General features: G+C 42.3%; 1 protein-coding gene and 1 long non-coding RNA gene across 6 annotated transcripts in view; both read left to right on the top strand.

Annotated features, from left to right (window-relative positions):
• Positions 1 to 34,218: 34,218 nt before the first annotated feature.
• FAM53A (family with sequence similarity 53 member A) lies at positions 34,219 to 104,304 on the top strand. 4 transcript variants are annotated; one of them, XM_066995583.1, is made up of 5 exons: positions 34,219 to 34,328; positions 55,249 to 55,493; positions 63,068 to 63,122; positions 65,396 to 66,198; positions 103,112 to 104,304. In XM_066995583.1, the coding sequence occupies exons 2-5, from the start codon at positions 55,416 to 55,418 to the stop codon at positions 103,433 to 103,435; spliced, it is 1,260 nt and encodes a 419-aa protein (XP_066851684.1). In that variant the 5' UTR covers positions 34,219 to 34,328; positions 55,249 to 55,415; the 3' UTR covers positions 103,436 to 104,304. The 4 variants fall into 4 exon arrangements, with proteins under 4 accessions (XP_066851684.1, XP_047901960.1, XP_047901937.1 ...); XM_048046003.2 differs by having other exon boundaries at positions 34,225 to 34,328; positions 55,241 to 55,493; positions 65,399 to 66,198; XM_048045980.2 differs by having other exon boundaries at positions 34,226 to 34,328; positions 55,241 to 55,493.
• A 22,527-nt stretch (positions 104,305 to 126,831) lies between these two features.
• Positions 126,832 to 126,979, top strand: part of LOC125179966 (uncharacterized) — a 6,180-nt gene continuing 6,032 nt past the window's right edge. Inside the window, exon 1 of one of the 2 annotated variants that reach the window (XR_010830930.1) lies at positions 126,832 to 126,979. This exon is cut by the window's right edge and continues 1,334 nt beyond it. This is a non-coding gene — a long non-coding RNA (uncharacterized lncRNA). The other variant, XR_010830931.1, reaches the window with a different exon arrangement.

Here is a 126,979-nt window from a genome sequence, read left to right as displayed (position 1 = left end):
AGCATCTGTCACTTCTGCCCCGCACTGTATTTTTGGATTCCCAATGCAAGCTTCTTCTCGGAGTTTGCCACTTACCTCCCTTGGATTGTGTTGAAACACAATAGGAAACGAATTTATCCCCAAAGTGCTGATTCATACGCTTGAGAAATAAGCTAGTTTGAAGTGGAACCTTGGAGCTTCCTTCATGGGTTAAACGGGGGTTCAGCTGTCTGCGCTGGGGGCTTTCTTTCTATTCAAGTTCCCATTGAGAGAGTTCCTGGGAGGTACTGAAAAGGCTCTAATTATTAGTAAAAACAATGTTCCCTTTTGTGTCCCGTTAGAAAGGGGCTATTCCATTTCTTCTGAAAAATGCTTTGTTTTCAGAAATATGAGCGCAATATAGAGATGAAGATTTGTGTCTGTTCTTTCAAACAGCTTTCATGTGCTGGAATCAAAGTAACTTTGCAATACTGCAGAGGGCAGTAAAAGTGCATGTTTAATTACATGCACACAAAAGAAATCTCCGAGTTGCTTTACATTTGTTGTAAATGCTAGGAATCTAATTATACTTACTGATTCTGACCTTAGGAGCAACCCATAGTTCCAATAAAATCCCTTCAAGTCTGTCATCTTTCACTGTTCTTTCCATTTCCAGTTTCACTTGATCTTAAGCCCATTATTACAGGGAATGGAGGATAATAGAAACTTAACAGCAGACAGAGAGAAAAAAAATGGACATGGGGGGGGGGAAGTCCTCCTGACAGATAGCACTAGCCTGCTTGCATTTAAAAACCCCTAGTGCTATACAGTGGAAGTATATAAAAATGCTTATTTAATTTGCTTTATAAAGACATTTTTTCATATGCAAAGAATAAAGGAAACTTTTTTTTTTTTCCCCGAGGGTTTTAAATTTCCCAAAGAAGACTCCTTTTAGGATTTTGTCCACGGTTAATTGTTTTCAGAACCTTTCTGAGCATTGAATTCATTTTCTTTGACATAATCGTTTAGACTGTGTTAGTCTCATATCTACCAGATCATTAGTGCTCTAAAAGCATTGCTGTATGAATTAAAAATTATACGCTGTAGTTGCAGAGTTGGGTGTAAAATCAAAGTAGGAAATTAGCAGCAACTGAAAAGAATACGTTGGTAAGGTTACCACGTACAATGCATGGAGGAAAGAATGCTAGAAAATATAGTTTAAAAAGTGTCAGTACAATCTAGAGACTGCTCATAGCCCGAATTGTTGAGCAGTGTATGCAAGGTGGTGGCAAAGCCAGCACTGGTAAATGTATAAGGAATAAAATGATGTTCTGGTGGTCCTCTGTCCCTGAGCAGAGGCAGTAATCCTTGTCTGCAAGGAAGAAGAAGGAGGAAGAACTTCAAGCTAGCCAGGCTGCTCTGGAAGCAAATTCATGCTTCACTACGCAACTAGAATTTCTGGAACAATATGCTCCGAAGAAAAGACCAGCAAGAAAATATACACTGCTGATTAACAGGCGATGCTCTGGCAACAGTTAATGCATGTGATACCAACTCTATTAAACTGTCAATTTACCAGAAAATTTATTAATTTTCTTTCTCTGGCGTTTGACCATAAAACTCCTTCCCTTCTTTTTCTCTTTTTAGAGAGTGCCATTAGGGCAAATTAACAATCTTTATACTAGACCAAGTATGGCACGAAGCGCAAAGTATGGATGCGAGGCTTTACCTGACTTTTAATCAATTTTTTGCGGCACTATTCAGAATATAACTTTCTCAGATTTTGATCCCAATAGTAAATATATATAGTATTGGGATGAATTTATACATATATATATAATAAATATGTATGTGCATGTACATATATATTTTATATATATGTATATATATGCACATCTACTGAAATGTTAACGTAAGTCCTTCCAGTATTAATGGATGACATTATTTTTCTGAATAATAATCATGCCATAGATTAAGCGAGGCCTGTGGCAATTTTTATTATTGGGAACTAGAGATAGAATGGCTGAACGGAATTACAGGTTTTGCAAATCTTAATCTGGGGTGGTAAAATAGCTCCATTCAAATAAGCGGTGAGCACTTCAGCTAGACCTTTAGGAAGTGTCTAGAACTGGGCAGGGATGGGCTTCTTGTGAAAAACGTCTGTATGTTGAACTTTTGTTTTTAAACAAAAAAAAAATGGGAAAAGCAAAGATGTCACCCTGGAAAATTCGGATTCAGATCCTTGCTTCACCACAGCTGCCTGATGTGGAGGAGGCAGAGGAAGGACTGTCGCATCCCTGCAGACTCTTAATTATTCTTTAGCTAGGGCTCTCCTCGTGGTCAGAAAATACTCCCAAAAAACCTTCATGTACAAATGTCAACAAAGATATTCCTTCCAAAAACTCCCTAACAAGTCTAATGTGAACTTTTGAGCGAAGATACAGGTAGCACGGAATAAGGCACGCTTTGTCTCCCAGCACCAGTCTGTGACACTAAAACCATAAGTAGAATTTAAGCCCTTTGCTGGAATTCAACATAAAGATTCTTTCACGTTAGTACAGAACTTTAAGGTCTGTTTTCCAAAAAGATAATTCAACTCCATGTGCATTTCTTAGAAAAAAGAGACCTGAAAATGTGACTTCTTCCGTTGAAGAATGCAGCTTTCTCGCTTTCATTGCCTCTCTTGGTTTGGTTTTGATGGAAAAACATAAGGAAAAACAACTGAATTTGGTAGAGATTTGTTTTACAAATTAAGATGGGTGTTGATGGGGGAAAAACATATTCTTGCTGGTAGAGTGAGTCAGACTCTTAACAGCAAAATAGCCCCTCCGAACTTCGACTGCTGTAAATCAACTAATAGTAAGTTAAAGCCGAGAGCGGTGTTTTGCTTTCGGACTCTTCTTGCTGAGAGTTCTGCTTTTCACATGGACGCAGATGAAAAAGGGATGATCCCTTTAAGAGCTCGATAGGTTAAGTCAGGAAATTCATATCTCGCACACCAGGCAAAAATATGCCAGCAACTGCTGGGAAAATGACAACTGCAGTGTCTGATCGCTTGTCAAATCAATGAGGCTTTTCTCTCCTTTTGGTGAGAATTTATTTGCAGGGGTTGGTGAGCTGAGAAAATAAGATTCCTGACCTAATGGTCACCCCCATTGGTATCTCATTGTGGAAAATACTCTCTGCTGCAGTCCATTCAAGTGATTGGCAATGACAGCTTGGATGGATATTGTCAGTTGACAGGGCTTTGCACTCTTTCTGTTTTAAAAATGATGCGAAAGATCCCTTCCCCAGCGTGCAGTGCCACAAGTCTAGTTTATGAATGAATGGATGAATGCATGCTTCTCCCCTGTCATCTGCGACAAAAAAAAAATCTTCCGATCCCATCCCCGAAATGAGATGCTAAGTAAATTCACACACTTGCGTTTAACGCTCAAATGGTGCCTGAAGGCAAGCTGAGCAAGTCCTCCCAAACGCCACGGCTGTATTTTTCTGTAGTCATTCGGAATTTCATGGAAAATGTAAAACTGCCCAGTTGATATGGAAAATCTCCATGAAAAATGTGAAATTCCAGCGTTTCCAGCAAGGTTTTGCTGACAGCTCATGCATGGCGAATAGCCTGAAAGACATGCATGCAATTAAGGGATCCATATAGCCGGGCTGCGGAGAACAAGGCAGGCGGTGGGGGATGTGGCCTTTGCTAGGGCCAGCTGGTGTCTGCTCCTGGGCTCTCCGAGGGCACCAGACCATTGAGAGAAGTGGGGCGAAAGGGGGAAAAAAAAAAAAAAAAAAAAGAAAAAGAAAACACAAGCTTCAGAGAAAATGCACCAAGTCTATCGGAGAAAATCCCGAAGCTCCTAGGTAACACTTTCCCTCCCCACGCCTCCCCCTTTCTGGAGGCTGTCAGATGCGGCTCGGAGCCTGACAGAAGTGGCTGGGTTTTGCAGACCCGATGGTAATGATGCAAATATCAAGGACGCGGAGACACCGGGGAACTTAGCCAGGGAGCCAGGTGCTAGGTTATGAAGATGAGAATGGTTTGGAAGGGAGGGTATTTAAATATTCCCCTGTAATCATGTCGGGCGTGTAACACCAGCGCTTGCTGGAGACGCTAGGGGTTGAAGAGAGACTTTTGCTCTGTATCTGCATTTCTTTGTGACATTTCTGAATGGTTTAGCCCTTTATTGAATATGTTATTGAATACGGAGGCTAAAACCAAAAAGAGAACTGCAAAACTTCTCCTGCCCCGCTCCCCCTCCCTGTTTCCGTTGCCATAGAGCAGCGTAACGCTGCAGGTAGCGGGTTTCTTGTTGTGCCACGTGCTCCTTTATCTGCGAACCTGCAGCCTGCTGACACCAGCCTGGCCCTGTAGCACGCTTGTGTTTGTGCCCTCACTGAGTTACCCAGTATTAGCAGGAGCAGGTTGAGTAGTTCGAGCTAGGGACTAGAGGTTTGCAGAACAAGAACGGAGCGCTGAAGGAAAGGGAACTGCCCTACAGCGCGTTTGTTCCGAAAACATCCCCTAAAGCCGCGTGCTGCCATTGTTCCTCCCGAGACGGGGCAGGCAGGGAGGTGTGGCGCGGGCATGCTGAAGCTACCAGGGGTCTGCTCTCTTGGACAAGCCGTTCAGCACAGTACAACACCTGGATCTGAAGCGATGTGGCTGCGGGAGCCAGCTCTACAGCCCCAACTTCCGATGCTGCTGGATTGCCTTTAGCTGGGGTGCCTGCTCTGCGCTCCCTGCACTGTGGAGGCCGAGATTCAGTGGTGCACCCGTCATGCACAACGTAAGGGAATGCACAGGCACCTAAAGGAATTGGGAAAGGACAATTCCCTGACTTATCTTCCTCATTTGGGGGCTTTTGTGCAGTTTTATCCCAAAGCAGATAGGGTTCATTCTCACTTTTTTGCTTGCAGTGTTTAGGAAATACCTCCTGCGTGCAATGTTTGGGAGAGAAGGTGGAAAAGTGAGGGCACAAGAAAGGGCGAAAACGAAGCTGGTGTTGTGTATGAATGCAGAGCAGCAGTCCAATATGCAGAGGAGAGGACTTCAGGAGAGGCTGGCTGTGGAAACATGAGTTCTGTGCTGCTTCTGAAGCATATTTAATAAAGGTCAGTAAAACCACGCAGCCTCTGAAATATCACAGCAAAATAGGCTCAGATAGTTGCCCTCTCACAGCTGCACCATCGAAGGAGGTACATTTAAATGTTTTGTTTGGACCCTTCCCCCTCTCCCCTCCCTCCCCAAATCCGCGAGCACTCACTCCCACGCACAGGGACTATATAAACCCTTCGGCAAGAGCATAAGGGTCCTGTCGCGTGAGCTTTGCGGTGGCAAAGAAAGAAGGTAAGAAGCTTTCGCTGTACTCCAGGTCACTTTCATCTCGATCCGAACAAAACTGTTTACTCATTGACTTAGCCAACTTTTTCCAGAAAGGCTCGGGCATCCTGTGTGCGGCGCTTTGTTTGTAGAGCTCTGTTTGCTTTACGAGCAGCACAGGGAAAATGGAAGCAAAGGGGACCCCTTGTAAGACCCTGTTGGCTAAGACTGCAGTTCAGCATTTATCCCCGTTCTCATTTTTTCAGTCGTTTGCTTCCACCCCTTCAGTATTTTAGCTCTGTTGGTGTTTGTGTTCTTTTAAAGAGAGGAGCTTGTGTGACCTGAGCATGACAACCAGCGACGTGAGAGTGCAGGGTCCAGAGGAGGAGAGCACTTTGTAACACTAGGACAGAAATTACACGACATACCAGGTATTAGTAGTAAAACATAATTGTACACAGTACGTGACAGCTATTTAAGGACAAGATGCTGGCTGCTGGAGAAGTCCTTGGGGAAGAAAGCAAATCCAGACTTACAGCCCCTTCTCCTTTGACAGCAGTTTCTCAATTAACGTGTTTGCCTTATGTTGTGGCTAGTTTGCAAGTGATATAATGTGGCATGTTTGCTAGGTTAGTGTATTGCCTAGCGGGGTGTAGCGTGCCTTTATTAGTGTCACGTTCCTCACATTTTGGGAGGTGATCTTTTTTCTTTTTCTTTTTTTTTTTTTTTATCACTGTGGATATGTAGGGCTGTGGTTCACTGTAGGATTGGCTGAAATTCTAGGTATTGTCCAGGACTTGAGCGTTTTCACATATAAAAGCCTTTACTTAGAGCAAGGTGGTGGTTTATATGAGTCAGCTGGGCCGTTATCAGGGTTTGGCTGGGGATTAGTGCTTTTATCAGCTGAATGTTTCATATTGATAAACAACTCGGTGCTAGTCTGTAGTGCTCTCATTTTGCCCGCGGAAGACAAAGAGGCTTCAAAAGGCAAAACTCATTATTCCGAAAGAAAAATACATCTACGTAGTTCAATAATTTTAATATTGCTTAAATATGTGGGGAAAAGGCAGAATTTTACCAACCAGGGCCAACTAATGAGAACAGACGTGCTTCCCTTCATCGTTTACACATGCCTGACTGGAATAGCTCCACACAAGGCTAGTCTGGAGTAAAGGTTCTTTCATTCTGTAGACAAAAATAATTGTTCTCAGATAAAGTCTCTTATATCCTGGGACAGAGCCTAGATTCTTCTATAAAAAAGGCGGTTTTGCTGTTGCTCCAATAGCAACGGCCCCAAATAGATCCGTCGAGAACCAGTTGCACCAGCCAAGCCCTCTTGCCTTGATTAGTGGGCAGAATGTGGGTGAAACGATAAGGAGTGCATGGCAAACTGCAAATAAAACTGATGCTTTGTTCTCTAATTCAGATTCTGTAATTCACTTTGCTTTCTGCATATGCGCCGCCGTCTTTTCAGGGGAAAAATATTCTCCTTCCCTTAAAATGCTGGTGGTCACTTGACCATGGTGAATGTACTTGAATCTTGAGATTTATGATCACAATCCTGTTATCCGCAGTGTCAGGATGATTATCCCAGCAGCCCTATGGGATCAACCTAAAAATTGTTGGGCAAGAAAATTATTTGTCAGGAATTATGGCAAGAAGATGATTTGTTCTGAATGTGAAACAGACGTAGTTATTTGCAGCTGCTCTGGCTGTCCCCCCCTCTTTCCCATGCTGTCCAAACAAGATGAGATACAGGTTCTTGCTTCTTCTGTCAGCATTTGTAGCCTGTTTATATTCTCACTTGTTTTCTTTATTTCACATCTGTGAACGTGCAATAACTGCACCATATGTTAAATATGATTTAAATCTATTTTATCTTCTGTGTCCAAGGGTTTGCTCTCTTGTATTCGGGTGGCTGTATTTAATGAAGCAATCATAAAATACTGAGAGGTCTGTTATGTGTAGAAATCTGAAGAAAAGCAAAGAAGAAAATCACCTTCAAAAGCTTACTACGGCCTAAATTCTAATCTCTTTAACTAAACAAAAGACAAGCCCATTAACAACGATGCTACCAGTTTCAGTATAATTTCTTGAACCTCCTGTCAACTTTCTGCAACACTTCAAAGCAAATAGAAACTGGCCCTCCGTGCAGTGAAGGATGACTTTTATACTTTTAAAAATAATTTAATTAAAAGATTTCTTCTCTAAGCACCCTCAACTCTGTCTAGACATCATACTTAGAAAACAATTTCAGCACTTGCATAAACTTCAACAGGTAGCTAGTTCAGTGGACTTTGGTGGCTGAAAGATACTCATATATAAATGCTTTATAGATAAATTCTTTGATATAAGGTCTGTTGCAGTAAATGTAATTCTCTCACTGACTTTAGATGGCTGCTAGATTTGGTGTTTGGGAAGGCCACGAGGCATGATTTGTGATCAGTGAGTATCTCAAATAGCATTATATCAGGTTTTCTGCCTCATCTGATTTCTCATTTCTCATCTATAGCCAGGTGTTGATTGGGCTGGGCTTCTGTTGTGGAGTTGCTAAACATGGTTTTGGAACACAGGGCCTTCACCCGGCACCCAGCTGGTCCATCGGGGTGGCCAGATGTGAATTCTTCCATCTACAACTGTATTTTGATTGTCCATAGCATCTTCCATGAACAGATAGGGGCAAGATTAGGGTGTCTGTGAGGCATCTCACAGCAATTATCAAGAAACTTTTGGAAAGCTCTGAGGTCTATAGGAACTCGTTCCCTCATCCTTTGCAGTTGTATTGGCAAAGAAATGTCATCTTCGGTTCACATTGCAGGACCACTTAGGGCTGTGTTGTGCTGAAGGTTACAGCAACTTGACAGTTGTTGACATAGGGCACAACCCAACAGAATTTAAAATCTGTTAGTTGCTCATGCATTCTTGCACTTTATTGAAACTTGTATCTGTCTCTAATTTATAACGGTATTTGTTCTGTGGAGCGGCAGGGAAAAAGTGAGTCAAATTCAACAGCTGAAACAAGTTCTAGTTAATGCCAGGCATCATGTAAGACTGGAAGAGACCTCGAGACAATGCCCTTACCCGAAGTAGGATCAGCTTCACCCATCACGTTCCTGCACACATTGCCAGACCTCTTTCTATCTCCAGATGTATCACTGGGATTCTGAAACCTCCCTAGGGAATCATTTCCAGTGTGTCCATATTTTCACTTTTACAAAACTCTTCCTAAATGTGCTTTACTTTCTGGCAGTAATTTAAACCAATTACTTCTCATCCAATCCACTGTGGGCATGGAACAGAGGTTATCCATCAGAAACACCTTATCATCGTAAGCACCTTATCATTTAGGAGTCATACTAAGACCACCAACCCATCTGACAGATGCACCAAACAGACGACATTGTGCATAAGTCTGCACCCTGTTTATTAACCCATTTCTGGTTCTTTGCCCCTTGGAATCTCTGTTCTTTTCTTGCCAGAGCAATGATTTAGGTTCTTACAAGAGTATTAAGGTTTGCAATGCTGCCGTGATTTAATGGCCATTTGTGATGCACCAGCTCCTCCACGGTGCAACTCATCTTCAGAGTGAAGGAACTAACACCACAGGTGAGGAATGTGTGGAAAATTAGAGTGATTAGCATCTTTGGGAGCATGTGAAGAGACAAATCTCAACTGAGTTTATTGTCAGGTTTAAAAAAAAAAAACACAATGGAAGTGTCCCTATAGGGAAGAGATACAGAGAAGCATGCATGAAGGCAGCTCTCCTAGGCAGTTGAGAGCTCCTCAGCTCTCCTGAGGCAAGGGGGATCAAAGGGGACAAGTTACAGTTTCGTGCCTCCTAACTTCAAAATATTTGCTGTAGCTCAGCATTATGGTTCTTTTACACCTGACAAAAATGGTGGCAAGGAAATGACCAGAAAAAGTAGAAGTAGTATTTGGACAAAAAAAGACACTTTCTTTTAAAGAAAAGAAAAAATATTATTTTGATGGAGTTCAAAATTCAATTTCCCTGCCATTGCATCCCGTAAAAGGAAGAATTCACATGACAGTTTCTGGTGTTGGTCATGGTATCAGTGTGTATTAACATTTACCATCCCCTTATTGTACTGAAATGTTTATAGATTTATTTTGTAAATAAAGTGCATCAGATTTTAAAGCAGCAGGTATAATTGATGTAGCTCATTAAAGTTTATGAAACATGGGATTCCTTTACTGCAGTGAAGCTTGTTGGACTGACAAACCTCCTACACTGAGATCCTAAGCCAGGGGCCAGGCTGATTACTGTTACTCTCAATGAGTAAACGAAATTCTACAAGTATCTGGAAGTTTAATTCAGACCAAAGTCTGTTTTTTTTTCTGGTGGGCTTTAGGACAGGACAGCTTACCCTATCCTGACTGAACAAGAAAGTGTTAAATGGTACTCAAACCAACCATGTGTCTGGACAAATTGCATCTGGCCTCTGCTCCTCCAGCTTGTGTGAGAAGTTTTGAAGCCTTAAAAAAGTTGTTTTGCTTGAAGATTGGTGCTGCTTTGTTAATGAGCAGATTTTGAGGCTCTTCTAAGACCCTGGCCCTTATAAAGGGGAAAATACTTAAAAGATGCATGAAGTTTTGTATAAGGGTACGAACTGCTTAACTGCTGCCAAAAACGAGGACCCTGTTTTCTCCTATTCTTCCCCCTCTCCTTTTATCTCCAGCCAGCCACATGGCCCTCCTACTTATTTCGTACAATCTCTTGTAGTTGTCAGACCCCTTTGTAAACCAAATCAATTGCTAGAGCAGTCACTTGATTTAGCTCAGTGAAGGTCACAAAAAGAGCCAGAGCCAGTGCAAGAATGGGAAGGGACCAAGAGGCTGGGAGTGCACAGGAGATGCACCGAAGATCTTCAGATAGGGTGGAGCTGTGCCCGAAGGCAGAAGTTCTCTTACAGCAAGAGCAAATTTAACAGCTTGTCACGGTGAGAGAAAAGCTTGCTTTTCTTCCTTCTGCTTCCAGCTGTGCGTTCCCTTCCTCTCCCTTGGGCCAGCTCTGGCACACGTTGAATCAACTCGTTAAGCAGGCAGAAAAGCACACAGGGAATAAAAGAGAGCCTGTATCTCTGAGGGACCTGAATCAGCTCTGCAAAGGGTCAGTGGGAGGGAGGGGTGCTGAGAAAGGTGGCGGTCGAACCCTTGGTCTGTCTGAGATGAAGGTGCTGTGGTGATATGGACAAACCTCAAGAGCCTGGGCACAGGCTAAGGGATGTGGGTGCTGCTGGGCCTATCGCGTAGCACAAGGCATCCCAAAATGGGAGGCACACCTACGCGGGGATACCTCAGCCTGGTTTCCAACCTGCCAGAGAAAAGTGGCATTTGCCATGAGCCCAAACCATGCAATTAAAGTGTGATAGGGATATCTGCTGATATAAGAAGGCAAGTGAAATCAAGGGAGGACACATCATCACTTTCCTCTGACCAAAGATGTAAGGAGCTGGTTAAGAACATGAAAATAGCATGTAATAAGTACCATGCTTCTGCTGGATGCTAGAAAAGAAGGTAAGAAGAGAAGTACACTCTGAGATTTCTCTGGTATGCTCTCCTAGCTTCCAGCTATCTGAGACTTAAAGGCTTCTTAAGTTAGAGATTATGCTTTTCTGTTCCACAGCCCTTGGCATATTTTCCTCCTGCAAACTTATTTAACCGTGTCTTTGAATCCGTGAAAACTTTGGCATGATAATTTGAGATCCTTGGATGAAAAGAACCGTCATAATATAAAAGCATCTAGCAGAAAACACCAGGTTTTCTCTAGTGTAATGAAAATTTCTTGTAAACAGAAGCTCTAAATCTTCCTCCTAAATATACATACGTATATATTTATTTATTGAAACAAGACCAAAAAAAAGGCAAAAATATTCAATTACCGGTAAAAACAGTGTACCTTTTGCAAAACCATCCCTCTTTTTTCTCTTCTTCTCCTTAAATAATGAGAACCTCGTTATATTTACACCGCCCCTACACATGCTAAAGGTTTTTGCCCACATTAACACCGATTCTGTTTCTCTTCCTGCCTTGAACACTCACTGTGATGGAAATTCAGGGCTCACGACCACTGTTAAAGGTCCCTACATGGTGTAGTGCTGTTTGAACATATCTCACCGACGTACCTTTGAAGTGCCAGAAACAGCCAGCAGCCACCTACACTCAGACTCCCAGTGCCTACCAGCGTGGGGAAAGCCAACTGATATTATCAACATCAGGAAACATTTTCACAGACTTCCCCAGTTTAGATGGGGCCCCTGGAGTCAAGACATCTCAGCAGGGCCCGCTCAGCAGGTCGGTGGCTGCCAAGGAGCTTTCACTGTAGGCCTCTACTTTCCCACTTGCGCTTTCCTGGTGGAAAACCTTCTGTGTTACTTTGTGATTGGCACCATTTTGCAGACATTCAAGTTTCCTAATTTTCTATTTGCCTTCTGGATGGCTGAACACCTGGGTAGTACCAAAGGACAGATAGCCCCAACATTAGATTAAGTTGCTCAGGGCCTTGCCTGGTTTAGTGTTGAATATTCTACCATCTCTTTGGCCCTGTGTTTAACCACTGTCATTATGAAGTAATTTTTCTTAATATCCTTTTGAATTTCATAGAGGCAGCCTGGATTTGTTATCTCTCATCCTTTCAGTAGGCACCTGTGAGAAGAGTCTGGCTTCAAGTTCCCTATAATCCTTGTTAGATCTCGACAATAGGTGATGTGGCCCTCTTCAGCCACTGAAAATGAGGGCAGCACTCCAGTACCATCCCTCCTTTCATTCCTTTTAGGATTGTTTTTATTGAATAGTGACTTTGTTTGGGACTTTGGAGTGGCATTCCTTGTCCTTCTTTCTTGTTTTCATTGTTATTTTGGGGTGGGTTTTTTTTGATTCCTACTGATAACATTTTTTTTCAGGTGAGCTATACTCTACCTGGCTTCTTGTTCAGCCCCCATGCTGTGGTGTGGAAACACTGTTTTGACTTTTTTACCACCTGCAGGGACACTGGCCATGAATCAAAGGCCTAGAACAGAGCCCCTGGGTTGGGTAAACGTATGAGGCCTGACCAACGCACACCAGTGCAAGAGGCACGCTCATGGCAGCCACGTGTATGTTGAAGGTTCCTGGCCAGTTTTTGGGCTTCCAGAGCTCTGTTGAACAGCAGAGACTGAGGCCAGGATCTGGGGCAGTGACAAATCAGCCCTGGTGACCCTTGATGGGGTGGCGTAAGAAGTTACCTCCCCGTAGTGTGGAAGGTTCTTGCGCATCCAGCAGCACTGGCAGAAAGGCCGCACGCAGATTTTCCAACCAACCCCCTTCCAAACCTGGTGCCGCGTCTCCCACCCTGCCCAGGCACCCTGTGTGAAGGCAGAGGCCTGGGCTGTGAACCCGAGCAGGATACGTGCTCCCTGCCAGCCCTCCTGCAGCTGTGCAAGCCGCCACGGCAGCACGGAGCAGGCAGCAGCGTTTTCAGCCGTGCAGTTAGATTGCTAGGCCTTTAGATCTGCCTGTGGTGCTGTTGTGCCCGGGGCGGATTTATCCAAGTGCCTCGAAGAATCCTCTCTAAAGCGTTTAAATAGAGACAGATTGCTTCTCCTCTGCGAGCAAGGAAAGCAAAGTCTTGCACCAGAGACAGCTGGGTTGGAGTGGAACGTGTTCAAGTCATAACTTGGTCCCTGCAGGCGCATGAGAAGCAGGGCTCTGCCGAGTGAGAACTCCCTGGTGTGATTTGCATTGCTCTTTTCCATATGTTCAGTAAAACCAGAGCAAACCTGTCCATGGGCGCTCCTTGCCTTGGTTTAGTTTCTCACCAGATTAAAGCAAACCGATAGGAGCCAGGTTTTAATACACTGCAGGAACGTCCATTCCTCCGCTTGCTCCGGGGTTGGTATTAGTTTAATGAATTGGTTTGAATTAACATCTAGTTGAATTGGTGCAGCCCTTTCATGTAGATGAGGCCTGAGGCTACTAGATAAACAAGAGACGAGGTGAGAGGACCTTTAAGCTCTTCACAGCCCAACGGAAGCCTGTAAGAATGAACTGAGATCTATTTTTGTCTTTACCTTTTAAAAGGAGCCATAAAATAGCTAGAACAACTCATAGCAGAAAGATAGGGCCAGGGAGTGGGTGGAGAAGAATGCCGGGAGGTTACGAGAGCAACTTCTGGAGCTCGTACCTGGCAGTGCCTCGTCCCGGAGCCGGAGCAGCTGTCAGAAAGCTGCACATGTGCAGCACATGAAGGGGTGAAAAGAGGAAGCACAGGGGAAGGCTGCAGGGCTCGATCCCAATCCCATTTAAAGTCGGTGGCAAAGCTCCACCGACTAAGATTGGCCCTTGGCCCTGAATTCATTTGTTCCAAGGGTTTGCTTGTGCAATTGTTAATCTGTGCTGATGAGCAATAATTGCTACAGGAAGGGAGAAGTGAAGAGGAGGCAGCGGCAGCAACACAAAAGCTGTGGAATCCATCCTGACCCTGCCTGGACTCGGCGCTTCACTTCATGGTTTCGCTGTGTGCATTGCTGCAGGGGAGCATCCTCCTTGTGCCAATGCCACATCAAAGTGCAATGTGCGGTGCAGGATTCCAGCGTCCCAGGGCAGCAGGCAGTAACAGCCGGAGCTGCCTGCGAACCGAGCAGGAACACAGGCCTGCAGCTGGACAAAGCCTCACCTTCCTTTTGGAGATGTTTGGGGAAATGCAAAATCTAATCAGCCATACAGAGGGACTTAGGAAACTTTTACTGTACAGAGAAAATGGATGTGACAGTCATATGTGGGTTTTACATGCCAGTGCTTCCCCATCGGTCCCAATTACAGATGGGGAAACTGCAGCACAACAGAAATGACTTGCCCCATGTCACACAGGAGGTCGGAGGCATAGCTGGAGCGGTTTCCCTTGCTGCAGTTCTGCCTTCTATTTCGTAAGACAAAAGTGACCTTCTGCTTTGGGCAGTAAGAAAATATTTAACTAATACAGATACTTTATTTAATACCACAATATAAATCAAAAACTATTTTAACTTGCACCACAGAGCTTTTTTTTTTTTTTTTTTTTTTCCCCTGCCAGGTGTAAGCAGCATGGTTCTGGGGCAGCTGGAGCACTGTTGTTTTTTTTTTCCTCACCATTAATGTTGCAATGGGGCATTTACAATGGCTCTTTCCAATACATCTGTTTTCAGGAATCCAATCATCTGGGAAGCATTTCAGATAACATTTAAAGATAGTTGAAGAAACTGAAGATGAAACATCAGTTGTCCATAGCCCTGTTAAATAATATCAGGATATAAGGGTGGTTGTTTTTTTTAGAATTCTTTTGAGCTCTAGCCAGTACTGCAATTGAAACTCTTCTTAAAAAAGGAAATCAAGCAAGGCTGGTTATGAATACTCTGGGGAGGTTAATGCTGTCTCGTTTTGCTGCTCTCAGTGGCTCACATCCTTAATTTAAAGGAGATATAAATCTCATGTTTGTAAATGAACAGACATCTCCTGTGGTTGGGTTACACTGATCACCCTCGGTGTCTCGTGGTCCTGAAGTACCTGCTGCTTGCGGCTGTGAGGGGATGATCCACCAGACCAAACTCAGGGTGGACTTTGGTCTCCAGTTCAACATCCATGCCAAGGCATGGCGACGTGACAACCGAGCTGGCTGCCTGGTGGGTCTGCAGGCAGGAGATGCTCTCTCACACACTTACCTCCTCCTTCCAGGTTCTTGGGCAAGCCCTGTATTAATTATTCCCATCAACAAATAATGCATCATTCAGTATTAAGACATGGCTTAATGTTTAAGCCATGGCTTCCCTTTGCTCTTCAGGGAATATTTTCCCAATTTTATTGGCAAATGACAGTAATTTTTTGCCATCAGAGTCAAAATATGCAAAACCTTCTGATGCCTCTGTTGTTTAATATAAAACTGTGCTTCCTTTCCTGTTATGTCTCCTGAGCTCTTAGTCAGCTATCCAAGAAACTGTTGAAACCATCAGTCTTCTGGCTGACCTATCCAAACTACAAACACTTTTTTTTCCCCTTTGTCTTGTGTAACATGAATTAAAATTGAAATAGAACACAATTAAGGCATTTAAAAAAAATTATGCCAAAGACCAGTGGTTGCAGAAACGTCCCTCCCTCTGCTCAGCCCAGAGATCTTTGTGACTTGAATTTAACTGTGCTTTGCCTTTTTGCAGCACCTCCTTCTCATGATCCACAAGACCCTGTAAAGGTGTTTGTTTCAGGGCTGATTATCCCTTCCTGAGTTAAAAGCAGAATCGGAGGGCAGAGAGTAAAGTTCCTTACAGACTTTAAGTTCCCCTGATCCAACCAGCCAGGAAAGGGGCTTTGCCTGCCCCAGGCTGGATCAGATTGTTTGAAAATACTCTGCCTGTTGTGCCATGATCAGAGCTTCCCCAGTCATATATCGGTCCCTTTAGCTGGGGGAAATGAAGCCTGAATTAAATAATTTGAATTAAGGCACAGACTGGTAGTGGTGGTGACTATCCCTGGCAGTAGCTTACCAAGATACATGCTAAATCCCTTGGTGTCTCTAAATGAAAATGAAGTGTCTTTCTTGGTGTGATAATGAAATCCTGTGGCCTGTGGTGTGATAATGGCTCCATGAAATCCTGTGGCCTGTGCTACTCAGGAGGTGAAGCTGGGTGGTTTTGGTAGCCCCAAGTCCCTGAAAAGGCAGTGGGAGTCTTAAATGCAAGGTCCTCTTTCTACCGTTCTGGTATTTCATACCCATAGGTTTAAATTACACCATTATTTTCTACTTCATATTTCTTCCCTTTCATATACTGACATTGATGTTATACAAATTTCAAGGGAAAAGTAGGGGGGACTGTGCACAAAGACCCCCAAATTCAGTTAATGGTTATTTGTTTGTTGTTTTGGGGCACTGAATTCAACAGTCCAGTATGGAAGAAGTGTAAGTGAGCCTTCCAGGCAGTTTCCCTTACGGAGCAGAGCTGTTAAGAGAAGAGAAGCCCTGTGAAGTTATTTATTGATATCTACACCTTGCTTCTCTGCAGGCTTTGGGCACAGAACTGGGGCCCCACCAACGTTTGGCTGGGAGAAACTCCAGCACTGGTTCTGTGTCTTCTCCCCATATAAATTAAAGTGAGGTCCATCTTGTCCATCCCTGCTAACCATGTCTTCAAGGCTGTTGCCCAAAGTTTCTGACTGTATGACTTGCTCTTTGCCCCAAGGGAAGGAATAAGGGCTGGGCTGTCATTACCATGGGGCAGCTGTAGCCTGGTAACGTGTTAATGGTCTTTGTGCATCTCTAGCTGTTGTGGGAGGTAGCACAGGACAGCAGCTGTATTCCACTTCCAAATCTCCGTCCCATATGTGGAAGAGCCGGCGAGATCCAATCTCTTATGAAAGCCTGAGACTGCATAACTTTTGGGTCCATGCTAATCTTGGATATCTGGTGCGTTTGCTTCTGCATATCTTCCTTCCTCCAGCCAGCCAGACTTAACATCTGGAGTTGGGTTGGGAAGATTACCAAAATGCAAAGGCTTAAGGTTGCTCTAAAGCAGAAAAGTAAGCAGGCTGTCCCTTACTGCTTCCCATTTTCTCCGAAAAATATCCCATCCAAAGCTTGTTGGAAATAGGTAATTACTTTCAGTCTCTAATGTTATTCCTTAAGCAGCCTTTATTTCCAATTTGGAACGAAAACATCAGCATTACTTTCATTTGCACCAATAATCTCAGAAAGCAACAGAAACACTGGGCAACATCTGTTGTTTTTTCAAAGTGTGTTTTCAGACTTCAGGTTCTTCAGAGTAACCGCCCAGAGCAAGTTTTTCTCGTGTTCTCTCTCACTCTCATTTCAGGCATTGAAAATATAATTAATATATAATTAATAAAATAAAAAGTACATTTAAACACTGACTCCTTATTAAATCTACAACCTTCTGGATTGCTCAGAAGAGATCTGCTGACTAAAGCAAATGTACCTTCACAGTATGTACCACACAGATGGCAATTAATATTAGACAAATATATAGAAGCGTATGTGAGTTTTGAAAAGTAAGTTTTTACTTATGAATTACTTAAAATCTTTAAAATCACTCTTTTTTTTTCTCTTCTTGTGGGGGTTATACACAGAGTAAATATCTGACAGACCAAGAGATTTAGAGGAACCTGGATCCAGGGTTCAACACTTCACCTACAAGCGGTTGGGTTCAGCCTGGCCCAGATGACTGACACGGCTCAAAATATCAGACAGCTCTTACAGTTTGCATCAGGGATCACACATCGCCTCACAGAGCAGGGCTCTAATTCTGTCATTTTTGCCTGCTTCCAATCAAGCTTAGTGATTTTGGGCCAGTTTGTGAGGAGGAAAAATGCACGGGGCAAAAAGCCCTGCTGCTTCTACTCTCAGGGTCAGCTTCCTCGCACGGCCCTGAGAAGGCCCTGAAAGGGCATGAGAAACGGAGACTGAGTAAATCCTGCTGCCCCACCAATGTACAATTGTACTGTCCTGTAACCCTTCCGACAGCCAGGCTTGGAGGTTTGTTGCTTCCATCAGTGAGGCCGTGGGCTCTGTCCCAGTAAATGAAATCACAGGAGAATCCTTTGCTGAAATATCAGCAGAGCTGTTTGTCTGCAGCCATGCTGCTTCGCGCCTCTGGCAACTCTGGCACATCATTGCCTTCGCCCAGCAACCGGCAGGAGTTTCATGGGCTCTGCCTTCAGAAATCGTATTCTTGCCATCGAGGGCCCAGCTCCATTCATTCTTTGGGATGCAGTCCTAAGGGAGGTGGAAAGCCTGACCACCCACATCCAGCTTAGCACTGAAGCTTCTCAGCTTTGTTACAACCAGTGAGGCGATGTGCTTAGAGCTGTGCTAGCAAAAGCTGAGTGTTCCTGTCCCAGAGCAGTCCCGCGGTAGGGATAAAGTTGGTTCGTGATCTCTGCTGCAGGCATAACCTGGGAGAGGACCGGGGTAGGCTGGGGAGGAGTCAGTAGGGTTGCAGCTTGGGTGAGTTCTCCAGGACCATGGCATTGCCTCCAGGCAGCCTGACATAAAGCCAGGTCTTTCCTGGTGTGGTGATGGCTAGCCACTGGTGAACTGTGATATCTGGAGAGGATGGGTGAGGAAGGAATGAAGTTTTCCTTTTTTTTTTTTTTTTTCCCCTGCATGAATCTCGCAATATTATAATGAAGCCAGAGGTGTGCTCCGCTTCCATTTGTTCTCCAATGCGCTGCCTCCATCTTTGTGCACCACTTTCAAACCTTAGCTAATTCATCAAAGGGTCATCTGCCTCTCTTTGCAGTCAAATATTTTGGGGGACAGCATTGCCTTCAGTCAAATGACAGCTCACTTTCAATGTCCTCTGCAATAGCTGGAAAATGCAAATCAAAATGTCAGAACGTATTGCTCCCGTGGCATCTTGCTTTGCGTTGAAGTTTGTGTTTACACAGCTTTTATTCCTTTGCACACTTTTATATTTCCTTATTTAGTTACAGCTGAGGGGCAAAATCAATGCCGTGCCCAACCCCATGCAAAGGAAACTGCTGTGACAAGAGAAAGGTTACGCTCCATCTCTGGGTGGATACATCTCCGGGTGGGTGAATAGCCTCTCACACAGTAAAATACGTGATGCATTAGTGTACTAACGAACCTCTGTCATTCAGGAATACAACTATAAAATATTTTTCATTATTTTCCATTCATCCTAGACTATTTTTCTGGCATCAGTTATTCCCTGCGGTCTTCTAACCTCCCTGTTCTCAGTGCTTAAACAAACGGAGGAGACCAAATCTTCCGTGGTGTTTTTCAGTGTTGCAGAGTTGGGGTTCATTAAACTCATGGCAGAATTCACGACTTTGCCCCTGGTAAGTCCTAGGAGGTGGAAATGTTTGTTTCCTTAGTGACATTTATGTTGTTAAATAAAAAAGGAATAGGTGACGTTTTCTGGCACAAAGAAAAGCAGCTACACGTACACTATACGGCACTAGGGTCCCCTCTGGGCCCACATGGTGACCTTGTAGGCCTAAGACATTGTACTTTGAGGCTTAAAGTGTCCAAACCAACACAAGGGCTGAGCTGCATCCCATCAAGGTGGTGCTTTCATAATACGAAACTGATGGCGTGCACGTTCGGTGAGCCCAGGAGTGCAGCACAAGAAGGGGCCAGACACCCCCGAGGATGCAAAGCCTGCTGAGATAACGTTGGAGAGCCACAGAGGGAGCCAGAGCTGGCTCCGCATTGTCCACACTGCCTTTTAGGAGCGCCTGCTATCCCCCAGGTCATGTTTGCCATCCTCTGGTAGGGTGCTTATGGACACAGGCCACAGCTATACGAGGAATGATACTGATAATTTAATGGAGTGCACAATTAACAGCCCAGAGCTTGTGTCCGATTCAGCCCTGGATCTATTAGCAGTGCAGACATTGCCACTGGGATCAGTGGTGGTTGAATTTCGAGGTTCCCTGCAGAGTGCTGAGGGGCACACCAACAGCAGAGAGCTGCCCCCTGGGACCTAAAACTCCTTTCCCAAAGGGGCCTCTGAATGCTCTTCTTGCCTGGCATCGCAGCACGCTGAAGCTAGGTCCCAAACTAAACAGACCTAATATATCTTCCATATATATATATCTCTACATCCCTCCACGTGTTCATGTGGGCTGACGCATCGGATATTTTCTGTGTTGTGGCTTTAGGTTTTTTTTCCATCACATGTAACGTTTTTGCTAGCGCCACGGAATGACCCGGAGCATGTAACGAAACTGCTTGTCTCAGGTATTACGACATTTCTGTGGTCAGCTTGTGTTGAAAGAAAGGTCTGGTAGGGGGGATTTTTTTCAGGGCTGCTAAATATCTCCAGCTGCCCTAAAAATTGCTGGGGAATGGCAATTCTGAGGATTGGGTCTCAAGAAATTATGGTAAAGCATTCTGCTGTGCAAGGGAAGAAAAAGGGAGGGGATGGGAAAAGTGAGATAAGGTTTGTCATTTAAACCTAAACACAGAATAGCCTCACCTTACATCTTTAAATCTGCATCAATTATAATGCCTTGTTCGCTTGCAAATTTCACTTTAAGATAAAGAATCATGCCTGGTTTGTTTGCCATTCCTACCGCCAAAGACAAGCTTCACTTACTCCCCTTTTATTTTCAATGACTAAGACCGAAAGAGCTAAATTACATTTCCTCCCCCCTATGGAAACCTGATGAACCAGTGTGAACCTGCACCTGAGAACCCCCGGGAACGCCGCGGATTTGGCCACACAGATCGGACAGTTGGATGCTTAATTGCGTTCTGGGCACAAAGCCTGCTTGAATGTGCGTCTTTTATTAAATGTGTGGGAGGCCAGCGCAAAAATTAGACCCCATTAAGGTGCCAGAAGGAGAAAAGTGGTGCAAAGGCTTTGCAGTGCCTGTCTCCACTGGAGAGTATCAAACTCCCCGTGCCAGGAGCCCGCTGAAAAATGTACACCCTGCGTGTCAACCTGGAACTCATAAGGCAGATGTAAGGATTTGCTCCGGGTGCTGGTGGAGACCTGCACGAAGAGTTTATTTATGGTGCTGACAACAGGGCTGGTGCCAGGAGCACAAACCAACAGCGTGCTGCAGAGCTAAGGGAAGGAGCCCCACGAGGATGTCAGGGCAGCTGGGGTGTGTTGGGAGCACGACGCCCTGCAAGGCTAATGCTAACCCCAATAAAAAGGTCTGGCCACAGATGTGGGGTGAAAACAGGATCTCGGTCAAGGCAGAGAAATGGGGAAGAACAAGGACAAACTGCTGTAGTGGGATGAGTCCAAGAAGAGAGACTTCTCGTTAGATAAAAGGGTCGTGATTTTTCCCTTTGCTACAAGATTAAGCTCGAGGTGAGACATTCACTCCAGTTTGAACTTTCCCAGGCTTTGCAAAGTAGATGATTCGGAGCCTTTTTCTGGATGGGGGCCTCTCTGCTATTCCATGCATCTTTGCATGAATTGCTGTGGATGATGAAATCTGTGCCTTGCTTGAAGAGCGACTCAGATCTGGTTATATTTAGTTACTTTATAGTTATATTTTGTAGTCGCAACCCAGCTGGAGCCCAATAGCTAGCGTCCAATATATCTTATGGTGTTCACTTGGGATTTGTAACTTAGGTCGGTCCTCGGCCTCTAAATCAGAACGTGAGTGAAATGCATTGAATGATCCCATTAATATAAATAGCGCCGAAGTTTAAAGCAGGGCTGTGTGAAAGGACTTTTGATACACTGGCTACTGTCGCCTGCGAGTCAGCAGGTGGCATTATAGAACAATCGGAAATCACCAAACCTTCGCTGCTTCCCACTTTGCAGCCCCAGACCTGAGCCTACAGGGGAATGAGCATGAAACCCGCCTGTTCAAAACGCACGCAAAGGCACAATGAGCAGTTGCCAATTAGGGCCGTGGCTATTGTCTGCTAAAGGTCAAGTGTTGGCCTCGCTGAAATCTTTCAACGCTGGCTCTGGCGAGATTGGAATCGAATTTATTTTACGCGGCTGAAAACTTGCTTGGCCCTGCACGGGGCACCGCCGGCTTTTCCCCTTCCCCCGTATTCCCCAGGCCTTCCATACGTGCTGGGAAGCCTCGAGGAGGGAGCAACCTGGCGTTTGGGGTTTTAATCTGTTCCCACCTCCCTCCCTGTAGGTATTGTGGAAGAACTGAGCTGTTGGCAGGGAGGTAGAAAAGGAGGTGGTTTGGCAGCTTGGGGAAGGGGAGGGTGTTTGGGACTCGGTTTGTTTTACCGTCTCCCAAGAGATTTCCTTTATAACTCTGGTGGTACATGTTTTTACAGCTTACTACTTTTAGTATCTGTCACTTGAAAAGAATAGATGGTCTAGATACAGGGGAAAAAAAAAAAAAAAACAAACGTGCAAGCAGCAACACGTAACCACCAAAAAGAAAATTTTCCCATGAAATACCCTAGTGATACAGATGTTGCCGGGTGCTTAACAAATCGCAGGTTAGGGAAAAAACTCAAGACCTTCTGGCTAGCTCCTGGATCCAGAGGCTGCAGATGAGAGCGTTCAGGCTTCCTCGGGTCTGACGCCAGACGATCCATCAGCCTAATGACCATGCCAAGGCGCTGTACCTTCCAGCAGCTGCAGCTGGCAAGGATCTCTTCCCAGACTCTGAACCAGAAATAAGAAGTCCACGCTTGTCTACAGCTCTGGTGCTGTAATTGCTGCTGCACGGCAGTGTTGCCCGGTGGGGCCCTGCGCTGACGCAAGGGTTTCGACTTGCACAAAGGCAGCCGCCGGAGGTGAATCCCCTCCTGCAGCTCCCAGGAGGAGTTACTGATGTTGCTCCTCGTGCCCTGCCATTTGGGGCCAGCACATAAGGAAGGGGACGGTGACTTTGGTTCCCAGTTAGTGGCCGCAGTGTCCAAAAGGGCTGCGGGTCACAGCGTCCCCTTGGGAGTGCAAGCTCGGCCTTTAAACCCCTGTGCAAGGGCTGAGCTTCGTTTCCACCAGTGGCACAATTAGGATGAGCTCAGGGTGGTCCTGGAGAGCACCTCGGTGTCCCTTTTACTGCTGGTGACACCAGCCACAGGCTGGCACTGGGCATTACCCACGCAGAGATGTGCTACGTGACGGGGAGATGGGCACTGGAAGGGAGCCGGCCCGCGGCCTAGCTTAAACCCACGCTTTCCACATGCTAATAACGCTCCGGTTCGAGCTACCTGTACTCTGTGTGTGTGGTCTTGAAAACTTACCGGTCTACTTGCAAAGGAGAAAAAAAATATTTATAATATTTGCCCATTTGTTGCCACGGTAACAAAGGAGTGTGGGACAAAAGAAAGATATTCCATTTGCCCCGGGCCTGTGAACAAACAGAATCGGAGGAGAGAGGTGGTGAGAATGTGCTGTTAGCTGTAACCAGAGAAGGCAGCAGTCAGCCACCATTACTGGGCTGCAAAGTATTCTTAAAGCCCTCTTTTATGTCGTGCCATAGCAAAATGACATCCCCTAAAAGCTGGATGACAAAGAACACCGACAGCTGGACTGTCGGTGCGCCAGGCCAGACTTGGCCCATAAATTAAGCGAGCTGAAAATCTAGCCTCACTCCCTCAAGGTATTCGTTTTCCTAACTTCATCGATAACCTGGCACGAGCAGATCTGAAGCGAAATGTTATCTCGGCGCTGCCAGGACTTGCCGGGAGGCTGGAGGGGGAAGGCAGCGCTGCTGACTCCCAGAGATAACAGGTGGAATGCAACAGTCGCCGCCTTTGTCTGCCCCAACTTCTGCTTAAAGCCCTGCGATGTGGCCCGACCCTTCGCCGTCCCAGCAGCTTTCTTGCTGGCCTGGACAAATGCAGGCGAACGAAATCATTTCACAACTTCCAGGTCCTGATATCATTGATAAAAATGCGTCCAAAACGCCATGGCACCCTTCCTCTGCGCATGCACGGTGATAAGGAGGCTCTTTGCTCCTTCCTCGGTACGGAGTGCAGGCTCGGAAATTAATTGTAATTGTTGGTTCTCATTCTGTACATGCACAACATTTGGCACGAAAAGCGTCTGCATCATCTGTAAATCCCTCTTCAATTATGTGGAAGTGATGGGTTTAATTTAAACCACGGCTGCTCCTAGCTAGCTTAAAAAGAAAAGAAAAGAAAAATAGAAGCACCCAAATCGGTCACAGTAGCTTGGCCCCGTTTATGTTACGTACACGTTTTTGAATTTGCTGCTGTACAGACAAAAACGGGAAGCCCACTGCTAAAGACACCCAGTCTGTAAGGTCTCAAGATGCTATTGGATCCATATGTACCCGGCTCTTCTGAAAGATTATTTTCCCTGCCTCAACCTATATTTTTCTGCTTGCAAGAGCCCAGAGGATGATGCAACCTTCAGATCAAGTCCAAGCTCACAGCTGTAAGGATGCCTCGGCACAGTATTTTTAGAGGCAGTATTACAGCTCTTACTAGGCAAAATGGATTTTGGAAGAATCGAAAGGGCGGTGGGTTAAAAATGCGTCCAAATTAAATGCGGCCTTACTGATGTACTTTTAAATACAAAGCTTGTCAATATAAAGATCACAGGATCTGGCTTAAAGTCGTCAGAGATGGAAAAATACTTATCAGATAAGGCTGTGCAAGGGCAGCATATAGTCCCTCCTAAGAGAGGACTGGCTCTCATCTTTCATTGTTCTTTCTTCCATTAACTTGATCTTTGATCTCAGTTCCTGTTAGAAATAACTGTAAACAGCGATGATGTTCTAGGCCATTAACCAGATGTACAAGTAAGTGAGATCCCTGCCACTAACAGACCATCTGAAAAAAGACACATACAAGAGCAATGCTTAAGAATAATAACAATATTTTCCAGGAAAGAAGGCACGGCATTTTCATTTCCTGCAGGATCCATCTGTCACGTCTGAAGCAAATCAGGCTGCTGGAAATGTGGTTCACAACAGCCCTTTCAGAGTCACGGCCCAAGCATCTACAGCCATGCTAACATTTTATTTCAACAAGTGTTCAGCTCACCTGTATTAATAACTGGGCACCAGCAAGTTCTCGACTGAAAAGAAACTTGAATAATTGATATTCCAGAAGTGGCCCCTATAACAGGGTGTCATCGTGACTCTCGTTTAGCCTCAATCTGTGCAGAGTTTGAATCTTTAAGCCTCCAGCTCCATACGGGTGATATGCTGGGGAACTCCTCGAGCATCGCTCATGCTGTGGAAAGGCTGCATTCTCAGATGGAGGAGCCCTGGAAATCCTTCCCAGAAAAACCTGAACCCAGGCTGATGGTGTTCGGATACAACTACAAAGTGCATCTTTTGGTTCATGAAGCCTTCCGCTGATATGACCTCTAAATAAACCCGCTATAGGCAGTATTCTTCTCTGAGGAAGGAACACCAGGAAAAAAAGCCCACTTTTAGCTTTTACAGTTTAGCAATTTTGTACATCATGATAGGCAATGTATAAAGACAAGATGTGTACAACAATCAGGTCAGATACTTAAATTGTACGTATCCATAATTTATAGGCCCTTGCTAACGCATTATTTAGCCCCATTCACAATCCCGAGCATTTAAAAATTGAATGCAAAGCCCAACACTGGAAAAATGTTGCAGAGAAGATCTGTTTCAAATGTACTCCTAAGTACTGCTAGAGTGCTTTTATGAATAACAGACTGTAGCACTTCCTATTGTTTTATTTTTGTCCTGTTTTAGAGACTTAAGAGTGATGTCATAACAGGGCAAAACTTGTCATGGACACACATTAAAAGCCAAACACCAAGAGAAGACCTTTGATAACAGATATTTAGATGCATACATGGGTAATTCAATAAGGGGAGAAAATGCTGAATTAGAGACATTTTTAGAGTTACTTACACGCACGTCTCAGAAATTCTACCTCTGTTCAGAGAGGCACATACTGAACTGCAATCAAATTACTATGTCCAGCTCTGCAATTTCAATCATTCATCCAATTTATAGGGGTCTTTTTGTCTTGAATTAGGCAAAATGTGAGCCCAACAGGAAATTAAGCAACCAAGCAAAATCAGGAAATTCACTCAAGTGGCTTAGGCAGTGGAATGCCAATGCTATCTTCAAACTAAAACTCCAAAGAGAAGAGGTTGAACTGTAGTCAGATTTATTTTCAAAGTGGCTAATGTGCTTTTAATTTGTACAAGGTTGGTAACCAGGAAAAAAAATGGGCAGAGCCTTACATTGCTGTTGTGAAGTTTGCATTTTTTTTAACGTAAGGCTTTAGCATACAGACATATATACATAGAAATGCACGTCCATATAAATAAAGTTAGTTTTAAAATGCACCACTTGTAAAAAAAATTAAAACATCTATCTTAATTACATAGTTTGAAACACTTGTTATAAATAAAGTACCTGCTGGCTTTAGAACATTAAAAATGAACTGAAACAGGAAACATACACTCTAAAATTGCACTTCTTCTTCCTCAAAGAACATATCTGATGATTGCTCTCTTGGGGGAAGGGAAATTCTTTCAGCTGTTTGGAGTGACCTCTCTGCAGTTTGGATCTGCAGATATGTATGTGGATTTTTTATTTTTTTTTGGCAAGCAAAAATCGTTGGTTTACAGAAAATACCCCCTCTCCCCTCCAAGTCCCTAAAGCAATTTCTTGAACGAAGATTACCATCAGTAATTTATCTATCCAAAGTACCTAGAAGTCTAGTGATGGTCCAGGCCCCTGCTATGCTGGGCACTGTACAACATAGGTTCAATATACAGCCCTTGTCCGAAGAATTGCCAAAATAAAGATGAAGCAAGAGGAGAGTAGTAAGCAGCCCCCAGAGTTCAGGGAAAAGACTACGTGCTAAGTAAGTGTCTTCAGCCTGGTAAACAGGGCCTTCACCCTTCACACCCTTTGTGGGCTTTGTCAAGCTTCTGCAGATCTCAGAGCAAAGCTGGAGATTGTGAGGGGATGTGAGAGGAGATAAATATAACCTCGTGGTTAGAGGGAGTTTCTCCACAGCCTGAAGACTGGCATAGGAGAAAGCCAAGAAGCATGCACCACTAGTTTAATAAGGAGACAGAGGTTCAGTGGCTGGTCCTTATTATGGATTCTGGTGGCCCTCATTGTATATATTGATATATTTCCATTTGTATATTGATATATTGCAATTTGAAATCACATACAGTTTTTAGTTGTGATTGTACGTATGTATTGCTGCTTAGTTAGCAATGCATTTTGCTGGCTATCAGTTTAAGCTAAATTGTGAGATGCTTCATTATCTTCAAGAGGAAAAACAGGTTCCTCTGTGGTTTCTAGGTTTGGGGCTGAAGGGTCTCAACTGGTTCCTCCTGAATCTGGTATCTGTACTGGAGTCTTCCTGCTCTGTCCTTTCTTTCTTTGTGTAAGGCTTTGTGCATGGCCTTCACCACTCTTGTAACAATCCTGGTTTGGTATTAAAATAATCGCTACAATCAAATCTTCTGTCTTTAGCCAATAGTATAGGAGATGAGGGAGAAATTATTACTCCTCCGTTTTCCTTCTCCCAATCCATAGCCACCAGTGCGTGCCATCCATGCATATTTGTACTCATGGTAACACATTTAAAACCAGTTGGACAGCTTCATCTGAATTTGGTAAAGACTTACAGGCTTCATGATTAAGGTTGTACACAATATATGGAAGCAGCCAACCGAATAGAAGATACCCTACAAGTGTTCCCACTGAAGACAAAGCTACTTCATCAATTCCCACAGTATTAGACGCAGAGAACACAGAAAAAAGCTTGTGAGGCTTTGCACCTACCCCAGCTGCAGAAAAAATTGTCAGGACTTGCACCTTAGTCAGCCTTGAAATACATCCAAAAGACACCAGGTTTCACTAAAACAGACACATTTATTAGGTCAAATATTATCTCCTCCCTTCTTCACAGGCATCCTAGATGGCTCACAACTCGAAACACAGCTTAAGTGGGTGCTTTGAAGTGATGAGGAAACCCCTCTGTCTACAGGACTGATGGATGTCTCTTGGTCCCTCGCACAGGGTTCATTGGGGGTCAGGATGAGATTTCCCTCCCAGACAGGGGAGCAGGAACATGAAGGTTCATTTGTCTTTTTTTATCCCCTTCCTCTACAGCCAACGGCCTGGTTGACCTCCTGAATCATTCAGGCCATCGTAAAAGCCTCAGGCAAAGGTGATCACTCTTGTTTTCTGCTTGTGAAACACAGGTTAGTCTCCTGAGAATTAAAATGCTTCAGTTTAATTGAAACCTTTGGGTTTAATATATGGGTCTATTTGCTAAATGTAAAGGTCTGAGGTGAGTAGAGGTCACACAAGGTGATCATATGGTGCAGTTCATTGTGTCTGGGGCAAAAGCTGCCTGTGCTTTAGTAAGATATATAGAGGTGGAACGGGCTACGTGAGGCTTTGAACGGAAAGACAGAGAATGTGTTTGATATAACAAAACCAAAGACAGTGGAGAGTTAGAAGAAGGTTGGTGTGGCTAAAGGATGTGGCTAGACAACCACTGCAGAAGCATTTTGAATGGATATGAATGAGGTAAGGTTGTATCAGTCAAGTAAAAAAGTCAGAGAAAAGTAAAAGTTCTACCTGAGTCACAATGAGCTCAATCTGACAGTTATGTATTTGGGATGGGATTTCTGAGAGACAGGCTACAATTTTAGTTTGAGCAGAGGAGGCAGGTCTGGGTCTATGAGTAGAAACATAGCATTTGAATTGTCATCTGCAAGGGAAATTATCTAGAAATATAAGATTAAAAGAAAGCCCTTCAATACAAGAATATACCTGATGATTAGCATTCACGAATCTATGTGAAGAATTCATGTTTAAAATCTTGCGTATATATCACTCTGCTCAGCTAAATGCATGTGAAAATTCATCCCTAAATCCCTAGTTTGATTTAGTGATTAAAATAGTTCCTTCTTTATTTAACCACAGTAAATTTAGAAATGAGATGAAGTACACAGTTACTGTTTTGCAACCACTTTGTTTTCCAGTGAGGTTTCATGCTTGGAAGATCTTTGTTTCCTGGAAACAGGTAAAAGGTATTAAGGCCTGACACAATGCCACTGCCCACTGTACATCTTCTACCACTCCTCAGCAGATTTTGAAGTAGAATAAAAGAAAATCCTATCTATTAAAGTATACACAATTCTTACACTAAGAAAGTAGTTATCCAGGGTGTTAACACAGGACCATGACTTTGTTACTTGTTGCCTTATTTTCTGGATAAGTAAGAACAAAACCAAGCTAAGTACCAAACCAATGCTCACTACTATCTCCTTCAAAACAAAACAAACAAACAAAAAATAATGACAAACAATCAACTCGTTAAAAATGAGAAAAAGATAAAATGGCTCATACAGAAATTCTGTATTAAGGATGGTGAAATATAACATGTGATATGTTGTGCTTTCAGTAACAATGTTTATTAATCACATTTATTTGCTAGTGATCTGTGTTCCCTGTGCCTTGTGTTGGAAATCACTAGAGAAGTATGCAAGACCTTTGTAAGCCCTGTCTCGACAGAAAAAATGGGAATTTGAGAACAAGCAGCCCTTATAGCTGCAGCAGGGTGTGAGTAACTGATGCACCTTCATCATCTCTTGCTTTGTTCAAAGAGAGACAAGGTGGGAAAAAGTTCTGGGCTGAGAAAAGGCTCCGTCAGGAAGTGAATAAGACATTTTGTAAAGCAGGCAAGTGCAGGGAAGGTCTAGGAAGGAAGTGTCATGTATTGGTGCTCTGCAAAAAGAACAAGGCACTTGGAAATTTATGTAGGAGGGACTAGAAACTTGAGTAGGCAGAAGATGCTTTGGCTGAACTCTTAGCAATTTAGAGTTCTCATGAGTGGGACTGCTCCTAGGGGACTGCAGTGAAAAGCAGAACAATGCTGTATTGGCTCAGTACTTGGAGCTCCATTTGCCCTTTTCGAAATTTTGTGGCTAATTCAGACCCTGAAAAACGGAGTACATCCTGGTCAGATGGCTCAATTTAACAAGAAGCAGGCAACTGTGTAGCTGGAATAGCAGGTAAGGGAGGTGAAAGGCTGGGTGTAGGGAAAGTCAGCTGTGTACAGGGGGCACGGGATGGAGTCACCCTTCCATGAAATCCCATAAAACTTGATCTGGTCATGATTAACTCAACATTTTCAAAATCCGTTTAAGAGTTCACAAGGAACATAATGTCTAGCCAACTTGTAGTGGTATATGAGACCCCTGATTCTAATATCCCAGGATGTCAGCTCTCTGCTTGTTTCAGATTTTGATGCTGAACACTCCCTTGCTTCTCGATTCCAGCTTATTTATTTAGCATTCTTACTGCTTTATCTCATTCATAACAAGCCCTTGAACATAAATAAGGAAAAGTTCCTTATAGAGAAAACTGATCTGTTTGAACAGTCTGAGCAAGGTTAGCATCAAAACCACCAACTGATAATATATAATTAGTGGCAGAACTTCCTCTTGTGCCCAGAACCTGTACTCTCAGCTGTGAAACTGCTAGACAGAGAGAATGGAGAAGTGTAAAAAACATCTTTGATGAGCATCAGCCATGCTGAAACATCTCCTTCAATCACACAGGATATCTTAGCACCTCAGTACCTTTTGCTGTGTCTCCTGTACCTGCTGTACGTCAGACTCTGAAGTCAGTCCACTTCTTGTCTTCACTCCCTTGAGTGAGAAGGTCATGGACTGAGAGATGGAATCCACATTGCCCACTTGCTCCTGAGGGCAACTGCGAAGTGACCCTAAAGGAAAGAGGATCAGTGAAGGATATGGAATGTTTCTGACAGATCTTCATAAATTTGTCTTCTAAAACAGAGGTCCCTCTTCCATTATACACAGTTTATGTAGAAACAGATGAATGACTAACCATGACTACCACAGGAAGAGAAATACCACGACTTGAGTAAATTTGCCTAAGACTTGCAATCAATGTACTTGCAATCAATATCCCAACTCAATTGTGTTGCTTCATTGTAAAAGGACCGCTGTATGTAGTAAATATACAACTTTTGGCTCAGTAATGCTGTGCTAAGTAAAAATTGATTAGTGTACAAAGTACCTTTCAACCAATTTGAAATAGGGCGTTGGAAATGTTCATCTTAACCTTATGAGCAGCTCTGAACTTTAGAGTGTCAGAACATTTTTGTACTATCTTTAAAACAATAACGAGATCAAACAGTTGCTAGGCTTCTTATCTACAGCTAGTAACAAAAATTAAAAAGAAAAAAAAGAAAAAGAACTGAGCCGCATAGTTTCCTCCATTTCCCTTCTTCATACTAGGTGGTAATTTGCCTAGATAGACAAGTATACTACCACACACGGTGCGTTAAGGTCTACTTATTTTCACAGGAGAGGTAAAGCCAATGTGCCACACATGCGTATCCACCATATTCTGACCAAGGAAGGAAGAACTTTTCTTTCCCAAATAACTGCGCCTATATGTCTTGAGATGGGATTTAAGAACTGCTAATTCCTTTATGTATATGTTATTCCTATTTGTATATATAGGTCACGATTGACCAAATTCAACCTCTTATCTGTATGTGTGCTGAAGACTTGTATACACATAATTACTCCAGTATTTTGGGTTCCCCAGAACGCTCTCTTAGAACAACCATGCCATGCATCTGCTCCCCTAGATGAAAACTTTCTCCCAAGGGTCATTCTGATGGTCTCGTTACACCTATTTTGGCCGGTGCTTTATTGTAAAGACATCTTTGTGTCACTACCTCTTTAGGTGGTTTTGTTGTTGTTGTTGTGTGGTTGTGGTTTTTAAATTTAGAAACCTGTCTACATTCATGTCTCACTGCTTTGTTGGAAACAGATGGCCCTTCCTAGAGACCACAGTTGAGTGAACAGACATCAACCACTTTAACATGTGGTAGCATGTTTGTAATTAGATATTTTGAAGTGCTAGACAATTACTATCAAACCTTGTCATGAGGGAAATTTAGGTTTGTGTTTACCAAAATCTGAATTATAACCTGGATCCCTGCCAGAGCTTTACTCCTGGGTATAAAAGAAGACTGTGGTTTAACACTGAAAGACACTGATTAAAGCTGCCACCTGCCCTGTCTCAGATAAGATCTTTCACTCCTGTGTCCCTCATAGTCCCCTCGTCTTTGTTGACCCTTGTAGTTGTATGTGATTTGCCCATGAGGTAAATTTTGAGATGCAGCCAACTGATCAGAGGAAATACCACCTCTGTACCATGACCAGCTTAGGGCTCAGCTTCCCACCCGTTTGAGGACTACAGGGTTGAAAGCAGCTCCACCCCAAAAGAACAGAGTATAAGCCATTGTCAGAATGGAAAAAAAATCTGATAAAGTTGGAGAAAAGAATGGAGGGTGATAAAAGGAATCAAGGGAGAAATTACAGGGGAGCATTACAGGAGAAGACCAGAGTTATCTAGTCCATAAGGTAATTTAATTACTGTGAGGTTCTTACATTGGTTGGAAGTCTCTAGCTTGTGGAAATTGAGAGCTCACTGCTGGGGGAATGCAGCTGTAAACCCTTTCACATGCCTCCCCCACGGCCACAGGGATGGTTCTAAGTAAACTGCTGCAATCAAGAAGCAGTTGAGTTTCAGAAGTATGAAGTTCCCTCTAGTTTTACATTACTTACAGTGGAAATAGTGCGGGAGGCTGGAGAAAAGAAATTGTGGCTTAACTAAGAGCAACTATGAAAATGGTTAAACGCATAGGTAAGGGAAAACCAACTTAAAAAGCTCTCACTGTTAAACTCCGGTGAAACACTTGGTTATAATGGTTGTGAAAGATAAAATTATGATGATTTTTTTTAAACTAAACTGTTAATTCTAAGTTTGGATAAGGATTTAGCAATGAAATACTTCAGGGATAATTTGTTTTCAATGGGGAATTCTGTGTACAGAAACAAAACTGATTACAGAATGGAGCCAAATCCCTGCCAAAGATATGGATAGGATGATGAAACAGATGAACTACAATTTCCCATGTACCAGAATTCACAACAAGGCCAGAAGCAAAATGAGCACAACCAGAAAGTATTTTAAGAACTAGGACTGAACGATGGGAAAAAAGCTGTGTACCTTTAATCGCTTGCAAGATCTTTCTAAAGAGAGATAGATGTTGATCTTCCAGAGAACTAGTTCACTAAATTAAATATTCAGTGTATAATTTGTGAAAGGTACTTTGGTAAACCATCCAAAACGATTTCAGCCTAAGGTTTATCAAAATAAATACGCAAACATTTCAAGAAAATGGGTGCTTTAGGGGTTACATGGGGTGTCAAAAATGTATGATAGTGACAAAAAGCAAGCAGAAAAAAATGGTAATACTGTTTGAAATAAGATTAGTTTTAAGGTATTGGTCTTCTAGGGTTAAAATTTGAAAGCCTAGAAGATAGCCAAGCTAAAATAAGGATGTCCCAGTTACAGAGTTTTGATTTGTACTCTGCTTTGCTAAACTCAAGATACCTACTGTTGCATGGTCTTGTAATTCATCAAAATCTTACAGGATAACGAGGTGAACTGAGAAACTTCTGGGTTAAAGGAAAGGTGTGGAAGCAAAGTGTAACATGCAAAAATTCAAGGACAGGTTGTGGAAGGCTGAAATAACAGATGCTTGTTAAAGGGATGCAAAGAGCTTGTTAATGGTTACCAAATGCCTGTAACGCAGCGGCGTTAGGCCTGTAGGCAACAGTAAATCAGGGCTTGGTTTCTCACAGCGCTGCGGATTATGCACCACATAAAGCAGTCCCTGCCCTGACAAGTGTACAACGCAATTGTTGTCCAAACACATTCCGCTTCCTCGCTGCGCCTGACTCACGGCTGCTTCTGAAAAACTCCCATAGGAATATTTTTTTTTTTTTTGCAGAATAACGTGATTTATTTTTTTTTTTAAGCCTCCATTTTGAGAGACGAGAGAACATGGCACCCCTCCCGACCCCCCGCGGGACGTGCACCTGAGGCACCCCAGCGGGCTGCCCGCCTGACGGGGGCAGGCAGAGGGCGGTGTAACCCCACGTTACACAGCACTACGGCCGGGAAGGACCCGAAATAGGAGCGGGGGGAGCCTCATGGTGCCCGTCCCGCTCCCTCCGTGCCCGCCCAGGCCCGGGTGCGCCCCCCCGGGGCCGCCTCAGGAGCCGCCCCCCGCCAGCCCGGGCCCGGCCCCGCCACCATGACGGGACCGTCGGTGCCCGCCCCGCCCCTCACTATCGCGCATGCGCAGAAGCGGCGGCTAGGCTTCGCTGCGCCACGCGCGCCCTCCTTGCGCCTCCATCCGGGGCCGCGATGACGTAATGGGTGTCCCCCCTCCTCAACCGCTCAGCCAATGAGAGAAGGGAGCCGCGCCGCCGCAATGCCTCCTGGGGGCTGTAGTCCGCCTCCGTACTCCCCGCCTCGCTCCTGCAGCGCGGACCGTGCGCTCGTTACGGGCCCCCCGCCCCCTTTGTGGGCGGGGCCGCCTCGCCTCACCGCCCTATGGCAGGGCGGGTGAAAGGTCCGCGGGCGGGCGCGGCAACCAATGGGAGCGGGCGGGCGGCGGGAGGGGGCGGGGCCGGCTGTGTTTTGTTCAATTGCCATTGAGGAGCTCGGGCCAGAGGCGCAGGGGAGGCGGCGCGGTCGGGCGCAGGTACCGGCTGCAGGGGGGAACAGGAGCGGGGTGGGGGGGGGAGGGCCCAGGGGTGCAGCCCCCGGCGGCCGTTAACGATCGCAGCCGGCCGTTAACGGCCGTTGGGATAACGGCTGGGGGCTGTCCGGGGCTTGGGGGGGGCCGGGCGGCGAGGCCTCGGCTGCTTCATGGTGTTGGGGGGGGGGGTGGTGGTAGAAAGGCAAGAAATTAAAAAAAAAAAAAAATCATTAAAAAATTAATTAAGGGGTTAATGTGGCAGTGCAGGGCTCCTTTGTGGTGGGGGTGCGGATCCCTCCCCGCCCGCTCCTTGCGGCTCTGGGTGTCCCCGCACCCCAACCATCACGGATACCCCCACCCCCAGCGCTGTGATCCTCTATTTGTGGCCTCGAAGATTAAAAAAAAAATAAACTAATACCTGAGATCTGCTGCTAAATAGCGTCTTTGTGCCATGCCAGCCCTTGCCCGGGCAGCAGCGCGGCTTTGTTCGGGCAGTTGGGCTCCAGCAACGGCCCCATTGCCTGCACGGCCCGCAGTAAGGCCTGAATTTAACCGATTTGGGGGAAATTTTGGCTTTTATGGGAAGAGATCCCCCAAGGCGCGGTGAAGCGGAGGGGCTGGGTGCAGCTGACCCCCGGCACCCCGTAGCATCACCCTTGTGGCAGGGCTCTGTGGGCTGAGCCCTTTCCCTGCAGGCAAACCACGCACCCCTCACGGCTACCCCAAAAGCAGCCCTTACCGAAACCCCTCTGTGTAACAGCACCCCAACTTTCGGGTTCCTCACGCGAGCCTGAATCAGCCCCGATAAGGCACCGACTTCCAACGCCAAGGCCCGGGGATGAGCTGAGCCAGCTGGTCGCGTCTGTTTTCGGGTCCGCTGTGCTTACATTAAAATTAGAACAGTTATTGCAGCCCTCGCTGCCGCGTTGCCTCCGATTCGGGCTGCTAGAGAAATGTTTCCATCGGAGGCTTTTTTGGCAAGGAGCAGGAAGTTTCTGTATGTTGTGGCAAGCTGAAGTATTTCTTCTGCGGGTTTTAATTGTGAATAGGCTGCTCGCTTTGAGACAGGGTTATGAAATCTGGAGGGCAGCGTTTCCTGAAAGGCAAAAAAAAAAAAAAAAACTTTCCTATCGCGGTGCGTGACTTGAGATCTGCTTTTATTGGAGGTGCAATGAATATAATCAGGACAGGAGAGCTTGCGTCTGTACAGTTATTGGGCTCCTGAGAACGCCTGGCAGATAACTCCACTGAGGCAGGAGATTGGTATGTATAGGGAGCTAAAATACGTTCCAGGTAGTTTTACGTGAGGTGGTTTCCATATGGCTAGCGAGGAATTCCTAACCAAAAAATCAGTTTGTTATCCATTTATGCTGAATTTCTGGGAAATGCTATCAGTCCAGTATTTTTAATCTTCTCTCATTTCTGTCAATAACAAGATTCTGCTCTTCACACGGAAGTGTGAGCTGGCTGTTAGATGTAAACTTAAAATACTGATCTGTAGGATCCCCCTGATGATATCCTGAGAGGATATCTTGTGCTGGGGTAATCTGTCTGTCCTCTAGCGGCCTGTATCTGCCAGTGTGTAACCCGTAGTTATTGTCTCTTAAGTGGAAGAATTAAAGCTGATTAAATAATTATATGGGGATATTTTAGATTTGGGGTAGTTAAACTTCCCTGTTTTCTCTTGAAAGCTGTTTTGGGCAGGCTACTGTGATTGGGAAGGACAAGGAGGCTGGAAGAAGAACTGTGTGTATTTGCAACATTTGAGTTAGCTTTTGGAAGCTTAGTGTATGGCATAAAACCAAATTTATGAAAATACGGTGGGCAAATAAACTGAGAGCTTAACTTTGAGAGATTTTTCAATATATTGCACTGGCTGTTTTATTTTGGGTTGTTTTATTTTGCTGTGTAGGATTTATACTTTCCTGTAGGAATTCCTTGGGAGTCTGGTAACCATTATTATTGTAGCTCCCTCTTTTAGTTCCTTGCCCTTTTCCCTTCCCTCTTCTTTCTCCCCCTTCCTCTATTGCCTCCCCCCAATCTACATTCCTTTGTGCTAGCAGTGATGATGGCAGTTCTAGTCACCTCCTGTGGTTTGATAGATTATTCCCTTTAGAAGCATGTGTACTTAAAACTTTCCAAACATGATTCTTTTTTTTTGCCCCTACACTTTTTTGTTACTGGCTTAGAGTTTTTGTTTTAAGAATTTGTCCTTTCTGGTTTTGCTTTGAGCTTTCTTAAATAGCAGTAAGAAGCCTTATTAAACCTTTAAGGGAAAGTATTAGTATTTATGTTGTGGTTTTCATTTCTTCTTGCATAGTTTGGAGGTGGTAATATACACAGCAGTTTTGCCTCTTGGCCATGGTGAGTTTCCTTCTTGTCTGCAAGCATACAGGTTGAGCTTTTCTTAGGAAAAATCTTTGCTTGCTTGAAACTTTTATTTCTGTAGAATAAACTCATTGGGCTATTTTTAGGTTACATTCTTGAGATCTCTAGTTAATGTAAGAATTATCTTGGAGCTAAAATGTTCATAGGACCTAGTCTTTAGTCTTGTACAATCCACAGAAATTTATAAATTTTTATTTAAGTTTATATTTTGGTAGAAAACTTAAGAAATTCCTGTTTGGTACAGGAGTAGCTGTAACTCTTATTCTAGGTTATGTGAGTAATAGAAGCCTGCTGGGAGGTGGCAACCCCAAAGCTGTGAAGGGCTTTAGGAACACTCCTGAAGGAGTGAATGGTAGGTAGCCTTCTCCTTGTTAATTTTGGAGAGGAAATTCAAGGCTGGGAAATCAGCTGCCTGAGGTCAGTGTAGTGTACTGGCTGATGGCTTCCTGGCAGGTAAGTTGTTTGAATCGATTGACTGCATGCCTGAGAGGTAGCCATTGACAACTTCGCTTTAGATGTGGCTAACAAGATCCGTGCCATCAGTGAAATACTGCAGTCCAGAGAGGAAGAGAGTCTGTAAAACCAGTCAATTTTTCAGAAAATGGCTTTCTTTAAGGAGTTTCTGCTGCTCTCAAAAGGGAGGTATGTTTTAAGTCTAGAACTGTTACAGTTTTTTCTGTGATGATATGGCTGGATACTGCAGTACTCTGCAAGTGTAGAAAAACCTGAAATCAAGGTAATTGTCATCTCTTTAATACTGCCTTTATTTTACTACTTGTACTGTTTTTTTGTGTTTCAGTCATTTTGGGAAAATGATGTCATCGACAAGCTGGCAAGAAACTCCTGACTTAACGCTTTGTAGTGGGCAGAAATGCCTTCTGAAGGCCCTGCTTCTGCTAATTTTTAGGTTGGGGTGAGGTGGTAGGCCGGGTTGTTGCTACATATGTGATCTGGGTTACGGCCGTTGGTTTACTGGCAGCAATATTCCTTTATGCAAACAGTTCACAATCGTGCTTTAGAATGCATAAAGTCTTTAAGTTACTTTACATAAGGAAAACTTACTGAATTATAAAAAAAATACATATAATTGGCTTCTGCTGTTAGTACTTGGTTATATTTTATTGAAATGCAGGCCATCACTTACGCTACGCTTGTTGATGTTAGCGGTAAGATCAAGGGTTCTGATGACTTAACGCTAGCATCGTTGCTCTGAATTTGGTATGACAGCACTGGTTGAAGTTCCCATGAAAATTAACCTCTTGTATTTAAGTGCAGGGAAGAATACTTTCAATGATGCATCAGATTGCAGGCCTAGAGCTCTGGAGGCACTCAGAGACCCTCGCCCGGTGCCAGCGATGGTAATCGCCCTTCAGCGTGTGTAGGTGTGTCTGCAGATGGAGCTAGGAGTGTGAAATCAAACAGTATTTTGCCTGGAGCTGTCATTAGAAGTGTCATTTGCAAAACTGTCTCTGTATAGGCAGAAACGCGTGTCGTTGTGGGAAAGGCATCTGAGATGGAAGAAAGCTGTTCCTGCATTTGCTGAGCTTTAAAATTGGAACCCAGCTGCTACAGGAAAGGGTTGATGAGATAACTGCAGCAGCACTGTCTATACCTTTACTTTTGTGCTGGGATCTGCGATGCAGGAAGGCAGAATCTGGATTCCTCTTTTTCTGAATAATCCCTGTTTCCCTTTAATAGCCCCCAGCCAGCCCAGGCAGTTGGCTTGCATTTGTTAATGCATTTAAGACTTACGGGTTTATGAAAGATCAGTTGTAATTTGGCAATTTCTATTTAAAAGCTAAGGTGAGTTATCTTTAAAAACAAACTAGCACCTCTACTGTCCTAAGGAGACCTTGTACAACAAGGCTGTGGCTCCTTTCTACTGTCACCTCCCCTTGAGCCATGAATAGGAATAATAGGAACTTCTGTTGGTGTTATATTAACTTTAGGTCTGTAATTTGCATCTCAAATAACACTGAACAGCTTTAATGCCTTTGAGGGGTTTGGGAGGTTTTTTTAATTTGTATGGTAAATGTGTTTTTTAACTTAATTGAGCAGTTCAAATTATTATTACAGCATGTTTAACTTTTCTCCGTGCAGCTTATGTTGAGGTAAATGGCACTAAATCCTTGATTTCAGTACTCTGTGCGTATATTACTTTTTGCCTTAATTGTGGCTTTAGACTTTGTAGTAGTAAAGTACTCCTATCTTGCTCACATTTTGTATGGTTACTAGTGGATACTTCGTGATGTTTGGGTTCTTTATTCCACCCATCAAAGTCTTGCTTATAGGGCAAATTCTTGTTTTAAAGGCCACTGCTTCCTTTAACTCCCCATTTTCCCACTGACAAATGCACTTGCCGTTCTTTGAGGCTTCTGTTGGTGTGACCTATTTTGTTTTTAGAGGGATGAAAACTTCACGTATTTAAGGAAGAAGCAAAAAGCCCGTATGTCATTTCTCTATCAAACCCTGTTGCTGTATCGACTCCTAGAACCCAGAAGTCACGTGCAGGATGTGAAGAAGGCTGGTTTGTTTGCTTGGGGTCTGTGGTGCGATGCAGAACATGAATCAAACCCCAAGCTGTTGAAACATGCTTGAGGCCGGATGGCTCTGGATCTGCAGGGTGCTGTCTCTGGCAGCTCAGTGTTCCGTATTCAACACAAAGATGGCCACTGAGGTTGCAGGTGATTTTCAAATCATGGCGTGAAGCAGCTTTGCTGTCATAGCGTAGGAGACATCTGTTCTGTGTGCTGTTTGCGGGTGTGGTTTGTTTTGAAGGGATGTATTTAGGTACCTAGGATTGGTGTGTGTGCCAGTAGTTTTTTGATAAACTGATATTTAGAATTTTGAAATCCTATTTCATTTAAAAATGAAGTAATAACCTCTTTGCTTATCCCATACTAATAGTAGTGGCAAATAATCATTCATTATGTCCTGTCTGTAATTGAGCATAGTGGTGTGTAAGCATGCTCTAAGACTGCTGCTGTGCTCCACAGCATAATTTGATACAATATTTAGTGAGGAGGAGAGAGGAGTAATGAAAACATTGAATAACTACTGCCTTAATTAGCTAAAACATGGCACATATCTCTTCTAGTGGGGAGGGGGAAGAGCGTGGGTACCCAAAACTTAATCTTTGCATTTTTAAAAAGTGATTTGAAGTGAATCTTGATGAATTTGATACATGTGGGTATCTTGGGGAGGCTAAACTGAAGTGTTGGGGTTTGCTCTAAGGAGGGGCTGTTGAAAGGCAGAGTTACTGGTTAGAAGATACTGCTGTGAATTTTAAGGTTAGGCTGTTCACTTCTCAGTATGCGTGGTAGTCCACTGAAGCTCAGCTATGTGTCCTTGCTTACTGTATCTTCTGCTAACACTACATCCTGACCGGGGCTGCCTGCTCCAGTATTTGAGTAAGAAATTTCTGAACCCTTGGAGAGCAAGGTAGACTGCTGCTGCTCTCATGTTTCACAAATCTGTTCAGAAGCATGGCATTTAAGCAAATCAGACCAGTACCTGGAGAACTACTTGTATACTGGAACTATTACAGAGGAAGAAAAAACATAGTATTTTGTCCAACTGTTGTGTGCTTCTTAGGTGTCCTGTTTGTGCTTAGGCACTCAGTTCATTTTTTCCCCAGTTTCTCAGCTTTGATTTTCGCAGTTGAAATGCGAGCGTGTAACTTATTTCAGGCACAGACTTCCTCTCTGACTGGCTGTAACTAATGCCCCCTGTATCAGCTCCATGTCTGCAAGATTTTGGATCTGTTTTTATTTTGGAGTACTTGGTTTGCATGCAGCATTTTCCATAGGCAGGAAGCTGTAACCAGGCCCAAGGCTGCAGCTGCAGTGGAAGGTGTGTGTGTGTGCGCTCTGTGAGGATGCTTTGTGACACCACATCAATGGAAGCTCTTACATCACCGAAGTGCTGGTTCTAGGTTGTCAGCAGGGTAAGTACACATCGTCCTGGAGACATCTGATTCTGGATTCTGTTGGCCAGAGCAGAAAATACCAGCAGGATACTAAAATGTTGACAAAACTCTCATACTGCTGTGGGAGATAACTGGACTTGATCTATTTCTGCATGAGGAAGGTATAAGGCAGGCGTGACTTTTCTGTTGTACACTAAATTTCACCTGGACAAGCAAATTAAATTTCTAATGGAGTCTTAATTTGAAAAATCAAAAGACTGACTTCTAGCCCATTCCAAATAAAACTCACCTGTTGGATGATAGCAAACACATAGTAGCTTGAAATTGAGGTAGCCCCAAAAGGGCTGAAAAGGATGTGGGCTGGTTGTGAGTCTACTGCCCTGTGACAGGATTATGCATCTAATGTGATTCAGAAGAGAAGTTTAGCTCTACTTTCTCTCCAGTTCAGCATTTTGCTGTTCTTGGCATTAAAGCTTCTTTTGAATATGGAATTCGACATCTTCATCACTGCAGCTCAAGCTTACTGCCTAATACCCTGGGCATATTATTTTCCGCGTAGTAATTCTTTAAATATATTTGAACTGTTTTTTGTCGTGTTCCTGTTCCCTTGTGTGTTGTCTCCCTTCACTCCCTGCAGCCTTGTGATGCTGTTGACCTAAGTAAGGCCAGTGTCTTCACTTCTTCCCGAGAGGTCACGTTGTTTTCAGCTCTAATCGTTCTTGTTCTTTTCTAAGCACCCAAGTTAGCTCACACTGGTCTTCAAGCGTGGTGCTCAAAGCCCAACTTTGTACTCCAGCTGAGGCTTTCCTGTGCTGCGTGGAGTAAAAAGACTGTTTCATATGCCCTGGAGCTGGCATGCTTGTCTATGCATCCCCATGCGTTTGACTTCATTACAACAGCCCAGCATTGTTTCAAGGTCAGCTTGTTGATCCAGCATAGCCAACAGCTTCCTTCTGAGGAACTCAACTCGCTGTTGCCTCGGTTGGTTGGGTAATGCTGCCTGAGCATATCTTCCATAATTGTACCTGATATCTTCCAGAACACTTTTCCAGTGTGTCAGTTGTGCAGAATTGTAATTGCCTTGCCATTCTTCTACCCTTCTCCTATTGTCCCAAGCCCGCTCTTTCTCACCATTTGTTGTTGGCAATGAAATCAGTGAGTTGAACTGGACGCGTGCTTGGTGTGTTCTCCCATGTACCACTGGTAAGTGCTCTCTGAGTGTGGTTATCCAACAAGGCTGCTCTCACCGTGCAGCCTTTACTTGCTTGCCAGCATCAGAGCTCATTGAACTGAAGTGTCCAAGTAAGCCCCGTTACTGGGATGTCATAGCGCTTATAACAGGTTGCCTGCACCCCTTCCCCTGGGGATCTACTGAAATCCAGGGGGCTGGAGACCAGTCACGTGAATTTAACTTTTTATTTTGAAGGCACACATGGGATGAAGGGAAGCTTCTGAAACTGATGTCCAAAATTGTTTTTATTTTTTAAAAAGTGACTTGTTGGTGTCTGGGCTCAAATCTATCACACACCAGCCTAATTCCGGTATCTTGCAAATAATTTCAGGTATTGTGGAGTCACTCTGAAGTCATCTGTAGTTACAGTTGTTTTAAGCTTTCCATTCTTAAGCTGAATTCCTCTTGTATCACAAGCTAAGCATTGAAGAATAAACCCCGCTACTTGGGGCTAACTTTTTAAGGTACTTTTCTTGGATTAAGTATTTGCTGACTTCTCTGTGGGTGTAACTTTCTTTTTTTCAAATCTTAGCTTTCATGACATCTCTCCTGCCTCATTGAATTCTAATTTGATTGATGTAGGGAGTCTTGCACTTCATAGAGGTGGGCTTCTGTGAGCCTTGTCTCTCTTAAGGTTGTTTGATGCAGCTCTGGAAGTACTTCTCATTGTTCTTCAGTCTCTGTTCCTGTAAACCTTCAGAATAATCTACATCCCTGCTTTCCAGCTACTTCATCAGCTTTGCCCTAATTGTTGCATTGTTTATGGTCTCTACATGTACAGCAGTTTGTCCTCATCACCCAGATACAGTCAAGTACAGTTAAAATTTTGATGTACTTGGTTACAAGGGGTAATAATTTCTTGTAAGCATTTTTTTTACCTTTGCATGCTCTAAGGAGACAGACATCCATCCTTGTCTGTCTGGACATCCAAGACAGACATGCGTCCTTGCTGCAGTCTTAAATTGAGAAGAGGCTTAAAAACGCTGGTAATTCTTCTCTAAAAATGTTTCATGTTAGTCCATAGAATCCTAGCTAAGTGTACTTCAGTGATCGCTCCTAACCCCCAATGTACTGACAAAAGTAAGGCAGCATCTCTTGGAATTCAGGGGTTAAACACAGTGTGGATGGTGAAATGTGTATTGAATATAGCTTAGGTAGTTAATACGTATTTGTATTTTGATTAAATAATATATAGGTTTTATGCTTAAAAATAACGGTGTTTTGTTCGCTTATTTGCATAACAGTGGCTTAAAATAAAATCACTACATTACCTCCTCAAACTGTTAATATAGAAATAGCTCTGTGCTGTTATCCCCAAACTTCTTTTTTTTTTTGCCGTGGAGTAGTAGAACTGAGAAATACTTCCTCAAAAAGGTGGTGGTGTGCTGGGAATGGGGGTGTGTGCAAAGTGGGGAATAACACTAACACTATGCTTATGTGCAGCATTTGTGCACTCACAGCAAGGAATATCCCTGTTCCTGTCCTCAGGTTAGCTGCCAGTGTGGGATTTGTTTGCTTACTTCTGACACCTACAGCTGAATTAATTGCTCCAAGCTCCTTAGTACTTGAGAAACGTGGATTTCGTTGGGAGGATGCTTTTTTCAGGTTTATTTAGCTGGATGCATCCTGCTGTTGGTGATGCTGTTAGACAAGTTGGGCTGTGGAAACTGCGACTGAGGTTGGTGCAGTGGGAGCTGTGTGGGAAATGTGTTCAGAAAGTCTTTTTCAAGGTGGGGTAACACTGGGTTGTGTAAGGCTTTTCTGTATTAAGTGTAGGTGCTCAATTTGTAGTAGTGTATTCAGCAGCAAAATAACTGCTTATCATTGAATCTAAACTTTATTGTCTTCTAGGGTGCACTACAGAGAGCCTTAATATACAAATATGTACAAAAATTGATTAATTTCACTGTTTTCTGACATAGCAAGACATGCATAATTCTTCAGTTGGAAGCGAGATTAAATTCAATGTACCTTGTTTGTCAAAGTCTTTATTAAATTAAACTACATTAAATGAACTGGATTAATTGCAACATTTCAAAGCAGCACTTGGGTTTCAAATGAACTGAATTGAAAACAATATTTGGCCCTAGTGATCTTGACTGCCCATAAGCACAATTTCCAGCAGGAGTTTAGAATTTGTGAGAGAAGGCTGGGGGTGACTGAGGCCGTTCCTTCCCTCTTCCCTGTTTCTCAATCGAGCAGGATCAAATAAAACCAAACCTGTTTGTAAATTCTGACCTAACTGTTAAACTGAACAAACTGAAGTAAATGCTTCTTGCACCTGCAGAATAAGCTGCAGCTGTCAAAAGCTTGTTTATCCCTGACATACTCTTTGGGTCCAGGTGCTCAGCCGTTGACTTTGCTCTATCTCAGTGGTTTGGCATTTCAGAACTTCAGCAGAAAACACTTTACTACTGCCTTATGCAGACTATGGCATGTTTAACCTTTGCTAGAGTGAGGATGCCAGAATCTCAGATGTAATTTCAGAGGCTTATTTTAAAGTGTTTTTAGATGAAAGCACACTTTTTATCAGTATTGAAAGACCTCATTTGAAAGGCTGAGAGTTTTCAGGTGAAGAACTGAAAGTACAAGCTTGCATCTCTCTTGCTGTTGACTTTATATGATAAAATCTTTACTGTTTTGTCCTTCAACTTGGTTACCAGAAGCTGATCTTGTCAGAACAGTCATCTGTAAACGTAATTGCCCAAGTGAGAGGGGGACGTTTCCCTTCTAAACACTCCTGGTCCTGTCCTCTCTTGCAGTGCTGCCTGTGGATGTGTGCTTGACTTGCTAGTCAAGCAATTTACCTGCCACCATTTAAAACTGCCAGACTTGTGTCCTACTCAGTAAAGGTTGGAACAGAAGGCTTTCCCCTTCCCCTACTTACACTTCTTACTTGGCATTTTTTGGCTCAACTAAAACTGAGTTACTGTGCCCTATACTACCTGAAGTACAACCCGTAATCCATATGTACTGGTTGGCACCTTGTGTGCACTTGCTTTCCATACAGGAGTATGGTTTTGCATTAAGGCTTGGTACCCTGCACGGGGTGAGTAAACATGATTTGGAGTCCTAGAGACTTCTATGAATCTACTTTGGCAAATGAATCTCTCCACAGACCTTGCTTGTAGAATCAGTGAGTCATTTGTTAAACAGCTGATAGTGGTGAGGTAGTGCTCGCTGAAAAGCCTGAGACTTTCCACCAAGCAGAAGGCTGTCTTTCAGTATTAAAAAGCAAAAAAAACAAACCGATTCAACTTCTACGGGTGTTCATTTTAAATCATTTTTCCCTGACTTGGCACAGCTGTCTTCTCTTACATGGTGTAACTTCCTTTGTCACATGAAATTTAATTCATGTCATTATTACAAATGCTTTTCCTGAATACCTGCTGCAGTTTTGTACCCCTTAGTTTGTGTCTTGAGCCCGTAACAGCATTTTCTGATTTCAGCCTCAATAACACACTGAACAGCTGGATGCATGGACAAAGTTCCCTTGCTTTTGGAATGCTCTGGTGAACTAGGAAGGCTCGAGCTGCATAGCTCAACTGAATTTGGTTTTATTGAAGTAGCTTAATAAACATGGCAAGAGCGATGTCCCTGATTACACGTCAAGCACTGTCTGAACTGAACGTTGAAAGTGCACGCAATATCAATGTCTGTACTGCTTTCCTTTTTTTATTTCATCGCATGACTATAGTGAACTTTAATTTATGGTCTGCTCATGCTTTGAGCATTTGTGGACTGTTTCTGAGGGCTCATGTTGCAGAGCAGTATACATATGTAGCATGGACCTACTCAGAGACATCCGTATTCAAAAACTTACGGGGATGTGCAAAACAGAAGTTGAAAACCACTAAATTAAGACAAGAAATGCAGTTTAGCACAGTAAGCAGCACCAGCAACAACTTCGTCAAGCCAGCATTTAGTTTTGGTATCTGTAATGTGACGTCTGACACCTTTGTTACAGACAACTCACGCTGCTTAAAAGCTGAGGGCAATGTTGGGGTTTTTCTGAGCTCTAATGGAAGAGGAAGCTAGATGGGTGTTACAAAACCTGGTCTTTCAGTGTGCTGTCTCCTAAAGTTCTTGAGGTGGTGTCTCTTGTCAGATGAACTAGTTTCTTGAGTAAGAAATTAGATAGCCATGATGGAGAACAAGTTTGGGCCAGGAAAGGGAACTTGCGTTGTTATGCAGCATATCTCATGTCTGCTCAATGCGTTTCTGTGCTCTTTCAAGATAGATGATATAGCAGAAAGCTTTAACTTTTACTTGCATAACTTGTGTGGAAGCTTGTAGAGGACTTTGCTGTTGCGTATCTCTACCTGTAACTTGCTTTCTTGTCTTAGACTTCTGGGTTTTACATGAAAATGCAGTGTATTTGTCATAAACTGCCAAAATAAGGATACATGCATACTTGTGCTCATTTGGTACAATTACAAAATGACCTTCTGGAGAGTTATAATTTTGAGACAAAGATTGAAACCTTCCTAAATTAGGTGTAGTACTCAGAGAGAAATCCTGTCCTAATTCTCCATATTAAGAGTGGTGAGGCTGGGGCGAGTGTTCTCCATGTTGTTGTAAGATCTGAGATGCATGGATATTTACAGGACACTGCTAAGCACTTGAGTTCTAAATTTAGCAGTATCTTTAATTCACCAGCTGTACTATTTATTGGAAAATATTCGGACTGCTGCAGGTTCCTTGTTTTTAACTTCCATGCTTGTATGCGGGCTAATGTTAGGGAGACTTCCCTGTGTGCAGATTATACAGCTCATTAGATCTCTGAAATGCCATGAAGTAGCATCTTAGCACAAATGTTTTTCACCTGGCCTGAGGCCTACAGCAAGAACACTTCACACTTGGGATCATAAAAACAAACTTACTAGTTGGGCTTTTTATTTTAAACAAATGAACCAGATGTCTGAAACTCTCCAGAATGAACCCGAAGGCAAGTAGGAGGAGGTTTAATAGCTGTGTGTGTTTTGGGAGCAGGGTGTACGGGAGAGATCTGTATAATCCCTTCCCACCAAGCCCATGGGGTCTAGTAATATATCTGGTAATATACCTTACTACTGATTTCAGTCTGTCATGGGTGTGCAGCAAGCACTGTCACTACCATACAAGTTAGGGGTCAGCGCTATGGGTTTTTCAGGCCTGTTCTTAAAGCATATACCTGTGTAACTTCTCATTTGAAGTGCAATCACTAAGAGAAAGTAGGTGATACTATTACTTACCTTCAGTTTTTCCCCTGCCTTTTCTCTAATTGGAGTGAAGCAAGTACCGCAGTAGTAGGGCTGGTTCATCTTATTACTCTTCACAAGCTTTAGAGTGAAATACAGTCTTCTGGGTCTCATGTAATCACTATCACTTGCTTTAGTGGGAGCATGGTGGGCTTAGGTTGGTATGCACATTTCTTCAAACACTAATACTGAATAAATTACTTGTAGTGAATCTGAATTTTGTCTCATTTGGTGCATTCTATACTCAATGACGATCCATTGGTTTTAAATAGAACAAACAGAATACTTCTAAAAACAGTATGTGGAGAGGGGAAGACCTGGGCTCCAAGCTTTCAGTAATGTCACAGACTGTAAGTAAAAGTAATGCTCTTTACGTGGTGCTTGCCCACTAGGTTTTGATTTGAACTACTTAAACAGGCAATAATATCTAGTTTGAGCTAGTACGGTCTTAAACTAAATGTGCTAATAGTCATTATTTCATAATTATAGCTAAAGCAAAGGGCTTGGAGTTTGTGTGTAAAAGCCTCAGTGGAGCAGACTTCCTGTTCCTCAGCACTATATAGGACTGTGTCTGTGCTTTCTGCAGTCGTGCTGAGAAGGAGGAAAAAGTCAGGCTTGTACATTGCAGGGAGGTGACAGGTCATGGGCTAACGCTGATAGCAAATTCAAATGCAACTCCAAACATAGATACATACATCCTTTAGCAAAATGATACTTAAATCCTTTAGCAAAATTAATGGAAGCCTTGCCTGTATTTAAATAGTGGTACATTATTAGAAAAAGAAAACATAAGTACCAAAAGCATTTTGGTATGGGATCAGACACAAGGCACAGCTCATCTGTTTTCTGGTCTGACAAAGATACTTCAGAAGATGCAGGATAACATCACATCTGTGATGTGAATATCTGTCTTCCTGAAGTCTGAAAGATGGGTTTAAACCTGGGAGACTGAGACTTCATACTGCTGTAAGCTGGCAATAATAAAAGCTTTAACCTTTGGCATTGGGTTGAGTTCTTCACCTTAGTTTTATGTGGTGATACATTACCATATGACCTGGAAAAAGTCTCTTGAGCTTACTTCACCACTGCTTCCATTGTTTTGAGAAATAGGTTTCATAACATCCCCCATCTTCGCCCTTCCTTCTCCTTTCTGGAAAGAGACTCTTCCTGATTTAAAAATAAACCCAAACCACCTGATAGTAACTTGAGAAACTAAGGGTAGTATTTCTTACAGACAACAGTTCATTTTGTAAAAGAGTAAAATCTTCCATTTCTAAATCAAATTTTATGAAAACAGTTTTAGGCCTTCTTTTCTATGTATTTCTCGTCCAAGCTGGATGGGTCCTGCCTGTGAAGGAGAATGTCTATACTGAAGTATCACCTTTAACCTCCTTCCAGCACATCATCTGGCTGTGAATTTTGCAAACTGGAAACCACCACCTTAAGCCAGGATATTCTTTTTAGTTTAATTCTGGTACTTCTGCTTGCAGATTTTTCTCCATCTCACATGGGAGCCTTTGAACAAGGTCTGTTTTTTCAATCAGAAAACTCTGAGTACTTCTTGTTCCCTTTGAGTTCAGAGGATTTGCCAAAACATGTTGCATTTTAAGTAAGAGTCCAAAGGCTGAATTTGATGGTTGTGGCTTTGCTCCTTCCTCATAGGAGCTCTCACATCTGAAGTGTGGGGTTTAGAGTATAAATGAATGTATGGGATGCGGTCTTATTTTAGTAACAGTTCATATTTTTGTCAGAGCTGTCTCAGTGACCAGTTGGTGTTAGAATGGTGATGCTTTAGGATCAAAATGCAGTGAAATTTTGGCTCCATTATGACTCTTGCATTTGAGGCAAGTGGACCTGATATTTACTCTTTTATCACTGGAGGCAATAACAATCCAAATCCTAGTTCTTCAGCCTTAGGATGCTAAAATATAGTCCTGTCTTGCATGTTAAGTGAGGCATGTTCTTCTGTGGACTGTTTTGAGCTCCTTATATTGCTTATGCTTCCTGAGTCTGTGGAATATCTAAGAAACCTGAATCTAGTGTCCGTCCTTTAATATAAAGGATGCCTTCTAGCATATTTTTCTTGCCCTTTTTCTGTGGTTTTCTGGTGGAGTTGTGGCAACCATAATCCAGGCTTGAACACCTCATAATGTTGAGGCTTTCTTCTAATAAAAACTGGCTTATGAAAGAATTGTATAGAGAAAGCTGAGAGATTCTGTAGCTCAAGGAATACCTTTTTAGTCTTTAAAAAATCTCTGAACTGTAAATGTTGCAACTAGCTTATCTGGCTTCGTTTTGTATTCTAGTATGTGTAGGGGGTGGTGTTGGTCCTTGCTTTTTTTTGGTCACATTTGAACTCTTCAGGGAGCACTACTGTTTAAACAGGATTGCTAGACAGTTATGTAATGACTTTTATAGATTACAAACTATGGTTATTAACCATATTTTCTTCACCCCTTTTGGATCAGAAACTTAACTTTGTCATTCTAATACATTATTTTTTTGCTTTTTGTAGAGAACCTCAGAAATCATCAGCACAACAGGGTGCTAGTTAACTATATACAAAGAGAGGACCCCTTAAGTATAGCATGCTGGAATAACCTGGAAATCGGGGCGTTCACCTCTAGTACCCGTCCCCCTGAAACACTGATGAATAGTTCTATAGTTGCAGGAAACTTTCTAATTAAAGCACTAGACTTGATTTGGAATTTTGGAAGGCTTCAAAGTAACCCCTGCAGATTAGTGCTAAAAAGAGCAAAAGTCCAAATTTTCTTGAAATGCCTGCTATCAAGAACCTTTCTGGGTTAAAAGTTGTTAATAATAGACTTATGTTACAAGGAATGCTTAGCCTCCCTGTGAACTTCTTAGCACTGTGGTAAATGTGTCATTTTAAGAGTAGACTGCTCTCTTTTCATTTGGAAGGCAGAATTTTGCATTGCAAGAAACCAGATATTATGTAGTTTCTTTCAGATGTCATAAAGTATTAGTTTAACACTTTCTAAAAAAAAAACTGGTCTTGTAGTTATGCTTGAAGCAAGACTAAGTTGGGATGGGACACACAATGCTCTGTTAAAACTTGATTGGTTTTGTGTGATGTTTCAATTTTGAAATGTTTCCTGGATGCTGTGAAAAGTGCCAGGAGGCACAAATCACAGCATCTTTCATCTAGAGTCTAGTAGCAAAACCATCTAGATCTGGAGTTAGTACTGCTGGGGTGATTAGCTGCTTTGGCTTGCTGAAGCAGAGATAATATTTTAAAGGACCTACTTATCCGAATTGGAATTTTGACTCTAGCTAATCCTTTTCTTCTGCTGGGAGCTGGCTAAGTATGTCTTTATGGGATTGTTGGTAATAAGGGCTCCATGTAGCTCGCGGAACAAAGAGTAGGAAATAATATGAAAGAAGAAAAAAAGTTAATGACCTACAGTCTCATTGGGCAGTATTAGTCCCATAGGCAGAACTGTGGAATTACAACCATCAAGAGACACCTACATTAGTGTTATGGGGAAATCATCTAAAATCTTGTGATCTTTTCTTTATCCAAGATGGAACTTCCAGAGACAGAGAAGAAATTGTTAGAAGCGTTTCAAACAAATGTAAATTTTCCCAGCACGATGAGCTGTTGCTGGAACATTGTGTCCTGCAGGATGCAGAGGAGTAGGAGTGGGTTGGAAATGAGTCTGGCTGCCTTGTTCTCTTAGAGCCAAGAAGAGATTTTTGAATTGGCTTTATATTCTTCAACAGGACTCTTCATCGCTTTGAAAGTAGGTTGTCAAATTGGATGAGCCTCTGGCATCCTCCAGTTGACTGTGGGGGAGAATCTGTATTTTTAGTATTTTTCCCAAAAAAGACCCTGGTGACATCACTGAGAAGATGCAGAATTTGTGACATGCGCGCTTTTTCTCTCTGCCCTTAATTTTGGCAGAGATGTTGCAAGACATTACTACTTGTGGCTAAAATTTAAGAAATAAAACCTCAAACCCTCCTTTCTTTAATAGTGCTATAGAAATATAATAATAAAACCTCTTTCCTTTAGTACTGTACAATAACAAATTACATTCTTCTCAGACTTCAGAATATTTGTGTTGTACAACGGAACTTTAAATCGGAGATAATGGTGATGCTGATTCCATCACAGCTCATTCTCAATCTCTGAGGAATGTTAGCTTTGGCTTGCTGTTGTATTTGGAGTCTTTTTGTATCCCGTTCATTTTATTCCTCTCTGTTAGTCTGTCTTTTAGTAAGGAAAATAGCTTCTCTACCTCCACCTCTCTCACCTCCCACCCCCCAGCTTAAGGCCATCCCAGTAAAATTAAGTCTCTTCCAGGACAGAGGGAGGCTAACGTCTTTTGTCATGCATATTTGTCTTGGATGGCTCAGCTTTCTCACTTCTTACCTAATCAGGCTCCATTAAAGGATGGTGTGCTAAGGGAAGGATGGCCGTAATCTCGTAGGACCTGATCCAATTTGGACCTCCAGGAGCTGCTATTATTACCTTGAGGCTTGGAGGGTCTCAGCAGCTGAGGCAGGCAAGTTCAGACACTACCTGTCTAGTTTTGGTGACAGCAGAGATGTGCATGTTTGGGTATGCTTGTGGCTTGCATAGGAAGTAGGGTATGCAGTTGCAATGGTAGACAAAACTCGATTGTACTAAGAGCCATGCTGTGAAGCAGCTGAAGAAATGCAAATGCAGCAGGATCCACGTTTCCCTAACAAGGATGGTCAAAGGGTTTTCCTATTACTGAAAATCCAATTAGTTTGAAGTGCCAAGCAGTTTGAGAGGGATTCAGGCTGATGAGCGTAAAGGGCATTATAAGGAGAGACTGGAAAAGAAAGTTAGCTGCCTTTAAACAATTCTGAGAAGAGCATGGTTGGAAAAAGTACATAAAATGAGCAGCTTACTGTCTATGTGGGTACATTAAATACATACCACAGCAGAGGATTTTGAAACAAAAAATACCCAAAAATGCAAAAAATACCATGAGGAATTTTCTTTAGTATATGGAAGGTAGGAGGTATTGAGGGTCAAGGGCTTGTAAGACTTGAAAATGCTGTAGTACAGATATATTAATGAAGCCTTAAAATGACAACACAGTGAAGCTAGAGTGACCTGTAAGAATCTCCTGTTTACTAATTAATAGCTGATGTTAATTAGCGAAAATGAGAGAAGCAATTCCTTGTGGAGCGTCAGTAGCTCAGCTCCAGGGAACTCGGCCTTTGGTCGCTGAGGCTGCAGGGCAGGCCTCACATCGCTTTGTGCTCCAGGTTGGGCTGGTCAAAGGGGCGTGAATTGGAAAAGGAAAACTGGGGCTAAACGTGTTCAAACCTTGTTTTGGAAGGGGAAAGCTAATTCCTAGCTACAGGATAATCTGTTTGTCTCAGTGTGGAAAATGCTAGTGTCATATAGCTTTCCCTTTATTCTCTCTGAACCCGTAGCTGGGCAGGAACCTCAGTCAGCAGTGTCAGCTTCCCACAGTGTGCCCACACAGGCATTTGTGTCCAGTTCATGGCAAACCAGGCCGGGGAACTGATCCAGCTGGGAAACCTTCTTTACCAGAGAAGAGGAGGTGTTCTTCTTTTTTATCCAGCTGTAAAAATGCCTTGATTTAGTAGTAGCACTAAGACCTGTGCCATACTGGGGGTGACACATAGCCAGAGGAAGGAACATGTTGGCAGTTGTATAGCAGAGTGGTGGCAGCTAAGGCATGTCAAGGTACATTGAAGTGCAACCTAGAACAGCTTTCATCTATAAAATGCGGAATTTGCTTCCAAAGTGTGCTTCTGATCTGAACTAAAACTCGTACTCTTAGTCTGTGCTTAGTATTATATTAGTATATTAGATTAGTATTATTTTAGCATTGAGAAATGGAATGTGCTGATGGGAGGAGCAGTAGAACTTTTTTGATGGAGCATGTCTCATTTTAACACCAAATGAAATACAACTGTGAGTTGTTAAAATGAGAAGCATTTTTTTGGAGTCTCCATTTCGCTTGTGTTCCAGAGGAGAGCACAGCACCTGGGCCTGAACAGTTGTAACTCTGGAGTGTTACTGTCAGCATCTAGTAAGGTTTAAGAATGTGGATGGTAATTCAGTTTGAATCTGAAAGCGCTGTGCTGCCTCCCCGTTATCCTTGTGTGCAACTGAATGTGTTGGCTTGTTAACTGAAGATTAATACTCCTGCATCTCTTTTCTTATTTTACTTTGTGTTATGCACACTTACATATCCAGTGAAATGTTTGAAGATTAGAAGAACTAGGCAAAAGACAAATACATTATTATAGTTAATGGATCAAAACCTTGTTCCTACTGTTTTTGATAGTTTTATTGGATTTGCTTTCTTTCCTTTGTGGGGAAAAACTCAAAAGCTTGATGCTTAGTAATTAAACACCTGCTGAACTTTTCAGCTGTTTCTTTATAGTAGCCTCTTAGCTGCAGAAATCTTAATCCTCAAAATGAATTTGGCAGCCCTTGTGCCAGTTACTGAGTTCTTTGGTTTCAGTATATTTTCAGTCTGTATAAAGACAATTTTTGACCTCCAGTCAGCCTTTTTTTCCACTTTTATTGGGGATTTCTAGATCTAGTTCAAACTTTACCAGATTTAAAAGGGACTTAAAAGTCCCTTTGCATTACAATACGCTGTACTGTTTTGTTCGCACATTTGTCCTTCAACTTGCTTACCATTTCATGAATCGCTTTCCATGGCAGATGCTTACTTTGGAAAGGGTTTATGTAACTTTTACCACTGAGCATGAACTTGTGCTTTTGATATTTGACTATGGGTAATTTCAGAACAAGATATAAATATTTCAAATCTTTGGGTGCTTTCTGGAAAGATACTACATATTCACTAAAAGTAGACCGATGGAGACTCCAGAAATCCAGCTAGCATTATGTCTTGTTGATGAACGTTTGTAAGCATTGCATCTTGTAGTAAATGCATCTTGTAGTAAATAAAGCTAGATATAAGCGAGGATGAAAGATGAACAGGAATTAAGATTTTTGGGGACAGCTCTGAGGCTAATGGGAGACCAACACAACAGACTTCTGTGAAGGTGAAATAATCTATGGCTAGCATATGAAATATTTGAGGATGTACTCAAAGGCAACAGGCTTAAAAGATAATCTAACAGTATCATTAATACTATTAATATCTTAAAGTTTTAGATGAGTCCATGACCCAAGTTAAACCCAAGTGACTTTTTTTCTCTTGCTACTACTGGTTATTTAAGCAGTTATTAAGTAACAGTGTGGAAAGGATGGAATATTTTACACAAACATTCATTTTAAATGATTATTTTCTGGTATTCTTCTACTATATATCTTAAAATCTAGCAAAGGAAAACAAACTTCCTCAAAGATTTGTTGCTTTGTTTGAATTTGGCAGTATGTGTGTGTGGATTTCTTTAATTCCATAAAGATTTGGTCATGAAACACTCTCAACCAATTTCAGTCATAGGCAAGAGTGGTTAATGCAAGCTGCTAATGGATCATCAGCATGAGTTGGGTAAAGATGTTTTTGGTAACACAACAAGGTGAAGTTACTGGAAGAGAAGTTCCTTGAAATTATTGTGGAGAAATCGCGAATAATACTGGCAGAGACTTAGTTTGGAAAGCGACATTCGTTTGGAAGCTAATTTGAGAATGTTGAGGATAGGAAGAGGCAGCCAGTGAACTTAGTGCTCTTCATATAAATAGAACATAGAACAAAGGTATCTAAGCCGTAGTCTGTGATGCTTTACATGTATGGTAATCCATCCTGCGTTCCAACTTCAGATCTGATATTTGCTTAGATAGCAGTTACAAAGTCTTTATTTAAAATAACAGGCAATTCGTTAAAAGTAGATGATGGTATGGGAAGTTGATAGAGTACTTGAGCTACCCACTGCTCTGCTTGTCTTTAAAAAGGGTTTAGGGATGAAACAAAATGGTATAAATATTGCTGAACATACAGAACAGAATGGTAAGTATCTACATATTTCATAGGCCATGCTAGATAAGACTTTAGTGGTAGCTTAAATGAGGGAAGAAAGTTCGTCTTCCTAGTCCAAACACAAGTTTTGTTATGACACCACCACTAATGATGATGTAAGCAATAACTCTTCTGACATACTCCTTTTTCTGCCTCAGTTTTACAGAAAAGCAGACATGATACATTGACAGCATTTGGAAATGAACTTTGGCAATAAGATGGAAGCATAAATCTCGACTGTTAACCAAAACAGAAATGGCTCACGAGTACTGAAACAAGACACTGAAGAACCTCTAACACTTCCCTGTGAGCAGTGGAAAAGGAACAACTACAATGGTAACACTAATAACAGAAAAGTTGCAGAACCAGAGCTTGGATGATCTGACGTGTAAAACGTACAATATTAATCTGGTAAGGATGTATGAAAATAACATGTAAATGTGAAATGCAAAGTAGTTCAAAGGTAACTCAAAACTGCACAACAGACTCAAGAGTGTAGATCAGTCAGAATTCAGCCATTTGTTAAGAATGCCTTGTGATGTGGATGAAAGTTTTAAGGGGAAAAGTGAAATTTCAGTGTGTGGTCCTCTTTGGAGAGATGCTTCCTTATTGTAATAATCATTTAATCTTAGTTTTGTTTAAATAATTAGTCTTAGTTTTGTTTATTTAAATGTCTGAAAGCCTGTGTACTCAAAAGAGCTATCAAGGCTTTTTGGTTGTCTTTTTTTCCCCTAACAACACAAATACTAGTATTTGTTCAAGCTTTCTTCTCTTTATGTAGGCAAATGCTAGATATTTGACAACATTTAATTACAAAAATCAGTGACCACTATGTAGGTAGCAATCAGCAGTAGGCAAAAGGAGAACAGATCATCTGTTGCATACAGCTGAACTGAAAGGTTGCTGACTACCAGCCTGATGTACACCAGTAGATCCTTGCTGTTGAAGGTGTCAGATGGCTGGTTTGCTCTGAGAAGTTCTGTAATAGTTAGTTTGCTTCTGCTGACTTAATCTGTGGGTCTGCTATTCAAGCATAGTACTCAAACCGTAAGGAATCTATTCTCTTCAAGTCTTATTTGTGAGATGAGAGAATCTATACTTCAGAGGGAGTTTAAAGAAAAAAGTGCAAAGTAGTCTACCCCTTAATCTTGTGTTTGTACCTGAGAACCATGAGACCATATTCTGCATGTAATGCAAAGCACTGTAGCACTGCACTAGCCTCACTAGCCTGCTTTCATGGACTTCAATTGCAGTTCTGCAGATCCAACTCTAGGGTACTAATTGAACAACAAAAAAAGTAAGTAATTAATGGCTAAATGTCAAAGTGTTGTTCAACTCTAGTTCTTTTATTTAAATACCAGGTAACACGAGCATTGAACCTAAGGCGTGCTCAGTTACTTCAACAGTAAGACTTCCTCCTGTGTTGTAACCTGTACTTCAGTAACTAACCAGCTTCCATAGTTACTCCACAAGCCCAAACCAGGTCAGTCATATACTGAATATAGTGGGGGTTGTGCACAAGTACCTCTGATTCTTAATGTGAAGTGCTTGACTCTTTGTCCACCTTAGAGAAAAGCACCCGTGTTTTGTGTGCACATGTAAAACCTGACACAAAAGTAAGGATGTCTAATAGCATACATTCATCAAAGGATTTATTTTTAAAGCTTGAACAGCTCCACTAACGGTTCTTCCGATAACTTACTCGGTTTTAGTTTCTTCACCCTAAATATGTACCATTCTTGAAGGCGTATGTAAGGTCTTGAAAAGAGGGTAACTCTTAAAATAGAAATGCTTGCTCAGCTTGCATTCGTTTCAGCTAGCATGATGAAGCACTTGAGATACGCAGTTTGTAGGGGAATTTGCTGTTGTCTCGAGCTGGCAATTTTGTGTTATTTCTAGCTAAATGCTAGGCCTAGATGTTGGCAAGTGGTGGCCTGTATCCAGGCCATAGCAGTGCTTGTCTCTAAAACTGTAGTGGCAGTTTGTAACTTCTAGTTTGAGATGCTAAAGTTCACACTGTTGAAAAGTGAGCTACGCTTTTACTGATGGTCACTGCAGGTTTTGGATCAGAGGCTTGGAAGGGCAGAGAAGGATGTATTACTGCTTTACACTGTATGGAGTCTATACAGGAGTGTGCTGTCATGCTGTCACATGTTGTGACTTGGTTTTTATTCCTGTCCTTAGGAGTATTTAAAATTAAAACAGGGAGAAAAGCAGGGAGAATGTCTAGAGTGGAATGGCAAACAGTATCTTGTCACTGGCTTCATCCTCTCCCTTCTTCCTTCTTGTCCCCATTTTAAACCATCAAGGAATTGTTTTTCTAAATGCTGTATTCCTTGATGAAAATGGGCTCTGAGGCTAGGGATAGGTTCTATCTCTACACAATGGCAGCTTGAAAAAGTGTGGAAATTGCAAGGTGAGCTGTGGAAATGCAGTAGCATGTGTGAATGGAGTTGTGCAACTAGGTTGCTCCCTACAAAAAAAGGATTTACGGGAGCAAATGATGGCTGCTTGAACAAAACTTGAACCTAATATGGTCAAGTGCACTTCTTTTCACTAGTAAAGATTATTGTTAAATTTTAATAGGCGGAAAAAGACTAAGTTAGTGTGTGGGGGGGTGAATCAGCTGTAGCACACTGTACTTTTTAATACATTCATCTTAATGCTGTAGTTTCTTCTAATAGGAGTAGCTTTAGAGCCATTCTTTAAATGGTCTTGCCTGCACCTTCCATGATGTGCTGGCACAAAGTTCTGTGGGACAATGCAGTGAATCATCTTTTGAGCTGATTGAGGATTATGAGTAACCTCTCTTGCTTGGGTTAATGTTAACCCTTGTCAGTTTCATGATCCCTTTCACAGTGCATCTGTACAAGTGCATATCTTGGCATAAGTAGATAAAATAGTTGGGGAAAAGGTGAAATTGAAAAAGTTGGTTTAAGCTGACTTGAAATGACCCTGAGACAAAGTCTAGACTTGGGCTTTGGGAGCCTACTTGGATTCTTTCAAGCATATAACTTCTGGTGGTCTCAAAGACCTTTCAGTACCCTCAGAAAACTGTTTTTTGATCTTAAACTTAGATAGGACAAGCTTCCAGAACAGCTTCTCTGCTGTGGGTGGAGTAGGTTACTCCACTGGGGGTAACTGATATGGAGTTGTTACAGCTTAGACTGTTAGAACTCACTGAAGTTAATGTGTTTTTTTTTCCCTAGCAATATAAAGAACCTGAAAATGATATTGTGGGGTGCTAAATACAAAGGAAGTCAGTATTAGACTTGTGGAGGTGGGGAGGAGATTGTTTCATTGAACATATGTTCTGATTCACCCTGATCTGGGGGACTTCTAAGGCTCTGGCATGACTTTCTCTCTTCCTGTACACTTTTGTGAGAACATAAAAAGACTGTTATAGATTAGTTTTCATTATGAGTTAAGTCTTTGTAAGAGTGAAGAACCCTTCTAGCTGTATGAAGTATTTCACTAGTTCATGCAAAGAATAAAAATTTGCCTTTCCCTTGTAACCACCTGTATGAAAAACAAAACTGCTTGTATTCAGCCAGAGGGGAAAAATAGGAAAGTAACACAGCTCATAAGTTAGTTATAAAAGAAACAAATTGCTCTCTCCAAGCTGTTTACTTTCTACCTATCATTCTCTATAAAGATAACATCCCTGGAAGTGCTCAAGGTCAGGTTGGATGGAGCCCTGGGCAACCTGATCTAGTGGGTGGCATTGTTGCCCATGGCAAGGGGGTTGGAACTGGATGGGCTTTAAGGTCCCTTCCAACCCAAACCATTCTGTGATTCTATGGTAACATACGTAGGACATAACACACTCATTTGTGTAACCTGTACAATGGCCAAGTATCTTTTTTTACCTGTGGCCTGAGTATGTTGTAAAATACCAGCTGTAGCTTCTCTTACTCCTCTGTTAACCAACATACTAACTTTCCAAGGCAATGTAACACATTTGATCAGTTTGTGCTCATTTACGTTGAACAGGCTTGTACTGCACCTGCCTTTGGTGTGTGTAGGGGGGAAAAAGGCAGTTGCATTTCCTGTTGTAGAAGCAGGAAGGTTGTCCTGGTTGGGGCATTAGGTTGTCCTAAGCTTTCATCTGAAATAAGCATTGTAGCTGAAAGAAAGTGGAGCAGTATCCATGGTTGGTTGACCACCTCAACACTAAGATGTTGCATAAACATGTTGTGGCTTTCATGACTTGACAGCATTGTGAAGTCAAACATCTCCAGACAAGCATTTGTGGAAGGAAGAAGCTCTACTGTAAATCCCCTCTGTGCATGTGAATCTTTATTTTTAATTTTTTATGAAGCTGATTTATCTTGAAAGACTCAAAATTAGGATGTCTGCCTTGGATGGAAAGTCACTGGTGAAAAGATGTGAGGGCTGGGTCAAAGATGTGACATGAATGCTTCTTCAAATGCTGATAACAGGTCAAATGTTTCTCCTATCTCTTCATACATAGAAGGTGTTTGGTAGAAATGGAAGTCTGATGTGTAGGCCTGTCACATCTGTGTGATGGTGGTTAAATTAGTACTTGAATAGTAAACTCTGGCTTTCCTGTGGTTTAGGAAGAATGCCAACAAGTTGCAGGAGTTCCAAATGCACTTGGGAATTGCAGAAAATGTGTTGAAATGACAGAAGTTAATTTTAAGGTTATGAAGATCAGGCAGTAACTGTAAGGACAGAACTGGCTGTAGAGTTCTTGGTACAGTTGGTTGGAGTGGATGTAGAATAGCCTGAATTATTTTTGTTGCAGTTTTTGCTAGCAAAGCACACTCTGATATTACTAATCTATTGTATCATCTATGTACCTCTTCCATTTACTCAGTTCAATACTAGGGTGTTTTTTAAGTTAAATATTTTAACCAAAGAACTGTCTCAAGTCATACAATGCATTTTCATCTGCTTCGAGCATAATCTCTCCAAACACAAGAGGTTCTACATTTAAAATAGGACTTCGAGACCTACCTTCTTGCATGAAGCAAGCAATTCCAACCTCAGGTGAAGCTTGTGGTTTCATTGTTCTGTCTCTCTTAACTATCTTGAAATCTGCTTTTTGAGGATTTTTTTGAGGCATCACTTTAAAAAAAACAAACTTCAAAAAGCAATTGTTGGAAGATGAACATGCATAAGCTCAAGTCTATCAGGAAAATGACCTGGTTGAATAACTTAACCTTATTCTGAAGAAGCTGTCCTCTACACGGAACTTAGTAGACTTCCCTATTGCTTTGTGACCTCTGCTTATCTTTTCTCCAGTATAATCATAAAAGAATAAAAAGGCTCTTCATTCAGGAAGCTTCAAGCAGATCTTAACACAGAAGAGAGGGACTGGGGGAAGGTGGTGTGTATAGCCGATCCTGGAGAGCTGATAAACTGGTTCAGTGCCCTGTTGCAGTAAATCTAGTGAGATGTCTGCCATGTTCTCTAAAGATAAAAGGTTCCTAACTGCAATAAACAACTTACAGCCTCATAGGTTCTACTCAAGTTTGGACTTCCAGACATCATTAAAATACACTAGCAGATAACGCTTCCAAGTATCTTTTAGTTTCAGTTCTAGAAAGCCAAGTACATATAAGGGAGATTCTTCACTTATTCTCCCCTTAGTTGCTCCCTTATTTCACAGCCTCAAGTTTGTACTGGAAATGATGCACCTTCTCCCTTCTCTGCATACAGTGCCACGTGGGATGCTTAACGAGGCTTTTCGGTTTCAATCTCCAAAGAATTGGCACTTTTTTGTAATTTAACAGGGGTCTGTATAAACGCTCACATCACAGAACAAATTGTAGTCGTAATGTGTATTTCTCGTAGAACTGAGGCCTAACTTCCCTAGAAGCTGATCAGAAGTAGCTCTATGGATGGGGTTACTGGCAATTAAAGAACATTGCAGCCATTCCTTGTACTACAGCTAGTCTGTGATCCAATTTAGAAGGGATTTGAAAAAAAAAATATGCTTTTTTCAACTGTCAGAGATGCAGTGGAGTAGTCTTTATTTGTTGGATGAGGCTTTTTAAGGTGGTTAGAGAGCAGCAGATAGATACCTGAAGAGGACCTTGTGAAAGATGCATTTGGTTGAAAGTCTTTGTAAAAACTAAATAGCAATTTAACGACTGCCACACAGGATTGTCTTCAAGGTTCTTTTCTTTCTAAACGTCCAAGTTCTTAACCTCAATTATTAAGGATGGTTAAAAGACTGTGCACACAGGCTAAGTCATTCTTATTGTCTTTCTGTGTGGTTTGAGGTGCTGTAACTTTAAGACTTCTCAACATGGAATCTGGTTCCAAAAGTTGATTTTTCCTTAGTTATAATCTGGTAGTTGAGTAGATTGATCTGGGAAAACTGTAGAGGGAGGAATTTACTGAATAACCTTATATTTAAGTATCTTTAATTTGACAGTCTTTGTCCTTCAGAGATGGCTGAAATGCAGCTATTACTGCTATCTCAGTGTGCTCTTGTTCTGCATGCTATCTTTGTAGCTGTTTAGAGTAAATCATTGCTAGCTTTATTAATGTTTGTACTATATAACCGGCAATGACAGTTAAGAAAGGCAAGATAGTAAAAGTGATAGCTCCTGCTGTCAAGTTTCATACTTAAGTCATATGAGAAGGGCTAACCAGCTGCAAATCCGATGGAGTTTCAGATTTTTGCTGTGTCCTTTAAGTATTTTCTTTAAAATGAAGCATCTGTAGATGCAAGTGTTAAGTAAAAGTTGTGCAAAATAGCTTTTCATATATGCAACTGTTGACAAGAAATAAGATTAAAAATCTGGTTGCTCTCTGTCCTTTCAACAGTTCTTTCATTCCCTACCTCTAAAACAAAACCACCAAGGGAATATTGCCATAGCTCAGTGTCTGTACATTATATGAGGAATGCAAGGATTTAAATACATCACTGGTGTTCGATTTCTGATGTAGCAAGAAAGGAAAGCTTTGTAGCCCAAGGATGCTTGTTTAAAAATTAACTTTGTATGTGGAAAGGAAGTCCGTGTATAATACTATCATTTTCTTTGGCTGTGCACAAAAAAAAAGGTTTATATAAAATGTGTTGCTCTTTTAAAGCAGTATTCTTCCCCATCTTGAGTTGTTGGAGGGTACTAAAGAATGGTCCTTGGGATCTGATGGGGACTTAAGCCATTTTATTTAGAGTACTTTATTTGTAGGAGGCCAGATAGCAAGCTGTTTGCTTGAAAAAATCTAGGCTCTCTAAGAGACTTGTGTGTGGTGATATTTTCTAGGTAAAATTAGTTAAGAAAATGGAAAACATTCTGCATACAAGCCTGTATTACTGTACAGGTGCTACTGACTAAGCTTAATCTTAAATTCTGATGGCCTTTACACACAAACCTTGTTTTAAGTTATGGCTTTTACAAACCATCAAAAACTTAGTCTGCAAAAGATGAGTTTTGGACGGGAAAGATTCTTACGGCTCTTATACCTTAAACCAAGAAAACATTTTGAAACGCTTTGCTCTGTGGATTTTAAGAAAACTTAAAATGCTAGTAAAGCCTGCTTTGAATAATGTTCATGGTGGGGACCCTTAGTAGTTTCTATAATTTAACGGTATGTGTCCTCAGTTTAAGGTGAAGTATTTTGCAATTCATCCTTAAGATGGAACATGGAAACCCAGTTGTCAAATTGTAGTTTCATCTCCATTGAAATGAGAATTGAATCAAAGCTTTTTCACTGAGGGTGAATTATCTATCACTCTTAATTTTGAACTTTGTATACATGGGCTAATGTTGCAACTCTCAAAACAGTTTGATACTTGGGATATTTTCATAATATATTCTGATTTCACTTAGATTTTTCTTAGATCTGCTCTTCAGGAACTCCTTTAAGAGAACCAGCAAAACCCAGTCCTTTTAGGGAGGTTGTTAGAGGCACATATAGGGAAACTGAAAACTGCATGCGTTTTCCTTGAGGTGTGTATGCTGACTCTTTCACGCAGTTAAAACTTTTTTTCTGATTGATTTCAGTACTCATCTGAGAAGCTGAACAAAAGTGGCAGCTTGTTCCCTTTCGAAATCAACGGTAAGTTCTTCAGAAACCTTAGCTGTGTTTTACTGAGGTAATTGGTATAGCAAGCAGCCTTTCTTTTGTAAATAAGGTGAGGGGGATGGAGCATGCTGTTGTAGAGCCTGCTGGTTTAAGCTGGTCTCTGAACAATGCTGGGAATAGCTGGTTGTTAGTTTTGTACTTGTGATCTGCTTTGCATAGTAAAAGCCCTCGTAACACGTTTTTGTTCAATATCTGCTATGGTGTACAGGAGCCCAGCAGTGGTGTTTTTCATGCGAAACATCCCTTCAGGCTTTTCTGCTGCAAGAAAACTCACCTCTTTACGCACCTTCTTGTGTACTTTGCCACACAGAATCTGTCTAGCATGATGCAAAGCATAAGCCCAGTGCCTTGGGAGAAGTGCATCTAGCTCCCCCACCCACTCAGCATCCCCTTGGTCTTCTTAAAATAAGAGTAAATTTTACCTAGCAAAACCAGAAATGCTATTTACTGATATCTAAACTTTGTACTGCCTTATTAAGGGATGGATTTGAAGCTTTGCATGTTCTGTCCTGTCTTTAAGCATGGACGATTTTTTTTAATGCATGGGATTCCCCTTAAAATGTGATACTTGGTTTGTGTGGCCTTCCAAAGGGAAATGGTACTTTATCTTAAGATACCATTTTTGGTGCCATGTAAATGATGAGAACACATGTGCAACTTTTAACTTTTTTTTACAGTAAACTTAAAACTAGCTTCCTAGCCTAGAAGAAAGCTTCCTAAGGATTTTTTTAAAAAAATCAGGCCAGTCCAAGCTAACAAATCATCCTACAGTAGATACAAGGAGTTTCAAACAGTATCTGGATCCCATTGTGTTGGCTATTTTACTTGCATTGAATTATGGATGGTGCCTGCCTTGAAGAGCTTACATGCTTAAGGCAAAGCACAGTATGTGGTTGTACCCATCTGAAAGAATGGAGAAGGAAGGACAGAGGAATTCTAATAAAACATGTTGTTTGAATAGGCCAGCTGTCTGCACAGTTAAATGATTTTGAGACAATAGGGTGTTCTTTAAATAAGATCCAAATAAACAGGATAATCCATGACATACTTTGGGCATGGAACATGTACAAGTATTTGGGTTTGCAGTTTTTAAAGCCACTCAGCGTATCTTTTATCTGTTGATTATTCTAAAACTTGGTTTGGACAGCCAACTGTAAAAAAAAAAATCTAATATTTAGGCTATAGTCTAGGTTTTCAAAATAGGTCTAGAGAAAAAACTTGATATTTTAAATAATATTCTTTCTTTAGGCCTAGGATAAGTGAAACTTTCTTGGCTAATTGGTTTAAATTAGCAAATTTGCTAACCAAGCATGAAACGTTGCTAACTGGCCAACAGTTTTGCTGCTTTTCAATTTGCAAATCCAAAGTCTGCTGCAGTTCTTCTTACACTTCATTGTATAATGTGGAGGAACAGCTGTAAAATGTGCCGAATGTTCTCAAAGAAATGCTTTACAAAGGAGTGAGAGGCTTCGCTGGCAGACTTCTTTTAACCCAGCACTGCCACTTCAGATGAGAAGCTGTGCACTGTGTTATGTCTGTATTCACAGTAAAACTTGCAGGAGGTTCTTAAGGGATCCTTGCTTTATTTTATGCGTTGAAGTAAGATTTTTTTTCCTGACACTTTGAATATGAGCAAAAAAGGAAATACTCCGCAGTCTGAAATAACTTTATACTGTTTCTAATTTAAAGAAGAGCTATTCACACCATGGAATGTGAACGCTTGTCTCTTTGGAACTTTTCTATTAGTAAGGTGTTCTAAATGGAAAAGCATTACAGCCAAATGAAGGACAGCAGTCTATGAACAAATTACCCTGCTCCTTTAAATACAAAAATGAAAATCCCTGATGGGGTCTCACAAGGCTTGTTAATCCACTTTGGTTCTGCTTTAGGTTCGGTGCTGCAGGTAGGGTACATGTTGTGCACTAGGAACCAGGTTAGGAAGCTGTTACTGTTGCTGACTGAGGAGAAATAGTGCTTTAATACTTCAATGTACAGCAAGAAGAACTAACAAGGTACACATGTGTACTGGACTGGCTCCTGAAATACTTAGTCTTCATGTTTTGGAACTTTCTACCTTCTTTACAATGAATATGTAAATATATTCTGAAATTTTGATGATGACCTGGGTATTTGTGGCTTATGTTTCTAAACCTGAGTTTGAGTCCTAGTTTTACATAAACTAGGCTTAAAACGAGTAGTCTTTTTCCTTCCCTTTTCACCCATATCTATCTATCTTTTTCTTTTAGAAGACAGTCCTTGGAAAGCTTTAAATGGGGGATGCCCAATCCAGACCGACCCAACGAGGAATTCGGCCTACCCTTTCTCTGTGTGCCCCTTCAGCACCGGCCCTGCCAGTAATGGTGGCCTGCAGTGGCAGCAGGAACCCTCCAGTACATCTATGGTGTCAGGCTGGATAAGCGAATTAAACCTGAACGAAAACTCGGGTCAGCCCTTGGCACCGCCGACGAAACGCCATTGTAGGTCCCTCTCCGAGCCAGATGAGCTGGCTCGCTGCCGATCGCCCTGGAAACCCGGCAATTCAAAGGTTTGGACTCCCGTGTCAAAGAGACGGTGTAACAGCGGCGGCAGCGCTACCTTGCAGCGCTGCAACAGCCATGGAAGTGCAACCTTGCAGAGAAGCACAAGCATCAGCCTGCCCCAAAACATACTGTCGCTAAATAATGTCTTCACGATCACCAGCTTCAATACATCACCAGTACCCAGACCTTCCTCCGCCAGCAGCGGGTTTGTGGACAGCAGCGAAGGAAGCACGAGCTCGAGTACCCGCTGGAATTCCGGAGGGCCTTGTGACTTTAACCCAAGGCGCCGCCTCTCCCTCTCGCAGGAGCACATCACTGAGACAGGAAATCTCTTGCCTTCAGCCAACAGCACTCCCACCTCCACCCCTGAGCTCAGCCGGCGTCAGGGCTTGTTGAGATGCCGCTCTCAGCCTTGTGTCCTGAACGAAAAGAAAAGCCGGCTAAAGCGCAGACGGGAGGAGGATGTACGATGGAACAGGCCATCGTTAGACTTTTTTAAAATGACACGGGTGAGATTTTACTTTCCTCAGTGTGTGTGAAAGGATATGTTGCAGAAAGGCTATTTGTAGATAAACCAGACTAATTTCTAGCTGTTATATTTGCTTGGGTTTTAGTACTGATACATACTAACTTCAGCAGTACAGCAGGGTTCTTAGACTTGCCTGTGCTATGCCCTATAGTCAATTATTTACTCTTTCCTGAAGTCCAGTCTGTTCAATATAAAATATAATGAGCTATGAAAAGGAATTGCTTGAAGCAGAGGCCAAATTAAAATGGCTTGTTTTTAAGATGCAAGTAAGCCATGGGGAAGGGGTGTAAATAGGGTAGCAAAAAAGTTAGGCCACTGTGTTCTCAGAGAGCAACATACAATGGTTTGTCATCTTGATGCAAATCTGTTTGGTTAAGCCTCCCATTATGATGTGAGTAATTCCATTGAACTAAGTAAGAGCAAGCAAAGACTATTAGAGAATTAACTTTAAGAAACTGCTGATAACCAGTCAGAAATGGAAACTATGGTCTAATATATCAACTATATATGCTCCATTTCAATAGAGAAGTGTTTTACTGTAGTTACTCAAAGCTCTACTCCCCTCATGTAGAAGTAAAGATGCTGATTTAAAAACCAACTTCAGTTTGTGCCTGTACTTGCAATACAAATGCATGTGCACAACTCAAACAACTAAACTTTCAAAGCTTCTGTGTCCACAGAGGTAACTGTTAAGAGGTGTGAAATTGAGTCACATTATGGTCAAAGAACACTTTGCACTTGTGAGTGTGTAGCTCAGCTGCCTTCAGTAGGTACCAGATGGGAGGCTTTTGAGTAGTCCTCTTAAGAGGTGTCACACTAGTGCTGAGGAGACAGTTTGCAGAAGTAGCAATAAAAACGTAAGGAAGAGAAATAGTTCTTCACCACTGTCCCTGCATCTGATGAACTGTCTTAAAAAAAACTAGCACTGAATCACTGAATAGAGTGGTTAAACTGCGGTACCTGGATATTAGTAGCCTTTACATAGAAATGTCTGGGGAGAAGTACTAGTGAAATATTGAACTGTCTGCTGTGGAGTGCTCACTGAACTAGCAAATTTACTTCCGCTTCACTTAGCTAAAAGTCTGCATGACAGCATCTGTCCTTCTCTTCTACCTCTGTAAAACAGCTTCCTTAATAGCTTAAAGGACTTTCTTCTTTGGTAAGCGATGCGGAATGAGTAAACAAGAAGCTTGTTTGTTGACAAGGTTGGTAACCAGTTCTGTTCTAGATATGCCTAGACAACATTCTAGGTTTTGGTCAAGATGCAAGTTTACTACTTAACTAGTTAGGTCTTATGTGTTTCTTCGTGTTAATCACCGTTGAGCTTAGGTTGCTAATGTGCTCCAGAAATATTAGTGGATTTGCCTTCCAAGTTGCCTCTCTGCTCTAATGCAGATTCCTTTATTTAAACTGATTATAAAACTTAGAAATTGCTCCTTTCTAGGCTAGATGAGCTTGAAGAATGCAAGCAGCTATAGAGATAATACTCAGTGTTTCAAATGTTTTGTTTGTCCAGATGTTATACTTTCTAAATAATCCATATGATACTGTATCTGGAGAAGACCTGGTATAGTCCATGTCTACAGAAAGTTTTTTAGCTATTTAAATTTGCTGGTGAGTTTAAGAGTACATGAGACTAATACTCAGGCATTCTTGATCACTTCTTGCTGTCAGACCTGTTTTGAAAGCTGTTTTCATGATAAGCTGAGTATTTTATGCAGCAAAGTTCACTCTGTGGTGTCAAGGCTCGATGGGGTTGGTTTTGGCTGTTTCAGTACAATCTTCCTATAAACTGCTATAAACTTCCTATAAACACAGGGATACTGCTGTGTATTAAAGGTACAAAGTATAGTTTGGAAAACTAATTGTCTTTGAAATGAGCTAAACACTAATGAAAACACTTTTAAAAACTCAGCAAGTACTGAAAATATTCCGAAAATGGAATTAAGTTTTCAAGAAGTTTTATGTTCTAGAATGGCAGTTTACTGAATCTTATATTGTTACAAATTTCTTTCATAGCCTGCCTTCTCCATACCCAAACTCCTGGCAAATGTATATGCTTTGAGACTTATATGGTAGTCTTAAATTATTGTTGTCTTAAACATTTCTTTATAAACTTTAACAAAATTACTTCTGTGCAAATTATAAGCTAATACTACAGAAGACTTGCTCTGAAGTGTCATATAAGGAGACGTAGATGTGTCCTACATCTGCGTGTAGCTCAGTGAAGAACAGGACTACGGTAAGGAAAAGTTCAGTAAGGCCTCTTTCATGTATTTTGAGGGCTCCTTATTGTTTCCAAAAATACTTCCTCTGTGATTTCAAATTCACTTCTAAGTCAGTTTATGAAATATCTACGTGAAAACAAGTGCTCTTAAGGATTTGTGTTCTATGCTTTATTGCAAATGTTTTGATATCCTCATATCTTCGTAAAAGCAAAACTTGTCAAACATTTGCCCAAAAAGCAGGTCAGTAATCGGGTAATTAGTATTGCTTGTGTGGATGTCATAGTTGACCCATGTTCTGATAGATGTGAAGGTGCAGAGAGAAGAGTTCTTGCTGTACAGAGCAGTGCAGTACTGGAGCCACAACTGTGTGAAGAGCAATTTCTTGGGTCTGCAGCCATTTCTCCCAACACTATTTGAGTCCCGAGAGGCTGGCATTGGAACGCCTGCCAAAATTGCTCAAGATTTCTGAGCTTGTAGTTCTCTCAAATCAGTATGTATCATAGCTAAATGACGTACCTTAACCTGAAGTAAGTTCTGTTGTTAGGGTATGAAGTTCTTGAATAGCTGTGTTTGGGTGAAGCGTGACAGAGTTGTGTGTGTTTTCTAGCTGAGGTCTAGCAAACATACTGGCTTGGTGCTGGATTTACGAAGTATACATGCTAGAAAAATCAAAATAAACTAATTGTGAAAGTCAAGTTTGCTGTTTCTAAGCCTAAATAGAGCTCATAGACTAAGGAGTTTACTCACCTATCTCAAGTTTCTGTACTTGTTTACGACTTTCTTCTTCTGGTATTGCCTCTTTAAAATTCAATGTTGTGTTACCATTTAAAGAGGAAAACAGGGAGCTCTTAATAAACAGCTTTCTGTGTTCCCTAATATTTTCTTCTAAATACCTTCATACTTCGCTGTACCCCCTCTGTTTTAGTTTATGCTCTTTTGGGAAAAGAATACCATGTCTTAAATTCTTTGAAAAAACATTAATTTTCAGTGAAATGAGTAATTCATGTATGGAAAAACAAATTAAAATAATCAGGCTGCTGACCAGCATTGTACAGCCCTGTCAGATTCTGGAAGGATCTTATTCTGGATTTAAAGCTGAAAAAAATTTGTACAACTTCAGGCTTAATAGAATATGAAGAGAGCTGTAAAAACAAGTGGAAAAGACTGGTAAATGATGAAACAATGTGATAGCTGTCTTCATTCCCTAAGGACTAAAAATGACAATTCAGTTGTGTGCTGTAATAGTTGTATGGGTTGTGGAATAGTTGTACACTGTATATATGCCTATTCAGCATTTGTTCACAACTGCCTGAGTAAGAAGTTGGCTCTAGTGTTAGATATTTGGTCCTTTTTCTCTGCAGCAGGAATACGATCACCCTGGTGCCTCAAGATGTCTGCATGGCAAACAGGAGCCTCTTTGGACTCTCATTCTTCTGCAGCTAATAGCCTCTATCACAGAGGTTGCTGCAGAGTATGTAAAGGTGGAGTTTAGACAGGTAACTGCAGCTGGGGAGATAGAAACCTTTCTTTACTGGAGAGAAGAGTTCTCCTCCAGAAAACTGAGCTTTTTTGAAATGTCCAGCTTTGTGTAGACGTACATCAGTTGATCCTTTTAGCAATAATGGAAAAAGGTGTGAGAAATAAAGAACAGCTGAGATGTTGCACATACTTCTCAATGTATAAACAAGTTTTCTTGTGATAGTGACGTTTTATTCTGTTTCAGATAAACACAGCATAGTTTGAAGACTTTCTGGTGTTTAATATACTTGTGCACCTCTTCCCCCAACCCTTAGGCATGGAGTTGCCTTCTCCCTCTTCCCACCCCCTCCCCCCCCAAAAAAATACCCATGCTTGGTATCATGCTTAAACCTAAACCTTTTAAATGTGTTGTCTGAAGCGGTCTTTGGTTTGTTTGAATTTTTACTGGGATAAAAACAGCTGGTTTGTATTAAAGAGTAGTTTCAACAATTCAGTTGCATGGCATCTGATGCAGTAACACTGGATACCTTTTAAACTAGGCAAGGTTCGAGTTGCATTGTGTTTTATGTACAGTCAAATGTTGCTGTTCTGCTTATTTGAAGGCTAGCTTTCTTGTATTATCTTCAGGCTTAAATTGCAATTACTGTAACTGTGTTGAAGTAACATGAAATAACAGCTACTGGTAAATGAGTGAGGATAGTTATTTACTTCTCAAATTAAGGTGTAGAGTTATTTAGTCTCAACAAGTCTCACTTTTACAAGATTCCAGACACTTACGCTACTCCTTATGTATATAAATCAGTCCAGGCCCTGTAAGATAAAGAGTACAAAGATATTTATATTCCAACTTTTAACAAATAGTGTGACATGTTGTGTTCTTAGTAGTGGTCAAAAATGTAAGCTGCAGATGGTGTTAGTAGTTTTTAGCCAAACTGGTTCTAGTTCCATACTTATTCAGTGCCCTTCTGTCCTTCTCCAAGGAGCAGTACTGATTTGGGAAGGGTGGGTGGTGGAGGTTAGAACAGATGAGACCAAGTGGGAAGTTTTAAGGGGTCTCTAAACAGTGAAGGAACTCGAGCTGAGGTTGTTTAGGATTTTCCTAGCATCAGGAGGCTTCTGCGTTCATAGAAATGCTTTGACGTGATCTGGATTTTATACTAGTGACTTTTCTAGGTACAGGGAAAGGCCTGAAGTGCCATGCCAGGTCAGGCCAAATTCTGTGTAGCCTGGCATCCAGCCTGATGGATAACAGCTGCTTTGAGGCATGTGGGAACAATGAACGTGCAATGTGATACTTCCTCTAGCGACAGGGCCTGGCTTCTGCTAGCATGCATCCTGGGGGCTCTGAAATGTGCATCAGTGGTCTGGTCTGAGAACCACCGATAGATCCATTGTCTGTAAGCAGTTTGTTTCTAACCCTTTGTCTTGGATCTTTGTAATATTCTATAGCAGTTTATTTTTTGTACACTCTTGTTTATCCATCCTGATCTCCAAATGCTTTAAATGTTTTTTTCTTGGAGTATAAGATCTTGAATCACCAAAACGCTTGGATAACTTAATTCTTAGAAGTCAAAATTAAATTGCTTTTGCTTTATGGTTGACCTCATGCTTCATTTTTGGAGATATAGTGGCTTGCTGAATCTACAAAGCAAAGAGGATTTCTTGTAGAAGGTAGCATTGGAGTCAAAGATTTTGCAAACTTTAGCTGAAACAGCAAGACTAGTATCACTTGTAGAATAGAAGTATGAGGCTAAGCAGAGACTATTCAATAGTTTTTGATACCACTTTAAAAATGTACACATGGTATGGGTGGCGGGGCATGCACAAGTTTCCTTGAAAGGTGTGATGGGGAAACTGTATTTTATTGCAGGGCAAAACATAACAGGAGTGCTGTGACATACCTTAGATCCCAGGAGGTAACCACTAGTTTTTCTGCAGTAACCTTCGTAGTAACTCTTCATCTTTCTTGTGGAACTGTTGCATCCACTTACTTGGACGCGTACTCCTTGTGGGCCAGTTTACAGAACCTAATGTGTGTAAATGTAAGGATGAGGTGGTGGTACCAATTATTTTACTTAAAGTTGTTATCCTGCTGTAGATATTTTTGGTTGTTACTGAGTACTTATGAACAGTAGTTTGGTTTTCTATTACCTTTTGAGGCCATTGTAATGGTCAGTAAGGGGACAGGTAGATGAATTAGCCAGGCTGTGGCCTCATACTAAACTTAAGCGAAGCTCTGAAGCATTCGCCTTGATTCTTTGAATTCTTGTTCTGTAGAAAATTTCCAAGTATATACTGTTGGGCATAGTTACAATAGCCTTGTTCACCTCAATTCTCTTTGTCATAGCGTAATCTGTGTTCGCAAGCTGCACAAGTAGCTAGAAGTAGAACTCAAGTGTGGACAGAGAAAGCAGAATACCACGTGTGAATAGTGTAGTGAAGTAACTGCTAGCAGGGTATCCAGTGAGTTGAGCCTCGATTGGTTCAAGTAGGTTAAGTATTGGCTTATGAAGTTCATTCAGATTGCATTCTTTAAATAGTAAGCATGTTGCTTTAAATAAACCTTGAGTTGCTTATGTAAAGCTCATCTCTTATAGCCTCCTGTCAAAATAGGAACAAACAGGTTATTTAGGGTGGGTGTATTTTCTACTTGTAGAAACAGTGAAGTCAGCAAAGGCTGTTCTCTGCCTGGCATGCTACATCCATATAGTGTGTTTTAGAGGAGGTGTTTAAACAAATAAGAGCTGGAAGCGTATTAAACTCTTGCAGTGCTCTTGTAATACTGTTGATATCTAGTACAGCACTTCATGGTCAGAATGTAGGTCTCATGTTTTCTACCTTCTGCCAGCACTTTGCAACTCAGTGGTTATGCTGGAACGTACCACTGCTTCTCAAACAAAATGGCTGGTGGATGTCCTTGCGCTGTGTGGGGTGAATCTTCTGACTTCGGGCAACCTGGATGGCCTTGGCTCTTAGAGCATGTTTTATTGGAAATACAATACAAATAAGTTGTGTAGGAAGGGATTGGACCGGGGTTGGTTGGGATCAACAGAAATGACAGCAAATCTAAGTCTGTAGTGTTAGCTAATTTGCCAGTATTTTCCCTTTTTTAAGGCTAAGCTGTGAATAAAGCAGTTGAGCCAGGGACAGATTTTTGGTTCGTGTTTGAAAACTTAAAGGCACACTTAGGAATAAGCATTAACCTCACATTTGGGAGAAGAAAAACAGCTAATCCTGGCCTACCTTTGCTTTTAGAAATGGTTCTGAGGCCTTATTTCTTCTTTCCCCACTGTGGTAATAATTTCTGAGTGATCATAAAAGAAGGAAGCAAAAGATGATTGCTATTTCAAAAGACATGAAGTAATTTAAGCTCAAAAGTCAATGGTCTTGTTCAGAGGAAAGGAGTTACATGCCAAAGTTGTCTGGCTGAGTAAATCAGTAGTTGAAATCCGTGTTGTATAATTCAAGGTATAAACTTAATTTATATCTGAAAAGTAATATTCAGCAGTGGACCTTGAGGAAAATGTTTTTACTGTTTTTTGTTGTATATACAATGTTCCCCCAAGTGCAAGGGACCAAGTACATCAACTTTTGCCAAGTTTAAATGTTTTTCTCTTTAAGGGCAGCCTTATGACTTGGAGGACCAATGTCTGAATGGAAATGGATTCAATAAACTACTAGTAGGTTTTCTAAGCTTCAGTAGAGTGGAAACAGACTGCTGCTATGCCTGCAGGGTTTTTGAATAAGAAAATGCAATTCACCTTCTGCTAGAGCTTGGTCAAGGTCTTATTCATTGTAAATGAACTTGGAAGCTAGAGAATGTATTGAATGGGCTACGCACTTGTTCAGAGGGCTGGAGCACCTCTCCTATGAAAAAAGGCTAAGGGAGATGGGGATGTTCAGTGTGGAGAAGGCTCTGGGGTGACCTAACTGCAGCTTTTCAATATTTATAGGGGGTTTATAAAAGTTGGAGAGAAACCTTTTGCTTGGGCGGACAAAGATGGGACAATGGGGAATGGTTTTAAACTAAAATAAGGGACAATTAGATTAGATGTTAGGAGGGAATTCTTCACTCAGAGGGTGGTGAGGCACTGGTACGAGTTGCCCAGAGTAGCTGTGGATGCGCCATCCCTGGAGATGTTCAAGGCCAGGTTGGACAAGGCCCTGGGCAACCTGATGTAATGGGAGGTGTCCCTGCCCATGGCAGGGGGATTGGAACTGGATGGTCTTTGAGGTCCCTTCCAACCCAAGCTGTTCTGTGATCCTATGAATCACCAAGTTAGGAAAGACCACCTCTTTGGGGAGGAACAGGGTGTGCTACTGTCCTCTGGCAGTTGAAACAAAAAAGCCTTCCTGAGGCAGCTTCAGCACCAGTCTCATTAGTGACACAGCACAGATATTCTTGAGCTGTCTGCATTTGTCTGGATAACAGATAACAGGTAAACTTGAAGTATTTTGATTTGGATTGTAGGCTACATTGGCTCCTTCAAAGTTGAGCAGTACACTGCTGTGTAGTGTGATTACATGCCTCTTATATCCTCAAATGGAAAATGTATGGTAGTTCGAGTTGACGTTCATGTGGGTGACTATTTACATTTGGCTATCAATCCATCTTAATTTCCTGTTGATTCATGTTTACTTCTCTCAATATCTTTCTAGTATTCTGTCCACTGCAGCCTTTTAAATGCCTCCAGGGATGTGGTTTCCTTACCAGATAGAGCCTTTTGTGGGAAGCCAAGGCAGTTTCTCTATAAGCTATAAAACTTATTTAGGCTCACTTTAAATAGCAGCATGTACTTTTGGATCTCTTCCCCACTGTCATGATAACAAATAATATTTTATCGAAGTGAAACTTGAAGCTGCTTTATCCTCTGGCTAACAAAACGTATGAGAACTTTTGTCTCTATTTGAAAGCAGCTCCTGCAGGAGGAGGGATAGCAGGCCGTAACTATGGCATCTAGAGTAGGAGTCAGTGTCCATGTATTCTTTTCCGTTTTGTGAAAATGTTGGGTATGAATGCACTTTTTTTGCTGGAATTCCTCATGAGAATTAAGGAGGAATGAGTTTTTGCTGTACAAAATAGTCAAGAACTGGGACTCCTTGGAGTCTTCTGAGGACTTGGGTAGGGCAGAGTGCTCTTGTAGACCTCCCTTCCCAGTCAAATACTTGAGACTACTGAGAGGAATAACCTAACTTAAAGCTGTTCAGAGTACTTCTGGAAAATAGGTTGATCATCACTTTCCACAAAATACTAATTTTGAACATTTTCAGTCTTTTTAAGTCTTATTTACGCTTCTTTGTGAGGTGTTACACAGATGGTGCTTCCTGTGTTGAAGTTTTTATGTAAAAACAATAGCACTCAAACCCACGGTCTTCAAAACTTAAAGCCAAAAACCTGTATTGCATGAAAGGAAAAAGCCTGTATTGTTGTGATTTGCAGTGAAGACATGCATAGTCTTTCATTGCAGTGAAAACATGAAGACATGGTTTTTAACTTCTCTTAAGTTTAAGTACTGTACCAGGTGAAATCCAAATGACTCTTGTACAAAGAGCTGCGTCTTTCACCAAGATTTGTGTAGCAGCACTGTCTAGTCAAGACCTTTGTGCCATGACCAGCTTTGAAGGGAGGGAGCAAATGCTGGGAGCTTCTGCTGTTGATGCAGAAGTGTAGGCTTAAGTGTGATTTTCAGTTCTTTCTTATGCTGTGACAAATTCTCGTGGAAGTGAGAAAGGAGTCTAGGTTCCTAAAATGAATGAAAAGTGTTATAAGTTTATATACCGTTTTTTTCAGAGAGAATGAGAACACTATAAAAACCTTTCTAAATCTTGGCTGTAAGAACAGCAGGTCAGGTTAACTTGAAAATGAATTTCATAAGGCTTAGGGTAGCAGGTAGTGTTATGGTACGTAGCTGCTGAACTAGTGTGTGAGCTTTTTGTGTGAAACTTGAGGGGGCTTTATCCAGGTGTGGGTTACTTGCAATTCAGCTGGGGATTGGACTGTCACTGTCCTGTAGAATTAAACTAGCTTTTCTTTTGAACAGTCTTTGTGAACCTTTATGTTTGCAGTCGATGGTGCTGCTTGTATAAGGGTTTCCTGTCAGAACAATGGTAATGTGAGTGCAATTGTTACAAAAGCAAGATAGGAGACCTTGTGAAGTAGTAGACTAAGATATGATTGGATCCTCATTGTTTGATGATACTTGATGATCCCAACAAATTAAACTGGGAAGCATGTCTTATATTAAAGGCTTTCATTTCTCTTAAATATATATATTTTTTACAAAGTAAAAACGTCTCAATACTTGCTCTTAAATTTCTTGAACTTACTGGTTTAGATAGCTACGCAGTTGAATACAGCTGAAAAGTGTGACCTTTTCCAAATACAAAATGGGATGTTGAAACTGCAGTCCTTGTCAGCTTCCTCCAAATGCTCCTTGAATCTGGGCTATAGCTGAGGTGAGACATTTCCCCCCCTGCACTTCAGTGAAGTGCATATTGGGAACTTGAATTTGTTTTTCCTTGTTCTGAATTACAGGTCCTCCTTCACCACTTATATTAGTTCATCTCTTGATTGGTCCTGTTGCTTAAATGAAGATATGTCAACTGTGAAACTCTTCGTTCTTCTCATATCCGCTGTTGCGTAATTCTGAGTTTGGCTTCTCAAAACACTTCAATTCTTATGTTGGTATTTCAATGGTACACTTAAGCAAATGCTATTGTGCAAGTTGATTTGCCCACAACTGAAAAGCAGCTTTCATCCGAAGCCTTTTGCTGCAGATTCAACTTGACTGTGCTAGCAGATGAACAGTCATGGAGGTTTGGGGATGCTATATAAAAAGCTTGATAGGACTTCCCCTGTGTTTGAGTACTCTTAATTTGGGGATGGGTTTTGTGCATCTGTTGCTGTATCATCGTTTTTTTAATAGCAGTAGCTGTAGTGGAACACTTCCTTTTTGGAGAGGATGGTCTATCTTTAAGCAGGCATTGGTGATAATGTCCTATCAGAAGGTGTCCCGCTTTGTGATCATCTTTTAGCATATTGGTGTTGTACAGTTAAATCTGCATTAAGTTTTGGTTATAGAAACCACTTTGTTTTTTCCCTCCATTACTCCCCTCACCACCCCTGTGGTTTGAGTTTTGTATGGGGACGACTCAGAGGAAGGGAAGCTGAATTCCTTTTCCTTGTTTCCCTTTTTAAAATACAATGGTGATTACAATGTCTGTCTGAAACAGACATTATATTTTGCTAGTAATGTTTTGTCTCAAAGCAAATGAGTCATTTTCTGACTGCCAGCCTTCAGAATATGACAGTCCTCAAGAACTTTCCATATGAGGAAGCAGTAATGGATTCGTGGGACTGCTAAAGTATAATAGTGTCCTGCTCCCACTAAGCTTCAGTATCTGACAGGGATTTTACCATTCAGTGGAATGGTTTAAAAAAACATTTTACTACCCGATTTAAAAATTGATCTAACATATGGGGTCTTAAGTGTCAGCTTTTTTGATCATGATAAAAAAAAGCAATGGGAATTGTTCTCACAGCACTACCTGTTTTTGTTTTTTTTCCCATTTAGGACTTCTGAATTTACTCTCAGACAGTGGAGATCAAGGCTTAATAATCTAGTAAAAAAAGCCATTATTACAGGTTAGGAGACAAGTGCCTAAACAACTCCGTTGGTGTGCATATGCCACTAGTATCACACTTGGTTTAGACGAGCAGGAAAAATATCCTTGATATAATAAGGATTATTTTAAACTTGAGGTAAAGTCACCTAATCGTTTTTGAGAGAATTAACTTTAGCTTAGTTTTAAAGTATTACAAATAATTACTTCAGCAAGCTAGGACTCTCCAGTTGGCAGTAGTGGCCTTCTTCTGAGTAGCCTAGGGTGCTCAATCATTAGTGCTTGCTTCCTATTTCAATGGGAGAGTCTTGCCCTTGGCACCTAATGGCTCTGCTGAACATAAATGGTTGTCTGAATCTGTGCTATTTCAGTGCACCTGATGCTGCTCGTGTGCAGCTCTACAGTTAGTATAAAACTGGTAACGTTCCTTAATAGCTTTTGTTAGTGATAAAGATGTTTTGGTGTTGAAGCTGTTAATTTCAGTATCTTTTCCAAGGAGGTGCCTTTCTGCGAATGAAGGCCTTTCGAACTAGATAGCATCTTTCACTTCTAGGTGTTCCGGAGCAGGAAGCTCTGCCAAAAAGAACCCTTAGGGTGCATCTGAGCCTTTGTAGCATAGTCTCAGATGTAAGGGAGCAAGTGTTTATTTCAATGACTGCCTTTAGGCAGGACCAGCGTGTGCTGTCCCAGTACCTTCAGTTTATACCAGGCTTAAACTTAAATTTGCTCCTCACTTTTCTAATCCTGTTCTAATAAACAGGACCAGTTAATTTCAACTTGTTTTATTGTGGTTTCTGTATTAATACTTGAAGATTAATGTGAGTTTTGCCAGTCTGTTGAGATAATGCAAGTGTTAAATTGGATGCTTTTATGTTTTGCTACCCTGAACAAGAAAAACGACATCGATATTACAAGGAAGAGTGGGGAAGGCAGGGGATTGCTGTCCATCCAGGGCTTCACTTTAGAAATAACATAGCTTGGATAATCCAGATCTTGTTGTTTCCTCCTCCATCATGAGTAAAAGCTCCTTTACTTACAGCTGTAATTGCTAATTAGCTGAGCCCTTAATTTAGTTAGAAGTAGTTTTTTAGGTTGAGCTGTATTAGACTGTAAGATTTTCAATCTTGTACATTAAATGCTCTTGCTGTCAAGCGCAGATTTAAGTTCTGTACTGCAACATAACTGATGACTGTGCTCCAGACCGGAGCTGTACAGGTCATAAAGTTTGTTAAGAAGTGGCATTGAGGTTTTCTAACCACAGCAGAGCATTTGCTTGACCTAGTTATTTTCCAAAGGCACTACTGTTTTTCTTACCTCGAGCACTGTTGCCTGTAGGGGTTAGTTTGATGGGTTGTGACATAGGGTCTGGAGAGCCTCTTGTCTTTGCCTCTGTTCCTGGTGAATTGGATGCTCTTGTCCTCAGCTGTGTTCTTAAAATAAATAGTGTAGGTGCTTGAACTTGGAAATGTTTTTAGGTAACAGGCCTTGAGCAAACAAACCTTTCTATGGGCACATAAAGCTTTTTCTTCTGCAATCAATCTTCAATGCTACAGACCTGAAGTATGCAACTGTTCTACTGGGAAGCAACGCGCTCATCAAATGGCAGTTAAGCATCCTTACAAAACGTCTGTTTGCTAGAATTTGGCAAGCCAGCATGATGTCTCATGACAATTCCACGTGCTCTGAACTTTTTTCCTCCCTAGTTTCACCAGCTTCTTTCCCCGTTACTGGATCCGTGTGTGCGTACATGCGCTTATGTCTTGTAAGGAAGTTTTGGGCTGTTACTGCTGCTCCAAGCTCATACCTCGGAGGGAGTATGGCAGAGCTGGATGTTGGAAGCAGGAGGAATTGGTTTTGTTTGTGAGACCAAGGCATGTGGTGAATTAAGCAGTTTACGTGGCTCTCCAGATTCTGCTTCTTGATTTTGTTACTGCTCAGCAAGCCCCTCTTGGTACTGCTTTGTGTTATGTAGATCTTAGCTGCTCTGCCTTGCTTGGCTGCTTACCGTTTGGGTTTTTATCAAGTTGTGTGGTTTGGTGTCAAAATCCTGCTTGGATTCCTTTTTCAAGAAGTGCCTAGAAAACCGACCGTGCTTCCTAGTGTTGAGCATAGCTAAATTCCCCCTATATTCTCATCATACGTATGAATAGTTCTCATCATATGTATGAATAGATATCAGATGCAGTAGGTTCGACTTTTGGTCCTTCTCTGAGTGGTGGCATGACCAAGAGATAGTGGAATCTGTGGCTCCCGCAGGAACGCAGGAGCTTACTGAGCTGCTTTTGTGTGACTGCAGAGGCTGACTTATGCAAGCTACAGAAATATTCCCTGACTAGTGAGGACTAGTGAGGTGTAGGACCTGGTGACCCTGATGTTTGCAGGATGACTCAAGTGTGGCCACTGCACACTTGAGTACCAGGCCTGAGAGCATTAAGCATCTGTGAAGCCATGTGAACTCCTTCAGTCTCCCCACCCACAACTGTCTTGGCTTAAATTTTATATTCCCCCCTTCCTGACCCTGTTTTTATTCAAAACCACAATAAAAAAAACCCTCTAAAATACGATAATTTTTTATCATTTATTGAAACAGTACTGGTTATGACACATGCTTATATCTTTCAGTACAACTATTTACAGGATGACTGGTTCTCCATCTTTAACGTTTCTGTTTTAAATTGTAATCAACTTAACATGGTTCTGTGTTTTTTGTCTTAGTCCAAGGCCTGAAAAATATGAAGACCTGTGGGAAGCTGTGATACTACCATTGCAAATAGGTTATATGGCACAGTCAGCAAGCAATGTTTGTGGCAAAAGAGTACAAGAATTTCCCAAAATTACTTCCCCAACAGTTTCGTTCTCAAATGGAATTTGGGGATTGTTTTTCTTTACCACTGTCAGCAGTTTGGCAGTTTTATGTTTGACTGCCCTAAAGCAATGGGTGGAAAAAGCAGGCTTTGGTACTTCAGGAGAGGGTCCTGGGATTTCACAGAGGAGGGAAGATCTCTGTCCTCCGCCACCTTTTTAGTTTATCCTCTTTGTGAATAGCTCTCAATGTCTGTCTTTCCCAATTATTTCCCCAAGCAGTGCTATTTGTAAAACTGATGTTCTTGATGCAGCCTTTGGTTTAATGTCTTTCAAAGCATAAATACCTATTTCTTCAGGTGCAAGTGTGCTGATATATGCTAGATCATCCACCCTGGGAGTTTCCTGCACACCTGTGAAATAACTTCAGTTCACTTTTCTCCTAAGTAGTAATGAAAGCAGTTGTCAGTCATATGAAGTAAAAATCAATGAATTGCCCAGTCCATTCCAACTAATAGTGGCAATTTGAGGTGTTCCTCCGTCCATGCACTGTAACTTGTGGGAGTAGCAGGAATTGTGACCTAAATAGGAGAGAGTGAATCTAGTGTAATAACACATTTCCTGCAAAACATAATGCGTGACAAGTTAGGAGAAATTCAAAGCATCCCAATGTTTACTAAATTTACCGAAGAGACCTTTTTTGTTTTGATATTTTATGTTAAATACTGCAATCTGTACTGCTTGCTGCCTTTAGCTGCTTTGCTCATTTTTTTCCACCTCTCTTTAAGGTCTTCCCTTATTATGAAACAGACCCTGTATCAGGTATTCCGTGGAGATCGCTCAATCTGTATCCATTCGGAATAAGGTTCAAGTCCAAATTTGTGATGAAAATAGTTTGCAATGCATAATAGTAGTGTTACCTTAAAGTTACAGCAGGAGTAACTCCAGCCTTGAAGTTCGTGCTTGGAAACTGTAGAAGTGAGGGTTACAGGAAAGGAAATGGAAAGGAATGGCAGGATGTTGAAATGCTTTTTTCAGCAGTCATATTTGTAATCTCTAATCTAGCAACAAACCTAGATGGAAATGTTAGCAAACTATGCATGCTGTTGTTAATTCCCTCAGTGTTAAAGCTGGAATTCCTATGTAGAAGGGGAAGGAGATCAGCCACCTATGATTCATACCTGCTTTGTTTTATTGTTCTCCTAATGAACACACATTTTGTATGTAGAATTAAGACAGAGCATGATACCTTCTTTCACTAACAAGGAAGGTAAAGGGTTTGAGTATTGCTAAATTAAGATTTTTTTAATGACTTAGGTGTCTTTTTTGACTTTTAAAGTTTAAATTGTGAATGTTAAAAGCCTGAAGACCAGTAAGCAAGATGGCCTGTTGTGAGTTGAGTATGCATGAATGAATACTAGTGGTGCCTTTTCTACGCTTTTATCTTCTGGTTTTAATATGCATTTTCTGGTCCCTTTTGGAAGCTAATTGGTCAACTAAAACTAAATGTACCACCTCGTTGTTATTGTGCTTATTTTTTCTTATTGTGCTCCAGACATGTGAAGCTTCACTTTAGAGAACTTGGGACAGGTTCCTTTTATAGATGTTTCCACTCACTTTTTTCTCAAGGGAGATGGAGATCTTGCCTAAGAGTGCTAGTCTGTCACACAGGCTGTTTAAATGTTGCTTTCTTGTTATTCTACTGTATTTAAAATACAGCTCTCTACATATTTTATCTTGTAGGAGGCTGTGTTCACCCTTCACTGACCAACTTGTGTTCAGAACATTTTCTGTGATCTATTTAAATGTTTTGAAATTTTCTGATAAGCTTGTTCTTGTGTAACACCATCTCCCCCCACCATGGTTTCTCTTCCGCAACATTCTTGGTTAGGATTGTATAGTGTAGCAACATCAGTCTCCAAAAAGAGCTGTTAGATAGCCAAACTCATTAAATCTTTCTTGTTGAAAGCGATTTCACAGGTTTCTAGGCCTCAACACATTGCAAAACACGAGTGTGTAAAGCAGAAGTAGATGTCTTTTTTCTTTAAGAACAGCATATGAGCACCAGCTAATATGGGCTATAGGTAAAACTGGATTTTGATGTTTATTCTCAACCCAGTTGACTTCTGTTTGAAAACAGATGAGAAGGTTGTAAGAGCAATCCCTTACACTGATTCATGGTGGGTTATAGCAGTTGCCCTTATGTGAATGTGATCTCTAGAGCTAGTTCTTCAGCTCTTCCGTTCCAGTTGATCCTTCTACTGTATGCACATTTAGAGAAGAGTTACGTTGCTGATTTGTCCTTTTTTTCCCCATAGGCTATGTAAAATTGGCTCTCTTCAAATAGACTTGCCATGAACCTTTCCTACCTCAAATTCCATCTGTGAAACACTACAATTTTCTTCTGCCTTGGGCCTGCTTTTGCTTTGTGTTCTCTCCTTTTATGGCTGGATTGTGTTGCTGTCTGTAGTCACTTGTATTTTGTCCTGCTATGACCCTTCCAACTGATGAATTCCTCATAATGCAGCTCGATAGTGTGACCTCGTGCTTTTCTATAAATGTGTCCATGATATCATTTCAATCTGGTTCTTGAGTATTCCCGCATTCCCTTATGTGGCTGATGCCACTCAGCATTATCTAGTGAGCTGTGTTAGCGTGATGTACTCTTTTGGGCAATTTTGTGCCTTTTAACCAGTCTTCGGATGCATCATCTGCGTAGCCACCATCATCATTGTGCAGTTATTTTGTGTTCTGGCTATCTCTCATGTCTACTCGATGTTCTTAGTATTGTTGTATATGTCCGGCAAAAGTAATATGAAGTTTTAGCTGGTCATTGAGGTAGGTAGCATAAGAGTGGAGCAGATTTGTGTACTGTGCTTGAGGTAAACGTGTCAATGCTTCCATTCACTACATGGATGCTGAGAAGAGTATTTAAGAAGCAATTACAATGCTCTGAACTTTTCTACCTACTTCTGCACAGTAAGCAATAGAAGTTCAATAATTAGTTTATTTTTTGTAGGCAGCTCAACTTAGTTGCTGTTAGGGGGTTTTAACAGACTTTATTTTGACTTTTTATGCCAAGTGGTATGTCATAGTGTGTTTTTTGAAGAACTAACCCTTTTTTCTTTTGGGATGAGGCGTAACTTCCAAGACGAGTTGTGTCATGCAGCTGCTAATGGGCCCCCTTGGACCAAAGTCTGGTTGTTTAGCTGCCTTACCTATCTTGCTTATGGTAACGTGTATTAATCTGCTTTGATTATGTCTCTGCGGGTAAAAATATGTTCAGAGTTGCAACTAATTGCTGTGCTGAGGGTTGTGTGAGGCTCTAAGGGGCTGAAGATGTGCCAGGAGTGTGGTTTTTCCCTGGAACCCTATTCTGGTCTGGGTCTAGCACTTTAAACAGCGCACATAGGCATGTGCAGGAAAACTGAACTAGTGCTAGTAATTCAGATACAGTTTAGAGGCATTTTAAAACTGCTTCACGTCTCCACCCAAGAAACTTCCTGTGAGATTGGTACGCACAGAGGAGATAAGGAGGTCCTAGGCTTTAGCTGGAGCAGTGCAGAAAACTCATCTTTTATGGGGTTTTTGATGTTCAGAAAGACTTCTTGAATTCAGTGTGGTGTATAAACATATTACAGAAAATGACTTGCTTCAGACTTGTATCTGTAAGACTACTTTAGTGTAAATGACTGCCGTGGATTTTTGTTGGAAGAGCAAAATAGGCTTATAACAAATGCAGCTGCAGATGAAATGAGTTTTTATGTTGCTGAAATTATAAGGTTGGAGAGTTGTGTGTATGTGGAGGGGAATTGCTATTTTCAAATAAGAATGGCATAAGTTTGCAAAAGACAGTGGGAATTTTGTCAGTATTTCAGAAGTATCTGGGAGTAAAAAGTATTGAGAGTCTCTTAAGCTTGGGGGCTTTTTTGGTGGGGTTGGAGGGAGGAAAAAAGGACACCTGACAGCAGTGTGCACTCCATTGGTTAGGATTTTAAATGTTCCTAGAGTGCATGTGGGGATTTTCCAAAAATCACGTGGTCAAATGAATGATTTTGTTAGTGTATACTTTCACTTAGTGTACTCTTTCAAAGACAAGATCAGTGATTTTCTTAAATTCAAGAACTCTTCATGGCAGAAATCAATATTGTCATTTCCAGACAAGTCAATCTAAATCAAGTGTAGTAAATGAGACTAAAATTCTTTTGAATATTGCTAGTTGCTTCCTTTCTTGGCTTTGAGAATCCTCTATCTTTCTGTGCAAGCAGAGGGCCAAAAAATAAGGCGCATCACAATGCTTTTCCGTAGGTCCTGGAGTCTTTGGTTTTCATAGTTCCTGAACAATACTCTAGTCTAATTCGTGTGTGTGTGCAACTGAAGGAGCCAAATCCGAACTTGTTCTTCAGTGCTTGAGATTACAGGTATTCATTTGGATGAAAAAGCTTGTATTTGGGCAACACAGGATTAAGTGAGGACTCATACCTGTTATTTTGGTACTGGTGGGTGTTGCATTTTTATGGGTGATGAGCTGCTGTCATGGATATAGCTTCTCTGCTCAGTTCCCAGGATGGGAGATCACACTGTAGGTTTTGTGTGGTTGCTTTGCCACGTGAACACATCTGCTATGCTGTGTACCTGACTTCAGAAAAATGCTTTGATCAGGCATCAGCTGTCTAGTTTAAATGTACAATTGAATAGTTCAAGTAAATATTTGCGTTAACTAGCAAATAAGATGATACCTTGGAGATGACGTCCTGTTGTCATAGCAAAGGGATGAACAATAAAATGGAGCTGCTGGAAAGCTGTTCTTAACTCTAGCCCAGTGCAAAGTTGTTTGAGATGAACTACAATTTGCAGGTAAAAAAGTCAATAAGTAGTAGATATCATTTCCTTCTGTATTAAACTTTGTTTTGCTAAGTGAAAAGATGCAACTTGCTGACTGTTTGTTGACGAATCTGTAGTAACAAAATTGGTACTTTTGACTTTAAACTGTGAAACTTTGAAGACCTTATTTCCTAGCCCAAGCTGTTTGGTGTCTCAATTGTAACGCCCGTTATGAAACATAAGCCTAGGTAGCTTTTAGTTAGGTTTTTCAGAGTTGCGATACTGGTATGACCACTGCGTACACCTCAACTTATTTTAATTACAGCAGGTTCAAGATATTTAAAAAACAAAATGAGTCAGTGTCTTTGAAATGACCTTTACATAATCTTTACATTAGCCTAATTCTAGCTTTTTTTCAACTGCCTTCACACAGCTTTGGGAAGACAGCAAAGACTTTTTTCAGTTCTTCAGATGCAACAGTTTTGGCTTGTTCCAACTTCATGCCAAGCAGCTACCATTGGGGTTAATGTGGCAAGCTCGTTGACTTCAAGTGCCTGAGTACTGAAGTGCTCAAATTATATATAGAAACTGATAAACAGTTCTAAACTAAGACCTGATTTCAACATTTTGTTAAATGTAGCTAAAACATTTTAGGGCTAATGTTCTTGCAAGTTCACTTAAATCATTTTGCATCAAAAATTTTCTTCTGAGCATTACAAAGAAGAGGGAGCATGTCAGAAGGAAAACGTGCAGAATACTTCAGAAGCTGGGGAAGGATATTTATTTAATTTTGCAAGTTTTTGGTAGTTGTCTTATCTAGGACTGTTGTTTCCACCTGCATGAATGTTGGTTGACTCAAAATCACAGAATATCCTGAGTTGGAAGAGATCCATAGGGATCATAGAGTTCAACACCTATACTTGTGTTTAATTGCATTGTGCTTAACTGTTGCAAGGTACACAGGACAATTTGATAAAGGATATCTTGAGACTGTCAAATGGCTCTTTTCTTGTAGGAGAGCAACACCCTCAAGTTTTATTTTAGAAACAGGTCTAATGTTCCTTCACACAAATGACTTTGCGGTATTGCCAAAGGAAACCTGGTCTTTAAAAATGTCCTTTTTCCAGGAGGATACTGTGAGTTTGACAACTAACTATTTTAAGTGGGCAAGTTGTAGCGAGGCCTTGATATACAAATTAGTTGAGGCTTGCCTATGTAGCACAGTTACCAAGTAGGGAAGGCTGTGAATTTTTAAGTCTAATTACTTGTAAAATAGCTTGTCTCTTAATGTCTTTTTCCCATTTGACTGTCATGATCAGTTCTTCTCAAAGTGCCAACACTTGGTAATGGCCATTTTCCTTTTAAAAATTTGAGAAGTAGCATATCTTAGTATCACAGGGGTTGCAAAAAGGGGCATTCTTCTCCAAAATATATCCATTTGGGACCAAGTGTTCTGAACAGGGCAGTGTCGTAATTGGATGTGCGTATTTCTAGACCTAAACTTGGGAAGTCTGAATCCTCTTGTAAGGCATGGAAGGACATAACGTTAGGAAACGTGGAAGGATGAACTAAGGAGGTTTTTCCTCTTCCTTATTTATTGATGTAGATTGGTCGGAGATGTGTAATGTGGGAGGGAGAGAAAATGCTGTCTCAAACCTGCCTGCCCCTTGCTGCAGGGTAGAGAAAGCTTAATGTCTTCAGGTTTTCATCAGTTGCCTTTGTCAGCTCAAAAGATTTGCTTTTAGTTTATTTCCATAAGCTTTTAGCTTATTTCCGTAAGGCCATGATGTTCTTGCATGGGATTCAGTGTAGTGGAACTACCACCTGCTGTACACCTTGGCATAAGGGGAATGAGGAGTGGTAGATCTCACTTCAGTAGATACTTTGGTACCCATCAGTACTGGGGCACAACTCGGTGTCCCCTTGCCTGAATGCTGGAGCACTTCCCTGAAACTTGTACCTGCTGTGGGTTGTGGTGGTTGTTCTCTTTTTCTCCCTTCTTCTATCTTCTTCACCCAGGAAGAGATAGCAGGGACATCCAGCACCACACTCATGAATTGTTGTAGCTTCCAACCTGCTAAAGAAGCAGGTGAAGCTCTGCAGAAGTCCCTTCCTTCTGGAAAAGGCCCTTGTAGATTCCAGGTATTCTTCAGGCTAAGTTGTTGATACAGTACAAAGCTTTCTCTTAGTCGTTGAGTTATATTTTAACGGTCTCAGCTTTCAGTTCTGTTTTTACATTGATCAGTATGCACTTTAGCTGTCTTGTAAACTAAAGTGTGTTAACTGTAGGTAACCAAAGAACTTTGCAATCTTTGCAGTATTTGAACAGGAATACTGTTGCATAAACTGTTTAGCTGGAGGAATAAAAATTATGAACTTTAGGTAGTATTGTGCAAACTGAAAAAATCTGTGTTAAAACTTGTCCTTTTAGAAGGACGTACATTATAAGGATGTTTAGATGTAAATAGTAGGTTAAAAATAAGTGATAGGAACTAGTGTTACAATTGAGTAGTATGAAAGATCTTAAATAAGATCTTACAAAGAATATGACAGGTGCCTTGTGGCTTAACTGTCATGTCCTATTTTGTAGAGTTTCAAGGTTACTCTTAACTGCTATGGTGTTTGGAGTGGCAGATCTCACATGCGCTTGAAGAATAGTCAACACAGAGCCTCACTGGTGATTCTTCATTAGTGCACAACAATAAAATCGAACCAGAAGCAGACATTCCTGATGTTCAGAGTCTTTAAAAACCTTAATGTGATTTTTTGTTTCCTTCCTTTCAGCTTTTAAGTACAGTTTACTTTTGCATAGAAGCTTGCCGCAGCAGGTTTTCTTGAGAATGTTCTTGATCATATAGATACTTACGTGAATCAAAATACGGGCTTCAAGATTGCAGTGATTTGTGTAGTTCTGGAAGTGCTCAGTGTATGGTGTTCATTGTGTTAAATATTTTAAATATATATTACTTGGATAGGGTAGCCCTTGTAACTTGTGCATATATTATTATAGAACCGGAAATTGCTTAAAGTTTAAATTCTCTAGGCTTTTAAAAATTGCATATCCCAGAGCAAAAACATTGTTTTTTTGGCCTTGCAAGGCTCATGTAGTTGGCATAGGAGGATGTGTTTTCAGGGCATGCAAGCCCTCAGTTGGATTGGTAAATTGATCTTAAGCTTGTTAAATTTAATACCTAGTACGTGTGGGGTCAAGTGAGTAGGAATGGATTAATGGGATTTAATACAATACAGAAATGCTTAATTTTGCAGTGGAATGTTTAACTTCCAGATTCACCTCGAATTATAACTAAAGAATATGCTTTCTGTTTTTAAAAAAATACTATCTTCTACTTTTCATATTTTCAAATAACTGAATTTGTTGTGCTTCCTCTCACAGGGAGGGGAGACCTCCTCTAGAGTTCAAGCAACTGTGTGAAGAAGTAAAAAATTTTCCATCTTCTCTCTTACTGAGCCCAAGCTACTTTAACTACAGAAAGTGTAGACCCTAGGTAGTTATGTAGCAATTAATGATCTTAAGTAGCTTGACTCCACTAGAAAACTTAATTGATCCCGTCTTTTGAGGAACTATTAAATTGTTCTTGGAGTTTCAACCTACTTGGTTGCTGCCTTATGCCTGGAGAAAAAAGTTTTCCCAATTCAGGTTAGCTTACTTCTTCACTGTGGTATTTGAGGAAGAGTTTTCTTCCTGGAAGAGTGGTCAGCAGAAAATTCAATTTTAAAATTAGAAAGGCAGAACTGAACTCTTCAAGCCAACAGGGTACCTGGATGTGGAGTGTAACAGTTTTGTTGCAACTTGTAGTGAGGCAGGCTGACTGTAAACCATTTTAATAAACTTCAAGGTAGATTTAGATCTAGTAAGAAGAATCTTGTACTCTCAAATGTTTGGGGAGGGAGAGAAATCTTATGTAAACAAGATACTTGCAATACCTAAACTATGCATCCACTTAAATCTCAACAACTAAAGACTCTGCATCCCACCTTCAGCTTGAGTGAAGTATAGCACAGACTTGTTCAAGGGGCCTCCAACACTTGTAATGGGCATAAACCATCGTGTTCTCGAAAAATAAACCAGTTGTAGGACATGGGAAGCTACTGGAAACTCTCAAGGAGATTTGCGTGCATACCGTTTTCCTAGCAGAAGTATTTTATGAAGGGGGATATCACTGCAATTAGGAGTTGCATTAATTTGTTCAGTGTTAAGTAATCTTTTAGGCTAGATTTGAAACTGTTAGGATGAACATATCAAGAGATGGTGGTTTGTGGCTGTTTAAAGAGTATTATACATGTTATGTAACTTCTGTACCTTTTTTCCTCTATGCTCAGCAGTTGGAGTCCTTGACATGGAAGCATATTGCTGAATGGTGATCATAGTGAAGACTGAAGTAATACTGTTCAAAATGCAAGTGGGATAACAAGCTTCAAGTTTCTTTAAAAAAAAAAAGCACACTTCTATAAAATCCTTTGTCACATTTTTTGGCTAATGCTACTTTGGTGCATTTGGAACATTATTTTTAAAATCAGGTTGAATTCAGACTTTGCTCACAGATTAATACCTACTTAACCAAGATAAATTGCAAATCTCCTAGTGGCTTCTGATATTTTCCAAGATGTGGTCTGGTATGGTGGTAACCAGTTGTAGATCACCTTAACATAAACTTGCTATGTAAGGATATTGTCTGAGAAAGGGTTTCATTGCGGGAGCTGTGGATCACAACTGCTTAGACCCCTTCCTTCCAGGCACCAGGGTGGAGGGGAAGATTCCCTGGGTGGACTAGGACAGAAAATGGAGTTTGTGTAGAATTTTCTGACTTGACACTGTTCTTTTTACTGGCGTTGGGCCATCTCTCAAGTATGGACTTGAGAGTTAATCGCAAAGTCCTTTCTGATAACTGTTTTTTAAGGGCAGATAACTTTCCTTTCCATTGGCCATCTGGCTTGTAAGGGAGGGGTGGATGGGCAGCTTCAAACAAGCCCTGTTCTGGCTTTTTTTCTATCATATTTACCATTTGCTTTCTGAGACTCCGAGTTAGAGGCTCTGTCATGTCTTACTGCATAATCATGTGAAACATGTGCATGCTAGCTAATAAGGTATAAACTCTGTAAAAGTAGTACTGTACATCCTACTTCCAAATGTGGGTAAAGTGCACGGTTATATAAAAGATAGACATTGAGTGCAAACAAGTGAGTGTCCTTGCCCACATGAAAGTTGAATGCTTTGGTACAATGCTTGCAGCAAGCTGCATTTTGAAGACTTCCAGACCCTTCGACTACATTCCTGGTTCATCACCAGCATTAATTTGTTCTCATGTTGTAACATTTGCAGGTTATGCAACAGCCTTAGGGAATTGAACTACAAGTTGCGAGCTTAGTTTTTACTCTCAAACATACTTGGCAATAGCTCTTAAATTTACTGCGACAGTTACTGTATGTGTTGGCTTTTGTCCATGTGCTTTATATGGCCACTGAAAGTACTGCAGACTTTGATTCTTTCCTTTGAACGGCTTTTATTGAACTCCTCTCAGTTGAGGCAGGCTGTCCTTTGAGATGTGTCCTGTCAAAATGGCTCAGGCCTGGAGCTCTTCCCCTGGAGAGGCCCAGGCCGCTCCTGGAACATGGTGGGCAGCTGCCACTGGCCTTTGTCCAGCAGATGGGACACTGTGGTCACTGCTGGGGTGTGTGGAGATGCTTCTCACCAGGAGCATGCTTCAGCATCCTGGCAGTGGCCTACTCTGGATCATGTACCCATATAGGCCTTCTGTCAGGCAGCTTGTGGTACTTGATGCTGCAAGCGCTGAGCCCCATTTTCTCCACTGAAATGAAGTAGTAGGGTGAAAGGAAGCATCCCAAGGGCTATCAGTTGGACAGTATTTTTTTTTACTTTCACACTCCAAAACTGTCATATAATGTCAGTGTTAAATTTAGTGCTCAAAAGGTGTTTCAGAGTCCACAGAACTTCATTGGAACCCACTAAAATAGCTGTGCATTTGTCCATTATGCATGTGTGGAATTTAGTTTTGACCTGTGTTACGTGCTGGGGCTTAATCTTGCTTTTGCTGCATCTCTTCCATTTACTAGGAATGCCAGACTTGTGCTGCAAGCCCTAGTAAACCAGCTTGTAACCCTTACTGCCCTTTACAAAGGGTAAGGACTACATGAGCTCATATTTTAATGAGTCTTCTGCCTTGCTCTACAGTAAAATTTCTTAATCTGACTTAATAGTGAAGCTTTTCAATAATTGTGCTACTGTTTAAGCTAACAAACAAACTTTGTTGAGGCAGGAGGGTGAGATGAATGTGTTGCTTCTATCAAGTGTGTTTCTGAGAACTTAATCAGTATGCAAGGATCCAAAGCCTTGCTTCACTCAGAATTTGAGGAACCAGCATCCCCTCCGCTCAGTCCCTCTTGTCATGCTGCAGAGGCCACCGGTGTCATGTCCCACAATCAGCAGAATATAAATGTGAGTTTGAAGAGTTAATTTGAGGTCTGGGGGAGCTTTTGACTGGGTGGCAGCTGCAGCTTCAAACACCTCATCTTACAGAGGCAAGGTGCTGGCAGCAGCTGCTTACACTTCACGTTTCCCTCTCTAACAGTGGCCTGGCTGAATGTACTTGTGACAAAATATCTGTGGGTTTAATGAGGGTGAAACTTGGCAACTGTGGCCCAGAAAAGCAGTGCAGGGACTGTGAACGTGTTTCAGATGGCTTAATGCAGTTAATGATCAGTTGTTTCTTTCTAGATAGTAATGTCCTTTCTCTGAAAAGCATTTCCCCTTGCATAAAAAAAATCTGCTCAGTTTTGCAACTGAAAACAGCGTGTACTGTTGCATCAGCTTGACTCTCCTTAGTCAGCAAATTTTACTTCCAAAATTGTGATTAGGAGGTTTCGCTGCACAACAAATATTCAGTGTGATCCTTACTTGTGCTTTGGTGTAGGCTTTGTGCATCCTTTTAAATGGGTAAGGAGGAGGGAACTGGGGAAAAGTATGCTCTTGCCTAAACAAGGGAGCAAACTAGAAAAACAGATGGTGCTAAAAATAGTTTATTACCAGGGACTAAATATGGCTCAGTGACTTTTTTCCTTATAAATAATGCAGCTATAAATCCTGCTAGATATCAATAAGTATTGAATTAACTCCAAACTGCTGAGTGTTACAGAACCCTTTGGCAGCTTTCCAAGCGTGGTGTTGCCCTTCATTCATAGGATCAACATTTAATTTCTTAACGGGGAAACCTGAAGAATTCATCCTCTTTGAATGGAAAACATAGACACAGGGAGCTTGAATGAGTAGCTACAGGCAAAGGCATCCCGTTGCAATGGAAGGGGAGCTGCGCTTGATGAGTTCCTGCTAGGTCACAGCCAGGATGAATCTCCTCCTTTCTTTTCCACAATGCATGAACAATCAAAGGCTTGTTTTTTATCTATTGTTGCTATGGAGGGCATCCATTTAAAGTTCAAATTCCAGCAGGCTTGGGAAGAAGGAGAGGAGCTGTAGGAGTAGGCTGGGCTGGGAGATGATAGTCAAGCATCACGCAAGCTGAAGACAAGCCAGCACTTTGTCCTGTGACAGGAGAGCCCAGGCTGGGGGTACTTGGATTTGAATGGGTGCTGGGAGGTGTGTTTTTTTTTTTGGAGTAGTGAATGAAATGCTGCAGAGGTAGCAGGCGTGGAGAGCATCTGGCGTCTCGCTTTCTTTGCGCCGGCAGAGTGGGTCACAATGTGAAATTAGGCCTGAAACGATGTTTAATGAAGTGAGCCCTTGCGCTGGAGGTTCCCTGTGCTCTGACAGCGAGGCACTATAAGCCTTAAGGATAGCGAAGGGAGGGAAATCTCATTAAGGATAAAGGTTTTTTCCCACTCTTTTGTAACTGGCCTTCTGTAACAAATGCCTGAAAAATAAGCTGTTCAGAGCCCAGAGCTGTTCAGTACTGTGTTGCTTTTCATCAGATGTGCAACTGGCTTTGCATGTTTACAGGGCTTCTTGAGCTGTATGCTAATAAGAGGAGGAGGCAGCTTAATATCTGCAGTGGATTTACTTTTCCTTTCTGGCAAGTTCCCGTATGTGCAAGTAAGTGTTCATTGTTGAAAGAGCTAATGAGTACCAGACCAGCTGCATTTGACATTATGAGCAAAGGGGCCATCTATTAACTCACAAGCTAGGTTTCAGCCAGCTGTGGGTATTTTCTTTTTTAATTATTACTTAGCCTGTCATAAAATTGGATTATGCTAAAATTATTGGTGATGTTGTTTGGAATACAATACAATATTGAGTTAAGAGCTGTGGTTCAGTGTTGTATATAGGGTACCTACAGTTAATGTGCCTGAGCTGCACCAGAGGGTTTAAAGAGGTGAGAGCACTTTTCTCAGGTTTTACCATCTGGGTTTTGGCAGGTGGCAGGGGATTAGGTTTGTTTCTTGCTCTAAATTGCAAGAGATGGTGGCTATCAGAAGAGTTTAGTAGTGTTTCATCAATGATATTGTGACTTTCCTCCATCTGGAGGTGGGGGGAAATCCCAATGTTACTGTTTAACTTATTAGAGAGTAAATTATACCTCGGAGCGTAACTCAAGGTAATTCTGGGAAAGGGGGTCCTCTTAATTCTTGGTATTTTTTTTGTGATATTGTAATCAGAAATAAATTACTGCATCTTTATAATGAAAGATTTTGTAACAAAAGAATTCCTTTCATTCTGAAACTAGGCTTTGGACTTTCATATACTGAATATTAACTGTTGTGAAACTTGATGGTAGGGCAGATGTGCTTCCCTTGCTCTTGACAGTCACTTTCTGACTTGGTGCACCATCTTCTGAAAGACTTTAAACAAATTGTTTGACCTTAAGTTTCTCTCTACAGAGGTTTGTTAAAATCACTTTAGGAAGTCTTAAGTTTAACTGTCATTTTGTCTTTCATTACTCTTGCATTATATCAATCAGTTCATGCTGTATCTATGTACTGATATGTAAGTTGCGATAAAAGCAAAACAGATGTCTCATGCATGTGAAAATGAACTGATTTGAGTTTGTATCAACTAATGATGCCAGTTTGTTCTTCCATTGGATTTTTAAGATATGAAATACACTGACTTATGTTCTCTTTTTCAAGTATGTGCAGACTGAAGAGTTTTTATAGTATTAAATGTAAATTTCTATAGGAGTACAGTTGTAAACAGGTGCTTTCTGAGCAAGTGATCTGGGAGGTGATTGCTTGGTGTTAGCTGCAGATAGTTGGTCTATTCAGATACTTGAAAGTACACGTTTCTTTACATGCTGATGATGACACGTGCTTCTGCAATAAAACTTAAGTATCACCAGAAATTGAGTTTTAAATAAGATTTCTGACCAGTTTCCTGATTTCGGTTTTTGCTGCTGTAGTGACTATGTGACAAACTTAAGGCTGTTACAGTACTCTAAGGAGCTTAGAAGTTGTGGTAGTATAAATAATTTCCAATCTCTTAAAACAAAGTGTGAGTAATATTTGAACGCGTAGCTTTTTCATGCAAATGCTGATTGTATTAGAAAATAAAGGGAAGAACTGAAGTTGGCCATACTGTAAGAAGTTGAGCTCAGTTTTAGTGTTACCACAGTGCTTTAAGATTGAGTATTGACTCTCTTGCACGCAAGTTGCTTAGGCTTTGCTTGTCTTCTGACTTGGTACAATGTATTTTAAAACACATTTTATAGTTTTTCAGTGCAGCTGAAGGATAAAGAACCATGTAAATAGTTTTCTGACTTGACTTAAAAACCAACGAAGCAAACAAAACCACAAATGCACACTATTGACCATCCAGTGCTGAAGCGTTGTGCTTCCAGATTTGGTTCTTGAGCCAATAAATGGACTTGTCCAAACTGTATGTATTTTTAACCAAACCCGAGTTTTAGCACAAGTTGACTCAGTATTAAAAACCTGTAATGGACTCACCGCTTGATGTCAGGAACGCTTCTTGAGCCACACAGTTACAGAAATGCTCAAAATGTTCCAAAATCAGATGCTAAGCAAAAAAAAAATACAGTATATTTATTAGAGATTGAAGGTGAACAGTGCTAATTGTGTTCTTTCTAAACAAATGAGTTGTGTTCAACTTACCTTGTCTCTGGAAGTAATTAGTGGTCAGAGTCCACCTACAGTTAGAATTAATGCTCCTGCAAGAATTTATTGTTAAATTGTGGTGTTTGCATTGAGTTGAACAAAAGATTCCTAATGGCACTTGTACTTTGTCTGCACGCGTTTATACCCACGTGTTCCTGCGTGCAGTTGCTTAACGAGATCTCAAGGCTTTTTTTGGACGAGTATTTCTGTAGTGGAAAATTGATCGGAGGAAGGGGGAACTGTTCCCAAGCTGAGACTGTTTGCCTTCTCTCCCACCCCCCTTCCCTGGCAGAAGTGAGCTTTATGGCCCAATTATAGAATCCCTTAAAATGCTAGTTATGATGGAGTGCCAGCATAACCCAATAATATAGGTGAGGCTGACATCTGTCAGTAACTAATGAGGGCAGCCTTAGAATGAGGGTTCGGAGTTTACCTCTCTAATTTTTTATAAATTTGACCCATCGTATCAACTTAAATACTTGACTTGAGGATGAAAAACGGATGCACTGGAACACTGAGAGAACGTGGTACATGGATGATGTACTCAAAATCAGCGCATGTGATTCAGTTGTGAAAGTAATTGTTTGCAGCTCATAGCGGAGTCATGCAGGAATAAGACCTTGGCTGAAGTGCTCAGGAATAGAAGTTCTCTATAAAAATAGATGACACATAAATGGCAGGAAATGAAGCCAATATGGTCATGTTTTGAAGCCACGAGGGTCAAATCCTGTCCTGTGGTGCGTAATCGGTCGACTTAAACCCTGTTACTTGAGAACACTTCGGCACTGCAAAGTGAATTTCAAAATGTGACCGAGCAGTTGTGCTTCCACAAACAAGCACTTTCTCTTCTTGTTAGGATCCATCTAGCTAGAAATATGTATGCCCAGTAAAATCCCGGGTTTTGGAGGGAATTGCTTGTTTCAGAGCTGATGGTAGCCATGCAAGTCTTAATTCCTCTGCCAGAGGGACCAATGCTTTGGAAGGCTTTGGCTGCCACAAGTGGTCTTCTGTTTTTGAGGTCCTGAATGCTGCAATACCTAGAGGCAATACTGCAAGCAGTTGTCCTCTGTTAGGCAGTGTACTTGTTCCAAATGTTGGTATGTCCCTGACCACTACAACAGTGAGGTGTATTGATTGCTGTCTATCTGAAGAGATGTGTGTCTAGGACATGCTAATGATGTGCACGCTTCCTTTTTCCCACTTTAAATTGCAGAAAACTAGATGCATCTTTCAAAAATCTGTGTACTAATTGGACATTATTGCAAATAAGGTGAAAGAATGACTTTGTAGAGATTTAGTTTTAATAACAAAGATGGTGATGTGCACTATAAATTGCTTCTTGTTTCCAGAGCTCATATTTCTTTTCTGAAAGGTAGAAGTTTCTGAACTGGAAAAGGTGGAACAACCTTGGCAAGACATGAATCAGCTCCGATGGGGAGAGCACGTGGTTCCATTGTTTCCCTCTGTGCCATTTTATGACCAAACCAGATGTGTTCATCATCCTCGTATGAACACAAACACTGCAGCTGTTCCTTCATCCCACCACACTCACTAATGTACTTGATGCAAACTTGCCAGCCTGAAGCCTCTCCTGCTTGTGCAGCTCAAGCACTTTTTAGCCCAGTTCCACGTTGTCCAGCTCTTCAGCTCATCTGTGAGGTGGATAAATCCCCTGTGCATATTTGAGATGTACATAGGGTCAAACAGGGAGCAGGAAAATAACTAGACAAAACGCAAAGGCAGTCACTTTGGTGCTGTGAGAGACTCCAGGCTGCAGCTGCTGTCCCTGCAAGGGCGAGAGCTAGAACCCTTTTCTCTGCCTGCTCTTCTTGCTACTTCAGTAGCCTTTTGAGTCTTGCCTATGGTGGGGCTTTTCCCTCTGAGGAAACGTCTGTTTTAATGCATCAGTGCATTTCAGATGAACACTGCTGTATCTAGCAGTTGTCTTGTTTGGCTTTATCTCCTTTCTCCCTGGCCAAAGTCTTGCACTGTATTATTCAGCTGAACAAAGCAAATGTTGTCATGTTCTACTTCATCTGACACTATATTGATTATTGGCCAATTTATAACAGTTAAACCCACTGTATGAGCCTCTTCTGTGTTAGCTAATGGAATAATTCATAGCATCTGTAGGTATTTATTCTTACTGGTCTGGTACTAAGAGCAGTTGAAACTTCTTTACTTAATTACAAGCAGGTGAAATAGGTAGGCCTGATGTTTGTAGAATGTACTCCCCCATTCCCATAATAAAAGACTGTGATTTATACTTATTGAAACAGCAAAGGCGAAAGGTTGCAGTTCACAAATCCACAGACTTGGAAAATGTAAGATGCCAAAATCTTAATTAAAATTCCATACTGTAAACTTTTAAAAATGTAGTTCAATGTTGGCCTGGGTTTTACATAAGGGGAAAATCGCTATATACATTGACCCCCTTCATGCTAATATTGCCATTGAATCACTTTCTTGACTGTATTACATTAAGTATTGCATCAACTCACTTAGCTTCTAATTTGTCTTTAAAATAGTAATAATAATAAACGTTGACCTCTGTGATGACTGGTGCTGGACTTGTGGAAACTGCAAAACCCTTCTACCCGAGTTTCTTTTCAGTGTCTATTAGCTCTGCTAACCTGTCCCTATCAGACCTAAATTTAATTTGGATAAAGATTATGTAAAATGGCAGTAGTGTTTTAAATCCAGTGTAGGGAAAACACCTTCAGACTGACATACTCAAACTATTCTTTAATCTGCTTAAATGGCTTAGCTTGTCACTTAATGATGAAACTTAATTGAGCACATGTGCTTCCTCCCCCTGCTTCCCAGTCTGTCCATTTTGTAGACCTTTAACTACCCCAGTAGTTTCAAGTGAGTTCTTTCATGTGATGAATAGCCTCGTATCCTTGTGTATGTGAGTGTAATTAGACAAACTCAGCATTTCAGAAAAATATTTCTATTTCATTGGGACATATTTCTTCAACTAATAGTACAAAATAAAAAGGCCAAATTAAATCACAAGTTCTTACAGCTCATAAACAAACTTTACAAGGATACTGTGGCACAACTTAGAATAAGCATAAAAAAATCTAGGCCAATAAATAGATCAACTTTCATGGTAGACTACATCAGAAAGCAGAATGTTTAAATCTAGAACAGTCTGGCTAGTGGAAGATGAAAGCCTATTACTTCATGATCCTGTTTAGCATCTGATGTGAAATGAGTTGATGTCAGTTTACTTCTCTTCCTGGGCACTTATATCTAAAAAAAAAATTAAAATTACCTTTTGAAGATACAGCAGAGACAAAGTACTGAACAACTTTCATATTACTGTGTGTCAGCTTGTATTGATTCTTAGATAGGTCCCTTACTTTTGCAAAGAGGACTTACCTTCTTTGACTACAAAAAGCTCCTTTTTTTTTACAGTGATTTCTAATTTGAACAGGGATTTTTTTCCCAGTCACCTTTGTTTTTAACTTTTTTTAACTTGTATGGACTTAACGAACTTCAGTCTCTTAAAGTCATCTCTGAACAAAATGGTCAGAGCTGTGCAAGGCAAGAGTCGCGGTTAAACCGTAAGCGGTTTATTTTACAGTAAGGTTTATTGTTAGTAAGAAAAGTGATGTTTAACCATTTCATTTGATGTGTAGTACAAATGAAGGGGTTAAGACAGATTTCTTAATCTACAAAATCCGGTGGTTTGCAATAAACACTGTATGTGTCTCCACCCTGAGAAATACTAATACAATTAATTGGATGCATGAACTGAAAAACGCATTTTATAGGAAGGGTCACCTCTGTTCATGTCTTGTGATGGGAGGTGATGTCAGGTGAGGTATGTTTAGGAGGCAGCTTTCAGCAGGATTCAACATAGTGTTTAAGACCACTATGTTGTGACAGTTTGCATAATTTAAAGTTTTTAAGTCTCCAACTTAGCTTCATAAATCAAATCTCTTCTCTTAAATGTAATGAATTTGTAGCATGGTTGGACTTGGTTACAGCTTAGCCTCAGCAATAACGTTGTTGGGGATAAGGTACTGAGATGCTAATGTGTCATGCTATATGTTGTGCTTCTGAGTTGCCAACAGTGGAGGAGGCATTTGATTTAGAGCCGCTCTGACCAAGCTGTAGGAAAAGCAAGTCCAGAAAGTAAAATAAGGACCTGGGGAGCCTTCAAAGAGGTGTGCAGCCTGTTTAACTTCCCCATCTTCATCAGCTGGCTAAGTATAGGGAAGCAACAGAAAAAGCTGTGTTGCTCCTTGCTCAGGCTGCTTCTTCAGTGTTTTACCCTTGGATCAGTTGCCGATATTCCAGGGTTTCCTCATCATGAGGACCTATGTTACCCACATTTTTCATCTCCCTGGTGGAGAACTTAACAGTGAAGAAACCCTGTGTGCCAGTATGTCTTAAAACTGCATCTCCATGTTGTGCTGTCATAGGCAGGAGTCTCAGGATGGGAGAGAAGGCGAGCCAGGTAACTCGTTAATGCGATGAATTCCCTCTCTTCTTAAATCTGTGGCTTCAGGGAGCTGCTATTGCTGTTGTGATGCCTGCTGAGGGGCAGCAGGGTGGGCTCAGGGCTTCTGGGCTTCCTCTGCTCTCCTCTTGGTGCCAGCTGCTGCAGCTGCACCTCCTGGGAGCAGCTGTGTCCTGCACCCTATTCAAACCGAGGGGGGAACGGGTGGGCTTGGGGTGTGAGGGGGGCGTGGGGAAGAAGCATGAGAACTGCTGCTCCCATTATGCCCTAGGTCTTAATGCCCGCAAATGACTTGGTTTTCCCTCGACTGCTGTAGCGAATGCTCTAGTTTTGTTAGCAAAACAAAACCCAACCTTTTTATTGCTTTTTATATTTGGAAAGTGATGTATTATCACTTTCTGAACTTGAGGTTTAGTAAAGAGTACAGACATTAGCTTCCTTTCAAGCTACTCTGGGCCTTTCTTGTTTGCTTTGTATGGCAAGGGTCTAGAGAGATTTCTTTTATTTCCCTCCCCGCCATTGTTTTTGGTACAAAGTTTTTTTCTTAATATTCAGACATTTTATCGCCTCCCTTCTTTTAAAACCGAGTTTCTTTTTTTCCCTTTTTTCCCCCTATTGCACAAAAGAATACTTTTAGCTGATTGAGTTCTATCCATTGCCAACTGCGGACTCTTTTGTCTTGTTAGCCCAGCATCCTTTATAGAAGGAGGACCATTGAGCAAGTCCTCGCTGGCTCCCCGCAGAGCACAATTGTGCATGAAAGGTGTGGTACTGTACCAGCGTAACATGTCAAGCTGCAGCTCGGAGGGCTTGAATGCATTGAGACTTCTACCTTTTTGCTTTGTGAAAGGAGTGGGATTGTGCTGCGAGATAATAAATCCACCTATTTTTAGTTCGGTGCGGTTGTGACAAGTGGGTGAACAAAGACCCAGTTGAATGCACTTGCTGTTGTGTTGAAACCAGCTAAAAGTTCCCATTCAAGTGGTTTCAGCGCAGCGCAGCTAACAGGCAATTTTCCATTTATGTACACAAACCTTCTAGAAAGACAGCTGTGTGGTTGGATTAATTTCTAGCAGTAAATTGAATAAAAGATATTTTGAAGGGGGACTCGGGAATTCCTTTCTAAAACACTGAAAGCAGATCTTTGAAAGCTTTCCTTTATTTGATGCCTTTCCTTCCCAGTGTCTACTGTAAGATTTAAAGGACTAGAAATATTGTCCCCTATGCGGAGATGCACAACAGGAAATGTATTCTTTTTTTCAGAGCAATGAGATAAGATTAGAATATCCTTTAACACTTTCTACTTCAAAATATGTTGGTTTGCTTTTAAGTAAATATGAGAAGTTCACACCTCTTAGTCATAAAAAGGAGCTCAAATGTTTGTGCTTGCATAAGCTGTAAGTGAGCTATGTGGAAATGTGTTCTGAAAACAGCAATGTGTTACAAAACTGTTTTTTGGTATATAAAACAGGGAAAAGAAACGTAGTTGTATAAAGCCTTTTGCTTATGCAAGGTTATCAATTTTGTTACATGTGAAATAGGATGTGGGTTTTGATAAAGGCTAACGAAGACTTCAGTGAATTCCTCCTGGTGGAACTGTGGTCAGTCTTTTTTTCCCCTGAAGGTTGATCTTTGGATGCAATTCCTGGAATCGCATAAACCAGCTCCTTAAATGAAGTCTTGTTTCTCTCTGCCCAAGCACAGTTACCCCTCAGATCCTTCTGGCCTTAAACCTATGACTTGCTAACTAGTGACCTACTGCATATTATAAGGTACCAAAGCTGTTTAAGGAAGAGCCTATATGTGTACCATACAGGCATAACAAACCTCTGGGCAGTAATGAAGAGCGTAGCACGGCAGCGTTTGCATTTGGTGCAGGCTTGGGGAATACTGCTGCAGTGTCCTAGCTATGGAGAGGCTCCAGTGATGGTGAACCACCTCCCCTACCAGTTGTGTTCGTTCCTCAGCCTGGCTGGGCTGTGAATTCCAGAACTCAAGTGTTGCTTTTCACTGTTATCTGAGTGTTCCCTCAAATAATCTTTCTATGTAGACTGGATGTAGGGATATATTGGTAGTCATATACAGGCAAGGCAGGCCAATGTCTGTAGGTTTCCTCTGAGTTCATGAAGTTTTGTTTAAAAGCCACGGAACAGATCTGGTAAGCTGCTCATGTGGCTGCTAATGTGCACTGGTGGAGTAGAAAGACTTTTCCGGTGCTCTGGAAAAGCATCTGGTTCATAACACATCATGAGTGTTGCAGTGTTCCTATTTCATACAAATATATTAACAAATATAAAATACTTAAGAAATGACAAACTGAGGGGGGAAGTTGAAAACGGGCGTGAACAGTTAACTTTGTTCCCTGTGGATCTGGCTGTAATAAACAATCACCGTGTGCATGCGAGACTGGAGTCGCTTAACCAGTACGATATCGAGAGCCCCTACAACATGATTCTGTGGGCTCTTACTGCTTTAGAAAGAAGCCCTTTTTGGCTATTTCTGCTCACTGTGTGCATTCAAGAGGCAGAATTTAGAAGTTTTGCACAGACTAAAATCCAGCTTCTGTTTTCTGTATGGCCTTGTTAATTGCTGCTTTTGGATTCTCATCGAGCATCCATTTTGGTTGCACGAGGAGCTTAGGCACTTTATTCCTGTGTCTGAGGGGCAGAGGTAGCACACTTACTGAGGTTTTCTCTTCTAAGTCTAGGTGAGCACCCCTTTGTTTTTTAATATACTCCTCATTTAAACAGGTCTCAAATTCTGAGCTTGTCTTACTTTCGGGTACCACTTGAACAAATTAAGCTGTCTCTGGAGCAAGACGTTTCCAGCAGGAGCTTGGCTTTCTCTTGTTTTGAGGTTACCGAAATGTGCCAGCTGTCCTGTTGCAGGCTCTTATGTCTCCGAGGTGAGGCCAGGGAGCTCGTTATCTGCACATTTGGGAACTTTGAGAAATTAATTGTTGGCTAGGCTGCGGTGCAACTATTTGACCTAAATGCTTATGTTACCAACTGCTATGCTCTGGATTTGCTGGAGAGTTAATATATCAGATCGGATGCTTGTTGATCCTTATTTAGTTGAGTAAAGATAGGTTTTTGGACTTTCTTGTATAAATAAGGGGACTGCTAATTTTCGTTGCTAACTGGAATCTGCATCGGCAAAACATCTGTGCAAAACCAGACTGTTTATTAAGTAAATGCCCTTCTTCCTTTTCTTCATATTCCACATTGTTTCCAGCGTAATTTTAAACATGTATGCATTTCTAAACTTGTGTACATACCCTTAACCCATTCAAGAACTTAGAGAATTTATTCTGCTCCTCCTGTACAGTCATTGCTAATTTATTCATGTTTTTTCACTTGCAGACTTTAAAAAATTCCAAAAGTCTTTGCTCCCTTGATTATGAAGATGACGATGATGACACACAAATGAAGACAATTGTGTCATCCCCATGTGACTCAAATGATCTTATGAACATCATCACCCCTGGTTCCAGTCCGATGAAAGAACAGCTGGATGAAGTCAGGCATCATGGGTCATGCCAAGGTAGCTTCAAAACAAGGGATTATAAGAAAGCAGCTGCAGTATGTGAAAGCGATGAGGACACAAGTGATTGTGAGAGCACTGAAGAGGGCATCTTTCCTCTGGACTGTGGGGACTTGGACCTAGAGCAGATTGAAAACAACTGAGACTCAAAGTTGTGTGCTAGAATCAGAGTTTTTCTAAATTAAAATGATAGAGGATTACCTTTGCCATGCATAATCCATGTCCCTGAATCTCTGTATTGCCTATCTTGGGCCTGTGTTAGAAATGTTTCAGGTGGGGGAAAAACGTGAACCATTGTTACCTGTTTAGTCTATTGATCAATATGTGGATGACAACAACAATAAAAAAGTAGGAGGTTAAATGTTATTTTGAACATTAAGGAATAATTTTGATTATAAAATTTCCTAACAGATATTTTGCATTTTTATGGCTTTTACAGTTCTGGAGAAAAAGCATCTCTATTTTGAAATGAATTTTCAGAAGGGCATTCTATAAAACTAAATCTGTCTACAGTGATTCTGGTGCGGGTATATGTTGCTTTTGTTAAAGAGCTTAATGTGAAAAGTGAATTACATAATGAAATTGGTAATAAACCTTCAGACAGAACTCTTAAATACCTGGTTGACAGCTGGTCCAAACACTTAACTGCCATCTTTGACAGCGTCTGGTTTAAAAAAAAAAATTTCATAACATGTACAAATGTTCTTTTCATACATTCAGGACTTTTTGATCAAAATATGGTAGTAACCTTAAAGGTTAACATTTTCCATGATTTTACTACTTGAATTGTTTTCTAGCCTGAAGCAATGCTAATTTAGGTGGGATGAAACTGCAAGTAGCTGCCCACCTACTTGGTCATTATGTTTTCTGTGGTTCAAAAGAATGTACAACAAGAGCACTTGAACTTTTAGACAGGGACTTTGTAATGATCAATTCCCCAGGAGGTGATCCCTTCAGCAATACTAGAAGGAAAATAGTCCTTGAATTAAATAAAATGACATTTTGCTTTGCACTTGTGTCTGTTTATGAATTTTACTTGAGGAGAATGTATAGTCTGGGGCATATTCTGCAATGTGGTATTTATGTGCAGAGCTGGGTGGAGGACAGACTTCTGGTCATCTGAAAAGGAAGTGAAGTCAAGTTAGTCTGGGGAGCTGGGGAATAATTCGTGCTGGATCCCAGAAGTGTCTCAGTGATTACATACACCATAATCATTTCTAATGTAATAGTGTATTCATTGCAGGCTATTGCAACACACTCCGTTAGTTCAGATGGAATAGGGATTTTCCTCTTCAAGGAGTAAATTAATCTCAAAACGGAGGTTTTTAAATTGAATAGAAATGGAGAGGCTTAGATTATGGCATTTTGGTGCATCGTCTTGGTCTGCTAAAATGAGCCAGCTCCCTATGGTAACTTGTACCGTAAAACCAAAATACAGCAACATTCCAAGTCACCGAACAGCTTGTGTTTATGTGAGAAAAGAATATCTTGAGGCTGAGCAAGGTGTGACCCAGGCTCCAGCCTTGTGATTAGGTCAGCCTTTGGTCATAAAAAGAACTGGCCTGTAATTACTGAATCAGCTTGTATAACTTATTATCTATACACAATTTTAAAAGCTTGGATAACCAGTAAGAACCTCTGAATGTTTTTCTTGCTTTTATGACTCCTATTGCATGTACTACAAAGAGCAGCAGTGGTCTGTGATACCGATGCTGGTATACATGCATACGAAGGTGCAAGAACACTGAGAAGACCTGTTAAGTTCTTGATATGTTAATATACGTTGCGTGGGAGATGGTGAAGCTGCTCACTGCAGCAGCACAAAATCGTCCTCCTTTTTCTAGCAGAGTAAAGGAGATTGTACTGGAGCAAAGCCTTCAGTTCCTTCAGAAGCTCCTGTTAAGTGTGTGTCACACACAGGTATTTGCTCCTCTGTAGCAGAGAGCATGCAGGTGGTGCTGTATATACATGCACAAGCTATCAGAAATGACCACGCAACTGAAAATCACTGGTTTTGCACTCTGAAGATCAGGTTTCAAGAAGTGCTGAATAAGGTACAGCTGTTTTTCCTTGTGGATAGGTGGGAAATGCACTGCAGTGTGATCTGTCATCTTGGGTAATGGGGCTACCAAGCTCCTTCCTAGGCTGCAATTACTAGTTGCAGAGCTACACTTCTGTGTATTTTTCTTAATTGAGCAATAGAGGTAAGTAAAATTGAATCAGCTTTAAAGCAGGATTGTAGGGAAGGCCAATTGTACAACTGGGATCACTTAAAAGCCAATTTGCCTGTTTGAACAGTTAAAACTGTAATGGCATGGAATGAGAAAACTAGCGTGGCAATCCGTTTGGCTCTTCCTCCAAGGAAGACAAGCTCTCCTGGAAGAAGTAAAAGAAGAAAATACCTCAAAGGGCATGAATAAAAGGAGGTAAGAAGTACTTTGTCAAGGGAGGGGGGGAGCTTTAGCAGGAACTGCAGCTGTTAAGAAGGCAGTGATAAAGCAAAGGCAAGAATAGAGCAGATAATATTCTAGCTCTGAATTATGGTCTGGCTGAGATCTCAGATTCATTTCTCCAGCCTCAAAGGCAGGGCTCTGCAGTTCCCTTCTGTAGGTGCATTGTTTTCACTCAACACAAAGCCACATTCCTACCCACGTACTTGGGTCGGAAGGGGTTTCCCAAGTTAAAGTACAGATGTGTTTGCTTATGGTAACACAGGGCTCCAGTCCCATGGCAGCCAGCTGTTAAAACTCTAAATAGCCCTTTCATAGATGCAGGCAGAAAGGAGTGGTTTTAGATACTGAAGAACAAGTTCTGTGAAAGTAGGAAGTAGTAATTATCTAGTTCAGGCTCTTATTAGTTGGTGACAGGAAAATAAGTAGTTGAACAGCTGTGCAGGAACACAGAAAATGAAGAAGTTGGCTGAAAGGAATCTGTGCACTTTGTCTCCAGCCCCTAATGTAATCCCACATGAGAACCAAGAGTAAAAGGAATTACTGGTTAGAAGTTATTTCAGCTGGGGCAGGCTTTGGCCTTGCATCATACACAAGATATCAAGACCTGCTCCAAAAGAAATTAATGGATGGTGAATTTGGCACTTCTCTTATACTAGATTACAGGATAAAATCTAGGGGCTGTTTTGGGCAACTAAAGAAGGCAGTTTGCAAAAAGGGAAAACATGGTTTCAGAGATTGGATTGTATTTGGTAGTGGCTGAGCTAGGCTGTGAGCAGCTTGGGTCTGGGAGTGGTTTCCTTCCATCTCGCAGCCGGTGTCAGAACAGCAGACTTCTGCACGGGGCTGTGGGAGTTACTCTAGGTCACTTATCTCTCATTTTTATTAGCAACCAGGCTAACAACGTAGCATGCTTGTTAAATTTGCCGTCAACAGGAAGCTGGACAGATGTGAATGATAAGATAGCATTAGAATTCAAAATAGTCTTGGCAACTTGTAGAAATGGTTGCAACAGGGAGGAGATAGGGAAAGACAAGATCCTTTTCAGCAAGGCATTAAATTTAGATGGGGTTGAATGACTGCACAAATCCAGTGTTGGGCCAACTCGTTAGTTCTTCTGATAAGGGAGCTGGGAGTTGGCCTTGCCAGTAGGAGAAAAGTGAGCTTCAGGCTAAGGTTCACAAACGGCGATGCGTTTGGCAAGGCTCACGAGGTACAGGTGCTCCTGGGAAGCACGGGATTTAGTACACAACTCGAGATACTGCGCTTAGGAGTGCGGAGTCCAGTCGAGAGGGGCATGGCTGATATGGTGCAGATATGCTGGAACATGGGAAAATGCACTCGGGGGAGCACTGAAAGAATTGAGTTTGAAATCTTGTGGTAGGCCAGGCTTAAGTTGCAGCTAGGGTGAGTGATACTTTCTCCTGAGGCCTAATATAACAAACACGGATTGGGAATCACCAAACAGATGTGTGGAGAGATGGTCACTCTTCCACACATGCGGATCTGTTAAGAGTAAGCATCTGTTGGGAGTGATGGCTGCATTTCCCTTGCCTCAGAGCGAGATGAAAAGGCCGGCTGGCTTCCCACAGTCCTTTCCTGTCCTGTTTTCCTTTGCATCTCTACAACTTGGATTTCCAAGCAAGCCTAAAAGTTGCAAGGTAAATAACTGCTGGAGGAAGACGTGAGGATAACATCAAGGAAAGCACTATGGAGCACAAACAGGAGCTCCCAGTGCATGGTTCAGCTATAACACGTAGATCCTATCCAGAGTTGCCATTTGCCAGAAAATAGGCCCCTGTTTTGTAAGCTTGGCCTAAATCATCTTTGTGAAACACCTGCAGCTGTACCTGACCGTGTCCAAGTCCATTTTGGCAGGGCGGTGCCTGCTGACTTCACCTGCAGCTGGAAAATAAAGGTAAAGGTGCTGACGGAGCTGTTGGGGCAACAACAGGCCAGGCCCTGCAGAACCTCTGAAAACACAACTTTGACCAAAAGTCATTGGTGGTGAGTGGCAGATCTCCTCGAAACTTTTTCATGATCTCATTTTGCATACCATACGGTGTTCAGTTTTTAGAAGTACCCAAGTGTGTGTAGACCTTGCTGTGCTTGCACACTGGGCTTTCAAAGCAGTCTCTGTTCTCTCGCTGGAGATTATCCAGGCCAGCTTAGATTACCTGGGACATTTCCTTCAAGCTCACGTCTTGGGCTTAAAAGAGACGACTGGTTGGGTATGTGGCAGACATTGTGTGTTCTCAGCATGCAAAGAACCTTGTGTAGGAGCTGTGGGCATTTCCACCACATATCCATGTGCCTTTTCCTTCACCAGCATCAAAGAGCCAGGGACTGGGACCCTTCCCCTGTGGCTACTTATCTTGGGACCCTTTGGTGGAGCTTGTCAGTTGTCTAACACACACAAAATACGGTTTTGGAGGACCGTTGCTACCATATGCTTAGCAGCCCATTCTGGTGTTTTCAAAGCGAGTTTTGACATCAGTTGTTTTGGAGTTTGTGTGTAATTAACATCATCCAAGCTACTGCTCCCACCACCATCTGGTCAGCACAGCAATCACTGGTATGCTGAAAGCTGGTATTTACTTGGGGAAAATGAGGGTGCTTTCACTATCTGCAGCACTGTTTTATGTGGGATTTTTGCTTTTGCAAAGTAACTTAGGGTTCTGTGCTGTGAGTGATTTGAGCTGGAGGAGCACGAACTCTGTGGAGATGAGTTGAAAACTTCCTTAAAGCAGCATTTCATTTTTTATCCTATTAAAACCCAAACCACAAGATTAAATGTTTTATGACATCTCAGTTCGGACAAGGAAATGCAGTGCCCTGATTCAGGTAAGCTTGCCTGATGTTGGCTGATGATGGGAATTTAAAGTGAGGGCTGTGCTGCTGGGTACTCCAAACTTATGTCCCACTTGCTGAAACAGACGTGGCCAAACTCCTCCCTGCAGTAGTGTGGAAGAAGAAAACACTCCCAGAACACCCAACTGTGGGCTGGGGAGACATCCAACTGTCCAAGCTGCCTTCCCTCTTCATCTTTGCTCTTGAACCTGCTTCACATTTCCACCACTGTACGTCACGTGAGGTTTCTGCAGCATGGCTTAAACACATTTTTGGAAGCGTCAGAGCTGTGGCTAGACAGCTATGGCAATACCTCTTGGATTTTTTTTTTTGCAGCTCGTGAGGCTGTAGTTCAGGATACAATGGCCTGATTTTGGTGCGTGACCCTGCTTCATTCTCCCAGTGTCTTTTTCCATGCACAGAAACGAGATGTCTTCATGGTACAGAACACGTGGGTACATGAACAGAGAGTCCTGCATAACGCAGAGGTGCATGAGAGTGAATTACAGCTCTGCAGGCAGCTTCACATCTGCTATTTGCCAATTCTAGGACTTGGCAATTTTCATCTCCTTTCATGCCTAGGTAGCATGGATTTTACTTCTGTGTGTGTGGCTCTTACAAGATCTCCTTCTGTTCTTCCTCTCTGGGTTATATCAATCCCCACACCCCCGTCAAACCATTCTGTCCCCCATGCAAATGTGCTGCTGATTTACATCCATCATCCCCTCTCATTTTGGACGTTCAGTTCCAGAGCAGCACATATGCAATTTTCAGAGGGCTGAGTTGCTGAAGTCTCAAACCTAGACGTTTACAAACTGATGTTTATTCCAGCCCTTAATGCAAGGTCAAAATTGTATTAGATTTTACAGGAATTACAAATGCTCATTAGTGACACCAGCTTTGTGACAATCACAGCAACCTTGCCAAAATTAAGTCCCTATTGATGCTCAGACTTCTTGGTAGGATGACTATGAAGAGGTGGTGGTGGTATGTTTGTTTTTTAAGCAAAGCACAGTATCCTTATCTCCATATGAAGAATGCTGAACCACTTCAGCATATATATATATATTTAATAAATGGAAGAAATCAGCCCAAAGCAAGTACCTGACATGGAAAAACTTCAGCCTGAATACCTTTAAGCCATCGGAAACAAGTCTAAAAACAGGGTCTTTTAGTGGAAAAATGTTGGGCAAATATTCTTAGAGCTCTTCTCTGTCATCTAGGGCAGGGTGAGAGTGTCCCACTTGTCTGCCTAATGCCAGTGTTCTGATTTCAAATGTTATATTGGAGTGTGTCTAGGACATGAGAAAATGGGGACAGAAGCAAGAGGGGAAAACGTGGAAATCAACAGAAATAAAGAGAAATTTGAATAGAAAAAAAAATCTAATATAGATAATTTAAACCAGAAAGTTTGTGGCGCACTCTCAGAACTGCAGCAAGTGCAAGTTGTCCTCCCCCTGTTTGTTGTTGCTGAGGTTTTTTTGATCTGAAACATATTCCTTCTAAAGGAAGGCATTTCTATCAGCCTACCTTAGTGAGGGCTAATGGGAACAGCTGTGATAATCTTTGTATCCTGTTTGCCAAGAAGAGTTTCCTAAAACTATTTGCTCTTCGAGAAAGGAACGCGCTTTTAAGCCATAAGCAGGAAAGGGCTGGGGATGCAAGTCTTGTTTGTGCATACACAAAGCTGTCTAGACCTTGAACTCCTTGAGGCTTGTACCTTTCTTGCATAGCGAGAGCTGTTAAGAATGGTGGCAGTGACCCTGGTGCCTCTCAGATGGGAATTGAGCCACATTTATGTGTATTTTTTTTTCCTGGCTAATTTGTCTGATGCTGTGTTTTCATACACTCAGAGCATGCACAGCTGCACCTGTTCCAAATTCACTTGCAGGTGGTGGCATGGAGCCTCACTTTTACACGTTCAGGTTAACTCCTCTGGGCCAAAGGGTTGTTCCCTGCTGGATCTGATTGCGCTTTCTTCACCCAGGCACTTGTAGACCCAACGTCAGGAGCAAAGGGCATCTCGTGAGCCAGAGCACGGCTCCCCAGCAAAGGAGACACCCAGGCTGGGGGGGGGAACCTTGAATACACACATGGAACAAGCCAGGCGTGGGGACAAAAGTGGGCTGTAATCCATTTTGCGAATGGCCAGCTGTTGGGCTGCCCCCGCTTGCCCCACAGGTGCAAGCGGGGGCAGCAGCAAGGCAGCTGGGCACCAGCCATCGCGATGAGCTGGGCTTTGTGACTTGGGCTTGCTCGTTAGCCAGGCTGCTTGATGAGCACACACCTGTGGTGTGTCGGGACAGAGCTTGCCCTTTGCCATCCTCCTTCATCTAGCTTTCATCTCTTCATTGCAACAAGGATGGTGTGGTCTGAAAATGGGCAGAGCTGTGCGCCAGCACTTCTGGGGCATGGATGGGCAGCCCCAGACTGGGCTGAAGTGGTGTCCTGGGCTCTGAGCAAGGTTGGGGGGGGCCCGGGTGAGCCTCTCAGGGCCATCAAGGTTGGCAGCTTTGGCAGCTGCCCTGGAGCTGTGGGCACTCCTGCCCCAGAGGACAGCTCGGTGGTTGCTGTTTCCATCGCTGCTCCGCACTGAGATGCCAGCTCAGCATCCTGCCCCACGCTAAAAGCAGGAGAGCTGCCTGGGCGAGGGGAGCAGATCCGTGCTCGGCATGCAGCAGGTGAGCTTGCAATACTTCCCCAAGCTCCTGCACCCCACAAAACTTCTTGGGGGTACCCCACAGACCTTCCATGCTCCTTCTGCTCCCAGAGCTTTCTCAGCCACGCAAAGGTGAGAGGCAGGACGGCAGCAGGAGTGACTGCCATGACCCAAGGGGCCAGGAGGAGCTGGAGCAGCCTGCAGACCCCCGATAGCAATGCTCACCCTGCAGCTGTGTCCTCCAGGCTCTGGCCGTGCCACAGGCTCGCTGGCTCCCCGCCAGTCACTGCTGGGACGTCGGTTGAGTTTCTTATCATTTCCAAACAGCATTGCATCCTTAACATTTCCAAACAGCAGCACTCCGCTTTGAAGCCCACGGCAAAAGCAGCCCCTTCTTTGGGGCAGAGGTGGGAGCAGGGCTGGAAAAATACGGCTGGCAAGTCACCTGTTTGAAGGCTGAGAGCTGGGGCTGGGGCTTCGGGAGGTGTTGAAATCTGCCCTGCAAACCTTGAGCTGAGAGCACTCGTGAATTGTTGGGCTCAAGCATTTGGCTGCGCTCTTTGGGGAGGTGGGGGAGATAAGAAAGGTGATGAGGGTGGCAGCGAGGGTTTATGGGGGGCTGTGCTTGTGGTGAGATGTTTGTGGGGAGGGAGGTGGTCTTGGGCAGGCAGGTTGGTGGATGGGATTCCAAATCCGAAGGAAAACAGCAGGTCATGGATGAAATGAATGAAAGAGAGCCGTTCTTTCAGACGCTGAACCAGGTTTGAGCCACGTCGCCCATGAAGAAATTCACTGCGTTTGGCAGCAGTACCGGTGGCACGTGATGACACCTGTAGGTGTGTAATGGATGTTATTCCCCTGTCTTCTCCCCATCCTAAATGCTCGAGTAACCCGATGCATCTTTCAGATCCTCTCGGCCCTCTGCCATCTACTCCCTGGAGCTGCTGCTGGGGAGCGACCGCAGAAAGCAAAGCCCACACCTCTGCAGGGCTTTTCCCAGAAAACCGAGCTGCTCTTCAACTTGTTGTGTGTTTGGAGACTCATTCTCCACTTATCACTGTATCACTGGAGAGTCAGTGCTTCTTCTGATGTTAATTCTTGTTCATAGCTCTTACTGTCTAATTTTAATGCCTTTTGCAAGCAACTAGTCTAAGTATTTAACCAATTCCTACAGGGATAGTCCAGGCTAGTAGGAAAATACCATGCCTTCCTAGGATGTCTTTGCTGACTGGTAGAAGTTATTCAATGTTTTCAGTAAAAATGTATTCAGAATCTCCATTAGTTGTCTTTTTTTTTCCCCCTCACCTTTACAAGTGAAATGGGGGGTCTGATGTGAGCAGGAATCCAGTGTTTCCCTAATAAGGTTAAGCAACTAGATGAAAATTAATGATGACCATAATATATCCTGGCCTAGACACTTCAAGCAGCAGTCTGTGCTTTCCAGACTGGGAGCAACTCAGCCTCCTGGCTATCATTTTCTTGCAGCAGGAATAGAAATAGCCTTATTTTTCCAACCACAGGACTGCCGGGATGATTCTGGGCTGTGGATGGCAAGGGCAGACTTCCTCCAAGAAGCTGCATTCCCTGATGACTTCTACCTGGACACTGCGATGCCGACGCACACAATTTCCACGGCGTTCTTAGGCTTTGCTCTGGGGTACAATTCCCACCACGGGGGCTGTGCTGGTGTCCTGTGCTCCATCTAACCCTGAAACCTCCGAGGGATCCCAGGGCAGAGCTAGGCACAGATTTCGGTTGAAGCAGTTTAACGAACGCCAGCCTCATTGTGCTGTGTTGTTTTTGTGGGTGTCTGCACCTTTCAAGCGAGCTCCAATTAGAAGACGAGGGGGGGAGAGGAGAGGGAAAGAAAGGGGGAGTAAATAGAGGCAAAAACGATTCAGCTCTCAGCAAATCCGCAGCCTGTTTGTCGGACAGATGGAGCCGGGCAGTGGATGGCTTTGCTGCAGCCTGGCCCCCGAGCAGGTGGGTATTTTGGAAGCGACGAGCAGTTTGCCCCCCTAATTCGCGGCGGCGCGGCTCACACCGGACATATGTCGATAACAACTCCGCTTGGCTCCTGCTGTCGCAGGAATCGGAACGCGCTCGCCCCTCCCCACCTGCTCTGGAAAGAAATTGCCGGAATAAAAAAACAAACAAACAAAAAGTTAGGGACACTTGTTGCACTGGAGTGGGAAGGACAAACGAAGGCTCAGAAGCGCACGGGCGTGATTTCACTTAAGGGCTAATTGCTGAGCAGCTTTCATTAAGAGACCATCGTGGTTGGGCCAGCAGTGTTCTGAACGTATATGCAGATGGGCAGATGGCCCTTTGCTGTGCTACAGACAGACGCATCTAATGTTACAGATGGATTATTATGTTGATTCGTTGCTGAAAGAAAAACTTATCTCACAATAGGGCGTTCGTTTGAGCACGGTTCCTTCTCGAGCTTATGTTCCTCCCCAGTATTGCTGGGTTTCACTCCACGAAACAAAGTTCTCAATCAGCAAGGCTAGTGTTTCCCCTTCTGTGCTGCAAAAAGAGAAAGAAAAAAAGTTAAAGAGCCCGTCTAAGAGTAAAACGATCCTTTTGGGAACCTGGAAGATGCCGTTTAACTTCAGCGGCTGTTGGCTGGGGCAGGGGGCACCTTTGGTAAGTGGTGTTTGCTCTTCGTCTTTCTAACCCATACTGAGCTGTGGTCATTCCTTTTTCAAGTCCTAAAACATCCCTGGGTTAGGAAAGAGATCTGGGACAGATGGATGGAAGAGGAGACAGTTTGAAGCTCAAGGTAACCTGCCCAGAAGATGATATTTTAGCAACAAGCAGCAACATGGCTATTGGATTGGTAGACATGGGTCAAAATGCACGCATTGCCATCGTGGTGGGATGACCGATGACCGTGGTACTTCCACAACAAACACTAAGAGGTGTTTTTAAAGACAGCAAGGTATCTCGTCTTGTTATTGGAAACGCTCTCTCCTGCTTGTGCAGTGTGGGGGCAGAGGCAATGTGAGGGCTGTCCTGTCCCACGTCCAAGAGAAATGAGACACGGGACCATGTGGATGGTTGGATTCTGGCCGACCATTGCTCTCCTCGGGCTGGTGCCAAAACTTGCTTCTGGCTTCTCTCATGGTGATCTTCCTGGACTGTATGTTTTGTCATGGCCCTGTCAAAGCTGGTTCATTTCCTCAGGACGCTGGGGAACATTCCATGGGACAGTAGAGCAGAGGGAGGAGAGTCAAGTAACATCCTCAAGCACCACTTCTTACCAGCTTTGTTGTAGCTGTGACAAAAATAGCACTCTTGTTTCATCACGTTTCCAAAAAATAATAATAATAACAATAAAAAAGGGGAGTGAGGTGTTAAAAAGAAGTGGTAAAAAAATCGCTTCTTCTACTTGACCCTGATATCTTGACATTGAATTTCTATCCATTAGACAAACACTCCTGCTCCTCATCTACCCAGCCTTTGTAACTTGGTGTTGTCATCCCAAGCAGAGCTCTACCACAAGTCTGGCCAACAAGAGAAAGGCAAACAGAAGATGAACTTGGAGATAGGAAATTTGGAACTACCTGTGGTGCAAACAAGGCAGTAATGCTAAATCTGGATGGCACTGCATGCTTTAATAATGAAGCAGCAGCAGAAGGTCCCAAAAATAAGAGCAGAAATTGTCCCACAGCTGAGATATGTGGCACAGCTGTTGTGTCACTCTCCACTAACAGGCTGTCCTGAGATCACACCTTTTCTCTCACGCTGTACAAGGTGTGATTTAACTCACCCACTGCCCCAGGGGGATCTGATGAATTAAAAATCAGTGGTGCTTCTCCAAATAGTGGAGGATGTTGTGTGTCAAATGCTGAAAATGAACCTCAAGTGATGGCTTAGGTTTGCCAGCTGTTACCTGGGCAGACATGCCTGCCACCTGGGCTTAATGCAGGATTTCAGATGCGTCTGGACAGTCATTAAAAGTCTGACTGTCTGGTTCACAGCTTGTCCCAGTGATGAAGTCTCGAGGTTTGGGTCCAAATAGTCCCCACCAGTGCCTGTGTATGAGGCTTGGTGGAGCTCTGTAGGGATGGGAGCTATGGAGGACCTCAAAATATGATGAAAGCCTGCAGATAAGGGAGGTCTCCAATAAATAAGCAGAACACTTATCTATGGTTGCAGAACAGACAATCACAGAAGCCAGCAGAATTTAGGACAGAAACATGTTAAATACTGGGAAAATTTGTTGCATAACATGAAGTAACATTACACAACGCAGGGAATGGGATACAGTGCTTAAAACAGAAAAACGACCATATGACCTTTTAGTTTTAGTTTCTGAATGAAATCAACTGTCATTATGCAACAGTTGACCTGTCCATAAAATAGGGGAGTTGATGTTTACCTACATCCTTGGCATGCGAGTCATCAATTAATATTTGCAAGGCAGTTGGAGGACTTTGGATGAATGACTGCAGGTACAAAGATATGCGTTGGAGTTTCCTCACCGTCAGACATAACGCAGTCCATGTGTCTGTGTACAACCACTTGGGGCCACAGATTTCCTACAGGAATGGTGTGGTTTCAAATAGGAAAGAAACATAACTCATGATTAATTGGTTAACCTTACCCTACAATGCCTTATGCCTAGGAGACATTGTGGCCACGCTATGGATGCATTTGTCATATTCAAACTAGGAAATGGTTTCTGTACTGGCCATGACAGGCCAGACTAGATGACCTCTGTGGATCTTCTTGGCCTCAGTTTCAGTGAATCCGTGCATCCTATCATAGTATGAAAATACATTTACTTAAACATGCCAGCCATACCAAACAACACTACCTTCAGTGGTCCCTACCTCCTCCAGCTGTCTGATGCTACCAGCCTGATGCTATTTCCCAAACTCTGCTGGAAGCTTTACAGAGGAGTGATGCTGCAGGCAGGGGAAGCTGTTTGGGGCAAGGTTTGGTAGAAGGCCTCTGCCTTCAGCAGCTCCCTGTGTGACTGTCATGACCTCATTCCTTTAAAAGAGCTCAGCACTCCGCCTCCAAGTTCTGGGGAAAAAAACAGGCCATTCATTTGCTGTGCCTAAACGGGATTTGAACTAATCCTTAAAATCTGGCCCAAATATTTCTTCTATAATTAAAAAAAAAAAAAAAAAGGAAAAAATTATAATTCTTAGAGTTATAATTGTCAAGGAAATTCTGGTGTCTTTGTTATCTGAGACATGCCCCTTGAGATTTCTCACATCTATATTTTGCTGAGAAGCAGTGGGACCGTCTTTCCATATGGCTCAAGAAAACAAGGCAGTCAAAGCAAAGACAGAGAGAATTTTAGGACTGCAGTGATAACATCTTCTGAAGAGTTTATAGTGACCTCGCTGCTTTGCATTGTGACTTAGTTGACTGTTTTTTGAAAAACACAGAGTGATACAAATCAGAATTTGAGAGGGAAACAAACAGCCCATCAGTTTGAGGGGAAAAAAATGCATGAAAGCCAGATCTTGCTGGTAGCTTGTTGATGTTTCTGTGCTCTTTCTGTAGGAAGGAGACCCTCAGCTCTCTGTGAAGGAAGGGTTCGAGCCGGCAACAAGTCAGGACGTCCTTGTGAAGGTGTGAGAGAACGTGAGTGTTGGGGCTCCTCTGCCTTTGAAACCACCTTTGTGTGAGCAAGAACTGGGTCTTTCCTGCAAAGGTAGGTCTGTGCTTTGCAGAGATGAGAGCATGCAGTTTGCAGCTAAACTAGGAGATGAGTAGGTGTCTAAATTGTTTTATACGTATCCAGGTCAGGATTGGAAAAGGAGAGAGATTTTCTCCTCTGCTGCCTGTAAGATCCAGATGCAGCATCTGCAAAGCACAGGTTATGTTCACAATCAGTAGGTTTCCATCTAGCCTAGCTGAGGTCTTACTTTTTCTCTAGATGGTTCACTTCAGCTATAGCCTCCATCCTGCTTTTCTCCTTGTAGAATCACAATTTCCAAGCTGTCGTCCCAACTGCATAAAGGAAGATGCTGGCTCAGTGTGTTAACACCACACTGAATATTTATAGCACAGAATAAAAAAGTAAAGGTGAAATGTGTAGCCCAGGACTCATGGCTCTTTCTTGTGTGCTCCTGGGAATGGAATTTTTGTCCATTGGACTTGAGCTGCTCTAAAAAGTACAGAACAAAAGCTGATCTTAAAAGTGATCCGCTAAGGAATAAATGGCAGGCGCCGTCTTTGTTATTCATGTGTGGTGCTCAAAGAGCACTTGAAATGGTTGGGATTTTCTGTGGATGTATGTATTTTTTATTATTCTGCTTGGGTTTTGGGGCATTTTGGTGTTTGTCTAAGCATTGGCTCAAGCATATGTCTCTCCTGAAATGCATTATGGCTGGCTGGGAAAACCACATGTTGGTGACATCAGGGGACACATGTGAGTGAAATGGGCATAAATGGGAAAAGCCGGGTGTCTGGGGCTGTGATATCCTCTGAGAGGCAGCCTGGCTTTTGTCTCTCACTTAATTTTATTTCTGCACCACACAATTTACACACTGAATCATGCTCAGCAGCCGTATTCACAAGCTGGCATAAATTTATTTTCATCTGCTGGCCAATTATACCAACTGCCTCAACTGTTGTTTATTTTCTTCTGTTGCATCCTCTTGAGTTACCATTAACAGTGTCCCTTTTGAGTAGAGATGGGCTTTTTGGCACCGGGGCCTGTCGGCCTGCCAAACTAATGGACCATATCTGTTATCTAACAAGTCGTAAAGGCTCCAGTTTCAGGACAGCTTGCAGTTGCTGTGGCCACCTGCAGTGCACTGGCAGGGGTACAGGCCACTGCCCGGGTGGGACGTGTCACCCCAGCTCAAGCGTGTCCTTTGGCACGGGTCTGCTCTTAGGGGGGGACACTTATGGGCTTTGCTTTGGAGAACAACGGCCTTTCTGTGGCTGACAGCCTCACCTCCCGGGGTGAGGAGGCCCCTGCACACGGCTGCTCTGGATGCTGCTCCACCAGCCGGAGAAGGACCTGGCTACAGGGAGATCCTGAGAAACCTCTGCCAAGCAAGGCTGCAGGAGGGAAGAGCCCCACAAGGTAAGGACCCCTCCATCTGGGGAAGCTGTTAATTAAAATGATGAATTAATCAGTCTGAAAAGCAGCAAAGGGAAGAACATCTTTTACGTGATGCAACTAGAACTCTGACCTCTTTTGAGTAGCACCTCCTTATACCGGCTGTGCAAGTCAGGTCCTACCTTTGCAAGACCCTTTGGGCATGCAGCCCCCAATTCCTTCTCCTCCAGTTCCTTCTCTTAGCTTGTAGGACATGCTGCGTTTAAGCCAGCAGGGCTTTTGTGCTCTGCCCGCATGCAAACTCAGAGCCAACTCCACTCAAATCACCCCTGACTTGCAAAATACTCCAGCCCTCTGTCACTTTACTGTCTTTGTGGTCACTTGTGCTCTATTTGCTGTGGGTTGTTTACTGCCAACATTGGAGACTCATCTGGAACTGGAAAGCTGAGCTGTCTCCTTTCTGCCCTGACAGCCGGGGTGTCCCGGTGCCAGCAGACATAGCAGGGTGCTGGAGGACTACAGCCTGCTACAGCTGAAGCAGCACCACACATAGACCACGTGCAGGACCACAGAGGGGGTTTCAGACCACAGCTTGCATTTGCAGGGCTAACAGTTCAGGAGAAAAATGTCTTTCTTGTCAAATGAGTGCCTTTGAGCCATGCTTTCTCACAGATGCTCTCCCTGTTGTACATGGGGATGGTTTTTATGTTCACCGTCACACTTCAGAAAAACTTTTCCAGGGCATGGCAATGAGCATGTTTTAGCTGGTCATTTTGAACAGAAGGGTGCCAGGCAGGGTGACAGTCCGTCAGAGCCAGGGTGTGCATGTTGGTGGCCAGGTGGGCCAGCAGGCTCTGTGCTGAACCAGGGAGACAGAGTTGCCTTCAGGCCTTCAGGCCTGGAGGCCTGGACAGGAAAATGAGGAGACACCACAGTTAAATGGTTTGGTCAACCTGTGGGCCTCTTGACAGACTTGGTGTGTACCCAAGCTCCCAAAGGACAAAGCTCCTGTACAGCCCATTCTGAGCTGCAATTGTGTTTGTTTTTCAAGCCAATTCTAATTCAAAATGATCCAAAACCTGGACCCTACATTTTTTGCCTTTACTGCGGGAATGAGTACTCTGGCAATGCCACAGCAAATGCCACCTCCTTGCAGATCTGGGAGAGCCTTCACACGACTATTTGGCAGCACGTCTGATAGTTGTAGGCCAAAAATGTTCGCATGTGAACACAGCAAGCAGGCTCAGCAGCCTGGAGGTGCAAGCTCCTTGTTCCTTTTGAGTCACTTGTGCAAGAAACCCCTCGCGTGGTTACTGCCGTGCAGGGCAGCTCGTCACCACACACAGCCCTAGGCGATGGTGCTGCAGAACGGTCTCATTTCTAGACGTGCTGCTGACACCACAACATCCTTGACTCCGCCAGGCCAGTGGGTTCCCTGCATCCTCTTAGGCACCACAGTTTCAATCTGCCTTCAGTTTGAGGGCTGAGCCAAAAAGCAATGCTCTGCACGCCTCCTCCGAGAGGGTCTGCTGTCTGCTCTCAAGAGGGGCAGGACGTGCAGGCAGAGACAGGCCTCGTGCTGCCAAGTTCAGAGTCATTTCCTCCTCCCCGGTGCTCGAGGCTGTCTGGAGCAGAGGTTGGACTTGAGGCTCATCTGTAGCCCTCAGCAATCTTCTCATAAACAGGAAAGAGCCCCACGGGGAGGACGACAAGACAGCAATCAGTTCTGCTCTGATCTTTTGTTCTTCCCCTCCCCTTTTGTCTTAAAACTAACAATGCCTCGCTTGATTTGTTGCACAAGAGAGCTGCCAGATGGAAATAAAGCAAAGTACTTCAAGAGCGTGGCAGTCCGCAGCGAGGCCTGCCGCTTGCAGCGCGGGATGGCAGCGGCCAGATCCTGTGTGCAGCTGAGGAAATGCCACCTACCGGGCCTGCTCCCTGCCTGCAGCGCCGGCCTTGCAAAAAAGGCTCTGCACAGGACAGGAAAGAAAGTCGGCGCGACCACAGCTGCTGCCTGGGAGAGGGCAGCTGTAGACCTTTCCATGGCAAGACCAGCAGAAATTATTTAGGGGTGGGGGGTGGGGATCTAAAGATGACAAGGACTTCGGGTTCTGTGGCTGGAGGGTGTTCTTTCCCAGGCCTTCCAGCACAAAAGAGCAGAGGGAGCCCTACCGGGGGGGTTAGACAGCATGCAGGGCGTTATCTCAGCCCTATGACAAGTTTTGTGTTTGGTTTCCTTCCGTAATATCACTGTGACAAAGGGGAGGGAAACCTTTTGTTTATCAAATGTTCTCTCCAGCTTTTTGCTGCAGCACCCCTGTGCTTGCTGGCAGCCTCCCCGAGTGCCAAAAGGTGATCAGGAAATCCTCCCTTGTGCTAGCGAGGCTTGTCCTGCTCTGGGGGGCAATGGGCAAGGGGCTTCACAGCAGGAATCTCCTTTCTTAAAGCAGATCTCTTCAAAATAGAAGAAAAGCATTGGTACTCTTCTGTGTGATCTGTTCCTGGCCCTTCAAGAAGTAACCTGCCACTGAAAATATGGATGGCTTAGTGGGCAGTTTGTACTGCATTCAGGAGGCATGGCCTAGTCATGAAGATACCCAGCTGGAGTAAGAAGTAGGAGCCAGGTCTCTGCTGAATGCCCACATTTCCAGGTCTCATTCCTTTCCACCTGACATATTTCTAACTCCATGAGTCTTACTTTTTTGGCTACCTGTTGGGCCAACCTCAACAGGACATGCCTTTGACCCAGTAGCAACAGTGCCCCTCTGTTTAAGTCACCTTCCTGCGACGTGGGAAGTTGAATCTTTTCTAGGTGGAGAAGGAACTCTGGTTTCTCACATTCAGGGTGAGCTGCTGCCAGAGAGCAGTACTGTGCAATGCAGCTCCTGGCAGCTATTTTCAGGTATTGTAATGCCTCAGCTGACTTTTTGTAACTCATCTTTGTCACTTGGGGTCGTACCAACAGAGGATCCTGACTCCTCTTTGGCAGCTAAAGTACCATGGAAAACAGCATGGGAGTTTCCTTCCAAGGTTCCTTCTTTCCACGGCTCTCCAAGACCCCAAAAGAGGTGTGTGAGGGTTTAGATCCATTACATGCCTACAAAGCACTCAGCTGAAGACAGCCACATCGCTAAGTTATTATAGCCCATGTGTGCCTCAGGGGGGGCGAGGTGGTTAATGACTAACTTGTAAAACTGCTTGGTGCATGGGTGAACTGAGTAGGTGTTTTCAGAAACAGCTGTGCCAGTTTCCCCTGTCAGGATGGGCTTGGGTGCTGGCCAACTTTCCTGTCACTCTCTGTTTGCAAAGCTTTGTGTGGTTGAGTTTTGGTTTCTGAAACCTGTCAGGCACCACTGAAACTCAAAAGCAGCGTGTGTTTAGCATTATTTCAGAGCTTGCTTGGTTTTGCAGGACTTATTATTGTGAATACCAGTGTTTAATACTCTGTTAAGATGCTGAAGTCAACAGACTACTACCTAGAAGCACCAATTTGTGACTTAAACGCTAATTATACCAGAAGAAGCCCAAATCCATTTGGTTGATGCTCATCAAATTAAGAGCTCTGTGGTCAAGGGTCTATACATACTATCTGGAAAGCTGGGCTTGAGTATGGGTAGGAACTAGCAACTTGACCATTTTGGCATCCTAGTTTTTAATGTCCCAGATCATAAATCTTTCAGTGTATTTGGCACTTTGTATGAAAGTCTCCCTAGAAAGGCCTGTCTTCTATTGACTGAAAATACATTTGTTCATCTATCACAGAAGCCTCTGGCAGGTCCCTGCCTGTTACAGCCACACGTGGTTGCGACCTGGAGAAAGCTCTTTTCAATCAGAGGTGCAGGCTTTTACTTCACAGGACTCATTGCCTGGGAACAGTATCAGATGAGCTAGATTTTGTACACCAGCCCCAATTTGACACATGCAATATAATTTACCTGTCTTCTGCTCTTGATGCCCAGACTTTGTCCCTTGAGTTATTGAACCTGTTGTGTCCCCTGATGCTGATATTTCTGGAGAAACTGGGGGCTTGTAGAATGATCTGTTCCGATACAAAATGGGAAATGGGAGTTTCCACCGAGTGATACTATTTATAAGCAAATAGTAATGGCATTAAACTGGAATCCCTGCTGTTCCTGATGCTACTCAAAGAACAGGTGGTTGTTACTGTCCCATTATGGGTTCTACGGGTGTGAAAGGCGCAGCTTGTTTTGAACCGTTTCTCATTTATTCTTATCACACCCGAGCACCTGTGAGTCAGAGGTCTGTCTCTGGCTTTCTTTCCTTCTTTCAGTCTACCTTTGAAGACTAAAAGCTTGGGTTTTTGGAAGATCTTGTCACATATGTCTAATTTGGCCATCTCAGAATGAAATACCTGAAGGATCTCAGGCTGCTAATTACCCTGTCCTCTGCACGTGTTAAGTGTGACATCTGGGTACACTGCTATAAATTGTGAGTAATCAAGCTTCTTGCAAAGAACCTAAGCCAGGGCTGGAGGAAATTAAATCTGCAGATAGAGCAGCTCCTTTCTGGTGCCACTGCATTCAGGGCCCCATCCCTCTATCAGCTTTTTTAAAGCTGGAAAGTTGATTCAGTCACTTGGCATACAGGTGCCATTCCAAGTATCTTCATGCTGCATTTTGTTGTTTTGCTATCTCCTTATTAAGAACAATTGATCAAGGCTGTGTAAAATCTCCACAACTTTGGAGTGTGCGATAGATTTTATTTTGTTCTCTGCCCTTCTCCGATAATTCCTATCACTCTCTTTTTCAAAGTGACTGAACTGGAATTTTCAGACAATTACTCACAATTACTCTAATCCATTTCCTCTGTATGGCTAGGATGAATTCTCCCACATACATTAACGTGTGTTTATTGACGCTGAATTTTACCAGTGGTTTCATTGTCTGGTCACTCAGTGTCATAAGATCTTCCCATGATTATTCACATTCAGGCTTAGATCTGAAAATCCTGGATAACTTTTAGCAGCTGATCACTTGGTCATTTCATTGCTCATCCCTGTCCAATATCACTGTGATCGCAGTAAACTGATGAACTTGCAGCACAAGTTCTTGGGGGACTCTCCAGAAACTTCCTTTGTTATATATGTCAGAATGTGTAAACTCCATATGGCTCCAGCATTTATTGCTCTTATTCAATTAGTTTGAGTGTGGGGATTCTCCATCCTTGATGGTGTTCAAAAGTAGGGCAGACAGCTCAGAAGTTGACCCCATTTTGAGCAGAGGTTGGAGTAGGGGTCTCCAGAGGTCCCTTCCAACCTAAATTATTCCATGACTTTAAAATTAGGCTGGACTCTAATACTAGGTTTCTCCTCAAGGGACAGCAGTCCAAGGTGATGTATTAGGAGGTGTCATCTACTAAAGCCCAATTCTAGCATCCTAAATATTGTCTGTAAATTTGCCAGACAGGTATTCTTGAGTATTCTTGGCATGTTGGAACAACATGAGCAAAACAGCTCAGGAAGTGCTTTTCAAGCATTTTGTCCATGTGTTCGGTTGGTGTTTCTGGGATGTGCCTATCTTGAGAAAGAGGTTGTAAATTGATATTCTGCCACTGTCTTATCTTGGGTTGTCAGTCCATTTTTGGATCCAGTGCTTGTTATAATAAAATGATGACTGGAAAACAAAGCTCATGTCAGCCCTTACCAGCAGGGCATTCTCTTGAAGATAAAGAGCTAGAAGGCAGCATGGTAGAAACACTGAATTCTATCAGAGCCAGCAGCAAAACACTTAAATGCTGAAATAATTTAGCATTTGCTGAAAGCAAGAACTACCCATATGAAAGACACTAATCTGTCATAGACTTTAAGGCTAGAAGGGATTATGATGATCTTTCAGTCTAACCTCCTACATAATTCAGACCATAAGATATCATTTCACATTGAGCTCATAGCTTCCAAATGAGCTTGAAAAAGGCATCCACTCTTGACTGAAGTACTCACAGTGATGGGGATTCCACCCTATCTTTGGCAGATGATGGTAAGATTAGTTATCCTGACAGTTCAGAAAAATACAGTCTATTTCAGTGCTTTATTTCAGCTTTCATCCACTGGGATTTGTGATGCTTTTTGCAAGATTAAGTGTTCTTCTACTCTCAGGGGAAGTTTGGCTTCCAAGAGCAATTTTGACTAACTGTCTTACCTTTTTCAGTGTGTGGTTAAAGCCCCAGTAGGACCCAGAAGAACTATTTCTGTCTGGGTTGTAGACATTTCAGATAACCTTGACATTAGCTTGTTTCTGCTAACAGTGATCCTCTGTAAAACAGAGATAATGGTACCTCCCTCCCTCTCACAGGTGTTGGCTGGGAAGAAAATAAACAAAAATAAAAATAAAAAATTAACATTTCTCAAACGCTATAGTGGGAGGCAAATATCAAATCAGTCAGAGGTCAGAGGCTGTATATTGCATTCCAAAATAAGGTTTAGTGCAGTGATCTTATCTACTGGAAACTGAGGTCCTCTGATATTGCTACAGGATATAAGCCACATTTTCATATATGGATATTGGAATCAAGAAACCACATCTGAAAACATTGGTTTACAGCAATAGTTGAATACACATGAAAGAGAGAAGGTATTTGGGAATAATAGGGGTTAATTGCTTCCTTTGTAAGGGACCTTGGTATAAAGTATTGTAGACCTTGTTACAAGTGTTTCTCATAGGAAAAGACTTATAAAGACATAAAAACAGAAGCTAACCTATTTAATTCAGTTAATCTACCTACTTTAAATGGGGCTTTTACTTGTAATGGAGCCAGTGGTCTCAGTTACCAGCCACACCATTTACAGTCAAAGGTTAGACCAAAATAGCTCCCAGGTCCTTCTAATTTTCTATTTTTGTCAATGATCTACTTAAATGCTGACTACCTCCCATTTAGGACACTCAGATCAATCTAATTGGCTAAGCACCAGTTAACTGCACAGTGGCAGAGGAGTGGCTCACCTCCCTATATTTAAAATGAATGTCTACGTGATGTCCTTGTGGTGGATGACTAGGGCCAGGCCTGGCACTGCCAACTGCAGAGTCATGGCTGAGGACCGAGGAAGATGCTCCACCTCTCTACAAGGCTGGTGTCTCCCATGCTGTTGTTCTCGGGTGCTCAAGACATGATATGCTATGTAGGGATGAGTCAAGATAGAGGATGATCTCCTCACTTTGCCTCACGTGCTAGGACCAGCTTGTTCACTGAGAGCTCACCAGGCTGGAGGCAGTTTTGCTGGTGATGGGGAACGACACAGCAACGTGTGAGTGCTCTCAGCCATGTGCCAGGGAGCAGGTCTCTGCTCATAAAGCAGATTTGACCTCCTCCTTACGGTCAAAGGAGGTTTTTCCTGTTGTCCACTGTTTTCTGTTACGCATAAGCGACGTCTGTGGCTTTATTTGTCTAATGTCCCAAATGCATGTGGTGCAGAGCTGGTATTTAGGCTCAAGCCAACAGCTCAGAAACCCATCCCCATTTTTGTACATGGGGACTGAAAGACTAAGATTGAAAGACTGAGAGGCATTTGCCTCTCTCTGCCTTCCTGTTGACAAGTTATCATAGGCAGAGCTGTCTCCAAGTCTGTATGACAGAAATCATTCATCCACTATGGCAAAAACAGATATTGAATCAGAAATCTGAGCCTTCTTCCAGATTATTCTGGGGTGAAGGCTTTGGTTAGGTGCCTTATGTAGCTGCTTTAAATCATTTGCATGTTCACAAAGAGTGATTCAGCATTAACCTGCTAGGACAATGTGCAGAAGAGGTTGTGTCCTGCTTTCAGAGTGTTTTCTCTGCACGCTTGTCTACATAGTGCCAAAGAGTCTCACCTTTGGATTTTCAGCCTCTGAATACCATGCGGGAACAGACTTTTGAAAATCCACCCCACCTTGTTATATACGAGGCTACCTAGACTCTAAAGAATGCAAATGAAAAAGGAATTTTCCTCTCTTCTCTCTCTGTTCTTACATGCAAGCAGCTCAAATAGATGAGTCCTGGGATGGAATCATCAGCAGGGAGAGGGTGCTCACACCCGTGGCTTTGTTTGGAGACCACATCCAGTCTGTACAGGGCTGCTTAAGAAAAAAACAAAGTCACAGGCCAGACGGAAGAAAGTCCTGGTAGTTGGGCCACAGCTTCCAGCCCAGGCCACAAGTGACCATGGCAAAAATTACAAATTCTTTCATGTTGTTGTGTATTCAATTACATAAATGCTGGGGAACTCAAGTAACAGCCCAGGTCTCTCTTGGAGTAGTAATTACAAAGACTGCTTTGGCAGAATCCTATACAGCTTGAATTGGTTGTTGATGGTTTTTCCTTTTCCTTTTTTCCTTTTCCCAATAGATTTTTTTTCCAATGAGAAAGGCTTTGTAAACTAAATTATTATTTCCTTTCAGAAAATTTTGAGGAAAAAATAAAAGGTCTGGCATTTTCCCACCCACCCGTCTTGGATTTCATTCAGACATGCTGTGCTCATGACAATATTTTGGCTTTGACAAATGGGAAACTTTTGGATGCCAGTGTGGAATATAGGTGTGTTTTGTCTCTTCCTTCTGCTGAGGACATGTCCTATGATTTTTTTGCTGATGGTGGTGTTCTTGTTTTGGACTTTTGAGTATCATATTAGCAATATACTGCAGAATGTTTTAATTATCAGTGTTTGTTGCAAGCACTATGCAAACATATTGTTTCTCAG

The sequence above is a fragment of the Anser cygnoides genome, chromosome 4 (assembly GCF_040182565.1).
Source record: "Anser cygnoides isolate HZ-2024a breed goose chromosome 4, Taihu_goose_T2T_genome, whole genome shotgun sequence".
Lineage (NCBI taxonomy): Eukaryota > Metazoa > Chordata > Aves > Anseriformes > Anatidae > Anser > Anser cygnoides.
This window is presented reverse-complemented; position numbering and strand designations above follow the sequence as displayed.

Excerpts from the sequence above, each read along its gene's own strand:
- FAM53A (XM_066995583.1), top strand. The coding sequence starts at position 55,416 with ATGGTAACACTAATAACAGAAAAGTTGCAGAACCAGAGCTTGGATGAT. Across the intron at positions 55,494-63,067 it reads AAACGTACAATATTAATCTG|TACTCATCTGAGAAGCTGAA; the intron begins GTAAGGATGTAT and ends GATTGATTTCAG. Across the intron at positions 63,123-65,395 it reads GTTCCCTTTCGAAATCAACG|AAGACAGTCCTTGGAAAGCT; the intron begins GTAAGTTCTTCA and ends TTTTTCTTTTAG.